This window comes from Jaculus jaculus, chromosome 11 (assembly GCF_020740685.1).
Source record: "Jaculus jaculus isolate mJacJac1 chromosome 11, mJacJac1.mat.Y.cur, whole genome shotgun sequence".
NCBI classification, from domain to species: domain Eukaryota; kingdom Metazoa; phylum Chordata; class Mammalia; order Rodentia; family Dipodidae; genus Jaculus; species Jaculus jaculus.
In genome coordinates this window covers 825638-969816 of record NC_059112.1, presented here as the reverse complement: position 1 = coordinate 969816, position 144179 = coordinate 825638, and the positions used below count along the sequence as shown (strand labels likewise).

The 144179-nt window shown below is 41.1% G+C and overlaps 4 protein-coding genes across 7 annotated transcripts in view; 2 read left to right on the top strand and 2 right to left on the bottom strand.

The window, feature by feature from the left end:
• Art3 (ADP-ribosyltransferase 3 (inactive)) overlaps positions 1–18004 on the top strand; it is a 43293-nt gene extending 25289 nt beyond the window's left edge. Inside the window, exons 4-9 of the mRNA XM_045130141.1 lie at positions 6116–6148; positions 9755–9784; positions 12734–12766; positions 13658–13711; positions 16581–16709; positions 17814–18004. Coding sequence (XP_044986076.1) covers positions 6116–6148; positions 9755–9784; positions 12734–12766; positions 13658–13711; positions 16581–16709; positions 17814–18004 — 470 coding nt within the window. The remainder of the gene's footprint in view (positions 1–6115; positions 6149–9754; positions 9785–12733; positions 12767–13657; positions 13712–16580; positions 16710–17813) is intronic.
• An 859-nt stretch (positions 18005–18863) lies between these two features.
• Nup54 (nucleoporin 54) lies at positions 18864–43045 on the bottom strand. Of its 2 annotated transcripts, XM_045161473.1 has the most exons (13): positions 42892–43045; positions 42228–42389; positions 38955–39038; positions 38712–38861; positions 34013–34239; positions 32004–32191; positions 30192–30388; positions 28337–28391; positions 27835–27928; positions 23326–23433; positions 21102–21221; positions 20693–20803; positions 18864–19445 (listed from the first exon to the last, which is right to left on the bottom strand). In XM_045161473.1, the coding sequence occupies exons 1-13, from the start codon at positions 42956–42958 to the stop codon at positions 19317–19319; spliced, it is 1692 nt and encodes a 563-aa protein (XP_045017408.1). In that variant the 5' UTR covers positions 42959–43045; the 3' UTR covers positions 18864–19316. The 2 variants fall into 2 exon arrangements, with proteins under 2 accessions (XP_045017408.1, XP_004664937.1); XM_004664880.2 differs by lacking the exon at positions 42228–42389 and having other exon boundaries at positions 42892–43042.
• A 3972-nt stretch (positions 43046–47017) lies between these two features.
• On the bottom strand, positions 47018–93289 carry Scarb2 (scavenger receptor class B member 2). Of its 2 annotated transcripts, none has more exons than XM_004664882.2 (12): positions 93084–93289; positions 75278–75435; positions 68978–69125; positions 65997–66185; positions 64194–64285; positions 61642–61761; positions 59865–60034; positions 56349–56467; positions 53758–53831; positions 53105–53156; positions 51640–51798; positions 47018–49838 (listed from the first exon to the last, which is right to left on the bottom strand). In XM_004664882.2, exons 1-12 carry the CDS (start codon positions 93198–93200, stop codon positions 49800–49802), a joined length of 1437 nt encoding a protein of 478 aa, XP_004664939.2. In that variant the 5' UTR covers positions 93201–93289; the 3' UTR covers positions 47018–49799. The 2 variants fall into 2 exon arrangements, with proteins under 2 accessions (XP_004664939.2, XP_045017671.1); XM_045161736.1 differs by lacking the exon at positions 93084–93289 and adding an exon at positions 92891–92910.
• Positions 93290–105899: 12610 nt separating this feature from the next.
• On the top strand, positions 105900–143895 carry Fam47e (family with sequence similarity 47 member E). 2 transcript variants are annotated; one of them, XM_045130239.1, is made up of 8 exons: positions 105900–105992; positions 112391–112757; positions 114652–114788; positions 120037–120184; positions 124645–124845; positions 134048–134203; positions 139038–139115; positions 143491–143895. In XM_045130239.1, exons 1-8 carry the CDS (start codon positions 105919–105921, stop codon positions 143566–143568), a joined length of 1239 nt encoding a protein of 412 aa, XP_044986174.1. In that variant the 5' UTR covers positions 105900–105918; the 3' UTR covers positions 143569–143895. The 2 variants fall into 2 exon arrangements, with proteins under 2 accessions (XP_044986174.1, XP_044986173.1); XM_045130238.1 differs by lacking the exon at positions 134048–134203.
• Positions 143896–144179: the final 284 nt, after the last annotated feature.

The window sequence follows — 144179 nt, the reverse complement described above, 5'->3', positions numbered from 1 at the left end:
CAGCTCAAGAGTAGCCTCAGCTGTGTAGTGACTTCAAAGCCAACAGAGGCTTCACAACCAGACTGTTACCTCAAAAGCCAAAACCAAACCAAACCAAACCAAAACAAAACAACAAAAAAGACTATCTTAATCTTTCTGCATTGAAGTACATTTACACCCTTGTCAAAAATCAGTTGCTAAGGTCAGGGGTGGGGGTGCTGGGGAAGTTGTCCATATACTTGTGGGTCAGTTTCTGGGCTCTGTAATCTGTTGCATTGTAATCTGTTGACTTGTCTGTCTTCATGCCAATACCATATACTTATTAGAATAGCTTTTAATAGCCTCTAAATGAGACAGTGTTCATCTTTTTGAATTTTATAATCACTTTGTCAATTTCTGTAAATTACTTTTGGGTTTTAGGTTTGCCTTGAATCTACAGTTCAATATGAGACCATTTTAACAACAGCAACTTTTCCAACTCAGTTACAGTGCATAAATCTTATTTACTTAGGTTATCTTAATTTCTGATTTATCTTACAGTTTTCAGTATATATGTCTTCTACATCTTTTGTTAGATTTATCTATAAGTATTGTGTCTGTGAAAAGGCTTAGCTTGGCATGATGGCTTACACCTGTAATTCGTCTCAAAACTCAGGAAGCTAAAGCAGGATTATCATGAGCTTCAGGCCACCTTGGGCTACATAGTGAATTCTAGGTCAGCCTGTGCTACAGAATGAGGTCCAGTCTCAAAAACACAAAACAACAACAACAACAAAAGGGAAAAGTCAGCATTTCACCTTCACTAGTATAGACTTGATTTGGTGAGGGGTGCCCTTTTTGTTTGTGTGCATGTGTGTGCACATGTGCGCCTGTGCTGGGGTTAAGTCCAGGAGGGTCATGTGCATGCTAAGTAGTCTAAACTAAGCTATATCATCAGCATCAGTATTTTTTCCTTTCCCTACTTTATAACTTTTTGCACGATCTTTCCATGTTCATTGTTTCTAATGAGAAAAACTGTTTTCATTCTTAACTTTATTTCTCTTTAATTCCCTGCCACCCACCCTGGTTGCTTTTAAGACATGCTGTTTACTACAGATAACGACTGCTGCCTGGAGCAATTAGACCCTAGTGTCTCCTTCCCTTTGTTGGACTCAGTTCATTGAGCTTTGTGGCATTTGTGGGCTTGTGGTTTTCATCACATTTGGAAAATTTTGTCTATTGTTTTTCCTCCCTCTTTCCTCCTTCCTTTTCTTCAGTGTATGTATAAGGTGATGGGGTTGGAACCAAGGACTGACCACATGCTAAATACTCCTAAATACTCACTGGGCCACTGGGTAACATAGGCCCATTTTTAAGGAGTTGCCCATTTTATCCCCTTTCTTAAGGTTTTCTCTTTATATGCACACACAACCGCTTGAGGTTGTCTTGCTCAGTTAGGCTCTATAGTTTTGACTATTCAATATCTTCCTATTTCATGTTACATGCTTTTATTATTGTATGTGTAGACATATATGTAGGGTGCTTGCCCCTCTATAAGTCATCAGATAATTAGCAAGATTGTGTTCCAACCTTTACAATGCTTTGCCACATAAAGTAACAGAGTCATAGGTTCTAAGGACTATTTTGCATATCTTGCTATGTCTTCAAGTTCACTAATTATTTTTCTGCAGCCTAATTTGACTATAATTTCCTTTAGTGCACTTTATATTTTAGTATTTTTATCTCTGGAAATTCAGTTTGGGTCTATTTATCTTTCAAGTGTCTACTTAACAACTGTTGTTAGTACAAAATGTTTTATCTCCTCCCTCCCTGACATTCATCAGCTATAGCCTTTAATCCCCAATGTGGTAATGCTTGAATGCAAGTCTTTGAAAGGTTTGCTTTTGCATTCCTTATATGTGTGTGCCTTCTCTAGCATTTTTGGGTCAATTTTTTGTCCATCTTTAACTCTGCTACTTCTTTAGAAACTCAAGCATTTACTTCTGCTGACAATGCTAATGGGAAATTAAATCTAGAGTCAAACAGGAAAAATGTTGTCTTGACAAAATGGATCTGCATTTTCCATTAAAGATGCTATCTGCTGCTGTTGAGGAAGCTTCCCAATTTTTGTATCACTTGCAGTGCTTGTCTAGAATTCAAGATACAAGATATCCCTCCCCTGAAGAAATTCTGTCAGTAGTCCTAGCCTGTGTCCTAGAGTTTGCATTTTAGTAAGTTCTAGGTGATTCTGAAGTCTGTGATTGGAACTGTGCTGTGAGAAGAAGCTGTAACATGTTGGTGACTAACAGCCAAGGCTTTGCAAGTCTGTCAAGGCATTGAGGAACACAGCTCAACACTGCCTGTACTCAGGAGCCTCAGGGAGTCTTTATGTTGTAGAGAAGAGTCAGGATGAAGTCAGGGCAGTTGAGCACTTGTATTGATTAAGGAGAGTCAAGTATAGGCTGGAAGAAAGGGATGGACTGCAGTACCTCCCTGCAGCAGTAGAAGCGAGGTGGGGCCTTTGGAGTTGCATTGTTTCAGAGAAGTAATCTGTAATTCAGGTGGAGAGAGGAAAGAAAGTACTGGTCTACTCATTTCCTTATCAAAAGTTTCCGCCTTTTCTGAAGTTTTTTACTTTTCATTCTTTTTTGTTTGTTTGAGATAGGATCCAGCCTATGCTATCTTATTAGAGCAGGCTGGCCTTGAATTCATAGTCATCTCCCTGCCCTAACCTGAGATTAGAGGCTTGAGTCACCAGGCCTTGCTCCCCTTCAGCTCCCAGGAAGGATAGCTGGAATTCTGTAGTTTGTTGATACAAATTAGCCTCCAACTCATAGCAATCCTCCTATATCAGCCTCTTGAGTGCTGGGATTAAAAGTGTAAGCCACCACTCCTGGATTTTTTCTTCAATATTTTATTTATTTATTTATTTGAGAGAAAGAGAGCAAGAAAGAAACAGATAAAGTGAGAGAAAATGGGCACACCAGGGCCTTTACCACTGCAAATGAACTCCAAGACACATGTGCCACCTTTTGCATTTGGCTTTACATGGGTACTGGGGAATCAAACCCAGGTCCTTAGGCTTTGCAGGCAAGTGCCTTAACTGCTGAACCATCTCTCTAGCCACCCCCTTAAATTTTTTTGTTTATTCATATTTATTTGAGAGCAACAGATACAGAAAGGAAGAAGCAGATATATATATATATAGAGAGAGAGAGAATGGGCGTGCCAGGGCCTCCAGCCACTGCAAATGAACTCCAGATGCGTATGCTCCCTCGTGCATCTGGCTAACGTAGGTCCTGGGGAATTGAGTCTCGAACCAGGGTCTTTAGGCTTCATAGGCAAGCACTTAACAGCTAAGCCATCTCTCCAGCCTGCCAGCCCCCTTTTTAATAAATAAGTGAAATTAAATGATAATTTATGAGGGTTCTGGGCAGGCTTACATCTGAGGAAAAAGTCAAGATAAATAATTGGAGCAGCATAGACCAACATTAGCCAGATGCACAAGGGAGGGCACGCGTCTGAGATTTGTCATCCGAAGAGGTGAGGACTATGGCTTTATCCTGAGCATGGTTAACTAGCTGTCATAATGCTCTACACTGAGGAGTGGCATACAAAGAGGTTAAAACATACCGGAGCATGGCTAAATAGCTGTCCTAATAGTCCTTGTGAGAGTTTGGGAAGGGAATATTGATGTGGGAGAGTTCCAAGTGGGGTTAGGACTGCCTAGCCTGTGGCTCTCAAGCCTTGAGTTCTTATCCACATGCAACAGAAAATTGACAAGACACAAACACAATGAGTAAGTAATGAAAGATTTATTTTAAGAGAAGATATAGGTGCGAGAGAAAGCAGTACAGCTTTCAAACTGAGTATCTGGAGGGATTCTGAGCAGGTTGCCACATGCTAGCCTGGATTGAGTTTCTTTTCAACCTTGGAAATGTAAATCAGGCACTTGACTGGGCTGTGCCTTATTGCTGGGTTTATGTGGTAGGAAGGCCTTTCATTGGTTAACAGGCACTTAGGAAAGCACAGGCTTAGAAGGGGCCAATAAGCCTGGGAGAGGTAGAAATGAGAGAAAGCCCTTGAAAAACTTATAGGGTGAAGGGTCGGGAAGTGGCTCCTGATGGACAATTTTTATTTTGAGAGAGAAAGAGAGAGAGAATTGGCACACTAGGGCTTTAGCCACTACAATCAAACTCCAGACACTTGTGTCACCAAGTGCGCATGTGGGACCTTGCACTTGCTTCACCTTTGGGCATCTGGCTTATGTGGGATCTAGAGAGAGATCGAATCTGGGTCCTTAGGCTTCACAGGTAAGTGCCTTAACCACTGAGCCATCTCTGCAGTCCCTGATGGACAATTTCATTCAGTCTGGAGTTACTTTCTAGTTTGGCGAGGCCAGGTTGGCATCCATGTTCTACTAGGGCCTTCATCCCTGACTCATTACCTATGTAAAAGCTACCTTGGGCTGGAGAGATGGCTTAATGGTTAAGGCATGTGCTGCAAAGCCAAAAGACCCAGGTTTGATTCCCCAGGACCCACATAAGCCAGATGCACAAGGTGGTGCATGCATTTGGAATTCGTTTACAGTGGCTGTAGGCCCTGGTGTGCCCATTCTCTCTCTCTGAAATAAATAAAAATATATTTTTTAATTAATTTATTTATTTGAGAGTGACAGACACAGAGAGAAAGACAGATAGAGGGGGAGAGAGAGAATGGGCGCGCCAGGGCTTACAGCCTCTGTAAACGAACTCCAGATGCATGCGCCCCCTTGTGCATCTGGCTAACGTGGGACCTGGGGAACCGAGTCTCGAACCGGGGTCCTTAGGCTTCACAGGCAAGCGCTTAACCGCTAAGCCATCTCTCCAGCCCCCAATAAAAATATTTTTTTAAAGCTACCTTGCTCCTCTTCTGTCAGTATCTCTACTGCTTATAGTTTCTGTATAGGGCACTCTCCACTCAGCTGTCAAATCTTTTGACTCAGTGAGCAAGAGACATAAATTAGGTCCAGGTGGGTTAGGTGAGGGGGCTCCTTTCCCATCCATATCCCCTAAGCCTTTTCCTAGCTTCCTACCTTGCCTTACCCCTACTGCCTAGAAGGTCTGGAATCTTCTCATTCTTAATTCCTTAGCTAAACTCTGTGTGAAGCTTAGCCTACTTATCTCCTAATGAGCTTTTTAAATTTTTTATTTGTTTGTTTTTCAAGATAGGGTCTCACTCTGGTCCAGGCTGACCTGGAATTAACTCTGTAGTCTCAGGGTGGCCTTGAACTCATGGCAATCCTCCTACCTCTGCTTCCCAAGTGCTGGGACTAAAGGCATGTGCCACCACACCCGGCTGAGGTTTTTAATTTTTTATTCCAGACAAATGTATGAGTTTAGCATTATGGTATCAACCAGATTCTAACAGATGTTATTTCCTGGACCAGTAAAAACTGGATCTAGTTACATGGATTTTTGGTTCAAAATCTGCTATTCTCAGGTAACTTCCAGATTCATTCTGTGAAGCAGCCAAAAACTGTGTATTTCCTCACATACAGAGGCATGTTCTGAGATATCCTGACTACTTTATGAATACGAACAATCTTTGCTCACATACTGATGGATCTTGAAAACATGATTGAGATAATTGTCCTCCGAATAGTAGGAACTGCCACAATAGAAGAATAAGTAGTGCTTGTTAACTGGAAAGAGGATGGAACAAGTAAATTTCTTCCTAACTTTTGTAGACAAGCCATAGAGCAGAATGTCAAGTGCTAGGCCTGACCGGGCCCTCAAAGGTCATGAAAGTGAATTGCACAAAAGGTAGATTCTTTGCCAAAACTCATATAATTATTTAGTGGCTATTCTATGAATAATATATATATATTTGACTGGGCATGGTGGTGCATGTCTTTAATCCCAGCAGTTGGGAAGCAGAGGTAGGAGAATTGCTGTGAGTTCAAGGCCACCATAAGACTGAATTCCAGGTCAGCCTAGGCTACAGCAAAACCCTATGTCAAAAAAATTTGTTTTAAAAATAATTTTTTCCTAAAATTTGCATTCTCCTAAATTATAGGTCTGATAAACTAGGAGTTTACAGATTAGATTGCCAGTAGCCACAGATTAATTAAAACGTTTACTAGTATTATTTCTAAAACTTTATCTTTGTATTTCAGGACTAAAAACTGAAACTTGTGTCGAGAACTTTGGTAAGATATATGCTGAATTATTATCTCTGTAACAGGACCTTTATCAGTTATTCATTTCCCCACACTGTACTGTCATACTGTCAGCCGCCATTTTTTCAATGGTACATGTTACTCTTGTTACTTGGCCTAAGTCTGCTTATTCTCTGCTCAAAAGCCAGTATTAGGAATTGAGAGTTGGTAGGAAGGAAATGAGGTTTCTTCAGAGGCCAGCACCCTGAATGTCTGTGCTGGTCTAGTGACCAGAGTTCAGAGGCCAGTGCCCTGAGAACAGGGGAGCTGCATCTCAGAGCCCCATTGCAGACACTGGAGGGGCTTCATAGGGAAGAGAGGAAGGAGTGGAGTGCAAGGCAGGATGGTTGAGGCCATGCAGTGGGTCACACCCTGACTTGGTGACCATCTCTTTCCCCTTTTTGTCTTGCTGGAATATTTGTGAGATTAAAAACAAATTGTTTCTTTTCCCTCCTCGGCCAATCCTTGTGATTACTTTGACAAATACATTATTTCCCAATAAGATAAACATTGATTGTTCCACTTTTAATTAAAGACGAGGATTAGGCAAGTCCTTGGCTCACACTTGCATATTAACCTAAAGACCACCAGACATTCTAGGCTCTGAAAAACTAAAGAAAAACTACTGAAAACAAGTTTCTAAGACTGGTGCTTTTCTAGTTCCTGCCTTGTAATCACTGACTCCCAACAGTTAAGTCTGGCACATAAAGGCGGTTTCTCTAGAATTTACAGTGTTGGATAAAGAGAAAAAACCTTACAAAGGGCATTTTTAAACTGGAGTTAATCTGGAACGGGGTGGGTTAAGACACACTGGTATACCCATTTTCACTGTTACACTGTTGTTACTATTTTCAGATGGAAAGAGCTGTTTCTGCCTATCCCTCTCTCAAACACTGCCTTGTCTTGCATTTAGGGAACATGCCATTCCCATCCTGACCTGGCCTTAGTACTCAAGGACTCCCCAAAACCCCTACATCTTTACCCATTTCCCACATGGATGCTATGCAAAGAGCATATCAAAATCTCAGGAAGCAACTTTTGGGAGTCTCATGAAGGAATGAAGTGAATATTGCTTAGAGGGGTGGTTTGACATAAGAGTAATGGGGTCTGTATCCTTGGGGGGAAATAAGATGTAAAACAACAAAAATCTTGACTAGGAGATGTGGGAAAGATTTGGGAATTGTATTCTGTGCATGTAGGAGAAGCATTACCATGTAGAGTTAAGAGATTAAAATCAAAGTTGCCAGAAAAGTACTTAAACTGGTGCATACTCTCCATTGTTTTGGAGAGTTCCTTCTTAAAATGTTTCTTTTTGTCTTCCAGGCCAGCTTTTCTAGGAATTACTCTTCATGTAGGAAAAAAAAAAAAAAAAAAAAGAATCCACATCTACTTATCCTTTTTACCTGAAATATATTTTTTTAAATTTATTTTATTTTTTAACATATTTTATTTATTTATTTGAAAGAGACGGGTACAGAGGGAGAGAGAGAATGGGCACGCCAGGGCCTCCAGCCACTGCAAACGAACTCCAGATGCGTGCACCACCTTGTGCATCTGGCTTATGTGGGTACTGGGGAATCAAACCAGGGTCCTTTAGCTTTTCAGGCAAACACCTTAACCACTAAGCCATCTTCTCCAGCCCCAAATTTGTAGTTTTTATAATAATCTTATTTTGCATATATCTTAGAAGTAGAACAACTAAATCTTTATTCATAATCATTAAAAAAGTAGCATTAGGGGGCTGGAGAGATAGCTTAGCGGTTAGTGCTTGCCTGTGAAGCCTCAGGATCCTGGTTCAAGGCTCGATTCCCCAGGACCCACATTAGCCAGATGCACAAGGGGGCACATGCGTCTGAAGTTCGTTTGCAGTTGATGAAGGCCCTAGCATACCCAATTCTCTCTCTCTCTCTCTGCCTCTTTCTCTTTCTGTCTGTCGCTCTCAAGTAAATAAATAAAAATGAACAAAGAAATAAATTTAAAAAATAGAATTAGGGCTGGAGGGATGGCTTAGCAGTTAAGCCGTTTGCCTGCAAAGCCAAAGGACCCAGGTTCGATTCCCCAGGACCCACGTTAGCCAGATGCCCAAGGGGGCACAAATTTTCTGGAGTTCGTTTTCAGTGACTGGAGTCCCTGACATGCCCAGTCTCTTTCCCTCTTTCTCTGTCAAATAAAAATAAATAATATAAAAAATAGAATTAACCTCACATTTAGACATAGTAGCATGAAATGAAAACATACTTGTGTTTCAGAATCTATCCAACCCATCTATGTCTACAACCCTGGTGAGTATGCTCTCAGTTTTAATAGTCCCTACAAAGACAGAAAGTAGCTCTTCACAGTTTAGTAAATGCATTACTTAACTGAATTAAAGAAGTATTTGGCAATGACAAAGAAGTAACTTGGCAAATATGAAAGAGGAACATGGAACATATCCTGGGAAAGTTATCACTTTCCAATTTTGATCTGAACAGTATACAAACTTTCTGGGGAAATAAATGGGGTGAGAACCGTAGAGCTGTTCATGCAAGACCAGGCATTTGTGGTACACAGAGCTCTCCATTCAGCTACTGAGATGAGCCTATGTGACACCAATACTTAAGTCTAAACAAAACATTCAGCATCTTTGCAACTAGCTCTCAAATAGCCCCAATATTTGGTATGTCCACAAAGAATGAAACCAGCCTAGTTGAGACCAGAAAGAAGATCACACATACTTGGGAAGGCTTGCTATCTAGGAAACAGATTTAAGTCATCTGGGAAATGTGCTCTGAGGTTTTACAAAATGTCAGCTGCATTCACAGTGGTAGGCTGCAAGAGGGTTGAACATTAGCTAGCTCACTAGTCAGGAATTATGGTCAGTGCTGGCAAAAGTGAAGCTATGTAGTCTCATCTCGGGGTAGTTTAGTAGACAGGGCCTCTTGAACAAAAGGTCAGCAAGAGGCTGATGTCAAAGGACAGCTGGTTCCTGGGAGTGGGTGGGCATGTCTGGAGTCCTCTTGGGGTCTCATTAATAACAGCCTCCAGACTCCATCTTAAGTGTTCTAAACCAACACTGCTTTTTTTTTTTCATTTTTATCTTGACAAGTATCATTTGGCTAAAATATCTGGGTAATTGGATTTTTTTCTAACTTTCCACCCATTTGCTTGTATTTAAAGTCCCTGTTTTGTGTTAGGATCCTGTGGCTTATTATGAGAGAGAAAAAAAAGTAATCAGTCTTTCCTTCAGTCTACCACTTTCCTCTTGTTTGAGAAGATACTTGCTGTCCTGGTACCAACGAAGCTTTCCCTGTCTCTGAGGCCTTGCTTAGCAAACCCTCTTCTTACTGGTCCATTGCATCCCAAAATTCTGATGGTTCACAAGGACCGTAGCTTACTATTCAAAATAGATGCTTTTTTCTGACTCTTTGAGGACTCTCAGGAGACATCCTATATGATGATTCTAATAGCTACATTCAGACTGGCTGACAGTTGCTAGATGTACCACCTGGATTTTTATGGTCATACTAACTGGAAGATACTTTTACTGTTGCTAGAGCTAGGGCCAATTCTTCTGACCTCCTATCAAAATGCCTAATACGTTTCTATGGTTTAATTTAGGTGAGGAAAACCAGAAGCTTAAAGACTCAGGTAAGACATTATAAGCTCTGGGGGCTTATTTTTCCAAGACACCTCCCTTAACAGGTAGCAGAAGAACATGTTGTAGGAAAGAAAAGTAGGAAGAAGACAGAGCCCACCTTAGGGTTAGTTTGACATATTTGATGAAATTATTTACTATTTATTTATTATTTATTTACTGTATTATTACTGGCCTACTAGTCAGCCAGTAAGCCCCAGCATTTCTCTTGTCTCCACTCCTCCACCCCCAAACTGGACTTACAGGCCTGTGTGGCTTTGTGCATAGGCGCTGGGGATCGAACTCAGGTTCTCATGATTTCATGGCAAGTGCTCTTACTGGCTATGTTACAAATTCCTGACAAAAATCAATTAAGGGAAGGCTTATTTCCATTTTTGGTTGGTTCCAGGGTACAGTCCATCATGGAGGGGAAGGCATGGTGGCTGGAGTGTGAGACAAATAGTCACACTGAATCCACAGTAAATGAGCAGAGAGCCATGAGGGCTGCTGCTCTGCCAACTCCTTCCTTTTTATACAGTCTAGGACCCACCTACAGTTAAGGTCAACCCCTCACAAGTGGCTCTAGGTGCCGGTGCTGTCAGCAAGCAATAGAAATCAACACTTGCTGAGCCATCTGCCCAAGCCCTGGATATACTCCTTTATAAAGATGACACAGCAGCCGGGCGTGGTGGCGCACACCTTTAATCCCAGCACTCAGGAGGCAGAGGTAGGAGGATCGCCATGAGTTCAAAGCCACCCTGAGAATACAGAGTGAATTCCAGGTCAGTCTAGAGTGAAACCCTACCTGGGGGAAACACGACATAGCAGCTGTGTGTCTCTGGTCTAACAGTCTTTAGGCCATCCCAGTTAATATAGAACAGTATGACTATTCTGCAAACTCTTAGGACTGGAATTGTTGAGCACAACAAATAGTGTTCCTTTTTTCATCAATTAAAATTGTCACTTATACTCCAATAATTTACATCAGTACATTCCAACGCCTAACTTATTGCTACTGTTATGTGTGTGTAATGTGTATCCATGTGTGTACATGTGTGTGGCTGCATGTATGGAGGCCAAAGGCTGATGCTGGTTTCTTCCTTGATTTATTTTACTGAGCCAGAGTCTCTCACTGAACCCAGGAAGCAGCCTAGCCAGTCAGCTGGCCCCAGGGATTCCGTGTCTGCCTCCCATGTGCTGGGATTCTAGGCAGCCAGCAGCATCTGTCTCCGTGCTGTCATATAAACTCTGGTCCTTATGTTTGTTTTGAAGCTATGTACTTGAGAGAGAAAGAGGCAGATGTCAGAGAGAGGGGGGAGGGGGAGGGAGAGAGAGAGAGATGGGGAAGGTGGGAGGGAGGGAGGGAGGAGGGAGGGAAGGAAGGAGGAGGGAGAGAATGTGTGCACCAGGGCCTCTAGCCACTGTAAATGAACTCCAGCTACATGTGCCACTTTGTGCATCTGGCTTTATGTGGGTACTGGGGAATCGAACCCGGGTCCTTAGTCTTTGGACGCAAGCACCTTAATTACTGAGCCATCTCTCCAGCCCCTCCCCCTTTAAAATGTTTTTAACATGTATTTTGAGAGGCAGGTAGAGAGTGGGTGGGTAGAGAATGTGCACACCGGGACCTCTAGCCACTGCAAACAAACTCCAGACGCATGTACCACCTTGTGCATCTGGCTTATGTGGGTCCTGGGGAGTTGAATCTGGGTCCTTTGGCTTCTCAGGCAAAGCCATCTCTCCAGCCCCCTTTTTCCCTTTGCTTTGTGGTGGGTTTCATGTAGCTCAGGCTGGCCTTGAGCTCCGTATGTAGTTGAGGATGACCTTGAGCTCCTGACCTTCCTTCCTCTACCTCCCAACTGGTAGGATGACAGGCTTGGGCCACCATACTGGTTCTAAGTGCATTAAAAAAAATTTTTTTTGGCTCATTTTTATTTGAGAGAGAGAGAAAGAGGCAGATAGAGAGAGAATGGGCACGCCAGGGCCTCCAGCCACTGCAAATGAACTCCAGATGTGTGCGCCCCCTTGTGCATCTGGCTAATGTGGGTCCTGGGGAATTGAGCCTCGAACCAGGATCCTTCGGCTTCATAGGCAAGTGCTTAATTGCTAAGCCACCTCTCCAGCCCCTAAGTGCATTTTTTACTAAAATGTTTTGTTTGGATCTTGGCGCTTACTGTCTCACCTTATAAAGTAATCATCTTTTTCTTAGTCTTTGAAGCTAACAGCAAGGTTAGGAGGCGATATGAGAAACTTTACTGAGCACAGAACATTTCAGGAATGAATTAAGTTAGATCAGAAACTTTTTTAAAAGTTTTTTTATTTTTATTTATTTATTATTTGAGAGTGACAGACACAGAAAGAGGGAGGGAGGGAGCGAGAGAGAGAGAGGGAGGGAGGGAGGGAGAGAATGGGCATGCCAGGGCCTCTACCCACTGCAAACGAACTCCAGATGCGTGCACCCCCTTGTGCATCTGGCTAACGCGGGTCCTGGGGAATTGAGCCTCGAACCGGGGTCCTTAGGCTTCACAGGCAAGTGCTTAACCACTAAGCCATCTCTTCAGCCCAAGAAACTTTTTTTAAAATTCATTTTAATGTAATATTTCCTTTAGCCCTCCCTCATTATAAACCCAGAAGGCATTTCTTTAGCATAAATGAGAACTTGAAGTTCATAAAGGTCAAGTCACCTGCCCAGGAGGTGGAGCTAAACCAAGCAGAGACTTCAACCCCGGACTGTTAAAAATGGGTTTCCTAGGACCGACCACCTTATGAAGGCTTAGAATCATGGAAGGTCTTGAAATCACTATCGCTTAAGCAGTTTGGGCTTTATCACATTGGAGTGACAAGCCACCGAATGGCATTTGTGTTGTTGCTAGTGTCTCATTTCTTTGAAGGTTGGAGATGGGGCAAGTATTGACAAGGGGTGTTAGCAGCACAGCATAACCAGCACTTGTTTTTGTCTTTAGGAGGAAAAAGCCTTGAGTCCACTGAAGTACCTGGTAAGATAGCTATTTACTCTGAGCTCTACCATGAGATGAGAACAATTCCTGGAAAACTCAAGAGATTATCTTGAGATAATATTTATAAATCTTTCTCTTTTAGTGGTATGCCAGTCATCTCCAGGCACAGCTGAGCCATGTAGAGAATGTCTTTCCTCCCAGCACTCATGTGCTCTTAGAGGCTTGGCTGGGTAGCAGGAAAGCTGGCTCATGGAAAGGCTGCTGGAACCTGGATGTGGTGGGGTCAGATCTTCCAGGTTCTGCAGCTGAAGTCTGGCCTTCCTGCATAAGCCAGCTTCTAGCTTTGTCTAACTGGTTACCTGGCATCTCCAAGCTACAAAACATAGTATTATGGAACAGACACACTGGATGCAGCACTATGGCAGAAAACTACTCCAAGCTCTGTACAGACGTGCACAGTAAGGATATATATAGTCAGATGTTTTTGTTTTGGTCAAAAGCCAGAAACCTGTTACAGTGCAGTGATGCCTTTGGGGCTGATCCATCGAGCTCATCACACAAGAGTACTCACAGGAACAAACTTTAGGTCACTGAAAACTTCTTATTTAGAAAAGGAAAATTCCTTTCCCACTGTCTGATAAACAATTGTAGATACACCTGAAGGCAAATGTACTAATGTGGGGCTATAGAGATATGTCATTAGGACATGCTATAAAATCTTAGCACTTTTTGCCACTTTATTCTGGGAACTTTAAATTACTTCACTTTTCTGTGCCTCTGCTCCTATACATGTAAAATGAGGTTCTTCAGTCTTCAGGACTGAGGACCTAATGAAATAAAGAACCTGACAAAATAAATAGTAGTAAAACAGTAAAATGTAACTTTCACTTTCATTAACTACGTTTTTTTCTCCCTCCCTCCCCCATTTAGGAATTAAAGTGGCACAGCCAGCTGAAAAACCTGCACAGCCAGCTGAAAAACCTGGTAAATTCTTTATTGGGAGCAGAGGCACCATGTGGTTCTAAATCTCTTATCAGAAAATCATACATTTAGCTTAGGCCTACAGGATCTGGGGAGAACACGTGGTCTCTACAGTTTCTGACACCCCACTCTGTATGTCACAGGGGACACATAAAGAACTCCTTTCACTCTGTGCAGTGGTTCCCTGAAACTGGAACAGCCGCTGTCCAGCTGTGCTTGTCATTCCAGAATTGAGTCAGAATTGATACTTTCCAGGGCTAACCACATTTAGGGCACCCTGTATACTTGGGAATTCCATCATCAAAATTGTGTGAATGAGAACTGTACAGCTTAAGCCGGGCATGGTGGCACACACCTTTAATCCCAGCACTTGGGAGGCAGAGGTAGGAGGATAGCCGTGAGTTCGAGGCCACCCTGAAACTACACAGTTAATTCCAGGTCAGCCTGGGCTACAGTGAGACCCTACCTCAAAAAACCAAATAAATAAAATAAAATGAGAACTGTACAGCTTACAATATTGGGACCGGCCATTCTATACTCACTACACATTCCTCCCTCCAACAAACAGGTCATTAAGTTTTGTGGAGACTGTGTTTTGCCCTCTCCTGGAAAATTATGTATAGTGCAGGCATTTTACAGGCCAGGATCCCATTTAATCCTCTAAAATAGATATGTTCTTGTCACTTCAGAGATGAGGACAAAAGAGGTAGAAGCAATCAACTAAGACTCAAAGTTTCCAGGTTTTGTTTACATTCTGCCACATTACAGTTGTCTTCCAGCCAGATTTAGCTATACATCTTCATCCTGGGCTCCTACTAGTGGCATTTGGCTGTCAAGCTGTGGCGACCACATTCCAATGCTAGTCACACACTTAGTAGTACTATAGCATTGTAACTAAAAGCAAAGGTTTGGGAGTCAAACACTGCCACCATGGATTACCATATGATTTTATGCATGTCATACCTCCATACATTTCAGGTGATTTGAGGAGCAGATGTGAGATAACTGCTTACTGTAACAGAATTATAAGAAGATACCATAAAGCATTTCTTCAGGGTAAATGGAAGGTATATAGGAAAAATGCCTTTTTGGTAAACTTTTCACATGGAAACACATTCATGAGGGGGGGATTTCAGAATGTAGATGAGTAAATAACTTAACCTGCTCTAATCCCTACTACCCTCCTCCTGAGGCCTTCTCTCAAGAGAAAACCAAGTTTGCTTAATCTTTAATCAGAGCTTCTGGATAAACATATAATTCAGCTAACTCAAAATCTCTTTATATTTTAGAAGACAAAAGTCAAGGAAACACCAACAATCATAGTAAGAAAATACTTCATTTTCTTCCCTTGATGTTTCTGCAATACAAAAGTGAAAGGCTTACTTTTCCTTAATAAAAGGGACAAGATAGCAAGGTTTAAGGCATCATAATAACAGAGCATAACGAATCCAAATGCATATGTCTGCAGTGGGACAGTTTTCTTCTAAATAACAATTTTTAACTCTGCTTAGAAGCTGTGCTATGAAGAAGTTTTCAACCCTCTCAAACCCCACTACCTTTTAAAAATAACAAATATTTTATCAAATCCTTTTACTATCCTGAAATAAGATTTATAGATAAATGTACCTGCACCCATAAAAAATCAGTATGTCCAACCATAATTTATAACAAAATTGCATGTATTTTAATACATAAATGCTTATGTTAATCAAGGTTTAACAAAGTAAATTGTTAACATAAAAATAAATTTGGACTTAAAAGACTAAGACTATCAGAAAATATTCTGTTTATATGTAAAGCTGCTTTAGGCTCTGAATTTGGTCACTAATAACAAGTTTAACTTACACATTGTCAAATGAATGTGACAATGCAATTGTGTAGAAAGGTCAATTTTTCATTGTGCAAGGCTGTCCCTAACATTTCAGGATAGCTTGCCCTTTACCTCCACTCTAGTACTATATTAAACAGTCATCAAACTGGGGATGTTAGCTTGATGGTGAAGAACTTGCCTAGCATGTGCAGGGTCCCAAGTTCAATCCCCAGTACTTGCCTTCTTCTCCCAAATCCTTGGACAGTTGTGCAGAATGCTTTTCAAGGGGCCATAACATGCACCTGAGGACCCCTGGTGTATAGTAACATACTAATTACTACATGTGTGTATCTGCCTCCCTCTGCTTCTCCATATGTAATCCCATGCTTGCAGCTGTGGCAAGTAAATTGACATTAAGTCTTTTATACAACTTACTGGCTATATTTCTTGGCTTCATATATGAGATCTGATTGGTTATCCCAGTTGATTAAACTTCCAGTTGACATTCCCCTATGTAGTCTGTTTAAACAAAAAGGCATAAATCAGCTATCTGAGTTTAAAGCAGAGTAAAACGTATTATTTTACAGATGGAAGATGGACTCCATTGCTCCAGCTAGTCTAGATGAAAGACACAGGGTATGTGGAGGAAATTACATCTGTCAGTTGTAGGATTGATTGTGCTTAAGATGGAGTTATGTCAACTGGATACTGGTAGCTGAATGTGCAGTCTTGTTTAAAACAGTAGAGACAGGGAATTAAACTGTGCATTGCATGATACACAGAAAAATAGAAAATTGGTAAGAAACTAGAGAACTTGAACAACAAAAAATAACTGTCTTGACTATGTAAAGGTTTAAATCTGGGATCTTAGATAAAACCTAGAATAGCATGCACTGATAAGATACATATGAAAATTTTGGCCTAAAATTGGTAATTAACAACACATATTTGAAACAAGTTCCTGATTTAAAGTACTTCCATACACATCTAACTCAATTTCAGTGTTTACATATTCAGTATATATGAAAAAGTATGTCAGTGACTGTGTGTTCTCATTAACAGCTCCGGGTCCAGTTCCTGTTCCGGGTCCCAAAACCCATCCTTCTGCATCCTCTGGCCACATGCTCCTTCCACCACTTGGGATACTTGCCATTCTAATCAGTGCTTCTGCTGTAAATCTGTTGCTCTTTGGTTAAAATATTCTTTAATCTCTACTATGTGAATCCCACAGCAAGTCAAAAGGAATGATGCATTTTTCACTTGGACATAATAACTGTGTAAGAACTATATATCTGTTTTCCAATTCAGAAAGCTGATCCAGATGTATCAGTTAACTTTACATTTATTTCTGTAATTTTAAGATTAAAAAAAATCCAAAGCTGTATACTTTTCAAAGTAAATAAAAGACTTTTATTTAGGTTTACCAAAGGTTTCCTGTGAACTATTAAATGTTAAAATGTTCACTACAGTTAATGATTAACACACCAGAATCAGAATCTTACAATCTTTGAAGAAACTTTGCCTTCAAATAGTATCATCATTCTTCCCTCAATCTATCTTCCTTCAGTATATAAATATTCCTATTTCCATAAACCCAACAGCTTACAAATATTTTAAATAGTGTCTAACTTGAATCTCATGTTAATTTAGGAAAGACTATGGGCTAACATACACCCAATAAGGAAAAATAGATATAATATCTTTCACCCTAGGTTAACATTTTTTATTTGTATTAATATGTATAGGCACATATGCCATGGCATACATATGGGCAAAGGACAATCTCAAGGTTTCTGTGCTTCACCTTCTTTGAGACAGAGTCATTGGTTGCTGTTGCAAACTAAACATTGTGAGACTAGCTGGCCTTATGTGAGCTTCAGATTCTCCTGGCTCTGCCTCCCGTTGTCAAACGCACATAGGGATCACTGGTGTATGTGCCACTTTGCTTGGATCTGGCATTTTGTGGATGCTGGGGAATTGAACCTGGGCCAATAAAGCCTTTAACCACCGAGCATATTTCCAGCCCTGCCCTAGGTTTTGAGGTGACTAAAATAACTGGTTTAGGAATAAGCTTTGATTAACTGAAAACAGAAAAGTTAAGATCTTAACTAATGGTAATAGCTTTGTAAGCTCTTGCTCCTCTACTTCCACTTTTGCTCAAAACTGGACGGAAACGATTTGAACAAAGCCGCCAGCCACTTCAGGACTAAATACAAAACTTGTGGTTAACTGTTCCACAACAGAACTTAGTATTAACGCTGAAGACCCATCCACATATAAAATTTGTTGTCTTAGGTCTTTTAGATTGCTGTAATAATGGAATACCCCAGACCAGGCGACTTACAAACTGCACTTTTCTCATCTTTGGAGACAAGGAAGTCAAAGGTAAAAGTGCTGCTGCAGACTTGGTAACTGAGAGGTCCCCCTCCATCCTGAAGGGCCAAGAGAAGGACACTAACCCAGTTGCCAGTGGTTTCCCCTCATGACCCGATCACTTTCCAAACATGCCACTTCCTCACCCTATCCTGGGCATTAGGATCTGAGTATGAATTTGACACCACACCTGGCAGATTTTGTTTTCTAATATAGTAAGTCTTTATCCTAGATGATATCCAAGTTCTACTGGCAATACATGCTAGTTAAAATATGAGGATCAACAAGTTTTTCAGAGGAAAAAAACAAACTTGAGATTAAAACACCTAGATCAGGACTATGAATTTAAGGTTTTTTTTAAATTATCACATCTCAGTGTATGTTTATGTGTATGTGCATGCATGCATGTATGCCACAGCATGTGTGTGGAGGTTGTCAGATCTGACCTTGTCAGATCTTGCCTTCCACTTCATCTGAGGCAGGGTGTCTTTTCTCATTGTTCACTGCTGTGTTTGCCAGGCTATCTGGTCTATAAACTTCTGGGAAATTCTTTCAGTCTTTGCCTATCAGGTCTCCATGGGTGTGCTGGGATTACAGAAGCCATCCATGGCGTCTACTTTTACATGGAGTCTGGGGAACTGAACACCAGGTATTCAGGCTTGCATGGCAAGTAGTTTATTCACTGAGCCTTCTCCCAGCCATGGCTATGAATTTGGTACCTGTGTGGACATAATCTTTCCTCAAAAGCCAAATAAATCACCAGACAGAATAAAATTACAAATTAGTAATTTATTTTGAAGTTTTCACTTTTAGAAATAAGACAATTTAAAAAACAGAAGTTTGCAAAAATGGTTAATTTTGTGATATCCTAATTGCTCAGATGTGTTTTGTAAATTCCAAATAACTAAGATAATATAAAAATATATTTTCACTTCTTCATAGAACAAAATGAAAACCACATGAACCATTAAATACTTTTAGATTTTCTTTACTCCCTCCTACAGGTGAATTCACAAATATAAAAACTGATGTACATTTATACTGTGAAGTCAAGTCTCCACCAGACAAGTAATAATAATACAGTGTTTTGTTATGTGAAAAGTATGTCATGTTTGCTATGAAAAAGAGAATGGAGGATAATCGCCAAGTTGTGGTTGTTTAATGTTGCTATAAAACTGTATGACAGTACATATATTTTTGGTAATTATGTACTTTCAAAGTAAAGACAGCATTTAGATGTAAATCTTTCAAAGGTTATCTTTGAAGAGCTGTAAGGTGATGATATCGAAAAGTAATTTGTCAGTACCTCAAAAATCCCAGCCAGAAGAGAATACTTTTTTTTTTCTCCCATGTGGTCATTTTAAGGAAGGCCTGATGTAGTAAAAGGATATATTTTACAAGCCTCTAAAATAAGTCTGTAAATTGTCAGCTGAAGATACCACCTCTAATATGGATCGTTTCATTCAGTCCATGTTCTACTAACTTTATATCTTCTAGGTCATCCTTTATGATGCTAATCAAGTGGCTAAGGCCTTCCTGTTGTTGTTTCAGATGCTAGAATGAGTTAAAGAGAATAAGATGCATAAATGCACTACTCTGTTAAACCATGAGCTACTCACAAGACTATTACTCTAACTATAACAGGCATGCATAAACACCTGTACCTTGTCTTGTCTGTAACACCACGACCAATGGTACAAGACATGCTCTAAATAATAAAATCTAAATATATATATACACACTTAGATATACACACACACACACACACACATACATATACATTTATAAAATCAACAATATCTTTACAATGTGTCTTTTGGTTACTGCTTTTTCATCGACCTTTGACTACCAAAGGTATGATGTTAAAACATAACCCATGCTGGGAGTGGTGGCTCACAGAGCCTTTAATCCTGGAACTCAAAAAGCTGGTGTAGGAGGGTCACTGTAGATTCAAGGTCAGCCTGGGCTACAAAGTGAGACCCTACCTTAAAAAACAAAACAACAAAATAATAGAACTCAAAGGTTGTAAAGCATAACTAGACAAACCGTCACTTGAAAACAGAGTTTCATGTGTTGAAGTCTAAGGGCCAAGGTATAGGTATAGTTGCTAACATCTTTAAGAGTCAGTCCTAAGTGATAATGTAACAGGAGTGGAAGGTGTAGTGTAGTGCAGCAACTTCTCAGTTTAACATTCATCCAGATCTTGGTAAGGTGCAGGGTGAGTATTATGTGTGGAGGAGGGCCTGAGAGTCTGCATTTCCAATGACCCGCAGTGCTGCCACCAGTGATGCCAAGTAGCAAGGGTTAGTGGCTCTGGCACCTCTACTGTATCTAAATACATTCTTGAGGGAGGGGGGTCATTTAGCTTTTCACTGTGGCAAAACTAGCATAACCTAAAGTATAGCAGTTGAACCATTTTTAAGTGCACAGCCCAGGGGAGTTATGTACATTATATAAATCACTCTCTTATTTTGTAAGCAGAATCATATAATACTTGTCCTCTGAGGACTGGCTTATTGCATTACAGTTTACAGGTCTATACATGTTGTCACATGCATGAGAACTTCCTATAGCTCTTCAGGAAGAATATTCCACTGTGCACAGGCATCTGTCCTAGTCCGTGCTTTCAACATACAATTGGAACTGCCAGATCTTATGGTAATTCTGGTTTTAATTTGTTTTCAGGCTGCACCATTTTATGTTCTTCAGTGACACAGAAGATGACAATCTCCCCACATTCTCACTAACACTTTTTTTCTGATTTCTTGGTAATGTCCCCTCCCTTCAAAGTGGACACTTACCTGCTTGATCTCTCGTAACAGATCTGCATCTACATAATACCTTTCTTCAGATTTGACTGCTCCAAAATGATTCTGCATTCTAATTTGGGACATCAGCTCATTTAGTCGGCCCTAAAATGAAAATACAATTGCTAACAACAACAATCACTTCTAGAAGAGAATACCTTTTTATCTGGTAAAGGATAGTTTCAAAACTATCAATTAACAATGTCCAATTTTTCCTCTATACATAATGTGAAATACTAAATCAAGACAAAAGATTCATAACTGAGAGTTTATTTCAGGAAGGAAGTTTAATTAAATAGAACAATTTCAACAAACTCAAATATACTGAATTCCTACTTGAAGACACTTCTGCAGACCCAACTGAAATAAACTCTAGCTTTAATGGACACTAGCAAGCACTTACCTTGAACTGAGTAGGTGCATTAAGTTCACACTGAATTGTATCTAGCTGAACCCGGAGCTGCTCCTCATCAGCTTGGATAGCATAGCCACTTTTCCTCTGAATTTCCTGTTTGATTAGTACCTATACATAGAAAAGACATCTCTTATCCATTATGTAAGAAACATTACTGCTAAATTTATTGCTGGCAAAAAAAAAAAAATCAGCTGAAAACTAATACAGTGGATTGGGAAGTTAACAGTTGAAGATATGAATTATGCACAGGCATAATTATACATTCGGTAGAAGTATCAACTACACTGATGCAAAGTAGAGTGGGAAGGGCAACAACTGTTTGAAACTTATGGTCTTGATGGCTTTAAGAACAGCAGGACAGTCAGACTGTAATCCAGGACTTGGGAGACTGAGATGAGGATTGATGCAAGGTTGCCACTTTGGGCTTTGTAGTCAGTACCAGGTCAGCCAGAGCTACTTAGATATAGACCTTGTTTCAAAAAAAAAAAAAAAATAATAGATAACTGGGTTCAATCCCCCAGTACCCATAAAAAGCCAGATGAACAAAGTGGCATAAGCATCAGGAGTTGGTTTGCGTGTGCCCATTTTCTTTTTCTCTCTCTCACCTTGAAAATAAAAAAGATAGCATTAGCTGGGCGTGGTGGCACACACCTTTAATCCCAGCACTTGGGAGTCAGCGGCAGGAGAATCGCCATGAGTTAGAGGCCACCCTGAGAGTACATAGTGAATTCCAGGTCAGCCTTGGCCAGAGTGAGACCCTACCTCGAAAAACAACAACAACAAAAAAGAGCATTTTCTTTTAGAATTAAGTGTTATTATATAAAACAGGGTTAATATATAAGCTTTAAAAATTAATTTCACTGGACTTTTTCTTCAGATTGAAACAAAAAGTCTATGACAAGAAATAATTTAAGAATATAAAAGACAAATTTTCTCATCTCTTAAGACAATTGTGTTGACTGATGTTCATTTTTACAGTTGCTTGTTCATACATACACATACAACATGCATGCACTGATCCACAGTACAATGTACATTATTCTGAAATCCACCCTCATTGACTTAACAGTAAGTCAGAAGTCTGTATCATGGTCTTAAAAGGCTGGCTTGCTGTGTCCCTGCCACCAATCCAAAATTGCTTCTGTGAAAACTTCAGTCCAAGTTCCTCAAACTCACGAGATGGTTAGCCACTTTTTGACTTTTTTTTTTTTTCCCCAATAACAGCCTTTCAGTTCTTTCCACTATTACTTAAAGCATTATTGATTCCACACTTACCGATTTCTCTTACTGGTTTTTCTTCAGGTTTACCTTGTTATCTAATTTTTAAGAAGAGTTCATTATTGGTTATATTTTCTTTTCTAGCACCCAGAAATCTTTCTATTTTATGAAAACCAGGTATGGTAATTTTATAATGCTTTCCTCATACAGAGATGCTTTATTTCATCACTGTTTTCTGTTGCCCAACTAAGAAGTGAACTTTAGAACACTTGTATATGCCTACCCTATAAGATCTCACTTCCAACTTTTTGTCTAAATGAAAAGGTTTGGTACTTTCACTCTCAGACTATTTCTTTTTGCTCTTTTGCCTATTACAAAAATCCTTATGCACAGGACTAGGGAGATGGCTCAGTCAGTCAGCACTAAGCACTTGCCACACAAGCGTAAGAACTGGAGTTCGGATCCCCAGTACCCATAAAAATTCAGGGTGGGCATGGTGACCACCTATAATTTCAGTGTTTGGGAGGTGGCGACAGGGAATTCCCCAGTACATGCTGGTTAGACAGACAAACCAAATTGCTGAGCTTTAGGCTCAAGTGAGACCCTGCCTTAGTAAACAGAAGAACAATCAAGAAAGATCCTCGGGCTGGAGAGATGGCTTAGCGGTTAAGCGCTTTCCTGTGAAGCCTAAGGACCCCGGTTCGAGGCTTGGTTCCCCAGGTCCCACGTTAGTCAGATGCACAAGGGGGTGCACGCATCTGGAGTTCGTTTGCAGAGGCTGGAAGCCCTGGCGCGCCCATTCTCTCTCTTCCTCTATCTGTCTTTCTCTCTGTGTCTGTTGCTCTCAAATAAATAAATTAATTAAAAAAAAAAAAGAAAGATCCTCAACATCAGTATCTGGCCTCCACAAGCACATGGGTACAAGCATATCTTACATATGTGCACCATACATACTCACACAAAAAATTAGAAAAAAAACAAAACAAATTTTTACCTGCAAAGTTCTGTGGGAAAGATCCATGAGTTTCCTCTTGTATTGTGCTATTTTGGCCATAGTTGTAGTCTGATTCTTTTGTAGTTCACTAATATCTTCAGATATAATCTGTTGGAATGTGTTTTTAGGATAAAACAGGTAGGATATAACTAATAGGCAAACCTACATGCAAAGTCTAATTCTAAGATCATCTTGAGATTCACCATATACTTTACTTTTGATTCTATATTTTAATTTCCTCCCCTATACATCTAAAAATTAAATACTATTCAAACATTCCTTTAGAGCTCCAAGATATTTAGTGATGAGGCAAAACATTAAAACATTTTTTTTTTAGAAATAAGCATTTTAAGGGAAGAGATGGGGATATAGTCCAGTGGTAGTGCTTATTTACTAGCATGTACAAGACCCTGGGTTCAATCCTCAGTACTGCAGAACAAAAGAGGAACTTTAATATTATGAAACAATCAACAAACAGGACTGAATGGAAAAAGTTAAGATCTGTAAGATGATGTGAGGAGTAGAGGGCTGAATAACGAGAAAATACACTGTTGCCAGATACTTAAGAGGAAGAAATCAGAGTAGAGAGAAAAAGGAACAATGTAAATTCTAAAGCTGATACATTTGTATGCCTCTGGGCCTTTGATATGTTTTCTATCAATAATCCTTCTGCTCTGCCTTATTATGAAGTTTTAATCTTTTTCTTTAGTTTTGTTTCTTCAAGGTAGGGTCTTACTCTAGTCTAGGCTGACCTGGAATTCATTATGTAGTCTCAGGGTGGCCTCAAACTCAAGGGAATCCTCTTACCTCTGTCTCCCAGATGCTGAAATTAAAGGCATGCGCTACCTCGCCCAGCTGATGAAGTTTTAATCTTAAGAGAATAGATTAAAATCTCCCCATCACATTAAAGCATTCCAATCAGGTTTAATTCCATAACTGTCCCTATCATAATTAATTATCCAATACCACTGGCTTATCCTGACATGCTAAAAGAAAGTAGGAAAGATTTTACAAGGTTGGGGACTGGGGAAATGGCTTAGCAGTTACGACATTTACCTGCGAAGCCTATGGACCTGAGTTTGATTCCCCAGGACCCATGTAAACCAGATGCACACAGGGGCACATGTGTCTGGAGTTCGTATGCAGTGGATAGAGGCCCTGGTGTGCCCATTCTCTGTTTCTCTCTCATACATAAATAACTAAAATATTTTAACAAAAAGAAAAAAAAAAGATTGTGCAAGACATTTTAGCATATATATCACTCTTCTTTTTTTTCTGGTACAAGAGACTGAACCTATGGCCTGGCACATGCTTAGTTAAGTGTTCCACAACTGAGTTATACTCCCATCCTTCTTTTTGCCTTTTTATTTTGACATAGGATCTCGTGACATTTCCCAGTCTGGCTTTAAACTTAAAATCCTCCTGCCTCAGTCTCAGTCTCCCAAGACTCCAGGCCCAGCTTACATCACTAAAGTAAACATGCTAGGCCATTAAAATGGAGTAAAACTAGATAGTCACGTGACCACACGGAGTTTATTAACAACCTAGTAATTATACAAAAGATAATGTATGAGCTTAAGAATATTTAACAACTATTCTAAAGAACACAGAAGACCTCAATGATTAAAGAGATATACCAGTCTCATGGATGGAATGATTTAAGACTCTCACTAGGCATTATGGCACATGCCTGGAACATCAGCACTTAAAAGGTAGAGGCAAGAGGACCAGTTCAAGGTCATCCATTGCTACGTGAGACTCTGTCGTAACAACAACAATGACAACAATCAATTCTCTATAAATTTGTTTTTTACATTTGCTGCAATTTCAACCAAAACTCTTGCATTTTGAAAAGCTGATTCCAAAATCTTTATGGAAGAATAAAGATCCATAAACAAATTCAAAACACCACAAAGAACAAGAACCAGAAATTTAACCCATTAGATATTAAGACATACTACAACACCATACAACAAAAACAAAAAGATTCAAGTGTGAGAAAAGACCAACTGACTAAAATATATATATATGAGGCGCTGCCCTACACAAACACACACACGAAGATTATTAATTTCTTTTTTTTTTTTTTGCTTGTATGTGTGCATACATGTGGAGGTGGATATCAAGTGTCTGACTCAGTACCTCTCCAGCTTATTTTTTGATTTTTAGACAGGATCTCTCATTGAGGCTAACATTTACCAACTGTCTCCACTTTCTCAGTGTAAGATTACACAGGCACACACATTTTATATTGAGTGTTGGTGATTAAACTCAGGTCCTCATGCTTGTGTGGCAAGTACTTTACCCACAGAGCAATCTCCTCGGCTCCTGAGGAAATAAAAGCCTTTATGAGTGATATGTGAAAAATGATGTGAAAAATGAACCCACTATTACAGAAAAATAAAGTTGGGTTCATGCCACATGTCATACACACTGGTGAACTCCACCAAGAAAACAGATGCAAATATGAAGATTATATTCTGCGAGTTAAGAGCAAAAAGGAGATTCTTAAGACCTCAGGGTGAAGACAGTGAGAACTGTCTAGACTAGAAAAAAGAAAAGCTAAATGTAAGCTGCTTAAAGAAAATAACAGGAGCAGAAATTAATGAGACTGAAGAGAGACAACTACAGAAGCAGCAATGAACCCAAAAACATAAACTCCAACAGTCAAATTCTTGGCTATGGGTAAAATTCTAGTTACTTTACAGCCCTGTTTCTTGCAATGTACTCAATAAAACTGTTTCCTTCCTTGAAAAAAAGTTCTTAAATACCCCAAATTTCCTGCAAGGCTGACTAATAGAAGACCTTTGTGGGTCTTACTTTAAAGAATTTTGGCTGGGCATTGTGACACCATGTCTATAAATCCAGTTCTTGGGAGGCTAGGACAATTTGAGAACAGTCTGGGCTACAGAGTGGGACCCTATCTTACAAAACAAAACAAACAAAAACGAATTGTGAAGACTCTTAATCACGTTAGTCACATCCCAGTCTATAGGCAACTCATTTTAAAGGCAATACTCATAGTGTCCAGCCTATATTATAGCAGGGTGATAAAAGGGTCTATAAATTATGTCAAACAACCATGAGGGAACTTTTAGGCAAAGATGATATTGGAAAGGAAAATGACTGTGATGTTCACATCTTTGTAGGGCTCTCATGGGAAGCATAGAAGTTAGACACAGTGCCAGAGAAAATGAGTGCCAAGTGAAGCAAAGCAGGCATTGGATCAATGAAAAGAGAAACTATGCAGAGCTGGTTGACAATGAAATGGATTACTTAATCCAACAGTAAGCTCTGAGGTTGGGGAGATTCCTTGGGGAAAAAAAAAACCACTTGCTACATAAGTGTTGACTTGAATTTGGATCCCCAGAACCCACATAAAAAGCTGGATGCAATTGTGGGCATCTGTATTCCTAGCATGCCTACTGTGAGAAGTAGGGACAGAGATAGGAGAGTATGCTGGAACCTTGTGGGAACCGAGCAGTGGACAATAAAGGCTCTATCTCTAGGGAGGATAGAAGACAAAGACTAACACACATGTACTGTGGCATGCACACATATCAAAAAACAAAACAAGGAACAGTAAGCTTTGTATTAAATTGCATGTAAGAGAATATGGAGGTGACTGTCCACAGCTATAAAACCATAAATGCACCAGATCTTATCTGACCTTGGAAGCTAAGGGTTGGGCCTAGTTAGTACTTAGAGGAAAGAATATGGAGATGACTTTTAAGAATTTTCATGTATTTGCTTATAAGAATTTATTTTAGAGAATAAATTGTATGGATTTCAGTATGCTAAATGTGTTTCATCAATGTTTAGTAATATACTAAGATAATCCTATTATGACAACATAAAGAATCATAATTGGGGCCGGAGAGATGGCTCAATAGTTAAAGTCACTTGCTTACAAAGCCTCAAGGCCTGGGTTTGAGTCCCAGTATTCATGTAAAGCTAGATGCACAAAGCAGCACATGTGTTTGGAGTTCATCTAAAGTAGTACTAGATCCTGGCATGCCCATTCTTACTTTTTCTCTCTCTTTCTCTGCTTGCAAATAAATAAAAATTTTAAAAAGAATAATTATAGCATCTATTTTCATAAAATCCCATAAAAAAAAACACTTAGTAGCCAGGCATGGTGGTGCACACCTAATCCCAGCACTCAGCAGGCAGAGTAGGAGGACTGCTGTGAGTTCAAGGCCACCCTGAGTCTACATAGTGAATTCCAGGTTAGCCTGGACTAGAGTGAGACCTTACCTCGAAAAACCCAAAAACACTTAGTAAAATAATATACAATCTGACTAGAACCAGAAATATGAGGCAAATATATCTGCTAAGCTGCAAATCGAAACTTATTGTTAAAATATGTCAAATCAAATTTGTCTGAGTGGGAGATACTAAGACAAAGAAGGCTGTTACATAAAACTGCAATTGTTCATTGGGGTTGTGTTGGGTCCCTTGACCTTCCTGCTAAACCCAGGGCTAGGGAGTACAAAGCACCCTGCTTACATCCAGCCTGGTCTGGTGCTGCTTAGTCATCTGTTCTTGAACCTTCAGCCTTCTGAGAAGCTCTCTGAAGCCCACCATTGGAACAGGAATCAATCTGAAATGCAAATGATCCCTTTCAGATCTTATTCCTATTACTGCAAAGTAGGAGTGGTATTTCATTTTAATTCCTATGTAATTTTAAGTCAAATTTCTAGATCCATGGTAATAAAATCAACACTATTTTAGTCAACCTCCAATTCATACAAATGAGGAAATACAATTCATTCAAAAATTTGCATTATTTAAATGCAAGTGAGGGGACAACATCCCAATTTCTCCAACCCTAGTTAGTTTTTCAATCACACTATGCTGTTTTGCCATTATTTATATTTTTTAAATAGCAATGAATGAAAATGAAAATAAATGCTTCTCAAATGTAAGAACTAGAGCTCAGCCTACATTGTTTGCTTCTGTAAGTAGTAAAAATCAGTGCACATGTAAGACAAGATGAAGATACACTTACTTCTCAGAATCAGGGTTATCCACCTTGGCTTGTTCCCAAATGATAGGATCAACACCTGCCACAAAGAAAACAATTCTAAAATAAATTATCCTTTGCTTATATTTGTATGAAACGTTTTCTTAAAGTAAGACACCATTCAGAAGCTACTGTGAGAGATTATTGTTAAATATGATTATTTAAAAATAGTTTTTATAAGATAAAGTGAAAGCAAACAGAGATCGAAGGCTAGATCTAAAACCTATAGGATAAAAGATTAACCTCCAGCTTATACAAAGATCCTGTACAAAAAGATAAAAGATACACAACATGAACTGGGGAGATGGCTCAGCAGTTAAAAGCACCCATGTGCAAAGCCTGCTGGCCTGGGTTCAATTTCCAGTATTCATGTAAAGCCATATGCATGAAGTGGCATATGTGTCTGGTGTCTGAGCAACAAAAGCACCCACTCTGTTTTCTTTTCTCTCTCATAAATAAATAAATAAAAATATTTTATGAAAAAGATGTGCCACATAACTTGGTCATCAGGAAAACGAAGACTGAAATATTAATTTTAAAAATATTTTAAAAATTTTTAGATTTTATTTATTTGAGGGGGGAGAGGGAATGAGAATGGGCATGCCACAGCTTTCAGCCACTGCAAAACAAACTCCAGATGCATGCACCACTCTTGTGCATCTGGTTTATGTGGGTACTGGGGAATTGAACCTGGGAGTCCTTAGGCTTCACAGGCAAGTGCCTTAATGGCTAAGCCATCTCTTTAGCCCTGAAATATTATTTTTTAATATAAGTTTTTGCTACACAGTGGCAAAAAATGAGATAAACTGCATATAGTTGGTACAGATTTCATTGAAGGGCAATTTGGCAATATAAAACATGCCTATTTTAAAATATATAATTACTGACTCAAGTTTCATTACCAGAAATCTATTCTGGATTTTTGTGGGGGGGGGGGGAGGTCACTATGTTGCCTAGGTTGGCCTCAAATTCACTACCTTCTTCCTTCTGCCTCCCCCAATGCTGTGATTACAGACATGTACCACCATGTCCAGCTACCACAAATATAAGAAAGCACATATATATGTTCTAAGACATATTTCCACAGATGTTAATTGCTGTATAGTTTAGAACACTGAAAGCACAGAAACAAGAGGAAGATAAATAAGGATTTTCTGTGCAATGCTAGGTAGTTTAAGAATAAAATGTAACTCCATGTACTAGCAAGAAAAGTATTAAGAAATACTGTAAGTGAAAAGGCAAGCTACAGAAATGCACAGTGCAGAATCCTTTCTTTTTAAAATCAGATACAGGACTAACAAAATATACTAAGTTATTAATAGCTACTTACTTCTAGGAAAGAGAAATAAAGGAGGGTTATCACACAGTCTATCTAGCTAACTACTGAGAATCTTTTGAAGTAAGAACATGTTTGGGGTTTAACTGAATAATCAGTTAAAAGATAAGGTAGTAGAGCCAAGTTACCACACATTATTTAGGGGTATGAAGGGTTATGAACTATTATATCACTTCCTCAAATTTCTTTTATTGGGAGGGAGGGGAAGAAGGGGGTTCAAGGTATGGTTTCACTCCAGTCCAGATTGACCTGGAATTCACTATTTAGTTTCAGGGTGGCAGCAATCCTCCTACTTCTGCCTCCCAAATGCTGGGATTAATGGCATGCACCATCACGCTCCAGCACTTCCCCAATTTCTAATAGACATATTAGCAACATTATTAAAATAACAACTCTATTACAAAGATTTAAGCAAACATAAGCTCACACTAACTTTATTAACACTAATAAGCAAGCAATGCCTAAGTCTTTCATTTTCTTAACTCCATGACTCTAGACACATACCAGCAGGAGGGTTCTGTAAGATCTGTTTGATCTGTGCAGGAGTAAGTTCTGTTCTAGTCATAGAAAGGGTTACACCAAGTTGCTGCAACTGTGTTTTTACATTGGCCTGCTCAAAATGGGCATACAGTGTTGTAGCCGGAACTCTTCTTGAAGTACCATTTGGAGATCGCTCAACAACATAAATAACAACTTCTGTCCTGGAAGAAAAGTACACAATTCATAGCACAAAATATAAACACAGCATATGACTTTAAATAAATGCTATAATTTTTCTTAAATCTTAGAAAATAAACCTATATATTTGTTCACTTGTAAATCTACTTAAATGACAAAAGTTATGACATTACATACGCATATGGAAATGTCACAATGAAGCCCATTATTATAATTAACATATACATACTCGTAAAAACAAGTATTGGGCTAGAGAGATGGTTTAGTGGTTGAGGCACTTGTCTGCAAAGCCAAAGGACCTAGGACCCATGTAAACCAGATGCACAAGGTGGTGCATGTGTCTGGAGTTCATTTGCAGTACCTGGAGAGCCTGGTGCACCCATTCTCTATCTGCCTCTTCTCTCTCTCTCAAATAAATAAATAAGAATAATAAAGAATATAAAAACAAACAAACAAGTATTAATGGCTGCCAGAGGCTAAGGAAGAGAGGAAATGGGAACAACTATATACTAAAATCAAATGAAGTTTTGCAAGATGAAGAGTTTTCTAGAGCTGGGTGGTGATGATTGAACAATGTGAATGTAGTTAATACCACAAAACTATACACCTAAAAATAGCTATGATGGTACAAATTACGGAATACATATTTTACCAAAGAAAAATAAATTTTAAAAAAAGTATAAAAAAGTTAAAATGAGGCCAGGCATGGTAGCTCATGCTTTTAATCCCAGCACTTAGAAGGCCGAGGTAGGAGGATCACTGTGAGTCTGAGGCTAGCCTGTGACTGAGGTAGTGAGACTCTACCTCAAAAAAAAAAGAAAGTTAAAATAAGGCAATAAGATAAAACTTATGATAAATGGTCTGCTCAGCTGCATAGTCCTAAGTAAATGGTTTTGTTTTTTAAGCTATCTCTTTCAGAATTATGAAATTCTTTGGTAATACTGCCAAAACTTCTCTGCATTTAATACCAAAGAAGTAAAATCTGATCCAGTTATTGTCTTACTAGTAATAATGATATAAATCACTTGACCTTAAATAATCCAAAGTAAATATTCTTGCTATTAAGATAAAAACTGTAAACATGACAAGGAAAAGAAAACAATTATATTATTTATAATGCATAAAGAGAAATCAGGCCAAGTTGGCTACATAAGCCTGTAATTCCAGCACTCAGGAGGCACAGGCACAAAGATCACTACAAGTTCAAGGGTAGTCTAGTGAGCTCTACATAGTGAGTCCTTGGCTAGGTAGCCAGGGCTACACAGGGAGACTCTATCTCAAAATAACAACATAAAAACTAAAAACTCTACAAAATCAAAAGTACAAAGAGTAATAAGTTAATAAAACTTTTAAGGAGCATCTGTGTGACATTCAACTTGCACACAGCTATGTTTCCTCCTGCTCCTGAATGAAAATCTGTACGACTATTAGCATCTAATAAAAATTCCAAAGTAAAGAAAAAAGGCTTTAAACATTTCTATAAAGAATGAATAATCACTAACAAACAACATTCCACTATGAGATTTCATTTGTTTGCTCCAGCAGCAATTATAAACAAAAACAAAAACAAAAACACTGCTGACTGCTTTCTTTGGACCAAGGCACATAAAACAAACAGTATATCTAATGTATACTTACTGATCATCTGGCAATGTCTTAATACCCTCTACATTTACAGTAAGGGTCTGGCTTCCTCCCAAAATTTTATGCAATGACTCTACCAACTGCTGTTGTTGGCTTCTAATATCTGTTTCCTTTTTGTTGAAAACTAAAACCACTAGTCCATCTTCATCTTTATTATTGGGCATACAGCTATAACCCACTGCCTGTGAAATGGATAAAATAATATTAAAAATATGGTCAGGTTTTATATCAAATCTTTAATATTAATAGCTTAATATCTGCTAACAGGAATGATTCTTCCCACTATTCTGTACCTGAAGAAATCACCCAATTACAAAGAAAAAGTTTATTACTCAAAAGTAACATATAGTGGAATTAAATTTTCCTTCTCAAGAAAGTAACTCAAGAACTTTCTTTAAACATTTTTGATGACCATTGATTATGGGATATCTCCAACACATTGAAACAACTTTACGTGTTGTTAGAAACATAACTGAAAAAGTAATGGGTATATTTCACTAATTTTATCAGCATTTATTTAAAAAAACTATTTGTTGACAATTTTTGTACATGTATATAATATATTTTGACCATATTCACCTCCCATTACCTTAAAAAAGCATTTAAATTGTAAGGTTACTATTATATACATTATCACTAAACAATAATACTAAAATTTCAACTTATGCACTCAAAATAACATATAGGTAAAATATTCCTAACCTGAAAACCTAATTGCCAAAGTTGCTTTAAACTCTGAAACTTTCTGATGCCAAAAGTGGAAAAATGACCTAACAGACCACAGCACACAAGCACACTACACATGTTGAACAAGACTACCATCAAGCTATGAATATAAGGTATACATGATAAAAAAAAAAAATCAATGTTATATTTTGACCTGCAGTCCCAAGTCATTTCATTATGCATATGCAACTATCCCAAAATCTAACAAATAAAATCTGAAGCACTTCTGGCTCCAAGGTGCTATAGTTCAGTGGTACAGCACTTATCTAGTAGGCATGAGGCCCTAGGTTCTATTTACCAGCAACAAAATAAAACAAAATGAAACAAAACAGGTGAGGTATGAACTTTATTGAAATATATTAATGTTATGGACAATACACTGCTGGCTAGGTATGGTGGTGCACCCTAGTCCTAGCCCTTGGGAGGCTGAGGCCAGCCTTAGCTACAAAAATGGGTACCAGACTAGACTAAGTTACATAACCAGGAGATCCTATCAAGACAAAAAAAAAGTCTGAAGTCAAAGTCAAATGAGATCGTTGTTTGGTAGGCAATATTCAGAACAAAGAAAATGATAAACACTGTTTTATTACCTTTGGCATCCAGCCAATAATAATACAGTAATGGGGTTATACATGTTAAAAGGAATTCCTGTCCACTGGCTGGAATGCATTTCCCTTATCAATATTAGATGAATTTAACTAACTCTAATTTTTTTTTTTTTTTTTTTTTGGTTTTTCGAGGTAAGGTCTCACTCTGGTCCAGGCTGACCTGGAATTAACTCTGTCATCTCAGGGTGGCCTTGAACTCATGGCGATCCTCCTACCTCTGCCTCCGAGTGCTGGGATTAAAGGCGTGCGCCACCACGCCTGGCTAACTCTAATTTTTGAATCTTCCTTTACAAGTGATAAGCAGACAATTCCCCTATCCCCAAACCCAATTTTCTCTTTTTTATTTTTGATGCAGGGTCTCATGTAGCCTAGGCTGGCCTCAAGCTAGCTCTAAGAAAGGAAGAATGGCCCTGAACTCTTAATTCTCCAGTCTCCACCTCCCAATTGAAGGGACTACCACCCCACACCCAGTTTACCATTCCCTTCTGCTAACACTCTTAGATCTAATCTGGTGGCTGTGAACCACACATGATGTTAAAAAGTCACTTGGATTTTTTAATTCTGTATTTTAAAATAAAGGTATAATCGGGAAGTATTAAGTTCCTTCTTTAACATATGTATGTGTATGTGTGTATATATCTCTTTAAAAGAAGATCAAAAACAGTATACCTTAAATCGACAAAAGGGATTTTCTTGGGTAAATTCCACTGGAGGAATATTATTGTTGAAATAGCCTTTTCCTGTTCCCCAAAAGGCCTGCAGTTGGTTCCACTTTGCCAAAATAGCATCTCTCTCGTCTCCTAATAGTGTTGGAGCAGAAAGAGCACTCGCAGTATTTATCAACTGGTTGGACTGGGCAGGAGCTTGAGTTGATTGACTGAAGAGACCACCTAGTGCTAAGACAAACAAAAAAACAAGAAGAAAATTTAGATCCAAGGTGTGATAGGTAAAATAATGTCCTCCCCAGATGTCCACATTCTAACTCTAGAATGTGTATATATGTTACCTTACATAGGGACAAATCACTGCAACCGAAGGCCTTGGGAATGCTAGTTGAGAGTGGTGCAAAAACAGGAAAGAGCTGACTGAAAAAGTAGCAAAATGTCAGTTGTCCATCAAGCCTCTGTTGAAGTCTCAGCAGTTGTCTTGGAAGAAGTTGAAGATAGACTAGTGAGCAACAGGTGGATGGTAACAGTAAAGACTAGAATCAATAGTTTCCGATGTTGCATCCAGTTTAAGAATTAAGTTGACATGGTGGTGCATGCCTGTAATCCCAGTACTTGGGAGGCAGAGGTAGCAGGATCACTGTGAGCTCATGGCCACCCTGAGATGACAGCGAATTCCAGGTCAGCCTGGATTAGAGTAAAACCCTGCCTCAACAGACAAAACAAAACCAAAACCAAGAATTAAGTTGGAAAGAAAAGCTAGACCACCAGCTAGTAGTTGAAACACTTTGGTGAAGTCAGCACATAGGAAATCAGAGGTCTCAAGAGCTGGTGCAGGCCAGCGAGCATCTCAAACAAGCAGAGCTTTAGAGGTAAATCAGCAGCTCTGCATCTCTGCACAGACATTCAAACCCCACAAACAGCAAAAAGGCCCTTCATCCTTTGGAAGCTCTTTCTCCAGGTTACACTTGACAGGGCTGAACAGAAAACAGTTTGGCCCACCAGGTGTGGTAGCTCATACCCGTATGTCTAGCACTTGGGAGGTAGAGGCCAGCTGAGCTACAGAGTGAGTTCTAGCCCAGCCTGAGGTACAAAGTGAAACTCAGTTTCAACAACAATCCCATTTTTCCCAACAAAAATAGATACATTTATAACTACTCAGACTTAATTTCAAATACTGGGGGTATTTAAACAAACTCTATAGTTTTGCAGAAGGGTTCCAGAAGGTTGACAAGAATATCACGAAGAATAATTCTACAACTACTATTCTATTATCTCTATCCTACTAGTCAGGCAACCCTTGAAATTCATGTCTATTAAACTACAAATCTTCAATAACTGAAAAGGATGAACTTTGGCCTATCAACTTACCTAAGAAAAAGCACAAATGACTTTTGCCAGGATGTAGATGGAAATAATCTTTCTTTCTTTTTTTTTGGTTTTTCAAGGTAGGGTCTCACTCTAGCTCAGGCTGACCTGGAATTCACTACATAATCTCAGGGTGGCCTCGCACTCACAACAATCCTCCTACCTCTGCCTCCCGAGTGCTGGGATTAAAGGCATGTGCCACCACGCTGGGCCTGGAAATAGTCTTTCTAATAGCTACACATGCAGGAGTGACAGCCGGCGCCAGGGCTCGAGATCACTGGGTATCCACAGCTTCCTTCTTTTCCTGGGATGGATCACTGCTGGGGGACACTGAAGGCTATTAAGCTTGCAGGGTTTCCCTCTGCTCTCTCCCTCCAGTGCAAGTCAATGCTCTGCTTCCCCTATTTTCTGAGATACTCAAGAAGATACCCCTCTCACAGACATTTGCCCATTCTGGGCCTACAGATAGGGGGGAGACAGGGTTCTAGAATGAGTGGGAACCTGGCTGGACCATAGGCCACAAAAGTTCTTGGGGGCCAATATCAGCTCCCTGTATGCAAAGGAAAGGAATCTTCTAAGTGAATACACACTCGGGAAGCTGAGGCAAGAGGACTGCCATAAATTTGAGGCAGCCTGAGCTACAGATGGGGAGTATGTCTCAAAAAAAAAAAAAAAAAAGTGAATGCAGCCCTGAGAGTGACATACTTTTGACCAGTCTTCAGACTGCCTGTGGCAGCGGCCAATACTGTAGGATGTAGGACCATAAACATTAAAGTTCAGCTCATTACAAACATGACCTATTCCAATATTAGAGAATCTCCAATTATTTACATACATAAACATATACAGATCTTTTCTTTTTACTACTTTTTGTAGTGTTTTTACAGTACAAAATATTTATTTTTTAGTTTATCTTTATTTTGTCTTTCTCTAACATTACATATTTTTCATTGTATAACTGGAATTTTAATCTCCTATTCTGACCTTTTCTTGAATATCTGCCCTTCTGTCTTTTACTTATCCTTCCCTGCTTCCCACGTTAATTTAAACTTTTATCTTTATTAATTACTAAGCTCATAATTTAGTTTTCTTTTTTATTTTTGAGGTAGGGTTTTACTCCTGCCCAGACTAACCTAGAACTAACTCTGTAGCCCAGGCTGGCCTTGAACTCATGGTGATTCTTCAACCACAGCTTCTGGAGTACAAGAATTAAAGGCAAGAACCACTATGCCTGACTTATGTTACATTATTTTTGCCATAGTCTTTCCTATGGCTATTGGTGGCAAAATCAGGTGTCTTCAGTTCATATATACTGCATTTCACACTGCCCCTGTTAACTGTAGTCTGTTTTCTCCTCTCTAAGCAGTACTGGGATTGAGACCTCAAAGGAGCTGATCACTAAGACTCCCATATAAATTCAGAAGAGATATTAATCCCAACAGCTGAGCAAATCACAACATAGAGGAAATATGAAAAAGGAAGGCAATATGACTCCTCCAAAAGTTCACATTTTTTAAAATTTAAATTAAATATTTATTTATTTATTTATTTGTGAGAGAGAAAGAAGCAAATAGAGATAAAGAGAGAAAGGGCATGCCCAGGCCTCCAGCCACTGCAAATGAACACCAGATGCATGTGCCACCTTGTGCACCTGGCTTCATGTGGACACTGGGAAATCAAACCCAGGCCAGCAGGCTTTGTAAGCAAGTGCCTTTAACCACTGAGTCATCTTCCCAGCCCACAACTCTTCATTACATGAATCCAGAGATACTAAAATAGATAAAATGCCAAATAATTCAAAAGTCTAGTTTTAAAAATGATCAATGATCTCCAAGAGGATTCAAAAGGAAAATTCAGTAACTTGAACAAGAATCTTGCACAGACAGAAATTCTAAAAATAACAAGCAAAACAGAATCTTTGCAAATTAAAAGCTTAGTAAATCAAATAAAGAACTGAATGGCAAATATCATCAATAGACTACACCAGGCAAAGAGAGGCCAGGCACTGAAGACACGGTTGAGTTATTACACTCAGCAATAAACAAAAATAAAAATAAAGTATGACCACACATTTGAGATCTCAAGATCTCTCAGATATGATCAAGAGATCAAACCTGTTAATCTGCAGTGTAAGCTGGGAACCAAGATAAGACTATAGCACAGAAAATATTTAATGACATCATAGCAGAGAATGTTCCACACCACACCCAGAGAAAGAAATACACTCAAAAAATAGGAGTCATTTATAACTCCAAATAGGCATGGGCTGACAAAACCTCTCCACACAGTGTCATAGTCAAAACACCAAGAGTACAGAATAAAGAACACCAAAAGCTGCAAGAATCACCAAGTTACTTAGAGCAGACATCCTAAGAGATTAGGGACATAGTTCAGTTGGTAGAATGCTTGCCTAGCATGCAAGAAGCCCTGGAGTCAATGCTCAGCACTGCCTACCACTGGGCTCAGTAGCACAGAGTTCTACTTCCAGCACCTAGGAGACGGAGGCAGGAGGATCAGTAAAATTCAAGGCAGCTTCAGTTATATGGCGAGTTTGAAACCAGCCTGTCTCAAAAACATGAGACCCAGCCTCAAAATACATATATCTGTGAAGGTCAGGAGAGCACAGGCGGATGGTGAGACAGGGCCATGATTCATGAGAAGAGAAGTGACTGTCAGGAGAATGTGGGGGTATGGGTAGCTTCCAGACTGCTTGGTTGGGTCTGTCTTGACATGGTTTCAAGGGTCTTATGTTATGCATAGTCCAGTAAGTTGCACTTGCATTTACTTTGCTCCATGTGCATTATTTGTAGAAACAACAAAAATTTTAATGGAATGATCCTAAATACAGAGTCCTTACAATCATAATCATGAGCGAGTCAGTCTTTTCCCTAGTTCCTATCATACATGAATATAAAAAGGAGCTTTTGTGCTTCTTTGGAATATGAATCTGGGGGTGGGGAGATGGATTAGTGGATAAAGCACTTTGAATACCTAAGTTTGAACCCTCAGCACCTGTGTAAAGTAAAATGCTGTAGCAGGTGCCTGGAATCCTAGCATGCCTATGGCAAGAAGGGAGGCAAAGACAGGAGAATCTGCCAGAAGCTCACAGGCCAGCTAGCATGGCAAAAGCATAGTAAACGAGCCATCTGGTCTGAAACAAGGTGGAAGGCAAGGACTAACACCACCTGAAGTTCTCTGACTTCCATAGGCACACACATACTCACACATTAACATGGCACGTATGCACACACATGCCTCAAGTATCAAGTGACGCGTTGACTAGTGTTGGCCATTATTGTAAATGGCTTCCTGTGAACACGAACACCCACACTTACTAGTTTGCTGCTGCTGCTGCTGCTGCGTATTAAATCCTCCGAATCCCAGGCCAGTCCCCAAACCAGTACCTAAACCGGTACTAGTTCCCGTTGCTGTGCCAAAACCAGTACCAAATCCAAAGCCTTTGTTCTGAGTACCACCAATAAGGCCTTTGAACAAAAAAATCAGAAGTACATAAGTTTGAAAATTGTTTTGAACTTTACCACGTTTACTTCTACAAATGACTTAAGATGGCTGCTTACCAGTACTGCCTGCGTTTGCTGGGGCAGAAAAGCTGAACGCAGAACCTGCAGTTGTAGACGTTGTTCCAAATCCTCCAAACCCACCTAATTAAAAAAAAAAAAAAAAAAAGATAAAAATGTGGTGGTGTTTTTTTTTTTTTTTAAATAGAGGCAATTTCCTTTTGACCTTATAAGTAATTGCTAAATTACTTATATATTGTACATGTATTGTCTAAAATCTCTTTCTCTACTTTCAACAGCACTTTTAAGAAAACTATGCTACTAATTAAGAGGTCAATATACTGCAAGAAGGGACTAAGAATCTGAAATAGAACACTACAATAAACTAAGTATCTTTCAACTAAATGATCATCATTTACAACTGAAGAATTTTAATAAGCCTACTGCTCTAACTCCAAAATGACATCTGCATATTTTTAGGGCTGTATTAAAATTCAAATGTCTATAAGATGTAGGTAGGCTCTAACATACTAAGTAGACTAGGTGTTTACACACAATGGAGCTTTTTGAAGTGAAGTTTTAACAAGTGGCAGCAGTCCCTACGTTCCAGTAGAAGACCATTACAGTGTCATTCCCCCTACCCCAACCCCTAAAAAAGTTAGGGGAACTGCAGTTCTGGAGGTTGAACACAGGGCCTTGCACATACCATGCAAGCACTCTACTCTGATCTATAGCCCAGCACAAGTTCATAGGTTTCTAAACATGATTCAACTTTTCTCTTTTGCAACAAATTCAAATGTTTAAAAACAAACAAACAAACAAAGAAAGAAAAACAGTGCCAAACATAACATGTCAAGAGACAGTTTTGCCAGTGTGAACTTTGACGTTGGTGAATTAATCTTTATATTAGCTTATATCTGTCTCATCTGTATGCAGTGACTTTTCAAAGGAAACATACCAATACACTCACTACTATAAAATAAGCATATCTTCCTTGAAGGAGGAGATAAAGGGAAATACACAAGTGACAAAGCAGGAGGGAAGGTGGGCAAAGCTACTGCAGGACTCTGCACCACACATGTAGCAACTGGTAAGTTTTAGTTTTAGTAAGCCTAGAAGCAAAATTAATCATAACTACATCTAACAAAATACACACAGAATGAAAATCTAACCTATTTTCTTAAACTTTTTTACTTATTGTCAATATTATTATTATACTCTATATTACATAATTATAATTGCACTGCCAAAAGGACTTTTAAGGGTTGGAGAGATGGCTTAGCAGTTAAGGTGCTTGCCTGCAAAGCCAAAGGATTCAGTTTTGATTCCCCAGTACCTACGTAGAGCCAGATGCACAACAGGTGGCACATGCATCTGGAGTTTGTTTGCAATGGCTAAAGGCCCTAGTGCAACCATTCTCTATCTGCCCCTCTCTCTCTTAAAAAGGACTTTTAAGACTAATTTTGAATATTTCGGGTTTTTTGAGATCCTACTTTAATATCACACACATCTTGTAATAATACATACTCATCAAAATTGCATCACAGACCAGGCATGGTGGTGTATGGCTGCATTTTCAGCAGTTGGGAGGCTCAGCCAAGAGGATTACAAATTCACAAGTTCAAGACAAGCCTAGGCTACGCCATGAGATCCTGTCTAAGTAAACAAACAAACCCAAACTTTTAAGTGTATATGAGGTGCTGGGGATTTAACCTAGGGCCTTGAACACATATTAGGCAAGTACTCTTACCACTGTGCTATATACTTCCCTAACCCCTTAATAATATAATTCTGACTTGGAAAATTACTGAATAGACATGTTGTACATGAAGACACAACCAAATATTCTATTAACTTACAGGTTCTATTGCAATATTGCAAACTAAGGATTTTTACAAAAGCAGGGTAAAGGTTTAAACACTGTTCTTAATTTCTTTCTCTAACTCCTCACTTCCAAAGAGTATTATCAGAGCTGGTTACAAAATAAAAACAATGGTCAGTATCATCTCATGTTTCAAAATACCAAGAATGTTTTATTGGTAATAGTGGATCTGCATGGATACAAAATAAGTTTCTGTCAGCCCTTTCCTGAAGGCTAAATTAATAGCATTTGCAAGTAATCAGAACAATTACATATGCATGACTCAAAATTTAATAATGATAACTTCAAATGAACATGATCAAGCAAATACAAACGGGTTTATTTGTTGTTGAATTACGAGCCAGGTACTTAATCAGAAACATAAACTCACAAAACAAGGTTTCCGTTTTACCCAGTGCCAATTTTAAGCAAAGAAAGTAAACACAGTGAGGACAGTGATATGTACCACTTCATTCAATATATATGTCATTTTCTCTTTGGAATTTTCAAATTATTTGCAATTCAGAAACTAAGGTGATTATTTCATCATAGGAACAAGTGAACAAAATACCTGGCTTCCCAGATAGGCTTTAGGAAGTAATCAAATGCATATAATTGGCATGGGTAGAAGTGGCATACCATGAGAGAATGTGGACAATAAATTCATATACGAGCAGCTGAAGAACAAGATTTTTCTAAGAGTCCTTGTTTGTAGAGTACACATAATCCTATTTTTAAATTTGCATATATGTGCATAACAGTTTGTATTCTGGAAACTTTTAATGATCCTTAAATAATACACTGATAAAAATCTTCATAATTATGTGAGTGCAGACAACTTTTAGAACTCAATGTTATCTAGCAAGTTAAATTACTCTCTTAAAAAATTTCCAAAGTGCAGTAAAGAATTGGAGTTTCTTTCTACAGTTACATATCTTAAAGAAATACACCCTAATCTCCTGAGTTGACCAAAAAAAAACTATTATTGTAAAACTGGTTTTCCTAAAAGAAAAAAAAATGACAGGTTACTTGCTGTTCGTATAAGACTTGTTTCTTTTGGAAACACAAGGACAATAAAATGAAGCCCTGATGAAAAATGCAGAAACAATGGAAAATGACTGCAGGAGTCCAAGAATCACAGGAAAATTATTATCTTATACTTTGGAAGATACAGATAGAAATTTGATACATTCTATTCAAAATAACAATCTATTTCAAATTCTTATCATTTGGAAAATATATTCCGTTTGATTAATTACAAATTTAGCAAGGAAACATAACACTTCAGACTTTCGAAGACCACATCTTTCCAAACAGTTAAAACGGTATAAACTTGTTAAATTTGATGCTGGGAAACAAGTTCTTTCCCTTATTAGACAAGTCACTTATTTTCCAAGCTCTAGAAACCACGAGATATTCTTGGACTCCAGCTCCCAACACCTGTAGTTACACATACGACCCGCAGTATCTACCTGCACTTGCCAGACTGTTACCAAAATTGAACGGAGTTGCCGAGGTAGTAGAAACACCGAAATTCCCAATATTAAAGTTCACTGCAGGATTAGCAGTTAATCCGAAACCCCCAAAATTAAACCCACTGGCGGTGGAGTTGGCAGTCTCAAGCCCACCAAATCCTGACAGGCATGAAGGCAAAGAAACAAACAAAAAATTCAAAAGGGGGTGGGGAAGGTGGGAGAAGAAAAGGAAAAGAAAGCAAGATTAAGAATTGTTAAGAATCAGCACGAGGTTTCACAAAAGTCAGTGAGCACACACGGGGCTTTCTTTGACAGGTGGAGAGAGCCCGGGAGGTGGGCATAGCCAGAGGGTGTGGCCCGGGACCCCGGAGCAGGAGCAAGAGCAGGAGGGCGGCCCGGCGCCCCCGCCCAGGCTCGGGAACCGCTAGCGGGCCGAGGGTCTCACGGGGGAAGAGGGCGAGGGGCGCAGCCTGCCACCTCTCGGGGTGGAGCCGCGGGAGGTTGAGACCCCGCGGGGACCCACGCCCTGAGAGCACCACGCGGCCGCCCGCCCGCCCACTCCAAATGCCCAAGTCTCCGCGCAAGCCGGGCGTCGCGGACCGAAGGGGCGGAACAACAGAGACCTCCCCCTTCCGTGGGAGAAAGCCAGGGCCTCACTCACCCGCGGGTGCTGCGGTAGCTGCAGCGGTGCCAGAAGTGCCCGAAGGAGCCCCGAAATTGAAGGCCATGTCGCGGGAGCAACGCTCTTGTAGTCCCGGGCTCCCGCGACGCGGCGCTCCGCTTGGCACGCTCCGCTCTTCGGTCCGGCGGGAAACCTCAGGCCGACTCTCCAGTTCCGCCTCCTTTCCGGGCTGGCCTAAGAGGCGGGAACCAAGCAGGCACGCGTGGGTGGAGGGAGGGTCGGGCGGGAACGCCCCTGGCTGCTCACTTCCGGAGGTGTGTGGTGCTTCCCGTGCTGTGGGACGTCATAACTTGGGGTGTTGTGCTGCCCCAGGGCCCTTAGAAACTGCCCTCGCGAGGGTCTTCGGAAACAGTCTGCAAAGACTGAACTTACGTGGGAACCCTTGAGCTAATGTACGGAGCAGCTGCTCTTACAAGCGAACCTAGGGAACGAGGTTTGAGTTGAGGATGAAGGACGCGTAGGTAAAGCAGGAAACCGGAGGCATGTTGGGAAGATGGACGGATCATGGGAATAGTAGCAACACCATGTGTTTACTATGTTGTAGGTACTCCCAACAATCGTTTTACCTATTTTTTTTTTACTATTTTTTATTTAATTCTGAGGCAATTTATTATCCACATTTTTATGGAGAAGGAAACAGGCACAAGTGAGGAGTCTGGATCCAGAGTCTACCCTTAACGTGAGCTGTCGAGCTCTGAATAAGGAGGAGGGATGGCCCAAACGAAGTGAGTCTTTTGACTGCAAAAATCTGTGCCTCCCACAAGGGGCTGAAGAAGTGGCTCAGTGGTTAAAGGCACTTGCTGACAGCCTGGGTTTTATAATTCTCCAGTACCCACATAAAGCCAGATGCACAAAGTGGCACCATGTATCTAGAGTTCGTTTGCAGTGGCATGAAGCCCTAGTTTGCCCATCCCCTCAATCATCTCCTATCCCTCTCTTCCTACCTCTCTTTGCAAATAAATAATTTTTTTAAATTCCCATAGTGAAAATTCTGTTATTAACCAGCTTTCACAAATGACAATATTTAGACTTAGAAGTGCTAAATAGCTCACCCAAGGTCACCTTGTTATATCCTGGAGTCTAGTTTTGAACTCAGGTTTCTGTACTTAGCTCCACTTCTTGTTTGTTTTTTTCTTAAGGGGTGGGGGCGCCACTGCAAAGGAACTCCAGACCATGCGCCCTCTTGTGCATCTGGTTTATATGGCTCCTGGAGAATCGAACCGGGATCCTTTGGCTTTGCAGGCAAATGCTTTAACCGCTAAGCCATCTCTCCAGCCCTAGCTCCAGTTTTTAAAGGTTATGGTTCCATTTTATTTCCTTATAGATTATGACAAGGATTTCAGACTCTTTCTGAGAATAGGAAACTTAAGAGGCTTTAGAATAAGCAATAGTATAGAAATTTAAAACCAGGTGGGCTTCTGCATGCCTGTAATCCCAGCACTCAGGAGACATGAGCAGGAGGACTGAGAATTTGGGAGCAGCCTGGGCTACATAGTGAGACCCTGTATTTAAAAAAAAATTAATTTTGCTGTGCATGGTGGTGTGTACCTTTAATCCTACCATTCAGGAGGCAGAGGTAGGAGGATCATGTGAGTTTGAGGTCAACCTGCGACTACAGAGTGAGTTCCAGGACAGCCTGGGCAAGAATGAGACTATGTCAGAAAAAATTAATTTTTATAAGATTACTTTGTCAGAGAGAGATTGACCTGGAAGGAGCCTACATGCCTATGGAAAGTAGAGTTTTCAGGAGCCTTGTGGTATTGCTTAGGTAAGAGATTACTGTGACTTGGATTATAATCTTGGTGAGTGGTATGAGAACAAACTTAGAGTTATTTAATCAACTATATAGGATTTTCTATATAGGATTTATAAACTATATTGTGGTTCAGACATGAGAAGTAAGGACATAGGGACAACACCCTGGCTTAAGCAAATGGATGAATGGTGAACCACTGTCTAATTCTTGCATACTAAGCATGTCCTATGCATACTGCACTGCCTTCCTTCATTATTCATCACAGTTTATCAACTGATCTAATATTTTTTCATGAGATTATATATTCCATAAGAGCATGAACCACATTCCTCGTGCACCTGGCACAGAATGCCCCTTCTTGGTTGAACCCTCTTGAAGCTGCAGTTAGGTTCTTCCCACCATAGCAGAATCTAAGGCCTCAGGCACTTTCTCAATTGCCAGACAAGTGCACAAATGAGTCTGCATCCTCAAAAGACCCCACCTTCATCAAAATCGGATCTCATTTGCACTTCTCCCCACTCCTGTGAACTTTTTCAAGAGGCTCATAGGAAAGAGAGGCCCTGAAAGGGAGATAGAGCCCATCACTTTTTGGGAGGGTGGACAGAGTCATCTTATCCCCATGAATGTACTATCCACCTTACAAATGCTCAATAGGACTTCTTAAAATCCATAGCTCAGAACCCAATCGTCTGTTATCCATCCCCCTTCCTGGTCAGCCCACTCTACTCTCTTTAGCATGTATCAACTGCCTACTTTGCTAAGGAAACTACATAAATGCTCTATCTCTATCTCAGCTGAGTCCTTCAAGAATCCAGTAGAAACCTTTACCTGGTAACATTTATACTATTCAGCCATAAACTTGGAACAAGAAAAACTATGTTCTAATAAAAAGACCTTAAGGATAAATTATACTAAAAACTCACACCAAATTCATACCTTTGTGTATTATGCTATGATTTGTATTGAAAAAGAAGGGATGAGTTTGACTTTATAAATAAATGTGTTTGTTAAAAAATTCCTGGGAAATTTCTTTATTTTTTTAAAAAGCAAGTAATACTGGTTATGTCTGAAGAATGTAGCCAAGAAATATGGTGAAGGAAGACTTTTCACTCTAACCCTTTTGTGTTTGTTGAAATGGTCCTTAATGAGAGAGCCAACCTGTTGTTGAGAGCACTGAGCAAAGACTGAGGAATGTGAGGGGTGGAAAGAAGGGAAAAGAGTCCCTGATTCCCAACTTGATGGGTAGGTCGCTGATAATGCCATTACCCTGGCAATGGGAATTAAACCAATTGGAATTAAATGAACCCTTTCACCGGGAGTGGTGGCGCACACCTTTAATCCCAGCACTTGGGAGGCAGAGGTAGGAAGATCGTTGTGAGTTCAAGGCCACCCTGAGAATACAGAGTGAATTCCAGGTCAACCTGAGTTAGAGTGAGACCCTACCTCAAAAAACAACAATATAAATGAACTGTTTCCTTTCTCTTATTGTTCACATGAGGACAGGCTAGCTGGGGATATTCAGCAGAGGTTTGGATATGTGGGGCTAAAATGAAACAGAGGGTTCCATGTAGATTGGAACTGAAGTCAAGGAAGTAGATGGAATTGGGAGGGACAGAGAGTATCAAAGGAGAAGCAGTTGCAGCTGAGCACCAATTTTAAGAAAAAAGCAGAGGGCCCTCATGGGAGTCTCAGTGAATAACATTTAAAAAAAACAACATATAGTTTTATTAGAACACAGACACATCATTTGTTAGTGTGTTGTTTACAGCTACTTTCAGGCTACCATAGCTTAATTGGCTAGCCATGGAAGAGCATGTGTCTTGTAAAGGTAAAACTATTGTTTTTCTAGCCCTTTACAGGAAAAAGTTTGCCAACCCTACTTGGACTTGTGAAGTAGCCCCTGTGGCACAGTGAGCAGGACTGTTTCAGTGTTGCCTGGGAGTCTGTGCTGGGCTCAAGGTGGCTGGTGCTTAACCCTTCTCCCAGGAAAGGGCCTTCATGCAAACTCAGGTCACCATGGGACTGGTGCCCTTCTCCAGCGATGAAAACTGTGACACTGCATGGAGGATTGGGGGAGTGTGCTTTCTTTTATTCGGGTACTCTTGACCCCATACACTTTTCCATGCAGGTTTACAGTATGAGGCAGGAAATCCCACCAGTGAAGCAGGCCTCAAATCCAATCAGAAAGCAGTTGGTTGCTCCCACCACATTCATGCCACTCCTGAACCACTGCCTATCAAGTCGACTGTGGAATCCACAGGGTCCATAGCTAGGGAGCATTGTTGATGGCTTTTTTGCTCCAGTGGCTTGCAGAAAACAACTGGACATCCAATGACTTACAATTTCCAATGCAGTTTTATATAAAGTATTTTTTTAATTAGTGAAACATCTCATTGCATTAAGGGTAGAAATAAATCAGGTCAAGAATCACAGGAAATGAACTAACTACATGAGCTATATCAAGAACATTCCGGTCAGTCTTTTTAAAGATAGATATAAGCAATACACACCAGTAACAATGCCAAGAGGCCCTTTTCCAGAATTCTTATCTCAAATAATTTAAGATAAGAATTAGCCTCCCTTAAGTAAAAAACCCCAATAGGGGTTGTGAAGTGTTTATTCCACTTGACCATTAGTGATCTTTCTAGAACTTGAGAGAAAAAGAAAAGCCTACTGGAAAAAGCCTGAAGCTAAAAGTGGCAAAGCCCATTCCTGTCCCATGCTCAACTCTCAGTTCTCCCTGCCTGTCATTTTGTGATGTGAGAATGCTGACAGTCTCAAAATCACTGTGGTCTTTCCAGGATAATGGCTGCAAGAGAATGTTAAGAACAGTTTGTTATTTTCAACCGAAAACCAAGTTCATTTTTAGCCAATAGAATTCTGATTGCAGCTTATGGGTTTGTCATAGAACTTTCAGAAGGAAAATGCCAAATTTGATTTAAAACCATCAGTATAAAGAATCATGGCACAGATATGGAATTAATATATTTTGTCTCCTTGCCTATATGCAGTTTAGTCTAAATAGGCAAACACATCATTAACTGGTATTTACAGTATTTAAAAAGTCTCCTTGGAAATGATTACATTCTTAAAATAGGGATTAGCCAATAAGTATGAACTAGCCTTTCAATTTCTTAGTGTGGGTAAATAGAAACATAAAGACAGACAGCCATGGCAGTGCATACTGGTAATCTAGCACTCAGGAAGCTGAGACAGGATCACTTGTAGTTCAAGGTCAGCCCTAGCATGCATAGGGAGTTCCAAACCAGCCTGGGCTATAGAGTGAGACCCTGTCTCAAACAAACAAACAAACAAACAAACAAACAAACAAACAAACACACAAACAAATAAACACACAAAAAACATAAATGTATAATGAGTAATGTATGCTGGATGCCTAGTCAAATACTGATAAATTCTAAGATATATATAGAGATAGACAGATATTTGGCAGTATTAAGGATCAAGTAGTTTCAATTTAATTTTTGCATTTTGCTGGCCTGGCATATCTGGTTATATCTACCTTCATTTATAGGAAAGTTAAGAGGTTAACCAACTGTCCCTTCAAGAAGGTACACATCACATATTGCTTTAGTGTAAAAAGAAGAAAAGTTGGGACCTGTAAATTAAGCAGCTTGTTACCTCAAAGCACAGAGAAGAAGCAATGTAAGTGAAATCTCTGATTTGTTTTCTTTTGTTTGCATTGAAATCCAGTTTTAACAAAAGCCAGGTGATGGGAAATTCTATCAGCACATGGCTCGATAATGTATAGGGTTCCCCTTAAGAATGAATGGTGAACTTACAAACAAAGATAATGTCCTTAAATATGTTTGAAATCTGACCACTGTGACACATCAGTGGTTCCCAGTCTTCTGCCTCTGGTTACCCTGAAAGCCGAGGAGCCATCTGAAGAGAAGTACCTGGCTCTGCTTCTGGTCCAAAGAGACCTTGAAAGCGCTTTCTGTGCAAGACTTGAAGCGCTTGTCAGCAAGATGACTGCCACAGGAAGTGCAGGGCATGTTTTTCCTGTTAGTGACCAATAGTGAGCCATAAACATTGGCAAGGACTGACTCTGAGGAGAAAAGTTATATACATGATTTCAAAGTCATCAACAGAAGAAATGCCTCTCCAATCTAGTCAGATCTCCTGAATCTATGTGTATGTTGGGCTATGGGTAGAAGGATTTCCTCTGTCCATAATCTGACAAATAGTCACCCAGTAGTATTTATTCACTATCCCATTTGGCAGAGGTTACTGGGAAGAATATTTCACTGATTACACTCTCCCAGAAGCATGTTTCTACCTCAAGATATTTTTGACTTAAAATGATAGTTAATAACCTACAAATGTCACAGCTAACACTTAGTTTTACTCGACATGAAATATCTGTTCTTACCCTTACCAACATTGTTTGTGCATTCTCTTGGTTAGCAAAAGTACAACTTAAAAGTCCTTAGAAGCTTATCAATATCTACTTGGGTAGCACCTAACCCTTTCCCCACTCAATTCCTATCCACTATAAAAACAGTCCAAACCAGGTTATTTTCCTGAAGGTATTAAGAACCTAAGTTTGTATAAAATACAATGTGTAATGTTTCAAAGAAGGAAAATCAGATGCACGTGTATGATATACTGGGTGAGGTTATCATTTTACCCTGGGTTCCAAATTCCTCTTTCCTTCTGTCTGGAGAGCTAAAGTGAGGGATACAACAAAGTGGTACATAAGTATTTTGAGCACAAAATTTGTGAATGAAGCATATTCAATAAGGTCAGACCAAGTAGGTTAACAAGTTATGCAGACATATCTACAACAATGGTTACAAAATTCCATAGCTCCCAGAGCCCAGCAACAAAAAGTTACTATACAGGAGTTGATTAACTACTTCCTAGACACATGAAAAATTATTTCAGAGACCACATGATTTTATAAAGCATAAAAGCCAGCCACAGCAGTCTGCTCTCCATGTCTGGCTCAGCTCTGGCCAGAATGCTCTCCTCACTTGCTTATGCCATATCTCCTTCCTCCTCCTAAAAGGCGAAGAGCCTGCGAGGATGTGGGGTTTCTCCATCCTGGTCCAGGTCAGGACAGCACTCATGTTCTCTCACCCAACTCAGCAGCAGTTACGTTTGGCTAGGTTCGTAGGAGGGGTGATCTTTCATCTGCCATTCCCTGAAACACACAGAACAGAAGATGCAGAGGTCATTTCAGAAGTTCATGTCAGAAACTTCTCTGCTATGAACATTTGGGTCAACGTGGGAGTGGAAGAAGTGGAAGGAGAGACTGAGAGGGAGGTGGTGCACCTCACTCACCTCTGTGTACACTCATTCTTTCTTTAAACTCAAGACCTAATTCTTTTTTTTTTTAAATATTTTTTTTTAATTTTTATTTATTTATTTATTTGAGAGCGACAGACACAGAGAGAAAGATAGATAGAGGGAGAGAGAGAGAATGGGCGCGCCAGGGATTCCAGCCTCTGCAAACGAACTCCAGACGCGTGTGCCCCCTTGTGCATCTGGCTAACGTGGGACCTGGGGAACCGAGCCTCGAACCGGGGTCCTTAGGCTTCACAGGCAAGCGCTTAACCGCTAAGCCATCTCTCCAGCCCAAGACCTAATTCTTAGAGGTCTATTTGACTTTGTCCTCTCTGACCTTGGGTACCAAAGCTGCACTCTTCCTTCCCTGTGCTGACAGGACTATATGACACTTAGCACCCTCCTTGAATTGGAATGGCCTCCCTCCTGGTTGGGGAGCTGTATCTCAGGCAGAAGACACTCAGTGATGCTTGCTGAATACATGGAGATGGTTAATTACAGAAGCACTAAGTAACTCTTCCAGGAGGATTATTTGTGTTTTATGAAACTTTTGGTTATGGCACAAATTCGGAACAGGAGATCTATTGATAGAAATGGTAAGAGTTTGCTTCGTGGCTAATTCAAGCTAACATGACTAGCATGGGTCAAGAGACATTATGGAAGAATGTGTAAGTTGCTAAAAATTTAAGAAGGGCATCTAAGCTGGACCTTGTGGCTCAGGCTGAGGAAGGAGGTTTACAAGCTCAAAGCCAGTGAGTTCAAAACCAGCCTACACAACTTAAAAATATGCCATCTCAAAATAAGCTTTTTTTTTTTTTAACATAAGGACTAGGGATATAATTCAGTGGCAGAGTGCTTACCTAGGATGTGTTGTGCCCTTAGTTAAATCACCAGTGCTTCTACATAAAAGGGTCAGGTGAGATGGTTGACTCCTTGCCACTTAGGTCAATCTATGACTGTTTATCCCATCCCTCTAGAAAGTAATTACTCCTGAGTGCCAATCTTTTATTCTACTATGATTCCTCAAATATAGTGCCTTCAGATACATCATGGACCTTCCCAAGCAGGTCTCTGACCCCTTTGCTCCACAATGTTGGAATTATCTTAGAGCTAATACTGCAGTTTAATGACCTCTTTATATGTCAATGATGGACCAAATTCTTTGTGTTTTCCACATTATCCAAAACCCCTGAGGGGAGATCCTATTTCATTTTTCAGATGGAAAAAAATTAAGGCACAATTTCTAGGGTTATATAGCTGTTAGGGGACAAAACTAGGGCTTGAACCCAGACAGTTGAACACCAAAGCTTAGGTGCTTAAATGTTACATATTCTTCTGCTTATTTCACAGTATTGTTTTCAAAGATGTAAAGCTACATCCGCCCCCCTGCCTCCCCCATGGAATGTAACTAGGGATTCCATACCCATCTACTAAAAGGGATCATTCTGTCACTTTGCCTTCCTGGACACACATCTGTCCTGCTTACCACTTGGTCCAGCAGTAATATATCATAGACTTACTGTGCTGTCCCCATGATCACCCCATAAAGTCCCAGTATCCATCCAAAAGAGCCAGCGGGTAGCCTTTTAATGATGCAAAGTGAGGCATGCCTTAGTAGAGTTATCAAGAAGAGAGAAGTTTTCTCAGCCAGTACTCACCTCATCCATGGATCCTTGCCCTCGGCATGCCAGCCAGGTAAAGATCAAGCCAAAGAGCCCACCCAGTGCCATGATGATGTAGGGTATGTTGGTGACAATCAAGGTAGTGTTAATCACAGACTTTAGTCGATTTGCAGTCATCTTATCAATTTGGGCACTCTGGAAGGGGAAGAAATAGTATTCACTTGACAAAATATAAATATCCAGGAAACACACACACACACACACACACACACACACACACGTATATATTGCTTTCTTTCAAATCATGAAACAAAATTTGGTTGTGACTTCTTATTAGAAAGCCAAATACACTGAAAATTCATTTTTTAGATTAACCAAAGATCAATAATATATTTTCTCTTGAAGACATTTACAATTTTTACTGTAAATTGGAAAAGAGAGAACTTATTCAGAAATGTTGGAATAATAGCTATTATGGCTTGAATCTGAAATGTTCCCCTGTGGCTCATGGTTTGGTCACTATCTTGTGGCAGTGTTTTGAAGGGCATGTAGCTTTTAGAAGGGCTGGCTGTAGTTTACTAGGCCAGCTTTGAAGGTCATACTTGTCCTCATTCTGGCTTGCTCTGTCTGCTTTCTGAACCACTGTGATGTAAAGAGCCTACACTGTATGGTCTCCAGCCACTTCCACTGCTAGGCCTTCTCCACCACACGAACTGAAATCCCTTTTAAATCATAAACCAAGATAAACCTTTCCTCCCTTGAAGTGTTTCTGTCAGGCATTTTGATCACAGGGATACAAAAATAACTGATATAATATCTTTTGTTTTGGATCAGATAATTCCTTCAAAATTCAGCTCAGCATTATTTCCAGAAGTTTTTTTCTGGCCACCTCAAACTGGATTGAAGGCCCATTTTCTAAGCTGCTATTGCACTGTCTGTAACCTCCATCATTATCCTTGCATTCAGCACATCAGTTTGCCAATGGTTATGAGTTCCTTGACAACATCTCATTCACCTCCACACAGGGTATAGCATGCTCAGCACACAGCCTATGTGACCAGGTATTTAAGTAATACTGGTTGATTTAACAGATGAGTAAAATGCTTCAAAAATAATATGTGTCCAATATCATTCTTATCAGATGTTTTGGCAAATGGTGCTCAGGTGAGTTGTGGGGGCTCACCGGGATTCCAGAGAGTAGACTTTCAAACTAAGAAACACACAGGAAAACAGTTCAGTGTGAGACCAAAGTAGCAGAGGGACTAGTTGGAAAGAAGGGGCTCAGTAGAATGTGGGAAGGGTACAAAAGAGGGTCACGGGAAGAGAGCTTGATCAAGTTATAGTATGTTCATGCATGAACATTCTAAATAAAACAAAAAATAATGCTCTCTTTTCATATATTAAATGCATATAGCTCCAATAAGAAACATCATGTTGAAAGCTTCCCGGGCTTGGGCAGTTAAAACATACTGGTGGCTCCATCTTCCCTCTCAGGACTTACCTCATTGATATACATTACTGGGAAAACCATGGTTCTAATGTTGCCAGTTTCACTATGAAGACAAAGGACAGCATTATTCCATAGACATTCTCATCCTGATGGCACACTCTAAAAAAAAAGCCCACTGAAAAGTTTGATCAGGAGGTTTACACTTGGGAATTGTAACTAAGGAGTGGTTTGTAGGTGAGTGTGGGAGGTAAAGGCTGTCCTCAGGAGTCTACTGTAACTGTTGACGAAAGCTCATGTCTGGCCTAAGGGAAAGCAGAAGAAGGAAGAAAAGAGGTAGAGTAACCAGGGTGGAGGTTGGGGAGGGAAACAGGTGAGTGGGAAAAGGCAGATTCTGAATCCCATAGTCTTAGGAGTTGTGTGAGTTACAGCAGGCTACTTAAACTCTCTGTGCCTTGCTTCCCATTGAAGACAGTGCAAAGTTGTAAATAAATGTGTGTAAAGTGCTTCAAGCAATGCCTGGTCCATAAGTGTTTGAGTAATTACAAGCCCCAAACCAAGGTACCCATGATAATGCTGATCGTACCCCATCACTGAAAGGCAAGGTAAGTAGGTAGAAATGGACAATTCTCCCTCCTACTCCCACCCCGCCAGAAGATCAATTGTGTAGAATTTCTCTCTGCCTCTGTAGAAAAAAGCAAACTTACATAAAGTCATCTACTTTTTTAACATAAGTGTTGAGTTGGAATCTCTTGGCTGCTCTTAAGATTATTCCAGTCAACTGAAAATAAAAAAAGGAGGAGAGTTAGGAATTACTCAGCCACCAACAATTTTCTCAACAAAGATTCACACAAGGTGCCCATTACCAAGTTTGGCAGGCAGGGTAGTTCAAGGGACACCTGGTCTCTGCAATAGAACAAAATGTGACTCACTAGGAATTCTGTTCAAACACATATTCTAATCCAGTAGTCCTGGGGTAAGGACTGAGTCTAGGCATTTTGAACAAGTCACCAGGACACTGCCACTGTGCAGAGCAAAGCCCTGGAGGACTCCAGCAGGGGAAAATCTCACAGATCCCAGTAGGTCTTGACATCTGTGCAGTTGTCTAGAGCTAAGTGATGGATGGTGGTGCCTCTCAGAAATGACATCCATTGTCTAGGGCCCCATGCCAGAGCACAAAAGAATGAGCTCAGTGCTATCTCCCTATGGCTTCTCTTTCTTCGTACTTTGTAAGGTTACAGGACTGCACCCATCCCTTGATGACCAACTATTTAGCTGATGAAAGGGAATGACTGGTGGCTAAAAGACAAGCAAGAAAGTCATACCTGAGGACTGGGGATGTGATATAACTCAGTAGAGTCCTTAGCACACAAAAATCCCTGGGTTCTATCCCCACACCACATAAGCCAGATAATGCTGGTAACACATCAGTAACTCCAACACTCAAGAGATAGAGGCAAGAGGACCAGAAGTTCAAGACTATCCTTAAGTACATATAAAGACCAGCCTGAGCTACATGAGACTCTGTCTCAAAAAATTATTTTAAGAAGTCTCACCTGTTTCTTAGACACACATCTGATGGGCATAGCTGAGTAAAATGCCCATAAGATGTGATGCTAAAAGAATGCTCTTGTTTTTCTTTATTGTTCCATAGTTTAGTTTAATTTTTTTTTTATTTTGAGGTAGGGTCTTGTTCTAGCCCAGGCTGACCTGGAATTCACTATGTACTCTCAGGCTGGCCTCGAACTCACAGCAATCCTCCTACCTCTGCCTCCTGAGTACTGGGATTAAAGGTGTGTGCTACCATGCCCAGCTTTGTTTCATAGTTTTCAAAGTCTCAGGCATAAAAATATCTTTACTGTTTTAATACTAGGGATTGAACCCAGGGCCTCATGTACACTAGGCAATTTCCTTGACTGGGTCTTCTTTTGTTTTCTTAATCTCTCTCTCTCTCTCTCTCTCTCTGTATGTATATATATATATATATATATATATATATATATATATATATATATATATAATATGTAATGTAATATGTAATGTGTGTGTCTGTGAGACATGAGTATATGTGTGCACACTCATGTGAGTGCAGATACGTGTACCACAACACAAACATGTAGAGGTCAGAGGACAATTTCCAGTGTCAGTTCTTGCCTTCCACATTGTTGGAGGCAGAGTTTGTTTGTTGTTTGCTATTGTGTATGCCAAGCTAGCTGGCCTGTGAGCTTCCAGGGATTCTCACACTAAGAACTCTGGGATTACAGACTCATGCTACAGTATTTGACTGCACATGGATTCTGGGATCCAAACTCAGGTCCTCCTACTTACACAGCAAGTGCTTTATGTTCTGGGCCATCTCCTTGACACCAAACACCATTTTTCATATATGTGTGTAGGACATGCATACATGTATGTTTGTATATGTGTGAATATATGTATGTGTGCAGGTACAAATGCATGCATATGCATGTGAAGGCCTGAGTTTTATGTTGAGTGTCTTACTCAATCGCTCTCTACCTTATTCTTTTGAGGCAGGGTCTGTCATTGAACCTAGAGCTCTCCAATGAGGCTGGACTAGCTAGCCAGTGAGTCCCAGGGATCTTTGCCTCCTCAGTGCTGGTATTACAGTGCATACTACCATGCCTACTTTTTCCCATGAGTGCAGGGGATCCAAACTCAAGTTCTCCTGATTGTGCAGCAAGTACTTTACCCACTGAGTCAGTTCCCCAGTCCCTAAATTCTCATTTTACTTTGAGACGAGGTCTCACTAAGCTTCTCAGGCTGACCATGAATTTCCTTTGTAGTCCAAGCTAGTCTTGAACTTGTGATCTTCGTGCCTCCAGTCTCCTGAGTAGTTAGGATTACAGACCTATACCCCCAGGCTCATCAAGATATATGACCTTTAATTTATTCTCTATAATGAGATACTCTAACATTGTGAAATGCTATCCTAACACCTTAATGTGGTTGCTCTTTATGAATACAAGACTAAAGTGTATGCATAACTGATGCTTTTTACACTAATAATATATAATAAAAACTTCAAAAGCACCTTGCAAAGAGATTTGCCAAAAGTGATTAAAGGTTAATATATATGTATGTATACAATGCACCCCCACCTCTCTTTTGCAGGTTTGCTGGTTTTTCTGAAAATAAGATCCACAGAATATAGCTTTCTAATTATAGAACTATGGAGCATAACTCAACTTGTCTGAATCCTTCCTTCCATTTGAATGTGTAAAGAAGACTGCTCTTCTTAAGGAACCTGCATATTTGCAATAAAGAAGTGTGCACTCACAGGATTAATGTCCACGAATGTCTCATGTTCTTCCTTGTTTGGATGCATGCCTTGTATGGCAGAAACAAACTTCTCATCTGCTTGGTAGAAGTGTGGGAAAGAGATGATAATGGGTGCACCTGTGTGGTGAGGGCACAGAGACAAATCATGCTGTTAAAAAATCAAGATTAAGACAAAGTTCCTGACCACAGACTTGTTTCCTCAAGGAGGAAAAAGCCACACAGATATAAATATTAAACTTGGGCAAGTTGAATTACCTGCATATATCTTCTAGTTCAATATTTACATGTCATTTTCTGCCATCTGATATATTCCATGTCATTTTACTACATGTCTATACTGAAGTCCTGGCTACATTAGTCTTCAACAAGCATTTACCAAACATAAAGAGTCCCATTATATACATTAACTATGATGAATGGTGCTTCAGGCTACCCTATGAAACTAGAGCTATTGTTATCCTCAATTTGCATTTAAAGAAGCTGTGGTTCACAGAAGTTGCATAGCTTTCCCAAGGACATATAGCCATCAGGTTATAGGGGAAGAATTCTAATTGAATGCGGTTGTCTCACCTCAGAGCAATACTTGACTTACAATTCTATATCAGTAAATGGAATGGTTTTGGATATTTTGTTCATTTGACAGGGTCTCATTTTGTAGGTCAAGGTGTCCTGCAACTCACTATTTTGACCAGGCTTGGATTTTGCAATGATTCTCCTGCCTCAGCTTCCCAAGTGTTGTAATTACAGGCATATCCCACCTCACTCCTTCTTCTTTTCCTCCTCCTCTGTCTTATTATTATTTTATGCTTTTAACAAAACTGTTTCAGGACTGGATAAATGGTTCAGCAGTTAAAGGCACTTGCTTGCAAAGCCTGATGGCCTGGACTCAATTCTCCAATGCCCACATAAAGCCAGATACACAAAATGGCATATGTGTCTGAAGTTTGTTTGCAGAGGCAGGAGGCCCTAGCATGTCCATTTCTCTCTCTCTTTCTCTCTCTTTCCAAATAAATAATTTATTTAAATAAATAAAAATATTTTAAAACAGAAAGGTGAGCTAACCCCCAAGTTTGAACACTGGAAACTGATTTGCAAACATATATACTATTTGGAAGTCTGTGAACTAAACTTTAAGACAAACTATGTATAAAAATTTGCTTCTATTACCTCAACAGTTGTGGTTTGACTAGTGATTTTGTATCCTAAGGTGATGTGTAATGTAAGGTGGATCCCTGACAAGCTGGCACTGCACTGTGACTACAGATCTATGGTCATGTGCCATTAAAACAGGGGGTGCTTTACATAGAAATGCTACTTGCTATTTTCAGACAAAACTGTATCTGTGTTTGGAGAAAATAAATCAGGTCCCTATTGCAAGAAATAAATAAGCAATTAGATATGAGCTGATTGGTGAATAGTTGAAATTTGCTTACAAATCCACCAGCCCACAGCTCAAACATGAAACTACAATTTGCTTCTTTGTGATATATAGTGACTTTTAAAATGGATTTAAAAATATTTACTGTGGGCTTATTAAGAGCCAGACACATGCTGGGTGTGGTAGTACATGCCTGTAATCTCAGCTTTTGGGAGGCTGAGGCATAAGTTCAAGGCCAACCTGGGCTTTATAATGAGACCCTGCCTGAATTCCTCCCCCCTCAAAACAAAACAAAACAAAACAAAACAAAACAAAAAAACAGTAGCACTGTCTTAGTGCTTCACACATTGTCTATAGCCTTCACATAACCCGCCAAGAAGTTCCAATCACATTTCTTTCATGGGCATGAAAACTGATGTCTGGTGTTCTTAATCAATGTGGCCAAATGGAATAGGACTTAAACCAGCTCTGACTGATTAACTGATTCCAGAACATTTATTCATCCCACTATATCCAATGTTCCTCTAGAGAAGTAAAAACACTTGAAGATAAGCCTGGAGACTTTTTAACTTTCAGACAGATTTGCAAATACATCAGAGTGTGTATGCAGGTGTATGTGCACATTTTTATGTGTACTCTAGGACTTGAACTCAGGTCCTCACGCTTGCAAAGCACTTTACCAGCTGAGCTATCGCCCCAGCTTCTCTCTCTCTCTCTCTCTCTCTCTCTCTCTCTCTCTCTCTCTTTTTTTTTTTTGAGGTAGGGTCTCACTGTAGCCCAGGCTAACCTGGAATTCACTATGTAGTCTCAAGATGGCCTTGAACTCACAGCAATCCTCCTACCTCTGCCTCCCAAGTTCTCCAAGGGACTAAAGGCATGTGCCACCATGTCTGGCTTTTCAAACTTCTTTTTTCTACATTCACATCTCTTTTTGTTTGTTTATATCTTGTGATCCAGTGAATTTAATTCAGTTTGCTTACATGAGCATGGGTGAGAAATATTTACAGGAGAAGGTACAAATTTCCAGTGGCCACACCACTGAAGAAAATGTCTCTCTCTCTCCCCCAGAAAACATGTGTACCTGAGTTTGGCTCCCCAGAGCACACTTAAAGCTGGATGGCATCTGTGACTGCAATACACTTACAGTGAGAGGGAGACAAAGTCAGAAGAACTGCCTAGAAGCTTGCAGGCCAGCTAGCCTGATGATAAGAGATCCTACCTCAAACAAGGTGGAAGGTGAGGACTAACATTTGAGGTTGTCTTCTGACTTCCACACATGTACCAAGGTACATGAGTGTTTGCACTCATGAGCATTAATATGAACACATACACATCATATATATGCACATACACCCCCCCCCAAAAAAAAGCTAAGGAGCCAGAGACTGTAGCTAAATGATAGTACACTCACCTAGCATGTGTCAAGCCCTAGGTTCAATCCTGAGTATTGGGGTTGGGGGAAAGAGTTCTAAAATACTGCCCAGAAAAAAAAAGGTGGCATGACCTTCTAACAAAAAAAAATCCCACACAAAGCCAGGCATGGTGGTGCACGCCCTTAATCCCAGCATGTGGGAGGCAGAGATAGGAGGATCTTTGTGAGTTTGAGGCCAACCTAGGACTACAGAGTGAGTTCCAGGTCAGACTGAGATAGAGTGAGATGAGACCCCACCTCAAAAAACAAAAACAAAAACAATACCCCACAAAAAGTGGTTTTTTTTTCATTATTTGACCTATTTTCTTTACCTATTTGGATACAATCATAGCTTCCACTCAACACCTTGTGTTATAGTTTATCTTTGATTTTTTACAGTGAGTTAGTGAAGTCTCTTTCAAATATTCTATCACATATTTATTTTCCCACTTATAAGATTTTAGCCATGTTACAAAATATTATCCTCTTATCTCTCTCTCTCTCTTTTATTTTTTGGAAACATGGTATTATGATATAGCCAAGATTGGCCTTGAACTCCTTATCCTTCAGTTTCTGCTGCCTGAGCACTAGGATTATAAGCATATGCCAAAACATTATTATTGAAAGGTCAGCACTGTTCTGTACAATAGGCTGGAAGCCTCCTTGTACCCCAGTTCATCTGCATTCTAGACACCCATAGTCATAGCCCCCCTTGAGGCTCTTACCGTTCTTACAGATGCTGACATTCAACACGCCCGAGCCCAGGCAGCTTCCCTCAGGTAGACAGAAGCCAGCATTTTCAGAGCTATTGGCTAGAATTTCTGCAGGCAACTTATACCGAAAGGCAGGCAGTCCCTCCACACTCTCATAGTCACTGAAAGTTATATGCACTGACCTGTGTGATGAAAGCATAGAAAGTCAGCATGGGCTCCAGTCCGTATGATCTGCTGAGTCAGTAAGTTAGCAACAAGTCTCAAGGGCAACATAGCTAAAAGTTTATGATATAAGTGGAAAATAAATATGCAAGAGAATATTCGAAAGAGACTTCACCAATTCACTGTAGAAGATCAAAAATGTATTGTAGCTGGGAGTGGTGATGCACGCCTTTCATCCCAGAACTTGGGAGGCAGAGGTAGGAGGATCACTGTGAGTTTGAGGCCACCCTGAGACACCATAGTGAATTCCAGGTCAGCCTGGGCTAGAGTGAGACCCTACCTCGAAACCCCCCCACCAAAAAAAAAATGTATTGTAACACAAGGTGTTTGAGTTGACAATTATGATTATATCCAAATAGGTCAAGAAAAGAAAGAGTGTGTGTGGTGAAAATGGAAACACTAACATTTACTTGCTAGGGATATAGCTCAGGGGATTTGCCTAGCATGCCTAAGGTCCTGGACTCCCTCTCCAGTACAGCAATAGGTAATGAACTTGAAAAAGTAACATTTAAGCCAGGTGTGGTGGCATGTGCCTGTAAGTCACCATTCATTCAGGAGGCTAAGGTGATAGCATCACTTGAGTCCAGGAGTTCAAAGCCAGCCTAGCAATATAGATCCTCTTTGCCAAAAATAAACAAAAATCAGATGATAACACTGAGAATATAAACACAAAACAATAAATTGAGTCATTTTGGCCAGTCTGGACAAATGCCATGGGGCCCAGAGTTAAGGTGGAGAGAAACAGAGGTAAGTCACAATCAAAGCCAGAGTAAAAGTGGCACCAAAAGGCCTGATCTGGATGAGTCTGAAGACTTGAAAAGTCAGATAAGGACAGACATTTGATTAGAATATTTACAATCCTGTGGCACATACTGACATTTTAGTCAGTGATGGACCACATACCTATAACATGGTACCATAAGATATCACCTAGTGATGCCATAGCCATCTTGGTTTGTGAAAATACTTTGGGTTTGATTCCCAGCACCACAAGGCATGGTGACGCACACCTGTAAGCCTGACACTCAAGCTGTAGAGGCAGGAGATTCAGAAGTTCAATGTTATAGCAAGTTCAGCTACATAGCAAGTTTGAGACCAGCCTGAGCTACATTACACCCCATCTCAGAAGAAGAAGAAAATGAGGCAGAAGGCATAAATACCTTCCCTAAGGTCAGACAACTCTAAGTGGTAAGCTAAAATTTAAATCAACCCAACCTTATTTTAAAGTGTGTGAAGTGGTCCCCACAATGCCATATCACTCAATGAGCATTCAATATTTGTCACAGTTATGCATAAATCTCCCTGTCTACTAAATATGTCTTTACATATCCTTCATACTTTGTGTGGTCTTGAAATCAAACCTTGTTTTATTTATTTATTTGGTTATTTGTTGTTGTTGTTTTTTTGAGATAGGGTCTCACTCTAGCTCAGGCTGACCTGGAATTCACTATGTAGTCTCAGGGTGGTCCTCCTACCTCTGCCTCCCGAATGCTGGGATTAAAGGTGTGTACCACCACACCTGACCAAGGACCTTATTTTTGAAAGAACTTATTGTTGAGGTTATTACCTGCAGAAGTCAGATGGGAAAACATAGAGGACTTCATCTTTGGATATTAACGGGTGGAAAGAATCTCCATCAGTTCCATTAATCATGTTACACTTGTCTGTGGCCCACCAGTCGAGTGACCTATAATGGATAAGCATAAGAAAAAAATAATTGTGCAAGTCATGTTTTTAAATTTTGTTTATCAGAGAGGAGAGGCAGAGGGACAGAGAGAAAGAGAGATAAGGAATGGGCACACCAGGGCCTCTATCCACTGCAAATGAACTAAAGATGCATGTGTCACCTTGTGCACCTCTCTTACATGGGTACTGGGGAATTTAACCTGGATCCTTAGGTTCACAAGCAAGCACCTTAACTGCTAAGCTATCTCTCTGGCTCCAAGTCATTTTTTTTTTTTTTTTTGGTTTTTTGAGGTAGGGTCTCACTCTGGTCCAGGCTGACCTGGAATTAACTCTGTCATCTCAGGGTGGCCTTGAACTCATGGCGATCCTCCTACCTCTGCCTCCTGAGTGCTGGGATTAAAGGCGTGCGCCACCACGCCTGGCCCAAGTCATTTTTTTTAATTGAACGAAATATGTGACAAAGGGTAGGAAACAAAATTAATAATGAAGTGAATTCATAATACAAACACCTTGCTAATACTTTAAAAATGTATGTTTAGCATATGCAAAGAAACAAATGAATGCAGAGCATACTCAAAAATAATAGAGACTGGGATTGTGGCTTTCCCTTGCCTAGTAACTATGAGGCTCTGAATTTGATCCCCAATATTACAACAGTGGGGAAAAAAGAAAAGAAAAAGAAAGTAAGAGAGGAGTAATTATTTTAAAAGAAAAGGGAAAAAAGAGCAAGAAGATACAAAAATGGAAAACTAAGAAATCTTGGAAATAAAAAAGCTTTTGGTAGGAAAAACTTAATGGGAAAAAAACCTCTAGACTATATAGTTAAAAAGAGAACTCATAGATAAGATGATAGTTCTAAGGAATTTATATAAATAAAAGCTCAGAAAAATGAAAAGTCAAACCATAAAGATACAGAGATTAGACTGAGAAGTCCCTATAAATATTTAAGAAGAATTTGAGGAACCAGCATGCAGGGAAATGAAACTACAGTAAATAACAGAGAAGCAGTAATGAAAGATTTAATTGCTGAAAGTTTCCTAGAATCTCAGAAAGATATGAGGCCTTAATTAAAAGTGTGGCCCAGACCCAAACAAAATCAATAAAATAATCCCACATTTATATGCACTATAGTAAAACCACAAGAGATCAAAGGAAAAGACAAGTGCTACAAGTCATTGGAGAGTTGGGCACAGTGGTTTATGTCTGCAGTTCTAACACTTGGAAGGCTGAAGCAGGAGGATTGAGAGTTCAAGGCCAGCCTGACCTAAAAATAGTGACAGCTTATCTCAAAAATGAAAATAAAGAATCTACAGATGTAGTTCATTGGTAGAAACTAGCATGTGCAAGGCCATCAAACAAACATGCAAAAAGAGATAGAGAGTTGACTCACTGGATAAATCACTTGTGAAGCAATCATGAGCACCTGTTTGGATCCCCAGACCCCCCACCTCAAGGCTGGAAGCCGTGGCAGGCTTCTATAATTCCAGCATGCCAACACAGACAGGAGGTGGAGACAGACAAATATTCCCAAAGCTCACCACCAGCTAGCCTGGCAACACAGTGGTGAGCAAGAGGAGAGATACTGACACTAGAGTGCCATCTTCTGACCTCCACAGTGTGCCATTCCAAAGGCACCTCCCCTACACACACACCAAAATAAATTTTTAAAATTCTCCTACCACTTGGCAAAATTACAAAAGTGATTCACTTGCAAAATCCACTAAGATACATAGTGTGAGTGTTAAGAAATGGGTAAAGGGCTGGAAAGATGGATCAGCAGTTAAGGTGCTTGCCTGTAAAGCCTAACAACCCAAGTTTGATTCTCCAGTACGCACATAAAGCCAGAGGCACAAAGTGCAACATACGTCTGGAGTTCATTTGCAGCAGCTAGAGGCCCTGGTGCACCCATTCTCTCTCTCTCTGTCCCAGGTGTAGTGGCACATGTCTTTAAAGGCTCAGGTAGGAGGATCACTGTGAGTTGAGGCCAGCCTGAGACTACATACTGAATTTCAATTCAGCCTGGGCTATAGTGAGATCCTACATTTAAAAACCAGAAAACAACAACAAAAAAAGAAGAAAGAAAACAGAAAAAGGAAAAGTTATTGTCATATTTAGAAGAAGAAAAAAAGTGGGGAAAGTTATTGTTAAATATGAACCCTAAAAGTATAAGTGTGGAAAAGAATGTAAAAATTAGCTCATATGTGATCAGATAACATATCAAAATATACTTATAATATGCACACAAAACATCAAGCAGTCTTATTAAAAGACTGGATAATGGGGCTAGAGAGCACCCATTCTCTCTCTCTCTCTCTCTCTCTCTCTCTCTCTCTCTGCCTATTTGTCTCTTTCTCAAATAAATAAACAAATAAAAATAAAATGTTTCTAAAAAATAGGAAGAAAAAGTACACTAGTAAAGCTTATTAGACTTACGTTTTTCCATTCCACTCTACAATTTTTGTAAAGTTAAGATAACTGTCTTCTCCAGTTAGAAAAACATAGTTTCCATCATTAGTTCCATTTTTCTGAAAATAAGTGAACATAGTAACTTAAAACATGATAGATTACAAATATTAAAGCAAATATATTTTTTAAATGCTATACTACTTAAAATAACTATGGTGGTCATTCTTTTATAGGCTTGCATGCCCACCTGTTTAAACACTAGTTTAGAGGTTGTTGCAAAGGTACATGGTGGGGTGATCATTACCAAATCATAAAGTTAAGGAGGAACTGATGGTCTCATCCTATCAGTTCAAAGCCTTAAGAGCAACAGCTGAAGTTTCCTGGAGTAAAAGGAATTCTCCACAAAACTAAAACATAAAAATTCTGCCCGAGGGCTGGAGAGATGGCTTAGCGGTTAAGCACTTGCCTGTGAAGCCTAAGGACCCTGGTTCGAGGCTCAGTTCCCCAGGTCCCACGTTAGCCAGATGCACAAGGGGGCGCATGCGTCTGGAGTTCGTTTGCAGAGGCTGGAAGCCCTGGCGCGCCCACTCTCTCTCTCTCCCTCTATCTGTCTTTCTCTCTGTGTCTGTCGCTCTCAAATAAATAAATAAATTAAAAAAAAAATTCTGCCCGAGCCATAATTTCACAGACATAGCACAAGTACTAGCTCCTTTATAATAATGTAATATGAGCAAACAATTGTTGAATTATTTATAGGATTCCTGGCATTAGTTCTAAAAGTATTTCAGGAAATGTCTCATGAAATCCTCACAAGTACATGAGATATGGTGTTGTCTGAGAATTTTAGTAATGTAAAAACAAAACAACAAAAGTAAGCTATATGCCAGGCATGGAGGCACACACCTTTAATCCCAGCACTTGGGAGGCAGAGGTAGGAGAGGATTGCCCTGGGTTCGAGGCCACCCTGAGACCACATACTGAATTTTTGGTCCTGGACTATAGCGAGACCCTACCTCAAAAAAAAAAAAAAAAGCTATACAATAAAATTATATCTGAGATACTGAGGAAGACCTACTTGGAATGAAGCCACTAGGACAAAAAAGGTTTTGAGGGAACCCTGGCATCTCTCTATAGAAGGCTTTCCTGAAATTATTTTCACACAGGAGATCTAGTAATTGCTTAACAAGAAACCTGCATGAGCCAAAATACAACCTCTTTATAAGTTAAGAAAAGAAATCTTTGTTTCCTTAGAAGCTGTGTTCCTCTTAGACAGGACCTTCTAGGGTATATGTACTGGAGCAGATCCCTCAGAACAAATGATCCAGTGTCGATAACACTCAACTTTTAGGACTCCTACTCTTGTAGAAGTAGTTTTCAAAACTCAGTCATAATTTTGCTTGAACAGTTTCTAAGCTTTGTAAACCCCTGTGGTGCAGACACTAAAGAATTGCCCTTTGCCATAGAAGAGATTCAATGCTAATTCAATTCCATAATAATGAATAATGCATACTGAGAGTGAAACTTGTGGACAGAAGCCAGAAATGAGTACAAACTTAAAGATGAGCAAACTTCGCACAATCCTACAGCCCATACCTACCCTAACACTTTCTTCCTAAGATTAATTTTGTCTATTACCAACTTCTCAACTGTCCATTTTACTTGAATTTTCCCCCCTTTCAAAACCACAGTCACATGCTCTTTAAGACTCCTAGAATTCTAGCCATTTTGTCTTTGCCTAGACAAAACCAGGAGTTAAGCAGCAATCTGGCTTAGGATGCTCAGTCCCTATCATCAGCTGAACAGAGGCCCTGGAAAGAAAACTCAACTTACCCCATAGAAGAGGCCAAAGGTGGGGGAGATGTCAGGTCTGAAAACATGGATGAGGGACAAGATTTCATCTTTGTAGCCCCAGAGCAATTCATCAACTGTGTGAGTCACAAAGAGTGTCTGCTTGTATGCTTTCAGCATTGCTTGGATGATAGTCTTGAGAAAGGGGAGGTGGGCCAATTCTATGACAGTCTGAGGAGCAGAGACAGGTTAAGACAGGAATATACTCTCCAAACCACCCACTGGCTCTCTTACTGCCCCTCAGCAAAGGGGACTGGAAACTTATTAGATGAAAATCCACCAGTAAGCCCCTTACTGGCTTAGAGCAGTAAGACCCAGGTCCTTCTATCTATTGCACTTTCCCATATTATATGTTTTTGGCGCGTGTGTGTGGGGGGGAATAGAGGGGATGGTACTGGAAATTGAGCCCATGGCCTCTACCACTGAGCACATCCTCAGCTCTATTTGTTGCTACCTTTCTTTATTTTTCCATGTAAATTTTTATTCAGGATCTCAGTAAGTTGTCCAAGCTGAACTTGATCTCACACTGTAGACCAGGCTGGTCTTGAGTTTTCCATCCTCCTTTCTCAGCCTCCCAAGTAGCTAGAGCTTGAGTAGCTGGGATTACAGGCCCTGAATCATCATGCCTAGCAATATTGTACCTTGAAGTATGAGTTTAGAATTCTCATTTGCAGGCTATCGAATTATCCCACCACAGAAAAAAGAGCTTATAGGACATTGCTTCCCTTTGGAGTGGGCTAGATGCTGAGTTAGCTCTTCACTTAGAGAAGGACAAGATAGGCTCTGAGATCTGTACTTTAGGTTCTGCGTCCTCCAGTGCTTAATAGTTGCATAGGAGATAGTGTGGGAGCCTCAGAAGTTGGTGTAGGTAAACAATAAAGCTTCCTGGCTGTTTGTTTCTCTCTTTCTCTGTCTCTCTTCTCTCTCTCTCTTTCTCTGTATGTGTGTCTGTTTCTCTGTCTCTGTGTCTGTCTTTTTTTTTTTTTTAATTTGTTTGTTTTTTGTTTTTCAAGGTAGGGTCTCACTCTAGCCCAGGCTGACCTGGCATTCACTATGGAGTCTCAGGCTGGCCTCAAACTTATGGTGATCCTCCTACCTCTACCTCCTAAGTGCTGGGATTAAAGGCGTGCACCACCAAGCACAGCTTGTCACTGTTTTGTTTCTTCCCCCCCCCCTCTCTTTCTCTCTCAAATAAATAAATAAAAATCTGCTAAATTTTTTTTAAAAAAGCCAGGCGTGGTGGTGCACACCTTTAATCCTAGCACTCAGGAGGCAGTGTAGGAGGATTGCTGTGAGTTTGAGGCCACCCTTAGACTACATAGTGAATTCCAGGTTAGCCTGAGCTAGAGTGAGACCCTACCAAAAAAAAGGCGAGACAACCAAAACAATAAAAAAATAAAAAAGAGGGCTGGAGAGATGGCTTAGCGGTTAAGCGCTTGCCTGTGAAGCCTAAGGACCCCGGTTCGAGGCTCGGTTCCCCAGGTCCCACGTTAGCCAGATGCACAAGGGGGCGCACGCGTCTGGAGTTCGTTTGCAGTGGCTGGAAGCCCTGGCGCGCCCATTCTCTCTCTCTCCCCCTCCATCTGTCTTTCTCTCTATGTCTGTCGCTCTCAAATAAATAAATAAAAAATGAACAAAAAATAAAATAAAATAAAATAAAAAAGAAAGCTTCCTGAGTCTCAGCATATTACTATGAAGTGGAATCCAAGAATCACAGTAGGATCAAATCAATGGTCCTGCCTCTATTATGTGAAATGGGAAGAAAAAAATGAATCCAGATGCCTTGAAATTTTAAATACAAGATTCCAGATAAATCTATGCTAAGAAATGATACCCAAATTGTACTGTTAGAATTTCTAGGACCAAACAATGAAGCAGGTATGTTTTATTTTATTTTATTTTTTGGTTTTGTAAGGTAGGTTTTTGCTCTAGCCTTACTCATCTGGAATTCTCTATGTAGTCTTAGTCTGGCCTTGAACTCACAGTGATCCTCCTCCCTCAGTCTCCCAAGTGAGTACTGGGATTAAAGGCATGTACCACCACACCTGGCAGAGATAGACAGAATGCTCACACCAGAGCCTCTAGCTACTGCAAACCAACTCCAGATGCATGCACCACTTTCTGCATCTGGCTTTACATAGGTATTACGGAAATCTCCAGCCTGATGTTGTAAGTTTCTAGCTACCAAAAAAAGGTCTTTATTTGCATAAGTACTAATCCTGAACACAAATGAACCCTATTTTATTATCATTTGAAGTAATTTTGTTTTATACACCTCAGAAAGTCTATGTCTATATGTTTAGTATAAAAGTATATATAGGAGCTGGAGAGATGGCTCAGCAGTTAATATACTTGCCTGCAAAGCCTAAAACCCAAGTTTGATTCCCCAGTACCCACATAGAGCCAGATGCACAAAAGTGGTACATGCATCCATAGTTCGTTTGCAGCAGCTAGAGGACCTGGTGCACCCATTCTGTCTGTCTCTCTTCTTGATATCTCTATCTACTTGCAAATGAATAAATAAATAATTTTGTAAAGCATATATAATTAAGGTCATGTTGCACATGGAGCCTGCCTGTAGACTCAGCACCTGGGAATCAGATGCAGGAAGATGTCTGCAAGTTCAAGGGCACTCTGATCTACACAGCAAGTTCCAGGCCAGCCAGGGCTACCCTGTCTCAAGACAAACAAACAACAAACAAACAGAGAGACAAAAGTCTATGACTATGTGTGTGTGTGCACGCGCACGCACGCGCGCGCGTGTGTGTATGTGTGTATATAATAGTGGTGCTCAAACTCAGGGACTCACCCATGCTAGGTTGAACTCTACTGCTGAGCCACCATCCCCACCTCATATGAGTGTATTTTTAACATAGCATGATAGCAATTAAATTGTGTAAAATCACACCAGCCTCATCTTTTTCCCTAAAATCCACAATAGAGATATTAAAAGGCCTACGTACCAATACAGGAATATTTATTGTTCTAATTAAGTCAACATTAGGGTCTCCAATAGACTTGTTTCGCTCAAAAACATATCCCTTGTTGCTAACAGCAGATATCGTTGTTCCATTTTCTCCAAACTGAATGTTTGCCTTGCTCCTGAGTTCCCTGAAAGAAAAAGATTGTACGTGAAAGTCAATTCCACTTGAACCAACAAAACTTTTCCTTGTATCCAGTATCAAAGTTACATTGTTATAGCATTCCCAATATAATAATTTTTTAGAAAGACTACAGAAACTAAGCCTTTAAACACTAGATTAAGGCTAAATATAAAAAGGAAATGAGAGTAGTATAGTCTTCTGGAAATACTGTTATTTTCATTTTTTTTTCTCCTAGAATTGGGGAAGTACAATGGTCAAGCAATGACTTCCTCATGGGTTATTGTTTGGTCCTGAAATATTTTCACTTTTTTAGTGTATGTGATGATTTCTTTTAAAACAATTTTTTTTTTTGAGATAAAGGGACAGAGAGAAATTGAATGGGTACACCAGGGCCTCCAGCCCCTGCAAACAAACTCCAGATGTAGGTGCCATCTTATGCATCTGGCTTACATTGGTCCTGAGGAGTTGAACCTGAGTCCTTTGGCCTTGCATGCAAGCACCTTAACTGCTAAGCCATCTCCCCAGCCCTTTCAAATTTTTCATTTCAGTTCATAGACTCGGTTTGGATTTCAATTTTTTACTAATGCTTTAAATTCTAACAAATTCAGTTGAAAAATCAAGGCCACTCAGGGCTATAGAGAGAGAACCTGTCACATAGTCATGCATACACACATAAGGAAAAAAAAATCAAGCAAACAAACAAACAAACAAACAAACAAAAAAACCCTGAGGCCTAAGGATGTAACTAAATAGCAGATCACTTGCCCAGCATTCATAAAATCCCTGGATTTGATTCCTAGCACTATAAGAAAAACAAACAAACACGTTCAGATCCTGTGATTGCAAAGCAAGCACTTCACCAATGGTGTGACCTTCTTAACCCCTGTTTTTATTTTTTGAGATAGGGTATCCCTACATACCCTTGGCTGGCCTTAAACTTGCAGCAATTCTCCTGCCTCAGCCTCCCAGTGTTGGGATGACAGGTGTGGGTCTTCAAAGCTGTCTTGGTTCTTGCCCTGTCTTCCAAACTGCTCCCTCTGATCCTGCTAACTCTACAGCCTTCATTTTATCCTCTTCTCATTGATATTAGCCAGAGCTCTTTCCTCTTGGTGGCACAAAGACTCTCCCTGTGAAAAATCACAACTTAGTCTTTACTGATGAGAAAGTAAAAATTGAGGACCAGCCAGATTTACAGGCTAGTGAAAAGGATTATGGGGCTCTGGAGATGGCTCAGTGGTTAAAGGTGTTTGCTTACCAAGCTTGCTGGCCTTGTTTCAATTCCCCAGTACCCATGTAAAGCCAGATGCACAAAGTGGTGCCCTCATCTGAAGTTTGCAGTGGTAAGAGACCCTGGTGTGTTCATTCTCTCTCTCTCTCTCTCTCTTTCTGCTTGAAAATGAATAAATAATTTTTTAAACCCACTTAAGATTTAGCCCTCACACTTCATTTTTAACAAACAAAGTAATAGTATAAAACCCTATAAAAGAAAAGAGGAATACAAATGCAAAACTAAAGAACCCAAAAAGAGGACTTATAATTGGACATTGTAAGTTTACCATGACTTACAAGAAATATGAAAATCAATTAAAAATGATAGTTATAAGAAATATGAAAGTCAGTTGAAAAAGCCTTAGACATTTGTTAAGATTTGTTTTTATTTATTTGTTAGAGACAGAGAGAGGGGGAGAGTGAGAGAGAGAATGGGCATGCCAGGGTTTGTAACCACTACAAATGAACTCCAGACGCATGTACCACCATATGCATCTGGCTTATGTGGGACTTGGAGAATCAAACCTGGGTCCTTAGGCTTTGTAGGCATGCAGCTTAATCTCTAAGCCATCACTCCAGCCTTAGAAATTGTTTTGTAATCATTGAGATGTTAAAAATAGGAAAACACAGAACAATAATTGACAAAACAATAAATAAATCTCAGCTTTCAAAAGCTCTGGGATACCACAAATCTGATAGAAACGTCATGCATACATGTCATTGGGCAGAAGGTGCATGAGGCGAATTTGTGTCATGTTAACAGACCTGTTCCAGAGCTGCTCGACTTGCAGCTTCAGAAACATGTAAACAAGATGCCACATCTTTCGAACCAGACTGACCGGCTTTTATCAACACATAGTCTTGCCATCATCATCTTTTCCCAAGATCACTTACATGCTGCATGAACCAATACGTGAACTTTTGGGGCAATGTGCCAGCTATGACCTGTGTTAGAGGAGCCAGGCCCTTGGCAGCCTTGCACAGCCTTTCCCGCACTTCAGAGTTCCCATCACCAGACAGTAATACAATGTGGTAGCAGGTTTGAGAATTACTGTGATTTGATAAATATAGTATTTATGAATAATAATATTTCATACTGCCATGGTGAGATACAATACCTGTGTTTCTAGTAGTGGTGAAGTCTCAGGTGTGCTAACAGTACTGCAGTGTGCGGATATACCACCTGTAAGGGAGGGTAGTGAAAACAAAGGATTGTGGGGCTTGGCAGATGGCTCAGCAGTTAAAGGCATGTGCTGGCAAGCCTGCCAACTACCCCAGCTCAACTCTCAGTGCCCATGTAAAGCCGTACTCAAAATGGTGCAAGTATCTGTAATCCCTATACCGGGTGGCATTAGGAAGTGGAGCCGGGAGAATCCAGATGCTCATAAACAGCAGCAGCAACAGGAGACACTCCCAACAAGGTAGAAAGAGAGGAGAGCCACCCTGAGGTTGTTCTCTAACATCCATGTGCACATTGTGGCATGTGCACACATATATAACACAAACACATATACACATATGCAAATCAATACAACTGGAAAAAAAGAGAAAGGGTTGTTTTTCCCTGATCATGTCACATACCAATCCAGCTTTATCCAGTGAACCCTTAGGGTCAAAAACACTTATGCTTAGATTTTCCCCAGGAGTAATTAGTTAAGGCTATGATAACAGACACTATTTTACCTCTAGGATCTATTCCAGAATAGGAATAGGATCCCATCCAGGAGAGAACATCGGTGCCAACAGAGACATTTCAGCAGAATATTGGGATGCACCTTCATTAGCCAACATGTAATCTTTTTTATTGTTTGATTTTATTTGATAAAGTTTGTTGAGAAACTTTTGTTCATGAGTTATAGCAGTTTGATGCTATCCTCAATAGGAAGTACTAGAAATATTTCTTCCTCTTCAATGATCTTGGAATTACTTGTGCAGAATGAGTATTATTTGGTAGAATTCTCCAGCAAAACCATCTATGCCTGCAGTTTGTTTTGTTGGGAAGGTTTTTAATTATAAATCAAATTTCTTTCATGCATATAAGGCTGTTCATGTTGTCTTGCTTTTTAATCACTTCATAGTCTATGCTGGGCTTGAACATATAGAGCTAGACATGTATTTTGTTTTATTTTTTGAGACAAGGTCCCACTTTTTAGTCCAGGCTGGCCTTGAACACATAGAGATAGTTGTGTTTTTGTTTTGTTTTGCCATGGTAAGCATACAAGATCTCACTTTGTAGCCAGACTGGTCTTAAATTGTAGCAGAGCGTCAGCTTCCCTAATGCTGATGTTAAAGGTGTAAGTCTCCATATCCAGCTAGGGCTATTCACACCATCTCTTTCTTTAGGACTGAACTTTAGTAGCTTGCATTTTTTTAAAAAAATAGTTACTTGTAAGGTTATTAGGCTTATTCTTGCTATGTTGACCAGAATGATCTTGAACTCCTGAGTTCAATGATCCCCCAGCCATAGCCTTCTAGATAGGTGAGCCTGTAGCATAGGGCTCCACAGCAGCCAGCTTGGAATCCATGTCTTTTCCTCCAAGGATGAGGATAATGACCACAGAACAGCCTGGAAGACCATGAGGAGACATTCCAGTTTGAGACCAGCCTGGGATACATAGCAACACTCTGTGCATTTTTTTTTTCTTTTTCTGTACTAGGGACTAAACTGAGGGCCTGACCCATGCTAGGCAAGAGCTCCACCACTGAGCCAGATTGCCAGGCTCTTTGATTTTCTTTTTGAGATGGGTCTTACTATACGTCCCTTATTGGCCTGAATTTACTATGTGGACCAGGCTGACCTTAAACTTGTGTTGATCTGTTGATCTTCTGGTTTCTGCCTCCCAAGTATAGGGATTTCAAGTATATGCCAACACACTCAGGTCCAAGGTTTTTTTTTTTTTTTTTTTTTTGCTTGTGTGTTTTGTGGTGTGTGCCCTTGTCATGCATCATGAGCTCCCCTGCAGTGGTGGGTGCTTTCCCCTTTGGTAGCCAGAGCAGTACATTGGATGTCTGACTCCATTCCCTTTTGGCCCATTCTTGTCTGAGCCAGAGTCTCTTACTGATACCAGAGCTTGTTTTTCATGAGCTCAAAAGATTCCCTGATCTCTGCTCTTCTTTTGGAGACTGGGGTTACAGGCATGTGTGGTCACACCCAGCTGTTTATGTTGATCTGGAAACTGGAACTCTGGTGGTCTCAGGTGAGAATGCTTTTTCAAGAAGTAGCTCAAGCCCTATTTTTACTTTTCATTTTGAAACAAAGTTCTCTCCAAATTGTCCAGGCTGGACTAGCACTCATTCTATTAGCCAGGCAGACCTTGAACTTGCAATCTGCCTGCATTAGCCTCCCTGTTATTGGGGTTATAGGCCTGCACCAACAGGTCCAGTAAGACCTTGTTTCTAAATATGTATATACGTACGTACATACATACATACGTATGTATGTAAAAAGGAGGACTCAAGTGTTTCCTTAAAATTCTTTTACACAGTAACAGGGTTTGATGGGATAATTCTGAATTTTGATTTATATAAACTAAAATAGTAACCCCACTAAGATTAATAATAGTAGCAAACACTTAACTATCACTAATTGTATACTAGGTACCTCTCTGAGCATCTTATAAATACTGACTCATTTACTCCTCATAACAATCTTATGAGGATGACCTATATTGACCCCCACTTTACTGATAAGGAAACCGAGGCAGTAAGTTGCAGAGGAGTGATTTGAAACAAGTCTTTATGTGACTTTAGAGGCACAGCATGAGCCTTGAGGCAGGGAGGGGTTATCTGTGAATTTCTAGTACCTGAAGTACTCCTGGTTCTGAACAAATGGATCAGTTAGCAAGCATTCACTGAACAATTGACCTGAGGGACACTTACCAGTTAGCAGTGATGAAACAGAAAGAACTTACTGTCTGCATCCTCTGCTATTACATTTTTTTTTTTAATCTTGGCAAGAGGAGACTTTATTGGCAAGATTACTGGATGGGGGAAGAACTGTGACTTTAATAACAGGAAAATTGCTCTGATTGTAAGATACCAAATGACACCCTCTACTCATCTTAAAAATAATACTAGGGCTGGAGAGATTGCTTAGTGGTTAAGGTGTTTGCCTACAAAGCCAAAGGACCTTTGTTCAATTCACCAGAACCCACGTAAGCCAGATGCACAAGGTGGTGCATGCGTCTGGAGTTCATTTGCAGTGGCTGTAGGCTCTCGCACACCCACTCTCTTCTGTGTGTGTCTTTCTCTCAAATAAATAAATAATAAAATATTTAAAAATTTAAAAAATACTGCCATTCTTCCACCTTGCCAGCATTTGGAAGTGGTGATCATTGCTAAATACTCTAACCCACCACTTGTCCCTCATACCCAGGATAGGTGGGGATTAGAAAAAAGTGGATGAACAGTGGCTATGCCATCCCTTGGGAGGCTGAGGCACGAGGTTTGTCATAACTTCAGGTTCAAAGCCAGCCTGGGCAACAAGAGACCAAGGAAGAGATGGAGGGAGAGAGGGAAGGAAAGAAATATCAGGTCAAGGGTAAATTCTGTAAAGTACTTTAAAGCTAGGTATGCATGTGTGGCAGGGAAATTAGGTGAGACTCTAAAAGTTACTATGAAGTGGTCATCTTAATAAGGAGAGGGCAGCTCTTAGGGGCTTCATAACTGCTTTCCACCCACTCAGAAGGAAGCTGCTATTCTAAATAGAATAGCCCCACCTACAGGACCACATTACCAAAGAATCGCATTGCCCTCAGCAGAGCTGCACACAGAATGGACCCAAAGCCTGTGACCTCACTCAGCTGACAGGCTGTGCTGACAGAGGTGGTGAGGTTCCTGCTCCAGGGTCAACTCTTATTTCCAGCATGGCAGGGAGGTGTTGGCACTCACCTGTAGGTGTATGGCCCCACTTGTTCTAGCCTGGGGATTTCTCCTTGGAGGATCTCCTCTGGATTGGTGACATTGAAGAAATAGAACTGGGTGTACACTGGCAGAGGGGGCTTCTCCCAGGAGTCAAAGGGCTCAGAGCCATTTCTTAACACCATATTCTATGGAGGGAAGAATAGGAGGTTTACCTAAATGTAAGGCCATTGTCTTTGAACCCAGACAGGAGAGACATTCCCTATTCCTATGACCTGAGTTTTATGGCAGAAGCATCACTAAGCTAGATTAAGTCACCTGTCCCAAAATGCCAATTAAAGAGATGAGTAATAGTGAAAAGCCAAGAAAGAAGATTTAATTAATGCATGTGGAACAGGAATAAACAAAGGGGCCCAGTGACCCTGAGTTCACCTGTGGGACTCTGACATGAGTTTTAATGGCATTGTGTTTGTTTTGTTTTGTTTTGAGATAGGGTTTCACTCTGCAGGCTTGCCAGAAACTTGCTATATAGCTGGAGCCCAGGCAAGTCTTTTTTTGAGGTAGGATCTCACCTACCAGTAAATTCCAGGCCGACCTGGAATTTACTGTGTAGTCTCAGGGTAGCCTTGAACTCACAGAGATCCTCCTACCTCTGCCTCCCAAGTGCTGCTGGAATTACAGGCCTGCACCACAATGAGGTTTAAAATATACTAAAAGTTAAGGCACTTGTCTATAAAAATATACTAAAGGAAGCAATGGGGTGGTCTAGCCTATTACTGTCTCAGATCTGATTCTACATGGCAGTGCAACAAGTTGATCAACTAGTTGTAGTCATAGTCTCAAAGGAGCATTCTATCCTACAATATGATATTCTCTAAGATGTAACCTCTCCAGCATACATAATCGCTCTCATCTTGGGGAAGAGGGGTGTCTGTCCTATGAGGCTCCGCTGTTCTTGGGATTCAAGGTGATGGCAAGTTTAGGACAGCGACTTAACTCTGTGGTTGCAGCCTTGGAGAGGGATTAGATAGATAGGTTGGGAAGACAGAATCTGCTTAGGGGTTATCATGCCTATACAGTTTGAAGTGGGAGTCTGACCTCAAGTAGAGACAGGTACAAAAAGAAAGCAAAGATGCTACGCTTTCCTCCTGCTGTTTCTTGCCCTGTGGGCCCAGGTCAGGAGTCAAATGCTTTTTGTAAAAGGTTCCAAGTGCCTGTTACACTGCTTTTCTGGCTTGCTTGTCTTAAATATGTCCTGGGCATTCAACTGCAGCCTCTTGGGAACAGGGCCATAACATGCACTGACAGAGCCCACAATCCTATTAAACAATAGATCTTCAATGAATATTCCTTCTGAAGGGATGATGCTTCAGACAGAGCTCAAGTATGAGACATAGTGTGGGAAACCAAAGGATTTGGTATTTTTGAAGGTTCTACTGATAGCATAAAACTAGAGAACTTAGGCTTTTCTGAAAAACACCCTACATTGCCAGATGATCATAGAGAAAGAAGGAGACAGGCCAAGATCAGCTTTGGTCCTTCCATTTCAGGTGGAGTCACATCCATCCCTACTAACTCCATCAACAAGGGTTTTATAGGCTTTTATAGTCAATCAATTCATACAGTACAGATGCCTTTCCCTGGCTCAAAGAAATGGAGACTGAAGTGAATGACTATGGTGACAGTCTCCTTTGCCCACAGTCCTTCCTTCATGTCTTACTCTTAACAGATACTATAGTCTAATACCCCTCACACTCCAAATTCATTGTTGAAGTCCTAAATCCTAGTATGTTAGCATGTAAGCATATTTGAAAACCAGATCATTAGAGAAGTAACCAAGGTTGAACAAGGTCATGAGAGTAGGCCCTAATCCAATATGTCTGATAACATTATTAGAACAAGAAATTAAGACACATTTTTTAAAATTTCATTTGGTGGAACTTTAGTATAAATAAACACATTTTAATTTTTACTCTGGTCTCTTGAGGCCTGGTGCATGAGCATAGTCCTAAACAATTTCCTCTTATAAGTTCTTAAAAATATTTTTCGCAGGCAAGTGCCTTAATGGCTGAGCCATCTCTCAAACCCCTCCTCTTGTAAGTTTTATTTACCATCTTAATCTCAGATTTCTAGCATCCAGAACTGTAGGACAATAAGTTACCATTATTCAAACCACCTAGTCTGTGGTATTTCTTATGAATCCCTAGCAAATGAGTACACCAGCCTTCCTTAAGTCAGGAGTTTTCTGCCCTACCCCATTTACTTCTGACTTGGCCAAGTGATGAGATTTAATGCCTTATAGCATGTGGGCAGATAGCAATGCATGGAGCTCAAGTGAAGGTCTTAAGATGCATGGTAAACCCTGGCCTGCCATCTTGGAGATGCTGACCTTTGTCTGGAGGAGTGCATGCTATAGGTAGCCTAGGCCTAACATTGAAATGTACAGACTAGATTTGAAGGCTGCCAAAGCACGGAGACCAGTCTAGTGTGAACTGAAGTTCTCTGAAGAAGCTGCCTGGGAGGTTGAAGCAAGAGAATCAAAAGTTCAAGTCTTGCCTGGGTTGCATAGCATGCTCAAAGCCAGCCAAGCAATGTAGAAAGACACTGACTCAAAATAAAACATAAACATAAGAGGGAGTGGGGGTGTAGCTCAATGTTAGAGTGAGTACCTAGTATATGTAAGGCCCTGGGCTTAATCCCCAATAACTAACATACACGAACACATACACCACACAATCCCAGAGAAAGCTTAACTTTGGCTACACAGAACATCATTAGTGTAGAGATGGAATGTTGTAGGGTAAGACCCAAAATTATTTTTAGACTATTAATAGCCATTTACCTTTTGTGTCTGTCCTAACATTCTTCGGATTATTATGCAAATGTAGATAACATCTGAAACCTGTAAAAGGGATTTTCCTACCTTGTGGTAATATAATTGGTGAGTATAAAATAATTTATGACTTCCTTTGGTTTTGTGACCATAAAAGTTTGCATGATCTCTCCCATAGAGGAAAATGTCACTCATCATACCTTGAATCTGTTCTCGGGGCCATGACCACTCATATTTGGCTCAGAATAAACTATTTCCTTTTTGCCTTTAAATCAGAGTTGCTATTTTATGTAGAAACTAGTTTAACTCAGTGAAAGTCACATGTAGCCAATATGAAACAAATACTACTAGTAGAGGCTGATGAGACTTGGGACCTGTTTGTGACTCACCATGGCAGCAGATGCATGGTATAGTACACAGAACTAAGACATGGGGTAGAATCCCACTTTCCAGAAGTTTTAACAGCGTTCTATCTGTTAATGGACAAAGACCATGTCTTTTCTTCTGTTTTTGAGACAGAGTATCACTACATAGGCCAGGCTGACCTAGAATTCTATAGGTGTTCCAAGGTGGTCCCAAGCTCATGATTCTCCTGCCTCCATCTCCTCCATATCGGGACTGAGGCAGAACAGTAAGATAGAGAAAATTAAGAATTTAGAATTATAAGCATGAGCTACCATGATTGGCATTTTTTTTTAAAAAACATGGATTCTAAGGATCAAACTCGGGTCCTCAACTTGCATAGCAAGCACTTTACTGACTGAGCTATCTCCCTAGTAGTAATTTGTTTTAAATTTTGAAACAGTTCCATTAAGTTACCCAGACTGGCCTTGAATTCACTCTGCACCTCAGACCGGCCTCAGCCTCCCAAGTACTAAGATTACAGGCACAGCTGTGATCATTTAATTTATCTCCTGAACATAAACTCAATCTACCTGAGGAGGAAGAACAGCCATTTTACACTCAGAATGTATGAAAACAACAGAACTTGAGGGCCCTTGGGCTGACAAGATGTGCTCAGACAGTGGAAGGATAAAGCTTTTCTCTCCTATGTCATAGCAGGATTTGGAAATCAGCAGCTTTTCTCCATTCTTCCATCCCATTGCATACAACATTTTAATAAATATATTTTTGAAGTCTCTCCACTAGATAGTATACATACAGCACCTAAAAACAATAAGAGGAACTTAACCTACATAAAACTAATGTGGTAGGCTACAGAGATAGCTTAGCAGTTAAGGCACTTGCCTGCAAAGCCTAAGGACCCATGTTCAACTCTTCAGGTCCCACGTAAGCCAGATGCACAAGATGACACACACGCACAAGGTTGCACATGCATACAAGGTGGCACATGAGTCTGATGACAGTGGCTGGAGGCCCTGGTGTGCCAATTCTCTCTCTCTCTTTCTGTCTCTCTCTCTCACTCTTTTGCATAAAAAAGGCTATTCTGTTGAGCTTGCCTCAAAAAAAATTTTTTAACATGGCAATTAGGACTAAATACATAAATATGTAAATATTAATTACTTTGTCTTTTAGAGGATTTAGAAAATCCAAGGGGGGGGTGAATTCATAGATCATTAAAATTCTTGTTATCAAGTTTTTCAAAAAGGGGAGGAGGCTGGGTAATAATTTTTCTTCTTCGAAAATTGCTAGGATATACCTGTATTAATATATCCTCCCTTCATTTGGACCCCATGCCACATTACACAGGGCTTACTTAAGGAAAGTGGTCAACACAGAAGACATCTAAGCAGGCGGGAGAGATGGCTTAGTAGTTAAGGCACTTGTCTATAAAGCCAAAGGACCCAGGTTTGATTCCCCCATGTAAGCCAGATGCGCAAGGCAGTGCATGCATCTGGAGCTTGTTTGCAGTGGCTGGAGGCCCTGGCACACCTATTCTCTCTGTCTGTCTGTCTGTTTCTGTGTCTCAAATAAGTAACTAAATAAATACAATTTTTAAAAAGAATAAACATAGTTAAGATTAAAAAATATCTAAGCATATAAATCTGTTAGGTATCAACATGAAACATGAAACCAGTAGCTTAAATGAGAAATGCAGCTCTTCTGTGTGGTAATTTATTTGGCTTCTTAAGATATAATGGCCTGTCTTAACAACAACAAAAATGTAGAATGTTTAGTTTGTAGCTTGTTTTTCTCTTTAACATGTTTTATGTACAATGTAATTTCTGGAAAAAATATTGGTTCACTCAACTAAGTGTAATACTAGAAAACTTACACATTAGGTTGCACTGACTCGGCATATAGATGTTAGAAAAAAAGACTGGCTTGATAAAGTTTTTTTTGGCCAGACCCAAATAGGCCATGAGTTGGAGGGCAGATAGCAGGGAGAACCAAGTTGTATCGTAGCACACAATCGACTGTCTACTATGTGGTACAATGCCATCTGTGACTCTAGTGAGCAATCAGTACTGTCTTTATTGTTACCATTTCTTTTCTGCTTGCTTATTGGTTAAAATGTCAAGTCTGTTGCATGATTATTTCTATCCTGAAAGTGAGAGGAACCATTCAAATCTAAGACTTCAAGATAAAATGAGCAGGGGGAGGTGAATAAACTGGGTTTATGTCCACTTTATCATTCTCTGGGAGCTCATAAACCAGGAGGTGAGGATAGTTTAATCAGATTTATTTCTAGTTTCTCAGTCTCTAGGAGTTCATAATGTTGGGTGATTTTCTTTAGCAAACAAGCTCTCTAGGAGTCTCTTACCTAAAAGTTCTCTATATTGGCCCTGTCTTCCCGACATGAATAGACTGGTGTGTTCATGATCTCATGGTGGTTGTCACCACACAATTCTGCATAAGGCCTGCACCATCCTGCACCCATGAACATTTTGATGCAGAGGATGGAGGAGGACAAAAAGAATGAGATAAGCCATATGTGGTGATTCACACCTTTAATCCCAGCACTCAGAGGGCTGAGGTTGGAGAATCACCATGAGTGTGAGGCCAACCTAGGGCTACAGAATGAGTTTTAGGTTAGCCTGGGCTAGAACGAGACCTTGCCTCAAAACACACACAAAACAACAACAAAGAACGAAATGTCAAAACAGAAGGACTACATGGAAAGAGGAAGGTGATAACTGAATGAGGATGGGAGAGAGGAGACAAAAGACTTTAATGGGGCAGAAATATAATCAAATTACAGTATGTTCATGGATTAAAATTCTCAATAAAAATGTTCATTAAAAGTGAAATAATAAAGTTTAGTAAAATTAAAAGGAAATTATCCACACACTATAATGTTTGTTAGGACAATTAGAGAGGGATACAGAGTGTTAAGTCAACCATCCTGACAGCAACAAGAAAAGAAACAGAATGGGGCTGGAGAGATGGCTTAGTGGTTAAGGCATTTGTCTGTGAAGCCTAAGGACCCATGTTCAATTCTCCAGGCCCCACATAAGACAAACGTACAAAGTGATGCAAGTGTGCAAGGTCGCACATGCACACAAGATAGCACACATGTCTGGAGTTCAGTTGCACTGGCTGGAGGCCCTGGTGTGTCAATTTCTCTCTCTCTCTCTCTCTCTCTCTCTCTCTCTCTCTCTCTCACACACACACACACACACACACACACACACACACACGCACAAAATACAAAAAAGAAAGAGAGAGAGAGAGAGAGAGAGAGGGAAAGGAAGGAAGGAAGGAAGGAAGGAAGGAAGGAAGGAAGGAAGGAAGGAAGGAAGGAAGGAAGACAGAATGGAGCCCAGTAAGGGTGGGGGTGGAGGGGTTGCTTCTGCATACACAACCACTGACCTGAGCAATGCAGCACCAGGCTCAGCTTCTTTTATAAAAATGGAGGAAAGGAAAGGCTGGGTGTGTTTATAAACCCAGCACTTGGGAGGTAGAATCAGGAAGATCAGTTCAAAGCCATCCTGGGCTACATGAGTTATCCTTATCAAAAAACAGAAAAAGAGAGAGAAAGGGTCCTTTCCCATCCCTTCCTTAACCTAAGAGTCTGTAAATACACACTTCCCACCCCCCACCCCACACTGGAATCCAAAGCCTTCACAATGCTAGACAAAGTCTCGACCACTGAGACACACCCCAGCCCAATAATATTTTATAGAATATGAGAATCTAAAAAAAAAAAGACAAGAGAATATTTTTTCCTTTCTTACATAAGTACTTTATTGTTTAAAAAATACAAACAAAAAATTTTTTAATCCAAGTTAGGTTTGGTGTCACATGCTTGCAACCCTGTCTTGGAAGGCAGAAGGATTCCTTGGACCAGTCTGGGCAACATAATGAGTTTCAGGCAGTCTAGGATATAGTGGGAGACTTTTACTCAACAAAACAAACAGGCTGGTGAGGTGATACATGCCTATATTCCTCGCACTCAGGAGGATCCCACAAGAGGCCAGCTAAGGCTACACAGTGTGGCCTGATCTCAAAAACAAAACAAAACAGCAGGAAGAATGGAAGACCCTTGTGATCCTGACCTACAGAGATACCTAGTGTGGGCACTTAGAATATGTGAGTAAAACTTCAAAGCATCTATATCTCACTAGCTTAATAACTTCATGTTTTCAGTTCATCATCTACTGTTGCTCCCACACATACAGAACTAGAAGACAGGGTTCTGATTGAAGCCTTTCTCCTGCCTCCATCTTTCTGCATTTCAGCAAGCTCCTGAGATTTGTATGATTTTTTTTCTTTTCTTCAGACCTTGCTCTGAAATCCTTTCAAGTCTGACCTGCAGATCCCAATAAACAAGGCTGCAGTACCAATCTCAGTCAGAATCTCATTCAGTCCTTCTTATACACCCACTTAGCCCCTCCTTCCCATTTCAGCCAGTATAACCTCCTAACCTATCCCTTTCCTGGGTCAATTTAGCATAGGCACAATGGTCAGGAGGGGCAACTAAAAACCAAAGCTGGGGTAGGGATACAGCTCTGTAGTAGAGTGCTTGCCTAGCATGTGTGAGTCCCCAGGTTCAATTCCCAGTTCTAGGGGGAAATTCCAAATCTAATTTGAGTGAGAAGCTACTAGAAAGTATCATTGCAAGGGGAGAAGGGCCTATTGCATTGGGAAAAAGGGGATAATGATTTCCTCAGGAATCTCAAAGATAGACAAAATGGTTTCTTTCTCTTTCTCTTTCTCTTTCTCTTTCTCTTTCTCTTTCTCTTTCTCTTTCTCTTTCTCTTTCTCTTTCTCTTTCTTTTCTTTCTTTCCTCCCTCCCTCCCTCCCTCCCTCCCTCCCTCCCTCCCTCCCTCCCTCCCTCCCTCCCTCCCTCCCTCCTTTCTTTCTTTCTTTCTTTCTTTCTTTCTTTCTTTCTTTCTTTCTTTCTTTCTTTCTTTCTTTTTTCCGGGTGGAATTCACAAGGCTAGAAAGAAAATGGTGTGGAGGAGGGAGGGCTCTTGAGAATGGCAGGGATGAGACTGAGTGAACGGCTTCACTTGGAGGCTGATCTGGGCCCAGCAGGCCTGAATGCTGACAAGATTCACAGTGCCAGGAGAACTTGAGAGGGAGAAAAGATGTGGGATATCATTTATGTGTTAAAAGACATCACTTCAGAATTATGACCATGCGCCCTGAGAAAATCAGCCACTGTGTGCTGAACAGATGTCTAACCACTCAGGCTTATCTTGCTTGGTTGGCATACAGCTCTATAGGCAGCCAGTTTCCAGAAAGAAGGGAAAATCATGTCCAGACAGGAGTAAAAGCCTGTTTGTTGAACACCTGTAAATATTGTCCCTCCAATTTACAGGGTAGAAATAAACATTTAGGAGACTTGATTCCTTACAAAACCAAATGAAACAACTAACTGTTAAGAAAAACAGTGCTCACCAGCTTGCCAGGGTCCCAGCTGGTGGCAGACTCTGGTACACCCTCGCACTGTCCCCGTTGTTGGCTTGATCCCACATCAGTTTTCTGTCCTGGTCACTTCTTAGCAAAGTCAATGCCATGGAAATGCATTCTCCTACTCACTTTTATTCCATTCATATCTCCCCCTAACAGAGTAGCTTTTCCTGTATCTCTCAAGTGTCTCTTCACATAGCCACGTTTGTAAATGCCATAAAAACCCTGGGCCTATGGGTGTGCGTGCATGCGTGTGTGTCACACTAAGTTACAGAGAGAAGGGGAACAGGAGAACAGAGGGAAGTTGTAACTCTGGCTGCCAACGTTTCTAAAACAGTCACATCTTTATTTTTATCTCCTGACTTTTAGATCCGAGGACAGCCACTATCACTTCCACTGCTACTGTCACTTACTGTGTGCCTGCTGGAGTTTGGGGCTGGGCAAGGGCTTCACCTATATTATTTCTAAGCCTTAATGTGGTATTGCAAGGCAAGAATTTCCATCTTCAGCACCAATAAGGGACAAGAAACCCCAGTTTTTAGATAAGGAGATGTTTTCCCAAGTGTGGTGGTTTGAATTAGATGACCCCTAAGAACTCATATGCTTTGAATATTTGGTATCCAGCTGGTGGAAATTTGGGAGGTATATTCTTGCTGGTGGGTATGTGTTTCTGGGGCTTTGGGGTGTTTTGCCAAAACTCAACTCATTTTCTTGTTACTGTTTTTTACCTGCTGTAGAAAAAGTGATACCCAGCCTCTGCTCATGTCATGCCTTCCCCCACCACCACGAAGTTCACCCTTGAGACTGTAAACCAAAATAAATCTTTTCCTTCATCAGCTGTTTTTGGTGAGGTGTTTGGTCCCAGAAACACAAAAGTAACAACACCATACTACAAAGCCAGGAATTAAATCAGATCCAGCTAAGTTCTGGTCTGCAGTGCTGCAAAGCCCATGCTTGTCCACTCTCCCACCTGGTAGAAAGATCACATTTAGTCAATAAAAATACACGATGTGGGCTGGATGGATGGCTTAGTGGTTAAGGCATTTGCCTGCAAAGCCACAGGACCCAGGTTTGATTCCCCAGGACCCACGTTAGCCAGATGCACAAGGTGGCACACACATCTGGAGTTCATTTGCAGTAGCTAGAGGCCCTGGCATGCCCATTCTCTCTCTCTCTCTTCCCCACCTCCCTCTTTCGCTCTGTCAAATTAATTAATTAATTAATTAATTAATTAAACAATACAGGATGTCCAGCTAAATTTGGGTTTCATATAAACAATTTTCCTAGTATAATTATATCCCAGATAATGCATGGACTATGTAAAAAATGACTGGGGATATCCCTCCACTGGTAGAGTAAAAGTCTAGCTACACAGACCCCTGGGTTTGATCCTAAGCACTACACTAGCCATAGCGGTGTACACCTTTAATCCAAGCCCTTAGGAGGCTGGGGCAGGAGGATCAGGTTTTGAGGGATACGCTGAAGGGATTTGGTTATATGCTGCTTTCTGGAGGCAATTTGACATTATTTGAAAGGCACATGAGTTCATGAAAACTTTGTCCCAATAATTCAATTTTAGGAGCCCATTCTAAGAAATTAATCAACAACTTGGGCAATAATATTCCAGAACATTCCCTATAGAGTGGAAGTAAGCAAACTCCAATAGTCAGAATGATTAAGAAAACTGGTTTTTCATTACAAAATGGGTAAGTATATAGATATTCAAAAAAAATTTTAACTACTTAATGAGGATAACAATTTATAAATAAAATGTGAAAAATTCAGTTTTGTTCAAAATACACACAAATAAACAAACCCACATATTAGTAGTGATATTGTAGATTACAAAGGTATTACATTTTCTTTCTTTTATTTCTTTGTGGTTGCTTTGAGACAGGGTCTCATGAAGCCTAGGTTGACCATGTGTAGGCTATGGGTCAGACAGAGCTAGATGAGCTTTGCTGCTGAACACTAATGTGCCAATACAGCTGTCAGCCCTGCAAGATAGCCTGGTCATGACCTGTGGGGAAGGAAACGTTGTTGAGCCAGCTGTCCTCAGGTAAGTCATTTCTAAATGATAAACATAACTATTTGGGGAGTTACATTAGGTTTGATGGGAATCAGCAATTCTTTTAAGGAAACTGTTGGGCCTAGGACCAATGCTGGCTGTTCTTTTGTCACCAGATTCTTAGTAATTAAACAGAAAGTAAGTGGCAGTATTGTTGTTTACCCGCTGAGAACTCCAACCAGCCTTAAGAACCTGGCAGAATAGTATGCATAGCTCTTATTGGATTCCAGATTAATACAACTCACTGAAGAGTTTTTGTTTTCATAGGTTGCTCCTTAAAATTAAGCAAATCCACCTAAATTCTCATGATGCAAATAGTTCTCAGTACATACTTGTATTTTCCATTGCATTAAAAGGCAAAAAGGCAACTGTTAGTAGTCTGTCTTTATTCCCTGACCTTGACTTAAAAACAAATGAATTGGGCTGGAGGGGTGGCTTAGCAGTTAAGGCATTTGCCTGCAAAGCCAAAGGACCTCAGTTCGACTCCCCAGGATCCACATAAGCCAGATGCACAAGGGGGCACATGCATCTGGAGTTCGTTTGCAGTGCCTGGAGGCCTTGGCGCACCCATTCATTCTCTCTCTCTCTCTCTCTCTCTCTCTCTCTCTCTCTCTGAGTGTTTCTGCCTCTTTCCCTCTCTCAAATAGATAAATAAATAAAATAATTTTTCAAAAAACAAATGTATTGGCATTCATTAGTATTGCATCACCATTTATTTCATTCTGTGTTAACTGTTATCATCATGATTTTAGTCAATGAGATCTGATAGTTACAATTCATATGCTAGGCCACACATAAGATAGTATGGTAGAATTGCTGTACCTTAAAAGCACCTGCTGCAAAACACCCAATGGGGTATTTTCAAAAGTTCTAGATAATTAACAAATAGGCAGCCAATGTTGGGAACTGTCAATCTAAGTAGGAAGGCAGCTATGAGAAGGAGACTTAAAATAAGAAGTGAAAGTTGGGGAAATGTATGCATGTAGGGAAAGTGGCTAAAGAATTGGGTGAGAAAAGGATTTTTGTTTTGTTTTTTGTTTTTTGTTTTTCGAGGTAGGGTCTCACTCTGGTTCAGGCTGACCTGGAATTAACTCTGTCATCTCAGGGTGGCCTTGAACTCATGGTAATCCTCCTACCTCTGCCTCCCGAGTGCTGGGATTAAAGGCGTGCCCACCACGCCCGGCGAGAAAAGGATTTTTAAGACAAAAATAAGAAAGAAATATAGCTGTGGAAGGGCTGGGGAGATGCCTTGGTAGTTAAAAGCACTTGCTTACACAGCCTGTTGGTATGGATTCACTTCCCAGCCACACACATAAAGCTGGAAGGACATTCATTTGCAAGGGCAAGAGATCTGCCATGTCTGTATACACACACACATGCAAATTGAAGAAGTCATAACATAGCTGTGGAGAAGAAGCTAGCATTCTATGTGTAGCTTGTACACTCTGTCTCCTTATGTTAAGCCTATTTGATTATAATTATTATCTCTTAAATCTCAATCATGTGGCCTTCACCTGCTTATTTATATCTGTTTCTTCTTCCATTACTGCTGATTTTCAAAAGTACAGTGCTAAAAGAAAATGTTCTTCAAATGGGACCTGCAGGAGTCGGGACTCTGGGGAGAGGCACCTATTTCAGTTAGACAGGAAGAGTAAGTACGAGAGATCTAGTGACCATCATAGGGATTACAGTTAACACCAATGTGATTGCATATATGCTCTACTTGAAAATAGCTAAGAGAAGCTTGGAATGGTGGTGCACACCTTTAATCCTATCACTTGGGAGGCCAAGGTAGGAGGATTACCATAAGTTCAAGGCCACCCTGAGACTACAGAGTGAATTCCAGGTCAGCCTGGGCTAGAGAAAGACCCTACCTCAGGGGAAGAAAGAAAGAAAGAAAGAAAGAAAGAAAGAAAGAAAGAAAGAGAAAGAAAAGGCTAAGAGAATAGATTTGTAAAGTGTAAAGTGTTCTCACTCCCAAAACTATATAAGTGCATGGGATGGCTTGATTTAGCCATTCCACTATAGATACAAATATCAAAAAATTGTGTTGGTCTTTCTCTTTTTTTTTTCTTAAAATATTTTTTAAATTTTTATTTATTTGTCAGAGAGAGAGGCAGATAGAGAGAATGGGCACACCAGGGCTTCTAGCCACTGCAAATGAACTGCAGATGCATTTGCCACCTTGTTCATTTGGCTTACATGGGTCCTAGGGAATTGAACCAGGCCGTTTGGCTTTACAGGCAAGTGTCTTCACTGCTAAGCCACTTCCCAAACCTTCTCTTTCTTTTTCATTTGTGGTACTGGAAGGTCATCCTAGGGTCTCATGTAGGTTAAGCAAATACCCTACTATTGAGCTACACCTTCCAACTCCTGTCTTTTTGGATAAACTATTGCATGTGGCAGAATGAGAAAATGATACAAAACAAATAACAAGACCTTTACCTTCAAAAAGAGTTTTCAGGGCTGGAGAGATGGCTTATACAAAGCCAAAGGACCTAGGTTCAATTCCCCAGGATCCACATAGGCCAGATACACAAGGTGGCCTATGCATCTGGAATTCATTCACAGCAGCGAGAGGCCCTGGCACAGCCATTCTCTTTCTCTCTACCTGCCTCTCTCTCTCTCTCAAATAAATAAACAAAATATTTTTTAAAGGCTTTAAAACTAGCTTAAAATGCTGAATTATGTGCTATAGATTGGAAATCCCTGCAGGGCTGAGGCTAGAAGGGAATCACTCAGTAATTCATTTATAGAGTTATAGAGAGCCCAGTGTTCCCACCTAGTTTTGTCAGCAGACAGGGAGAAACAGGAGACTCACAGGATCAAATGAATCACTAATGGTCAGAAAGCCAGGTTTTGTTTTGGTTTTAGTTAGTTTTTTTTTTTGAGGTAGGGTTTCACTCTGTAGCCCAAACTGGCCTTGAATTCACAACAATCCTGCTGCTTCCACCTATTAAGTATTGGAATTACAGACACATATCACCTTGTCTTGCTGAAAATCTCATGGGCATGCTAGAAAGTCACAGCAAATGAACAGCACACTAAAGAAAATCTGGGTTCCTTGAAAATATTAGTAATACTTGATCTTACAGAAATATAAAACAAAGATAGTATGTACTTTTAAACATTCTATAAATTAACATTATGGATTTAGTTAAACCTTGATGAACATGACCCGTGGATCCCTGGGTCCTTGAGATTCTTTCATGAAGCACATGGAGTGAAAACTGGCTGTTAGCAGGGATACCAACATTTTATTTCCCCAACCCTCGCACACTGCCTATGTGAGTATGAAGTGGAGTTTTCTGGAGGCTCCCGATGCATTAAGGTGTCTCTACTAATGGTTAATGGAGTATGAATGTGCAGCTAGTTGTTTTGTGTTTTAAAAGCTTCTCAAAATTTTTAGTTTTAGGGCTGGAGAGATGGCTTAGCAGTTAAGTGCTTGCCTGTGAAGCCTCAGGACCCCGGTTTGAGGCTCAACTCCCCAGGACCCACGTTAGCCAGATGCACAAGGGGGCGCAGGCGTCTGGAGTTTGTTTGCAGTGGCTGGAGGCCCTGGCGTGCCCATTCTCTCTCCCTCTCTCTATCTGCCTCTTTCTGTCCCTCTCTGTCTCTCTCAAATTAATAAACAAAAATAACAAAAAAATTTTAAAAAATAGTTTTAATTTTTAATATTGTAAGCATCAATAGCTTAATAACATAAGTTCTTTGGGATCCTCAATAATTTCTATAAGTCTTTATATTTGTAAAAAGCTTGAATTGGGGGCTGGAGAGATGGATTAGTGGTAAAGGTGCTCGCCTGCAAAGCCAAAGGACCCAGGTTTGATTCCCCAGGACCCATGTAAGCACAAGGTGGCACATGTGTCTGGAGATCATTTGCAGTGGCTAAAGGCCCTGGTGCACCCTTTCTCTCTCTCTCTCTCTCTCTCTCTCTCTCTCTCTCCCTCCCTCTTTCAAATAAATAAATGAAAATAAAATAAAATATCTTTTTTAAAAGTTTGAACTGGATTATGAAGTCTATAAGGGCAGGGACCCTGTTCTGTTTACTGTTGTAGACATAGTTCTTAGCATTCTGCCTTGCAAATAGTAGACATTTCATAAATACTTGTTAAATAAATGAATAAATCCCAAAGAACATAGGAAAGGTGCTCTCAGAAATAAAACAGCAAGCTTTATGGTATGGTGCTGCATGCCTACAGTCCCAGCACTTAGGAGGGGGAAGCAGATGATTAGGAATTCAAGGTTATCCTCATGTTTGAGGTCAGCCTGGGCTACATGACTCCAGCCAAGACAGACGGGGGGGGGGGGGGGAAGAAGGGGGAACAAACACTTAGGACAGCCTTTATTTTTCCTTAATTACTTTTGTCTAGTTTACCAACTTGATTAAAAATAGCCCTTTCTCAGTACATTATCTACCTATCATTTACTTATCTGTCATATATCTTGATGTTTTATGCCATAAATGTCCCCCAGCATCCTATGTTGTCATTTGTGAGCTTATTTTCATTTGTTGATTCTTCTCTGTGAACAAGAGTACATCTGGCAGAACAGATGCCCCCTGGGTTGTGGTCTGACAGAATAGAATTTGGTTTATTATACAGTAAAGCAAAGTGATTTCCATAGGCACAAATCTCCCCATATTGTTATATTTCCTTTAATGTAAATGCAGAATGATAGCAATTATTAATAGTAATGTCCTCAGTCACCACCACATCAGTAAAGGATTTCATGGTTAGCTCAGCTCCTGAACTTAATCCCATTCTAATTAGTCTGATTCAGCAGGTTTAGGCAACCCCTGGCATCTCCATAAGTGTCTTTGATGCATCTTCCTAAAGTCTAGGGACTATGCTGAGAACTACTGGTCCATGCCAATGTCGTTTTGCTAATGATGAATAAACTTGTGGTGAACATGGATTAGTGAGAGGTTCAAGAAAATATAATAGATTGTGCTATCATAAGATCATATTTTCAAAAGCCCAGGAAGAGGAGGAGGATAACTCTGTTTAGAAGTTAAAGAATCCTACAAGGAAATTAATGACACTGCCTCTGTTTATAGCTCTCTGAGTTCTGCCAGTCACAGTGCTGTTATGAGCTTGGAAAAGAGAAACTAAAATATAAGCATGTTTGTTGGAGGCTTAGCAACTTAAAAGCCACAGAAAAATGAGGCTGGGGAAGCCTAGGCTAAATAGTGAGTACAATGCTATCCAGGGATATATATCCTGTCTCAAAACAAAACAAATAACAAAGAAGAGAGATTAAACAACTAGCCCAACATCACATGTAGTGTTACCATTTTTTCCCTAAAATTTTCATGTGCTAGAAGTTACCCAGGAAAAAGCAGAGTGGTAATGTATGACCTCTGGTTGACTTACAACATTTCCAAAGCTATCTGCTGAAATTAACACTGTTCTTTCATATCAGACACCACATTGTGCATTGCTTAGTAGCTGGGGTTGGGCAGCTCTGAAAATCCTTAGTCACATAACTTATCAAGGCTGCACCCCATACACAAAGCCACTTGTAAAGACCAAAACAAACTGAAGCCCTATGAAGCTGCCTCCCAGTCACTCTCTCCCCAGATAGGGGAATCCACACAGAATCTGAGTGTGTATGGCTAGGAACATCTCTAATCCTATAGAGCTCCTTTGAAACCACCACCTAAAGCTATCCAAGAAAGTTTGCTTACTATTCACATTGGTTCATTCAATCGCCCAAAGCAACAGTTAAAATTCGCCATGGATTTGGATGTAGACAGGAGAGACAGAACACACTTTAACTTTTTCTTAAACTTGGGTGCTCCAAGAAACAATGGTCTTTGTGAAGCTTAGACAGTGCCTTGTCTTTCTTTGGCAACGAGAACTTGTTAAAAACAAAATGATAGAGCTGGACGTGGTGGTACATGCCTTTAATCCCAGCATTTGGGAGGTAGAAGTAGGAGGATCACTGCAAGTTTGAGGCCACCCTGGGACTACATAGTGAGTTCCAGGTCAGCCTGGGCTAGAGTGAGACCCTACCTTCAAAAAAAAAAAAAAAGTTTTGCCTTGATACGTACTTTTAAAAAATTACCTTTAGTTACCATATTCCAAGTAATTGATCACTTCTGGAAACCGGTTAAAGGACTGTATTTGTTGCCACTTGGAATAAGGTAACCTCATTAATTGAGGAGTACAGTGTGACTGAAAGCCGATGAGCCTGGACTTCTGGACTTTACCTGGCTGGCAGCAAGTGCAGATCAGTGGGACATGAGGTACAGGTATGAGGGGTAACACAGAAGACTGCCGCTTGACTTTTTTTTTTTTTTTTTGGAAAAAGTAATCCCAGTAACTCTCTCCTGTTCCTCTTTCCACACAGCTTGGTGGATGTAGGTGAAAGGGCAAAACAAAGAAATGGCCAGTACAGTCACTGGATAGAGAAGTCTTCGGACAGGACGGGCTCTGCAGCCAGATCATCCGCGGGGAGAGAGAGGTTAGGATTCTGAACGCATATTAATGGCTGAGAAGGACACGGAGGAGGCTGAGACCAGGCGAGCCAGGCAGTCTGTACAAGACACAAAGGCTCTGGGTCCGTGCTAGGCACAGACTGAGATGAATGAAATGTCACTCACTGCAAAGGCCTGGCCTGCCTGCCAAATGCCCTGCCCAGCCCAGGAAGGCAGGGACACAATAGAGCTCCCAGCCACTTCTCATCTCCAGCCCCACAGCACTTCAAAGGCAGGGCAGCCAGTCAACAGAACGTGCCTCTGCTGTGGTGCCCTCCATGGACTTTCACTTCTTTACGAAGAAGGGTAAGGAAAGCAGGCCTCAACAGAGACTTTTTGACGTTTTGTTTTGAGACAGGTGCGTGGAGGGAGTGCGTTGAAATGCAAACGACAAAACCCGAGTGAAAGGCTTTTGTAAAAGTCAAGATCTTTACACTTACCTATTTTTCAAAGAAAACAAGTCAGGTCCGGGCCTCCCCATCCTACCAAGCCCAGGAAAACAACAAGTAAAGGAAGCTAGCTGGTTCATAGGATGTGCTCCAGTACAGCTCTTCCCCACCCAGTCCACAGTGGGAGGGTGACCCGGGAATGCACACACCGACACGCGCGTGCACACAGCCCGCCCCGCCTCACCTTCTGGATCGTCTGGTCCACCGCCTTTTGGAAGACCCGAGCCACGAGCAGCGTGACGCTGGTCACCAGCAGGAGCAGGGACAGTGTCCCCACCGTATAGAAGCAGCATCGACCCATTCTTCGCGCCGCTGGCCGCACGGGCCCAAGACCCCACTACACAAGCCGGGAGACTCCCCGGCAGCGCCCTCCGGTGTCCCGCACCGGGCGCACGGCCCGCACGGGCCGCGGGCGGGCGGAGCGCGGCCTTCCGAGCCCCAGACAGGACCCGGCTGGCTTCCGCTCTCCTCGGCGGGGGCCGCTGGGGAGACTGAGGGACTGCGCGTCCCCGTGACGCCCGCCGATCCGCCTCGCCGCAAGCCGGGGAGGAGACGGGCAGAGACTGCGCGGGAAGCGGGCGGGGCCCGGCGAGGCCGCCGGTCATGTGCCCTGCTGCGGACAATGCGATTCGGCCCGGCTGCGCCGCAGGCTCTGCGGTCATCCCGAGGAGGGGACCGAAACAGCGGGTCCTGGTTCGTCTATGCTCTGCACGTAGGTGCTGAGGGTCCACCTTGGGCCTGGCACAGAAGACTGGATGGATGGGACAACATTCCTGCAGAACACCGCAGTCAGCCTGGATACTGTTTACAGCGGTGTTGACACTGTAGCAAGCGCCGTGGCAAGATACACGCCGAGATTTGTCCCAGCAGCCCTTCTCCCTGGATGACTGGGACCTCACGCTTGAAGTGGGGGCATGTATGCAACAATGTATCCGCAAAGGAGGAGGAAGGCATCTGATGGAGAAGGAAGCAGAAGGCAAAGACACTCGGAATAAAAGAGCAAGACCATAGAAGTGAAGTTTCCAATCGACTGCAGGCTCAAGTGCTCAGGGTGTGGGTAAAAAATGTTGAGTCCCCAGAGGTCAGATTTGAAGAGCTTCTTCGTGTCCTGCTGGACGGAGTGGACAAGAAGCTTGAGGCAGGTTGAACTGTATTTATGGTCTGCTTTCCTCACCATTGTGTCCTAAGCACCCAGCCGGAGCATGCACAGGGCAAGGGCTCAGTAAATGTTGGTTGGGTGAATAAGGGTTATTTCCATGCCAGACCTTTACATGCAACCACTCATATAATTAATACCCACCCCAGCCCTAGGATTAGGGGCTGACTGTCCCAGTTTTGAAGAAACGATGCCAAAAGAAGTGCTTACAAGCGATTTGCAAGTGGGAACAGACAGAAAACTAGAGATGATGTATAGGTGCGATTTCTGGCAGGGGAAGAGGCAAGAAAGGAAGATGCGATGCGGGGGAAGTTCCTGGCGCTGCAGTGCATGTCTACGGAGTTCAGCAAAGCTATGAGAGGCTGGGAGGGAGGAAGCTTGAGCCAAACTGACTTGTCCCCCAAAGTCCTACACATCACAGATAGCTGCCTTAGTGTTCTTGCTGTGCCCAGTCCCAGTCTTGGGCTGGAAGCAGTTTTAGGAAGCTAACCTCTCTACCAATAGGGGATAAAAACCAACGGGCATATTTCAGCAGCTGAGGCAGAGCCACTGTTCACTTATGCTATGGGCATGGATCAGTCAGTCCTCCTTATCATTGACGATTCAGCCAATCACAAATAGAAAATATTTAAATAAACAAAAACAGCAATATTCAAACAGAAGCCATGTTGCTGCTGCTATTGTACTATGTAATTAGTCTTAGGACAGTTGCATCTGTATTGAATATGCACAGATTTATGTTCTTGATTCTATTCTTCAAATACAACAACTATTTTACCCAGAATTTTCATTTTACTAGGTATTACAAGAAAGAACCTAGATTTTAAAGATTTTAAATAAGGGAGGATGTGTTCCATTCAAGCACTATGCCATATTCTTTTTTTTTTTTTTTTTTTGGTGGGGGGAGGTTGAGGTAGGGTCTCACTCTAGCCCAGGTTGACCCGGAATTCACTCTGTATTCTCAGGGTGGCCTCGAACTTATGGTGATCCTCCTACCTCTGTCTCCCAAGTGCTAGTATTAAAGGTGTATACCATCACACCCAGCCCATTTTCATATTTTATTTTATTGTTTGTTTGTTTTTTGAGGTAGGGTCTCACTCTGGTCCAGGCTGACCTGGAATTAACTATGTAGTCTCAGGGTGGCCTCAAACTCTCGGTGATCCTCCCACCTCTGCCTCCCAAGTGCTGGGATTAAAGGCATACGCCACCACACCCTACCATTTTCATTTTTTAAATGTCATTTTCTACAAGGGATTCGAGTACTGGGTGGAGGGTGAGGTAGTCCTAAAACCAATCTCTTATGGATCTTGTGGAATACATCATCCTCATTTCACAGAGGAGAAAACTGGGCTCTAAAGAGTTTAGTAACCTAACAGGTTCTACCAGTTGCTCAGTGGAAGATCTAGCCTGGGCCAAAAGGTAGGTAGGGTTGGCAGTCTTCAAAGCCCTCACTTGTTCTACTCTGCATTGCTGCCAGTACTGACAAGCAGAAGGTTTTGCTGAGGACTTGGTGAGACAGGATGAGAATAGTAACCCATTCTTTGCCACTCCTCTTGAGAGGAATTGCCTCTTCCCTTGATGTTGGGATGGACTTAGTGACATGGCAGGAACAACCACACCCTGGAAGTCATGAATCCCTTGCAACTTCTAGAAATCTTAACTCTTGGAGGCTTTGAGCCACTGGGACATTCAACTGCCTCAAAATTGTGATGCTGGGATCTGGAGAGATGGCACAGTGGCTAAAAGCACTTGCTTGCAAAGTTTGATGGCCTGGGTTCAATTCCCTAGTACCCATGTACATTTACTAGGACCCATGTGAAGCCAGAGGCACATCTGGAATTCATTTGCAGTGGCAGGAGGTCCTGGCCACTTTCTTTCTGTCTGCCTCTTTCTCTCTATCTCAAATAAATAAAAATATTTTAAAAAGCAATACTGTGATCCCAAAGGGAGCATGGGTGGGATTGTAGGGAAATATCCTGAGCCTACAGGGAGAGAGATGTCCTCCCTGTTCTTGGTTTCATAGACTCCAGACTTAATGCAGTAGTGATGAATGGTCCCTGCTGATTCCTACTAAGAATGGATAAGGATCCTTGTTGTTTAAACCACCAAGTCTTAGCATGGCTTATTATTCAGCGATTAACTGGAGCAGATGATATGCGCTGGCCAGAGGCTGAGACATTGGCAGAGCCTGTCACTGCACTCTAGCCAGCTGCAGCTACCAAAGGTCTTTAGGCAGCAACCCCGGGATTCAGCCCAAGGATCCGTAGAACCTGGTGGGCTGTAGAGTGATTCAACTGCTCTGAGCCTTGTAGCAAGTGCATCTGGGTGGGCTCCAGTCCTCATGTGTCCACAGTGGGAGCCTTACCCTGGCCCAAGTCCTGCCATGGTCAGCCTGTTTTGTATCCCTATTGCTGCTTTAAATTTCAGCTGGTTAAACAACTTTCTCTGCCTCATGTCTCAGTTTACTTAAGGGACCATATAGCCCCCCAACCCATATTGCCCCTTTCTCAGGCATTAATTGGGGTTGTGCTATAATATCTGTGGGCCTTTTCCTTCCCTAATCAGCAAAAAGCTTTTCTAACTCACCTGAATAAGAGCTTATCATTCACAAGTTTCTGCTCTAACTGGATTTGAGCCCCACTGTAACATCTAAAGTCAGATTCTGTTGGCTGGCTTTACATTTTACTCTGGAAGTCAAACTGCATAGATATCCCCCTCATTCCAGTTCTGGCCACCAATCCCAGGACATCTTTTTTATTGTTCATTAAGTTCTCTCCCTCCCTCTCTCTTCTCTTTCTCTCTCTGTCCAGTCTTTTTTTTTTTTTTTTTTTTTTTTAAGCAGGGTCTCACTCTAATCCAGGCTGCCCTGGAAGTCACTCTGTAGTCCCGGCTGGCCTAAAATTCAGTTATCCTCCTAAATTAAAAAAAAAAAAAAAGTCATTGTGTATGTTCATTGCACATTATGCTGCTAAATAAGGACATTTTCATACAAGCATGTATTGTACACTGGAAGTATCCCTTCCTCAAATCCCTTACCCTTCCCTTCCTCCCACCTCTGTCTACTTGTTCTCCTTGATAATTTCACTTCTACTTTCATGTCATATATACATATATAATTTTGTACATCTATATGACATATAGGAATCACAAGTGAGACAAGGATTGTGGTACTTGTCCTGAGATTGGCTTGATTCGCTTAATATGATTATCTTCAGTTGCATCCATTTTTCTGCCAACAACAGAGCTTCATTCCTTATGGCTGAAAATTTCCAATGTGTACATTTGCTTTGTTCATTCCTCTGTTCTTGGACAGGTTGGTTCCATAACTTATCTATTGCAGCAGACATTGATATGCACTATCTCTGTGATAAGTTGACTTGCAGTACTTTGGGCAATACCCAGGAGTCATATGGTAAATTTATTTTTAGTATATTTGAAAAAACTCCATACTGGCTGAACTAGTTTACATTCCCACTAGCAGCACACAAACGTTTCTTTTTATCCACATCTGTGCCAGCATTAGTTGTTAATTTGTTTTCTTAGTAACTCCCATTCTGACTGAGGTAAGATGGAATCTCAATGTAGTTTCAATTGGCATTTCTATGAACATTTTTTAAAATTTTGTTTTTATTTATTTATTTGAGAGATAGAGAGAGATACAGAAATAGGCAAGGAGAGAGAGAGACAGAGAGAGAGAAAGAGAGGATGGGCAAGCCAAGGCCTCCAGCCACTGCAAACTAACTCCAGATGCATGCCCCCGCCCTTGTACATCTGGCTTACATGGGTCCTGGAGAGTTGAACCTGACAGAGAGAGGAAGAGAGATGAAGAGAGAGAACGGGCACACCAGGGGCTCCAGACACTGCAAACGAACTCCAGATGCATGTGCTACCTTGTGCATCTGGCTTACATGGGTACTGATGGAATTGAGCCTAGAACTGAGGTTCTTAGGCTTTATAAGCAAGTGCTCAACCGCTAAACCATCTCTCCAGCCCTGAAAGCCATGAGACTTTTGTTTTGTTTTGTTTTGTTTTTCGAGGTAGGGTTTCACTCTAGCTCAGGCTGACTTCAAATTTACTATGTAGTCTCTGGGTGGCCTCGAATTCATGATGATCCTCCTACCTCTGCCTTCTCCTCTCCTCTTAATCTAATAAAACCTCTCTTAAAGAAAAAAAAAACAGCTGAGTGTGGTGGCACACACCTTTAATCCCCACACTTTGGAGACAGAGGTAGGAGGATTGCCATGATTTCAAGGATGCCCTGAGACTACATAGTGAATTCCAGGTCATCTGGGCTAGAGCGAGACCCTATCTCGAAAAACAAAAACAAGAACAAAACAAAAATAAAATAAAGGAGAGGAGTGGAGAGACTGCAAAGAGTTCCTTCATGAGGAGGCAGGAGTGGGATAAAGCCTTGTTCTTTAAAAAAAAATGTATTTTATTTCTTTATTTATTTGAGAGAGAGAGAGAGAAAGAGGCAGACACATATTTGTTGTTGTTTAAGACAGGGTTTTGATGTGTGGACTAGGCTAGCTTTAAAGTCATGATTCTACTGCCTCTACCTCCTAATTTTGGGGGTTACAGGTATATGCCACAATATCAGGCACTTGAGGTTGTTTGCTGCCTCTTGTCTGGGCCATTAGAGTAGTCTAAGGCTATGGAAAAGGGGGGATGAAGTCAAACTCAAAAACATCTGAGTGAGGAGAGCATGAATGAGAGTGTCCAGCTTAGTTGTCCTCAGTTTACCTTCCTCTTAAGGCTCTTCCCTGCTTTTCCACTGTGTCAAGATCTGGTCCAACCTGAACAAGAACTTCTTCTTGATTCCTCTTAGCACAGCTGTCCAGTGCCACATTTAAAAAATGCACTAAACACTGTGCTAGGACCAAAATGCTCTAATTACAAAAAATATAAACAGCATTGAAAAGCAATGCATGTTCCCAAAATGACAATCCCACAGTATTTTTTCTTCCCCTGAAACCTAACACAGCTTTTTAGCACCTGACCTAGATGTCATTCTGGTTACTTTCATCCTCTTCTCTACCAAAGGACAGCACATTTCATGGCTTGTGGCCTCACACCCTAAACTTCTGATCAGCTTCTCAGTGCCCCTTGAGACTTCCCCCTCACTTTTGATCTACAGAACATGTTTCCTGAACCACAAATTTGAGTTATTATTTTAATTGCTATAGAATCATCTCACCCTGCAGATGAGACTTGTCTCTGGGGTGTGGCTATGGCTAGGCAAGGACTCATATCCCTGATGCACTCTGGAGATTCATATGCTCGTAAGGGGTCACCATTCCTATGACAGAGAGGCTGGTGCCCAAGCAAGGAGACAGCCAGGAGTTTCCTGATGACTTATGTTTGTAAAGTCCAGATACTTTAAGAAGAACAAGGACACTTAGGAATGAAGGACTGATGTTTGGTACTTGTTGGGATTCCATAATCATTCAAGATTCAGAAAGAAAAAGAACTTTCCCTCCATATTCCAATCCAAGACTACCAGGAGAAAGCAGGAAGTGCAACCAGCTTGCAATTCCTTGAAATGCAACTTACTTACCATTATGTTTTATCACAGGCTTGCCATGTCTGGACAGAGAGAAACTGTGAGGTTGTCCCTGGTCCTTTCTGCTGCCTCTTCCTAGTGACTTCCCCATGATGGTCTTTGTACTCTAGGCCAGGACATTTTATTTTACATAAATACATTTTGTTTTGTTTGTTTGTCATAATAGGGTCTCCCTCTAGCCCAGGCTGACCTGGAATTTACTACGTAGTCTCAGGGTGGCCTCAAACTCACAGCAATCCTACCTCTGCCTCCCAAGTGCTAGGAATAAAAGCATGCACAACCAGGCCCAGAATTTTATTTTATTATTTATTTATTTTCAATTTTTGTTGTTACTATTTTTATTTTTACTGGGTTATTAAAAAATGAGTAATCTCCACTAGAAACTCTCAATTCTGCCCTTGTGTACTGTGGACCCCTGTGCTAGACAGTAGACTTTAAAACTTCATTTAACTCTCACACTGCCCCATGCATATGATGCTGCATCACTCTTCTTACGATACAGAGGGACTGTCTAAGTAATACAGCATCATATGGCCAGTAAGAAACCAAGCTAGTACTAAAACCAAAATCAATTTGACACTTAGGCCTACTCAGAACCTCTTACAAGGGAATGGAACTTCCAGACTCATGTGCATTGAAAACAAAAAAGAAAGCCATGAAAATTGCTGAAAAGTTTGGCATCACAATGTCCTCAGTGACCTGGCCCTCTAAGAGGGGCAGTAGTTTGGATTAGTTCTGTGAAAAAGAAAAAATAACTTCACCTGCCTCAACCTGATGTTGGATTAAAATGGAGAGACAAATAAATCTCAGAACAGTATCTAAAACTAATTTACAAAACAAGTTCTGACATGAAATCTGTTCTCACTGAAAGTAGTTTGATAGTATTTTCTAGAAGCAAATGAAGGTTAGGGTTTTTTTTTTTTTTTTTTTTGATAGCTTTTCAACTCAGTGAGGCAAAACCAACATATTGTGAAATGTCAGAGCAGCCTGATCTCCTGGAAATTGTGAAATCAGGACTGAACACACAACACAAGAATTTACAGTTATTCTTCAATGAGTCACTTCATCAGTAGAAGTTGTTTAAATGAGAATACCAAGTGTTCTCAGTATCTCTTTCTGATGGGGAGACAGGAAAGTAGAAAAATGAGGAAATGACTCATGGGGCAAAGTAGGCCCGTCATCTTCAATAGTGGAGAATAGGTGTTTGGTCAGGGTGTGGGAAGGGAGGATCAGAGAGAGGAACAGAAATAAAACATACTAGCTAGGAGTGGTGGTGCACACCTTTAATCCCAGCATTCAGGAGGCAGAGGTAGGATTGCTATGAGTTCAAGGCCACCCTGAGACTACATAGTGAATTCCAGGTCAGCCTGGGCTAGAAGAAGACCTTACCTCAAAGAATCAAAGAGAAAAAGAAGAAGAAAAAGCAAAGCTTGTTTGGCTCATGGTTTCAAAGGTTTTGGTCTTTAGACAGTTTCCCTTGTTTCTGGGCTGTGGTGAGGCAGGACACTGTGGCAGAACACTGTTTCACATTAAAGCTGTTCACCTCATAGCAGTCAGGAAGCAGGAACAGAAAAGGCCAGGGTTAAGATACACCCTTCACGTTTCCAGTGACCTACTTCCTCTAATCAGGCCCGCCTATAAGTGGTACATGGTGAAAGCTGACAGTGAGGGAGCAGAGAGGTGGGAGGAACCACTGACAACAAAACATATCCTTTAAAGAAACATTCCCAGTGGTCTACATCCCTTACCTAGACCTAAAATTTCCCAGAAGTCCATTAAGTTATGAGCCCATGGATGGATTAATCCATTGATGAGGTCAAAGGACACATGATCTAATCACCACCCACCCCAAAGACCTACCTCTGAACAGTGCTGTATCAAGGACTGACCCTTCAATATGTAAGTTTTCTTGGGGTATAAAGCATGGGAGGAAGAGACTCAAATATTTGACCCATATATGATGTTTCCAGGAGTTGGGGCTGGGGATTCTGGGCAGAAGACAAGTGGCACAGGCTGTGGAAGTGTAGGAGTGGGTGCACATAATGTGCAAAGGTCACCTGGTAATGCACACAAGGCCTCTCAGGGGTCAGCTCCCGGTCAGACCTCCAAGGTCTTCTCTAGCTAGAAAGATCCCAGCTAGAAAGAGAGAGACATCAGGCGCCTCTGACTGCATTTGCTACTTACTTCACTAATGTAGACATGTGTAGATTTCTTTTCACAAAAGAGAAGATTTTCAGAGCCATTTTCAGAGCCATGTCCAGAGAAGTCAGTATTTTTTCAGAATAATCAGCTCAAATATGCCAAAGAAATGCTGTTGGGGTGAGATGTTTTATTCTGCCACAGCCCTTAACTGGAAATGACCAGTTACTAGACTGATGACAGTGAAAGTTGTCAGAATCAAGATGGAATCACTTTGCCCTAACAGAACCCTAACAACAAAGGCCTAATAAAACAAAACAATGCACATAGTATTGTAGTTAATGCCAGCCCACTGTTCCCTTGCAGTGTACTCAGTAAACTAATCTACCTTTAAACAAGCAAATAACAACAAATACCACTAGGAAGCTGTGAAGAAGAGACTCATATGCTTATGCCTGATAACTAAAACTATCACAAAGCCATGACCTTGAACAAATACCAGAGCTCTCTTAACCCAATTACCTCTCAATGGTTCCATCAGTAGGGAAAGCAGTCTTTAGTCTTTAGTCTTTAGTCTTTAGTCTTTAGAGGAACAATTCATATCCAGACCAGAACACGTGGTGATAACATTATTGAGTACTAGTTTAGTGCTAAGTACTTTAAATAACCATCATATTTAACCCTTACACCTTCCCTGTGAGGTAAGCACAGGGTTAAGATACACCCTTCACGTTTCCAGTGACCTATTATTATTCTATAAGCTTTAGGCCAGCCTGGGCTATACAGTGAGTTTGAGGCTAGCCAGACAACAGCAGATTATGACAAGACATGTTACAAACAAACAAACAAAGCTCAATAAATGCAAGGGTTCTCAATAGAAAACTTTAGCAAAATTTGCAATGAGAGTTTTTGAGCATCCACTATGTACCATGACACTATTTTCTAAGGTACATAAATCAGTGAAGTGTATGTCCTCCTCTTATGGAGTTAAAAAAAAAATAGAGCTCAAATCTAGTAGTATTTTATCATACCACTCTCTATGCAGAGTTCCTTACTGAAGCACACTGGATGAGGATGGGCACATAGGGAATGTTCTACAGCAAGGAGTAACACCAAGTGCAAGGATAAATTCTGACAAAAGTACCGTTGTCTCTTTAAGTCACATTATAATTATTCCCTCCTCCTCCTCCCTTTCTTCCTTCTCTCCCCTTCCAGAAGAGAAGCAAAGAGATATTTACTTGGAGGATAAACATGAGTCCAGGAAAGGTAACTTTCCCTGGTGCAATAAGGGAAAGATAATCTTCCTAGGGACACCACCATTCCTGCCTTGTCTCAGAGCATTTACTCTGGAAAACTTGCATCGAGGTATGGTACGTATGTCTATAATCCCAGAAGTCATGAAGCTGAGGCAAAAGGATTGCCACAAGTTTGAGGCCAGCCTTAGCTACAGAGGAAGACTCTGTTTCAAAAATTAAATTTCAAATCCAAAACAAAACAAACGAAAAGAAGAAAACTTGAGATTGCAAATTCTTTCTTTGCCCCTTTAAAGTATATGCAAATCTTACAAGTCTTTAAAAAGTCTCTGGCTGTGTTTACAACCCAGAAACACCTTTTTCAAAGACCTAAGAGCTAACTGTTTCAAACAGAATCTCCAGCAAGGACAGTACTCCATCTCCCAGTTTCTGTGAGAGGACAGGAGCCTAACTTGGCAGGCACCTGGCTCTAACTTCCAAAACTACCACTTTCTATGAGAAGTTTTACTTTTCTTTTGAACAAAGGAGTGATTTGCATCTAAAATGTCCCCTGTAGGCTCGTGGTGTGCTTGACAACTGGGGGTGCTGTTTGGGATATTGTAGAACCTTTCCAAGGTGGAGCCTTGCTGGAGGAGGTGGGGAGGGGCTGTGAGGTTTGATAGCCCAGCTTCACTTTCTGTTTGCCCCTGCTTACTGTACTACAGTGTGACCAGCTGTGCTTCATGCTCCTAACTGTCCTTCCTTCTCCACCTTGATGACTGACTATATCCCCTTAAAACAGATCCTGAAATTAACTCTTTCCTTCTTTAAGTTGCTTTTGCTCAGATATTTGCTCCCAGCAACAAGAAAGTAACTGGTTCAAAAGGCAATCCGTTAACACAGGCGGCCAGCTCAAGTACCAAGTGAATTTAGGCTAAATTAAGTGTGACAAGCAGTACTGTTAGGCCCTATCACTTGAGAAGATGTATGCAGTGGTTTGTCTGCCTGGTTATATAAATGGGTAAGATTTCTTTCTGCCTTTGCAGTCTCACAAGCAGATCACCTTTGATTCACATCACTTTCAGGTTCAATATAAAACTGTCTTCTTTCTTTTCTGCCTTTATGGAGATGTTTTCGGGGATGACAGGAGCTATGCATTCCCCCCCCCCCCCCCCACACACACACATGCTAAGTAAGGACTTATCCCCAGGGTCTGGTACATTCTAAGCATATACAACTGCTGAGTTACCTTCCCAGCTCTATAATCCTAATTATGTTTCCCCAACATCTTCAGGACTTGGGAAAACATGAGACATGACTTTGTCACATACCCCTTAGAGGCAAGGGCAGCTGTCCAAAGATCCAGCCTGAATGTCAATCATTTGAGGACCAGGAGGTACTGGAAGTGAAAAGTAGGCCAGGAACACTGTTATTTACATTCAAGAATGTGGGAGGCAAGGGGTGAGAATGGAAAGTCCAAATATCAGCTATGAGAGCTGCTGACAGGCTATTAGGAAAATGCAGGTCTGTGACTCAAACTTGAGAACAGTCGCCTATGTCACTTTTCATGTTTGCATGCACAGGTTCTGATCTAGCTCAGGCTAATTTTTACTTAACATGCATATGACTTACATGCTTTTACAAACAAACAAAGAAACAAAAGATTGAGTTCAGTGGGCAGCTAATCCTTAAGGGATAAAGCAGCCAGGAGAAAGGAAGAAAGAGCTGAGAACTGAGTATTAGTTGGGGAATTTATGTGCTATTCTGAAACTCAGGCCAGGGGACTTTTGACCCTGTCCAGATATTTTATATATTTGTAAAAATGAAGTGATTTATTCCCAAATAGGTTGTCGATGAGAAGATTCTAGTTAAATGACTACAAAAATCTGGCGATTGAAGAATGTTTCCTGCTGTTTCCTCTGGAAGCAATATCCACACACTTAGATTTATGAACACCCACAAGTAGCAAGCGAATACAAGCTAGATCACACTATCAGCCAGGGGTGGCACACCCCTGTAATGCTGTGTACAAGTAATCCAACGCAGGGAAGGCTGGAGCAAAAGCAGTCAAAAGTGGACTGGACGAAATTGCAAGATCTTGTCTCAGAATAAAAAGCAATAAAAATAAAATTTCCCCACATCCTTAAGCAATCAGGATTTGCAGCAGCCACTGCCTACTAGGCTAGCAGGATGGTAACTCCAGGGCTGAAAAGCTCTGAGGAGAACGGTCAAAGGAGAATGCCTTTGACCCCAGCACAGAGGCAGAGGTAGAAGGATCGTTGTCGTAAGTTGGAGGCCACCCTGAATTCATAGTGAATTCTGTATTAGCCTGTATTAGAGTGAGATCCTCCCTCAAAAAAACCAAAACCAAAACAACAGAAACACAAGAGCTGAAGGAAATCCAAGAACCTGCCCTGAATTTAGAGGTGGAGGAAGCCAGAATTTCAAGAAAACATCTTCAATCTAATTCCTTCCCTTCATTTTGTTCTCTTTCTCTCTCCCTCTCCCCTCTCCCCTCTCCCCTCTCCCCTCTCCCCTCTCCCCTCTCCCTCTCCCTCTCCCTCTCTCTTGCTATCTCTAACTTTCCTGCTCACTTTCTTTCCTTCAGTGAAAAGAATTGACTAGTTAGTTTATGGAAGTTTTCAGTGGGTAGCTGGTGAACGCGCCTTGCCAGCACAGGGAAGCTTGGTTAATCCCAGTCCTGGACCTTTCTCCAGGCCGCAGCAGGCCAGGCCAGGTGTTGGCCCCCTGGGCGCAGGGGCAGGAGCGGGCCTGGCTCGGGTACCTGGCACGGTGCGCTAGGATTGCGCGAGGATGGATCACTGGGCATGTCGGGGCAGCTCACGGCTGCACCATCTCCTAGCGACCCGGGAGGCCGGCGGGGAACAAGCCACACAAGTCCAGGCCGTGCTCATGCCCCAGAGTCACCATGGCCGACCGCGGACGGCGATTCCAGCCCGGGACCTTGGCTCGGATGCCGGAGCTCCGGAACTGCGGGCCGGGGTAAGCGAGCTCGGCCGGGCACATCCCGCATGTCGCGGGTACCGCGCTGCGGGCTTGCGGGGCAGATGGACAGTGGCGGACTGGGGTTGGTCGGGAGACTCCGCCAGCCTCTCTTCCTCAACGTCCTCGGTGCCTGAGCCATAGAATAACCAGCACTTTCCCCCAACACCTCAAGACATGTCAGCCTTTATACCCGCAAATCCCTTCCCCCAATGCAGATGATATCCCCAGGCCAAATGTGAAACCACCGGCTCGTAGGCAAGCTCAGATCTCTGATTTCTCCTGCCGTCAACCCACTCTTTCCTGGGGATGGGGGCGGGGGTAACTGTTCCTCCAGTCTCCCTGGACCCCCTGGATCCCTGTGTTCAGCTTCGTCTGCAACAACCGACACCTGGCCTTTAGTCATTCGCTGGTTCTGGGGGCCAGCCGCTGCCACTTTGAAGGACTGATGGTGCTTTTTGCTTTGCTGAATCCTTGAGAATGGATTTCCGCTGGCTTGGCAGCATTTTAACGTGGTGGTTAAGATGCCAAGTCTAGAATCAGAAAGGTTGAGAGTCTCACTATTCAGCCTAGGCTGGCCTTGAGCTAGTGATCCTTCGGCCTCAGCCTCCAAGTGCTAAGACTAGAGATGTGTGCACTCTTTCTTACTGAGAAATGGATACAATAAAATGAAATTGCTTTGTAGGCTTGTGAGGATTAACAGAGCTTGCACAGTACACCTAGCACTGATATATGATGAGTTCTATGTGCATGTTAGCAATTATGAGCTTTTTTGGAATCTTTATTATCCTCCTACATTTAAACCTTTCTACTGTAAAATAATTGTATATTCACAAAAAATTACAAAACAATTCTTACATAGCTTTCCCCCAGCTGCTTCCAATGGCCGTCTCTCTCTCTCTCTCTCTCTCTCTTTCTCTCTCTCTCTCACACACACACACACTTTTTCATTACCAAACCAGGAAACTGACATCGGTACAATTGTGATTAGACAAGACTTCCAATTTCTTTAGCTCTTACTTGCACTTCTATATATGCATGTCATTCTGTGAAATGTTGTCATATGTCAAGAATGTGTCATCAAGGGAGCTGGGCATGGTGGTGTGTGCCTTTAATCACAGCACTAGGGAGGCAGAGGTAGGAGGATCGCTGTGAGTTCGAGGCCTGAGACTACATACTGAATCCTGGTCAGCCTGGGCTAGAGTGAGACCCTACCTCACTAAACCTCCCCCCCAAAAACCTGTTGTTTACATACTAATTATGTCCATATCTAATAAAAAAAATTCAAGAATGAATGTCATCAAGAAATAAACTATTTCATGAATACTTTATTAGTTACTTGTTGCTGTGACAATACCTGACAGAAACAAATTAAAGGAGAAGGGATTTATTTTAGTTCACAGTCTCAGGGGACATTTATCCATCATGGTAGAGAAGGTGGGTGGCAGGGGCAGCTTTGTCTGTAAAGGGTGGGGGGTTGTAGCATGTCTCATTCTCAGGAGCAGAGATGAACTGGAAGCAGGGCTAGGCTAGAATTTGCAAGGCCCACATCTAGTGGCTTATGTCAGTTAGCTAGGCCTCATGTCCAAATATTTCCATAGTCTCTCAAAACAGTTATTAAGTTATTTGGAGAGAGAGAGAGAGAATGGCCTCCTGCTACTATAATTGAACTCCAGATGCATATGTGCCACTTTGTGCATCTGGCTTTATGTGAGTACTGGGGAATTGAACCTGGACCATCAGGGTTTGCAAGCAAGTGCCTTTAACCAGCCCCCTAATTTTGTTCTTTTAAGAATGATAGCTAAGCCTAGGTGTGGTGGTGCATGCCTTTAGTTCCAGCACTTGCTAGGCTGAAGTAGAAGGATCACTGTGATTTTGAGGCTAGCCTGGGACTACCCAGTGAGTTCCAGGTCAGCCTGGGCTAGAGAGAGACACTGCCTCAAAAAATATAAAAAGAATGTAAGCTAAATTTATAACATATAAGAAACATAATATAATGTAATATAATAATGTGTTATTGACCTCTTTCACTCATAAAGCTTCTGAGATCCATCTAAATTGTTTTGGATCAACAATTTCTGTTTGTTGCTAAGGCATGTTCTGTGGTATGGATAAATTAGTTTGTTTCTCCTTTTTTTTTTTTTTTTTTTTTTTTGCTTTTCAAAGTAGGGTCTCACTCCAGCTCAGGCTGACCTGAAATTCACTCTGCATTCTCAGGGTGGCCTCGAACTTGTGGCTATCCTCCTACCTCTGCCTCCCAAGTGCTGGGATTAAAGGTGTGCGCCACCACACCTGGCTCTCCATTCTTTTCTTTTTTTGCGTGTGTGTGTGTATGTGTGTGGTATATCCACATATAGGTTCCCATGCTGTGCCCTATATGCTTGTCTGTAGTGGGATGTGCTCACTTGCAGTGGTTGGAGGGGAATGTTGAGGGTCACCCTGCCTTATTCTCCTGTCCATTCTTACTTGAGCTGGAGTCTCTTACTGATCCCAGAGCTTGCCATTGTTTTTGCCCTGCAGTTCTTCAGTCTCTGCTCCCTATAGAATTGGGGCCACAGATGTGTATGACCACACCCAGCTGTTTATGTGGGTCCTGGGGATTAAGCTCAAGCTGTCTCTTGTGCCCCATCAGACCTTCATGCTTGCACAGAAAGTGCTGTTAAGTATTGAGCCATCTCTCCAGCCCATTTCTTTATTCTTTTTTAAATTATTTTTTATTTATTTAAGGAGAGAGTGAGAGAGAGGAAGAGAGAGAGAGAGAGAGAGAGAGAGAGAGAGAGAGAGAGAGAGAGAGAGAGGGAGAAAATGGGCATGCTAGGGCCTCTAGCCACTGCAAATGAACTCCAGATGCATATTCCACTTTGTGCATCTGATGTACCTGGATACTGAGGAATCAAACCTCAGTCCTTAGGCTTCATAGGCAAGCACCTTAACCATTAAGCCATCTCCCCAGCCCCATTTCTTCATTCTTAAAGAGACAACTGGAAGTAACTCTGTACTATTGTGTATGAAACTAGGAAACATTTGCGAAAATACTTTCAGTTTTGTTATGGATCAAGCAAGATTATTTATGGGTTTACAAAGATGCAGAATTTGGATGAGGTTGAAGCTCACTTGGTAGAGAGCTTGCCTAGAATGTATGAAGTGTTGAGTTTGAGACCCAGCACCATATAAACCAGGTTTGGCAGCACACCCCTATAATCCTAGCACTTGAGCGGTAAAGGCAAAGGGGTCAGCAGTTGAAGGCAGTTCAAGGATATTGTCATCTACATAGTAATGTTGAGGCCAGCCTGGGACACATAAGACCTTATGTTGAAGAAAGAAGAGGAAGAGAAGTAGGAAGAGGAGACAAAGAACAACCTTTTGGAGGGCAACTATGCTCACCACTATATCACCAATACCTACATAACAATAACCCACCCAGAGGGCATCTTTTTGTAAAGTCACCTTTTTATGTCTTACGTCTAGATTTTCACAATACAAGTAAGTCAAGCCCTTAAGTCACATACATACAACACAGCAAACAAGTTCCTAGGATTCTCTAGAAAAGAATGGGGACTAGTCTAGAATTTCTTATAAGTGTGGTTATGTCTACAGCAAAGATTGTGTTTGTTGTAAAGAGTCATTATAGAAGAGGTGCTAAGGCAGGTGTTAGGGCAATCATATGCTCAGGTTCTAAGGCCAGGCTGAGGCATTGGCTGGTGGTACCTGTTTATTCCGGAGCTGGTATCATTTTCATTGACATGGTCCAGCTGTCCCTTCAGTCACATCTTCATGTGATAACTGCTTCATGCAGACAAGGATGTGGTGACGAAGGAAGCTGAGTGATGCAGGCTACCTGGAAGACAGTAAGAAGAGGGGGATGTGGTGAAAGAGAGAGTGCATAGTTTGCCTAAAGTGGGTGGCCATTATAATTGTGGCTCCATGGGAAGCTGTGCCCAATGTTCCAGTTCTTGAAAATCTTTTGACTTTTTAAGAGGAGCTGGTATTCCAGATAACTTATGTGAAAGTTTAAAAAGCACGTGCTAGAAGCTCTAGTATAATGGCTAAGCACCATTCTCTGGTGCCACACTACTTGGATTAAAATTTTCAGTTCTCAGGCTGGAGAGATTGCTTAATGGTTAAGGCATTTGCCTTCAAAGCTTAAGGACCCAGGTTCAATCCCCAGTTCCCATGTAAGCCAGATGCACAAGGTAGCACATGTATCTGGAGTTCATTTGCAGTGGCTAGAAGCCCTGGTGAACCCATTCTCTTTCTTTCTCTCTCTCTCTCTCTCTCTCTCCCTCTGCCTCTTTCACTCACTCAAAAAAAAATGAATAAAAGTTTCAAAAAGAAATCCCAGTTCTACCACTTTGTAGCTGTGTAACCTTTGACAAGTGTTTATTTTTAATTTCTTTGTGCTTCAACTTAGATGTACATGAGAATAATACCAATACCTGCTTCATCAGGTTGTTATGAAATTTGAACAGGTCCATATGTATAAAGCTCTTAGAACAACTTCTGTCATTGCAAGAAGTTCTTTCTTGATATAAACTACTATGATTCTTATTAAAACACAAAGCAATGAAGATCATCATCACAGGGGCTAACTTGGTACTGAATCCCACATAAGCCAGATGCACATACATGGTGGTGCATGCATCTGGAGCTCATCTGCAGTGGCTCGAGACCCTATAGCACCCATTCTCTCTCTCTTTGTGTCCCTCCTCATAAATAAGTAAACATAGAAATATTAAAATAAAATTTAAAAAGAAATATGTACATGAACATTTACTGAATAAGTGTATATATGAACAAAAACAACAAAAATAAATCAACTTGTAGCAGTAGCTGGAGAGGTCAATGGCCCTAGGAGGGAAGCTACTACTGTTGTTTAGCTAAATGGATATGTTGAGCCCATCAAACTGCCTTTGAAATATTTATGTTTGTGCCCATAGATTAGTGCTGCTCTCAGCTTTTTGAAGTAGGTAGCAAGTACTTGGAAGACTCAAAACTTATCAAAGTGCCTAGAATAAGTGACTGTTGAGTGCTCAGTGCTAAATGGGACACCTATGTCATCCCTTCCAATGCTCAGGGAACATTGTGGAAGAGGGGATGGAAAGAATGAAGAGCCAGAAGGATGCGTAGGAGTGCTGTGCAATGCTGTCTCTGGTCGTGACATGCCCATTGCATTCATGACATCGCAATAGCTAGCATTACCAAGAAGATGGCTCAATGGTTAAGTGTGCTTCCTGTGCAAGCGTGAAGGCCTGAAGGGTTCTGAAATTGTGGAGTTTGAACCTTCAGGATCCACAGAAACAGCTGGGTGTGGCCACATGTACCTGTAACTCCAGTTCTGCAAGAGGAACAGAGACCACAGAATCTCCTGAGCTGGCAAATAGTAGCACATTCTGGAATAACTAAGAGACTCTGGCTCAAATAGCAATGGGCAAAAGAGAGATGGGGCAGGACATCCAGTGTTCTGTTCTGGCCACCACAAGTGAGAGCTGCAGGACAGTGCATGGGGTGTTGCAAGGGTTCTTAGATGTGCATATGCCACACAAACACACCATACCACACAAACACATAACAACACACACACACACAATTCCATCATGAATGGTGGAGGAGCTTACAAGGCCTCTATGCTCCCTGATGAGTTACTGGCAGTTAAAGGTTTCTGGCAGAGACATTTTCTTCACTGGTATAGCACTGGTAAGTTGACCATACTTCAGTAAGTATCCCCTCACCCATGAGCATGCAAGTAACCCTAATTAAACTCACACACAAGCTGGAGAGATGGCTTAGAGGTTAAGATGCTTGTCTGCAAAGCCTAAGGATCCAGGTTTGATTCCCCAGTACCCATGTAAGCCAGATGCATAAGGTGGTGCATGTGTTTGGAGTTCATTTGTCGTGGCTAGAGGCCCTGGCATACCCATTCTCTCTTTCTGCCTCTTTCTTTCTCTCTCTCAAATAAATAAATTAATTAAATTTAACATACATATAAATTCACACACATACACACACAAAAAGAGACATTGAAGTAGACGTAGGCCCCATTGGGAAGAAGTGGTTCAGTGCAAGTGGGGGTCACAACAGAAGGTACTGGAAAGTGAATATTATAAACATATATACATGTATAAATCTTGTCAATAAATAAAGTATTTTTATAAAAGAATACTTACACATAAAAGTAAGTCAGATGTTTTAAAGATGTGTGCAAATAAAAGATGCAATTCCACTGCAAGAAATGGTATTGCCTACACAAGGGAGGGGTGATGACACAGTAGAATAATGAAAGCTAGAGTCAGGCTTACAAAGAGTATTAACTCAATATTTGCCTATGAATCTCTCTTCTCTCCCCACAACCTCCTCCCAGCCCAGTTCTGATCCAAATCAGCTGGCATGTTGTCTCCTAGGTACCGACAGAACCAGCCTTTTAAGGCTTTTACAAAGCACAACAGGATGAAGTTCCCAGGCTGCCTCAACAGCCAGCGCTGGGTATTTGTGAGAGAGGAGCTGGGTGACTTCAGGAAAGGCTGCCAACTGAGCCAAAGCCTGGTCGCTCAGGGACCCAAGGAAGCCATTCTGCCTCAGATTCATGACAAAGGCCCCAGACCTGGTCCTGAGAAGAGGCAGGACAAGCTGCCAAAGGAAGCAGCCTGGTGGTCCAAGCCCTCAGCAGCCCAGAGAGTTCAGAACGCTTTCCCCAAGGATGTGGAAGCCCAGCTGGCCCTGCACCCCTTCACTCTCTATCCTCACCTGGAAGAAGCTCTGCTTCCTGAGGTGACTGTCGGGGCCTTCCCTGGGACTCTAAAGATAACCCTTTCCAGATGCCCAGGAAGTCCCCCTGAGAGGCATGTTTATAAGAGGAGAGAAGAATGTGTCTCCCAGGGTGAAGGTTCTCCAGGGGTTCAGGGTAGCCTTCCCTCCTCTGCCTGGGAAACACGAATGGCAGTTTCACAGCTGCTCCCCTGGCTTCCTGTGAAGCTGTTCCTCTTAGCCAGTATGCAAAGCAAGAGCTTCCAGCTTTCTCCTTAAATTCTCTCAATAGGATTTATCTTGTGACTTTTTGGGGACAGGAAACAATGTAAGGAATCATTCAGTTTCATTTCTGTCCCTCTAAGCTGTGACTAAGTGTCCTCAAGTACTCACTGACAAGTGAACAGAGACAGAAGAACATGAAAGGCCATGGGGGAAATTTTACCACAATGTCTAGGCCTGAACAGAAAGTAGCTCTCTTTTGTCCTCAATGTCCCAGGCTTCTTCTGATGTTCAGCTTCATAACCTTGAGCATATTTCTCCTGTTCTTTTGTCTCAAAATGGCACCAATTCTGTCTTTCCAACAAGGAGGGAGGAAGAGCAAAGGTTAAGATGTATATGTCAGCTGACTCTGCAGCCTATCCAGTCCATCATACTGCTGCCTAAAGCCCCTTTTACTCCATGAGGTGAAGGTCCCTGCTCAGTCTTGGAGGCCTTGTGTGTTGTCCCCTGCCCCACTCTTTGGCTACTCTAGCTTCTCAGCCTGCTACGCTCCCCTCATTCCACTCCAGTCACTTTGGCATCCTGGCTCTCTGGGGATACTTAGGAACCACCATCATCACTGGGCTCCTCCTCACCAGAACAGAAACTTATGAGGCAGGAAATTATCTGTGTCTTTCACAATGCACCACCCATATTTGGCAAATGGTAGACCCAAGTGAATGGGTTTTTTCCTTCTTTCTTTCTTGCTTGCTTTTTGACTTTTAACATGTTTCTTTATTCTGTTCTTTATTATTATGTAGAAACTTTGTATAGACACATCATGTGTTGGTACCATCATTCTCCTCCCTGACCCCACTCCACTGAGGTCCCTCCTCAGTGGAATTGCTGATATTCACTATGGGGTTGTGCATAATGGATATTTTTAATGAATAAATGACCCATGTTAGAGAAGTGTATAGGAAGGAATTGCTGATTGATGATTTTTCTATCTGTTTTTTACTTTCTGGCTCTCATAGAGCTTCTGAGTACCAGAGATCATTTCCACACATGTTAAGTGGCATAAGAACATGACATGGGAAGGTGGGTCTTATTTCCATGGCTAGGTACATTGGCTTGGTTTTGAGCCAGGATCTCTTTTGATGTTTAGATGGCCTTTAGCATCTCCCAGTTTAAGTTCTACCCACTGAGTAAATACAGTAGAAAAGAACACTTCTCTTTGTGTGATTCCAGAGAACTTCTATTACCTAGCTTTCATGAGTCTATTCTATCCCTAAGCCAGTCAGTGTGGCTCTGGTTGGCCTGACCTACCTGTGGAATGGAGAAGAAGCTAAGCCAACTTAGACCAAGTAGGTTGATGTGAAGGGTGAAGTGCAGATAAATGTCATTCATAGGAGGATGGATGGACTCAGTAGTCAAAAGCCACAGAAATCCTACAGACACTCCAACAGGTGGGGCTAGGATCATGCCAGAAACATTCTGTCTAGAAAGATGGAGCTATAGCACAAAGCCTCCACTCCTGATGGCCAGTGAAAGAGGCTTACCCACAGTGTGCAGTGAGGTACTCAGCACTTAGCACAGGCCTTGAGGGGTGACACTGAAGAGGAAAACAGAGGGGCAAGCTGCCTGTTCTGCTATAGATTAGCCTCACTCCCTTCCAGCAGTTTCCTTCCTCTCTAAGTCTGTTTTGTCTTTGAAGCTCTTATTGAAGGTGCTGAAAGTCCTCGACCCTGAGAGGAAGCTCGAGGACACTTGGGCTTATTGTCAGGATGACAGGAAAATAATGGAATCCATGCAGCTTTTAGAAAAATCTCCTACCCTATCATGCCTGAGACTGTAAGTATTGTTTATGGCTACCATCTGTCAAACCTTTTCGGGACTGCCATCTCAAAGATTCTTATTTTGAGAATAACTTTTTATTAGTTATGTACACACTGTATACAGTCATGTTGGTACCATTGTTAGCCTCCTCCCTGTCCTCCCCTTTCCAAATAATTTTTTAATTTATTTTCTTTTTGAGACAGGGTCTCATGTAGCCCAGGTTGGCCTCCAACTTGCTATGTAGCCAAGGATGATCTTGAACTCCTGATCCTCTTGCCTCTACCTCCTACAGCTAGGGTTTCAGGTGTGAGCCACCGTGACTGGCTGCTTGCTAGTGACTTTATTTATTATTTATGTTTGCATGTGTATAGTATGTATGTGTGTGTGCCCATGTGTGGGGAGGCCAGAGATCAAAGTCAGATGTCCTCTTCAATTGCTCTTCACCTTCTTTTTTGAGACAGGGTTTCTCACTGAACCGAGAGTTCAGTGATTTGGCTAGACTAGCTGCCCAGAAAGCTCTGGGGATCCTCCTGTCTGCCTCCCCAGTGCTAAGACTACCTGCATGTGCCACGGTATCTGATTTTATATGGATACTGGGGATCCATACTCAAAGTTTCATGCTTATGCAACGAGCATTTTATCTATTGAGCCATCTCCATGGCCCTGCTAGTCTTTTAATCTAAAATGTTATAGGAGCTGTGGCTTAAAGGTTGTATTGGTTACTTTCTTTTTGCTGAGACCAAGTAGATGACAAAAAACAACTTAAGGAAGAAAGGGTTTATTTCAACTTGCCCATCATGGCAGAGGAAGGCAGGGCACCAGGAAGTTGAGACAGCTTGTTGCATTGAGGTGAGGAAGCAGATGGCAATGCATGTGGCTTGCTTGCACCCCAGCCCACAGGATGTGCTGCCCATAGTTGGGTTGGGTCCTCCCATCTCAATGACCCTAATCTATAAAACCTCTCGTAGACATTCTGAGAGATAATTTTCCACAATGGTACTAAATCTCATCAAATTGAAAACCAGAGATTAACTGTCACAGAGCTTCTGCTCATCGTTCTTACGTAATCCATGTGGGCAAATTGCCATCTCTTTAAAACATTCCTTCAAAAGCATTACACTTAGTAGAAAATCTCTCTTATATCACATCTTTATTTCCCCAATTTGTATATGACTTAACAATCTAAATGCTATGGTAAGTACTCTTGACATAAATAGGCAATTCACACATGATTTAACAATTTAAATGCTATGATAAATACACTTGACATAAATAGATTTGGGAAGATGGAGATTTACTTTTGGAACTTAATGAGCTCACTGGTAGGTACTAAGGAGTGAGGTGAGTTAGGAAACAGCATAGCCATAACACCCAGAATGTTTCCAGGGGCAGGGCTCCGGTTAGTGTGTTTGGGAGTGTCTATGAAGAACTGTCAGTGATATGAGTTACCTTCGTGGAGATGGATTCAGAGAGAATCCACTGTACTATGTTACTTGCGTTTATTAGGATGAGACCTCAGGTGACAGGAACATCATGGTTGTGGCATTTCATGTCTACCCAGGTACTCTCTGGTAAGTCTGGGGAGAGCAACTGGGCATGCTTGTCATAGTTCTGTCCTTCCTCCACTGGGGAGCAAGGGAGATATTGCAGTCAGGTTCACATTGCTGGCAGAAATCACCCTACCAAGAGCAGTTTGTGGGAGAAAAGGTTTATTATGCCTTACAGACTCGAGGGGAAGTTCCATGATGGCAGGGGAAAATGATGGCATGAGCAGAGGGTGGATATCACCCCCTGGCCAACATCATGTGGTCAGTAGCAACAGGAGAATGTGCCTAACACTGGCAAGGGGGAGCTGGCTATAACACCCATAAGCCCACCCCCAACAATACACTGCCTCCAGGAGGCATTAAATCCCAAATCTACATCAGCTGGGAACCTAGCATTCAGAACACCTAAGTCTATGGGGGACACCATAATCAAACCACAGCAGGGGACCATAGGAGCATCAGGGGAAGTCCTCTCTGGTCTATTCCTTCTGGGGACCTGGTGTTAGAATTTGCCAATTTCTGGGTTTTGGGTAGTGTTGCAGTCAGGTTCACATTGCTGGCAGAAATCACCTGACCAAGAACAGCTTGTGGGGAAAAAGGGGCTTATTTTGGCTTACAGACTCAAGGGGAAGTTCCATGATGGCAGAGGAAAACAATGGCATGAGCAGAGGGTGAACATCACCCTCTGGCCAACATAAGGTGGAGAATAGCAACTGAAGAGTGTGCTAAACACTGGCAAGGGGACACTGGCTACAATACCCATAAGCCTACCCCAACAATACTCTGCCTCCAGGAGGTGTTAATTCCCAAATCTCTGTCAGCTGGGAACCTAGCATTCAAAACACCTAAGCTTATGGGAGACACCTGAATCAAACCACCACAGGTAGCAAATTCTCAAGACCTAAAGCCATGACTTCCGACATGGCTACTGTTAGTCATAAAGTGATTGATGTTTTTGGCTGTTGTCTGCTTTTTGTATTGTTTTTCAAGTTTCTCAGAAGATGGGTTTAAAGCGATCTGTGATATAGTAAGTGATATTCACACAGACCTGCCTTTCACTTTGAGCAGTAGTGTCCTAGGTCAACACAGCAGAACTCTCCAGGGTAGTAAATTACAAGTATATGAGTTACCTCCTTGAAAGGGGAACAATATTAATATGTCACCACATCAAAACATGTATGATTATGTAATAGTGAGTTTTTCTGTTACATACGTATTAGTTTCCTTTGGCTGTGTGAAAACTTAATGTAATTTAACTTGGTGACTTAAAAGAACAAAAATTTATTATCTCACTGCTCTAAAACCCTGAAGTCTGAGCTAAATATCATGTGCTGAAATCCAAGTTTCTGCAGAGTCGTGTTCCCTCCAGAGGCCACAGTAGGAACCCATTTATTGTCCCTTTTAGCTTTTCGTGCTGCTGGTGTTCCTTGGCTTGTGGCTGCCTCACTTGAATCCTCAAGACCAGCATCTTCACATCTTGGCTCTACCTTCTCTCAGTCTGTGCCAGGTCTTCCTCTGCCTCTTTCCTACACTGACATGTGATAATGTTTAAGCCCCACAAAAAATAATCCAGGATAATCTCTCTCATGAGCTGATGGAATCACACTTGCAAAGACACTTTCCAAACAAAGTAACACTAGTACCAAGGATCAGTACCTGATCTCTACAGAGGCCATACTAACCTAATTAACCTACCATGGCATGAAGCAATATCTCCCCTCTTGAAAACAAGCCACTTTGACCAGATGGCCTTTCCTTTAAAGGAAAATCCCTCCAAGATGTCTTCAAACTCATTTCCTCTTCTCTCTCTCTATCTCTCTCTCATAAACACAGCTGCCAGGCTTCAACTCCAGTCTATTGAATTTGTCCTTGGTTAAGTCATCATTAATGCCTATTTACTATGTTAATTACTTGTTGTGATAAAATACCTGTCAGAAGCAACTTAAAGGAGGAAGGATTTATTTTGACTCACAGTTTTAGAGAATACAGTCCATCATGACAGAGAAGCCATGGGGGATGGGGTGGCCACAGCCACCATGGCAGGAATGTGTGGCTGCTGCTTGTCTGTGATGCTGGCTAGTAAACAGATACCTTGGGCCAGATGTAAGGCCAGGCTATAATCCTGAAGGCTGTCACCCCAGATACCAACTTTCTGCAACTAGGTTCCACCTCCTAAGATTTTACAACCTTCAGAGAGTACCAATAGCTAGGAACTAAGGCTCAAACACATGGGCTTAGGGAAGGGTGACAGTTTGCATTCAAACTCTAGCCATTACAAAGAGTTCACTGATCCATGTACTTGATGTATTAACAGTAATTGACCCAGTTGATGATGTTCTCATGTCCTCTTTCTCATAACTTATTTTTGGTCTTTTGAGACAGTGACTTGCTATAGAGACCAAGTTGTCTTTGACCCTGCTATAATTCTCCTGCCTCTGTGCCCCAAGATGTGAACCAACACATCTGTCCTCTTAACCCATTCTTCATTTAGCTTCTGGAACATTCCTTTTTCTTACATTTCCTCCAAGCTCATAGTTCTCTCTTTAGTCTTTTACTGGTCTCTCTTCACTTCCTTTAAACCTGATGTGCTTCAGCCTCTGACATTTCTTTTCAGTACACTTAACATCCAGGTGACCTTGGCCAGGCCATCTACATATAGCTGTTACCCTTGGATCTGTAATTAGCAGTTAAGACTGGACTCAGCCAAAGCAAACTCTTGATTTCTCATTGAAGCCTATTCTTCCTCCAAACTTCCCCAGCTTAGTAAATAGAACCTGATTCTTCCAGTTGCTACAGCAACATTAACAATCTGCCAACAAACTACAATAACTTTGTTTTTGAAACCCAAAATGTTCTACTACTTTCAGTGTGTTCCAGGGTATCACCACCTCTTGTGAACTATTGCAGTGGTACATGAACTGGTCTCATGATCTCCTGCTCCTCTCTTCCAAGTCTACTTGTCATGCTGTCTCATATGATCCTGTCAACACTTTAGTGTCATACCTATACTCAGACATCTCCACTTATTTACCTACAATGGCCCTTAAGTTCCATATGGCCAGGTCTCTTATTTCTCATGCCTTATCCTCTAATGACTAATTACTCTTCTCGAACCATACTGGTCTCTTTGCTGTTTCTCAACATGCCTAGCATACTCCTATATCAGGGTCTTTGCACATGCCATCTTTTTCTGCCTGATAGCTATATATCTTGATATGTACTTAAAAAATATTTTTTATTTATAAGCAGAGAGAAGGAGAAAGTAGGGACATGCCAAGGCCTCTTGCTGCTGCAAACAACCTCCAGACACTTGTCAAAGTGCTGGCTGCACAGGCACGAGGACCTGAATCTGTATATCTCTGATACCCATGTACACATCAGGCATAGCAATGTGCCCCTGGAATCCCAGCTCTGAGGAGACAGAGACAGAAGGATATCTATGAAAGAAAATAAGGTGGAGAACAACTAAGAAAGACACTCACTGTTAACTTTTGTACTATGCGCACATGCACACACACACATGCATGCATACAAACACATGCAAGTGAGCCCAAACACCATACATACATGAACAACACACACACACAAAGATACAATCTGTGTGAGTCTGTGAGAGATCGTATGAAACCCTGTTCTTTCCCAGTGATACTGTTTGGAATCCACTTGGATTCACTATGCCTCATATTGTGATTCTTCAGTGATCTCATTATCTTTAGGAAAAAGAAGATACCTGTTTCACATTCAGGCAAATGGCTTTATGAAAAAAAGCCCAACGGAATGGATTTGCTCCATAAAGACAGTCCTCCTCTTCATGAAAATATGCGCAAAGGAGTTAGTGACTTCTGCAAGTGGGCTACTGCTATTGTAAGTTAGTGGTGATGTCTAAAACTATGATTGAAACTCAGACTCAAAGTGAGGCTCTAGGTTCAATTCCTAGCATTAAACATACTTCAATCACAAAACTGCTTTTATTTAAAAATAATGTTTGAATAAAATCTCTTAAACCATTTCAGTCTCTCCTATCAATTACAATGAAGATGTTTTGGGTGGATGAAGCGTCTGGAAGTTTGCAAGTGTGTAGCTACCTTGAATGCTGATGTTTCTACCTCACACCGTTGCTGTTGCTTCATATCTAGACTTTCCATCTCAGTATCAGGACACACTTCTCTGTCCCCTCCCGCTGGAATTCAGGCTTCTCAGTAGCATGTCTGAGTACCTGGGCAGCTATGCTTGAGCACCTGCATAGTATGTTCTTCTGAAAGGAGACTTCTGACTTGGGTCTCAGGGTTTCTCTTTCCCTTCTTCCAAGAAACCTTAGTTATGCCTGTTACTGAGTCTCTGACAATTTTTTTTATAGTCTTAGAAATGTATAATTTATTTTCTATGGGTGTTTTTTAAAATTCCAGACACTTTTCCTGGGTTTAAAATTTTTCTAGTATTACCAACCTTCTCCCAGTTTTTTAATTCATTAGTTTTAGTCCATGTATTTATTTAGTACTCTTGTCACCAAGAGTGGCTGCCTTCCAAACCTAAACATAATTCATATTGGTTTAAGAGAGAAAGCGAATTAGCCAGAGGTCTTAGGAGATTTGGTTTAGGTACAGCTGGCTCCAGGTGCTAAGATGTCTTAATGCTCTTTCTACCTTCTTCTGACCTCTCTATCTGACTTGACTCTCAAGTAATATCTCCCCCAAAATATGTCAAAAGTAATCACTAGGGGCTGGTGAGATGACTTGGTGGTTAAGGTGCTTGCCTGCAAAGCTGAAGGATCTTGGTTTCGTTCTCCAGGACCCACATAAGCCAGATGCACAAAGTGACACATGTGTCTGGAGTTTGTTTGTAGTGGCTGGAGGCCCTGGCATGCCCATCTTCTCTCTTTCTCTCTCTGTGTCTTCCTCTCAAATAAATAAAAATAAAATATTTTAAAAAGTAATCACCAAAATTAGTTATTTTATTTCTTCTTTGTCTCTCCCCTTTTCTTTCTGTTTCTTTTGTTTTAGAAATAGGGTCTTGCTATGTCATACCAGGTGCCCTCAAACTCCTACTTCAGCCTTCCCTGAGTGCTCAAGGTTATATGCTGCCAGTGGGCAACCTCGTGGGAAGGTAGAAACCCTTGTTCAACAGGGGAAAGTCCAGAATTACTCTCACTGGACTAACACAGACCACATACTAGTGCCTGATTTAACCACCATGTTTAAGGATATGGAACCTTCTCATTGGCTGGGCTGGGTTGCAAGTCTAACCCTGAGGACAAGAAATGAGGATTTCTAGCCTAGCTGAAAGATTGAGAGAGAGAGAGGAAAGCTGCTCCTCAGAGGGTGCTTGCTATGAGGAAGATGAACAGGACAGATGATGACTACTCATTAGCTATACAGATCACAGTTTATTTTATAATCTGGATTGCCTGAGTCCTGCCCCACCCAGCCCTCTTCCTACTGCAGGAGACAACTTCTCTATCCAGTCAGGCCATGCAAGGAACCTTAGTGAGCATGGATCATCACAATTCTGTGGCACAAACCTGCACTTATATATGGAGAAAAATCTGTTCCTGACTTTGAGAGGAGAGTGGTCTAACATACTTCTGGCTATCCTCCTCACCTCAAACCTTGCCTGCATATGTGCCAAATTTCAGCTGGTCTGTCCAGGATCCCCGAATACAAACCCTAGTCACCCAACAATTCCATCTTCTCTCCAACAAGATGAGAAAAAGACTGCCATGAACCAGGGAAAACTTGGCAAACTGTATATGTCAGTGTGCATTGGTGTAGAAAGAAGGTGGTTTATAGAGTGGCTGCAGAAGTTGATTTAAAAGCATCAATTTTCCTTTAAAAATGTTAGGGGTAGGGCTGGAGAGATGGCTTAGCGGTTAAGCGCTTGCCTGTGAAGCCTAAGGACCCCGGTTCAAGGCTTGGTTCCCTAGGTCCCACGTTAGCCAGATGCACAAGGGGGCGCACACGTCTGGAGTTCGTTTGCAGTGGCTGGAAGCCCTGGCGCGCCCATTCTATCTCTCTCCCTCTATCTGTCTTTCTCCCTGTGTCTGTCGCTCTCAAATAAATAAATAAAAAATGAACAAAAAAAAATTAAAAAAAAAATGTTAGGGCTAAACAATAGGGTTAGAGTTAGGGTTAGCCAAAGGACCCATGTTCAATTCCCCAGGACCCACATAAGCCAGATGTACAAGTTGGCACATACATCTGGAGTTCATTTCCAGGAGCTGGAGGCCCTGGAACACCCATTCTCTCTCTTTATCTATCTTCTTTCTCTCTTTCTCAAATAAATAAATAAAATATTTTAAAGCAGCTTGATGCAGTCTGGCTAATTCAAGGAGATGAGCTGACATTCTTCCCAAACATTCTGGATGAAAGTACCACTTGCTTGCTGCTGGTTAGGAGAAGAATGGTGAAATCACATCTTGTAGGAAAATTTGGTAGGCTTCTAAGACTAAGGCAGACTGAATTGAGTCAACTTCTAAAGCAGATAAAACTTGGAGAAGTTACTAAGTTACTGGGTGCTGTTTTATATTATGACTACCTTATAAAATTCTTTTTATAGATCTTATCTAGATCTCTAATATTTTTAAGTAGAAGCCCCTTGGACAAGGCAGATTTTTTTTTTTTTTTAGTTTTTGCTTACACAGATTTCATTCCTTGTTACTAAATAAGCTGATGGAGCCTAGGAATAATGTTGGAAGCAAAGATTAACAAAATTATCTGCCTCATAGAAAAATCACAATAATATACTTGAGAGGATAATTCAGCTGCTTTGGTAACTTGCTTTATTTTTTTCCCTTTTATATTTTATTTATTTATTTATTTTTGGTTTTTTGAGGTAAGGTTTCACTCATTAAAGGTGTGTATCACTGCGCCAGGCTTTTATCCCTTTTTTGTTTTTTTGAGGTAGGGTCTCACTCTAGCTCAGGCTAACCTGGAATTCACTATGTAGTCTCAGGGTGGGCTCGAACTCATGGCGATCCTCCTACCTCTGCCTTCCAAGTGCTGGAATTAAAAGCGTGAGCCACCATGCCCGGCTTTTTATCACCCCCTTTTTTATGTGTGTGTGTGAGGGAGAGAGAGAGGGAGAGACAGAATTGGCACTCCAGGGCCTCCAGCCACTGTAATCAAACCCCAGACATGTTGTGCCACCTTGTGTGCATGTGGGACCTTGTATGTATGCATCACTTTGTGCATCTGGCTTATGTGGGACCTGGAGAGTCAAACATGAGCTCTTAGGCTTCTCAGGCAACTGTCTTATCTGCTAAGGCCATCTCTCCAGCCCTATTTTTATCCCTTTTGACCAAAGTTTCATCTTTTCCTATATTCTTCAGTATAGGTCCTTAACACATTGTGATGTTATTTGTATAGCACTAATTTATACTTCATTTTTATGAAACAATTTTTTTAACTTTTATTTTTTATTTTAGAAAGAGAGACACAGAGAATTGGTGCATAGGGCCTCAGCCACTGAAATCAAACTCCATATGTTTGCGCCACCCAGTGGGCATGTAAGACCTTGTGCTTGCCTCACTTTCATGCATCTGGTTGACGTAGAACCTGGAGAGTCAAACATGGGTCCTTAGGCTTCGCAGGCAAACGCCTTAACCACTAAGGCATCACTCCAGCCCTAACTTGTACTTCTTTTATGTCACCTCAATGGTTATGCTCTCTTTTTTTCTGCTCATTATTGTGTAACCTTGTTTTAGCTTTGCTACATTCCTTTATACCTTTGACTGCTTTAATTCTTTTCTCTATAAAATTCACTCCAGCTTCAGTATCAACTCATTCTGATTCCCACACTCAGATTCTGTGAAGTCCAGTTTATCTTTCAGCATTAAGCCACATCCCCAGTTAACAGTTATCCTATAGACAAGATGCTCCCAAACCAATCCCTCCTCAGCTACAGCTGGGTGAAGGGAATGAATAGGGCTTTCTGAGTGCAAAATATGGCCAAAATGGCCTCCTCTAGCAGAGGCCATGGAGAAGACAGCTTCCTTTAAAAGAACAAACACATGTCTAGAGTTGTCTAGAAAATACTCACAGAGGTATGATTGTTGTATAGTGCTATAGTGTTGGAAAAATTTGCTTTTGGTCAGATAGACATTATTTCTCTGAGGACATCATTGCTTTTGGCAGGTCCTCAGCTATTTCTCAATGTACTAACACAATCTTCCAGTCCCCAAATTCTCCAGGTAAGGCCCCTGAGCATTTTCTACCTTTCCTCCAAACTCTCTATCCCCTGTAATAGTCAAAACCTTCTTGATTTGGAAGAAGGAAGTACAAGGCATTTGTTCATCTGCCCTCCACTCACTCAACCTGGTATTCTTCTAGGGAAGTTCCTACATTGATGAAGAGTTCATCTGTAAGCAGTTTGACATCGACTATCAGAGCAGACAAAGCTGTGGTGTGCTTCATGTGATGAGGCTAAACCACGTTCCTCTCGAGCTAAAGAATGGAGTGAGGCTGAATAAACTGCAGGAGGCAGAATTCTTCCAGAAGCTAGACCGTGAGAGGAAACTCCAGAAACCACAGGTGATTACAGAAGGGGAGCAGATCAAAAAATTTAAAAATTAAGTTATGTTAGTATTAAATGTTCTTTTTTTTTTTTCGAGGTAGGGTCTCACTCTGGCCCAGGCTGACCTGGAATTAACTATGTAGTCTCAGGGTGGCCTCGAACTCACAGCGATCCTCCTACCTCTGCCTCCCAAGTGCTGGGATTAAAGGTGTGCGCCACCACGCCCGGCAAATGTTCCTTATTTCTGATACCTCAGGGGCACTGGATTTTTTAAATAACACTATTAAAATGTTATTATGTTTAATAAATAATTGATAAATGAATGATAGGTAATAGATATTAAAAAGTGATATATACAAAGAAGTCACATCATTTAAAATTTTTGTTATATCTGACTAATCATTTTCAGATTTTTATGTGTTTTGTATGTTGAAATTACTAGTGGAAATATTATGAATTCTTATTATTTATTAGCAAGAGCAAAATTAATAAATATAATTTATGATTCTGTGCACTTAATTTTATGATCAATATTGATGAATTTTTATTTGAGTCTTATGGACCACAAACCATTCATTCCTCAACTGTATTCTAGCCTAACATTAACACCTTACTTCGTTTTCTTGGCATGGTGTGGTTACACAGGTGCAAAGACAAGGCACAGGAAAGAGAATAACAGTGTTCTGAAGGAAAGTACTATGAAGAGGCCCTACAATTCTGCGGTAGTTTGAATGTTTAAATATCTGACCCTAACTGGGAGATCCCTGCTACAAGGGAGTGTGACACTGGGGGCGGATCTTGGTGTCCAGCCCTAAGGTGTGTTTAGGATGGATCCCATGTCAGTCCAAAGGTGTGGAGAGAGAGAGGTTTAAGCTCTTGTTGTTCCTGCTTGCTGTTGGTGCTGGCTGTTGATGTCTCTCTGCTTGGATCTATGAAAGGGAGCCAGCTTCTTTTGCTATTGGTGGTGGTCCCTTGGACTCTGTAAACTGCTCTCCCCCAAAATCTTTCCTCCCATAAACTGTGTCTGGTTGGATATTTGTCCCAGCAGTGTGGAGGTGATTACAACACATACCATTTTACTTTTCCATGTAATTGTCACTGAAAATATATAAGCACATGCCAAGCTGTGAGTCAACAACAGACTTAAGTGCCCATGTTGGGTAGGGAGTGCCTTTTTCCCTCAAAATCAAAAACAACATATTATCTTTAATTATGTTCTAAATTACCTGTAAATTTTCTTCACAAGTCTTGCCACATATTATCACTTCACTATAGGGGAAAACAGAATCAAATCTATGTACTTTTAAAAATTCCTTTCAGATAATTTATTTCCTCATATCCTATTATTTTGACATTTTTATATAATTAGACTAATGTTTGAATTGCATATCAAACCCCTACATTCAGCACAAGAGCATCTCAGACTAAGGAAACCTAGGGTGATAATTCCTCTCATCATTATTACATTGCCTGTGGTCATTTTGAAAAAAATATGGTAGCTACATTTCAGTTTGTATTAAGTTTAACTTGTATAGTTATATTTACATAACCTAACAAAATAGATCCTTGCCGAGCATGGTGGCATAGGCCTTTAATATGAGTGAGCACTTGGGAGGCATAGGTAGGAAGATCACTGTGAGTTTAAGGTCAACCTGGAACAACAGAGTAAGTTTCAGATCAGCCTGGGCCAGAGTGAGACCCTGCCTTGCAAGAAACAAACAAGCAAACAGATTCTTGGGCAGCTAAGTGTGCTTCCTGCACAAGCATGAAGGCACCTGAGACCACCAGAGTTCAAATTTCCAGATCCTATGTAAACAGCTTCATGTGTCCATGGACACCTGTAACCCCAGGCCCATGGGGGAGACAAGACCTGAGAATCTTTGGAGCCTTGAAAGCTTCAGGATTAGGTAGAGACATTGGCTCAAAACAAAGACCAGGCAGAAGCATGATGGAGCAGGACCTCTGACATTCTACTACATAGGTGATCAGTAAGGGGTGCCACAGCCCCCACACATAAATAGATGCCATGATAAAAATATCTTATGAGTTTCTCTCATTACAATAAATAATACTTTTTTATTTTTTGGTTTTTCAAGGTAGGGTCTCACTCTAGTCGAGGCTCATCTGGAACCCACTATGTAGTCTCAGGGTGGCCTTGAACTCATGGTGATGCTCCTACCTCTGCCTCCCGAGTGCCGGGATTAAAGGTGTGTGCCACCACACCCAGCACAAGAAATAATACTTAAAAAAAATTTTTTTTGAGGTAGGGTTTCACTGTAGTTCAGGCTGACCTAGAATTAGTTTCAGTGTGACCTTGAACAGCCAGCTTGTCCTCCTCCCTCTGCCTCCCAAGTGCTGGGATTAAAGGCGTGCACTAGCATGCCCAGCTTAACATTTGGGGAAAAATTTTGATTCTTGTTTCTTAGAGTTTCTTTTGGTTCATCAACCCTCCCCTGAGACTGTATGTAAATGCAAGCAGGTTGCTTAAAGTTGTGTCACAGTTTACTGCTGCTCTCTTCAAGATTTATTCTTTTTTAATATTCTTTTTTATTATGTGTGTAATGTATGTTCATGCATGTGAATATGGGCATGCGCATGCTACACATGGGTGTGGAGGTCAGAGGGTAACCTGGAGTGTCAGTCTTCACCTTCCACCTTGTATTTGAGGCAGGATCTCTCTCTTGTTCATAGCTGCATTCACCAGGCTGGCAAGCCTGTGAGCTTCAAGATTCTCCTTTCTTCACCTCTCTGAAGGTTTACATATGCTGGTGCCATGCGTTCAGCTTTACATGGGTTCTGGGGATCTGAAGCAAGCACTTTATACACTGGACCATATCCCCGCCCTTGCTATTTTCCTTTTGATATTATTTTAGCTTCTTTTTCTGCAATGTCTACTCTGTATATATATATATATATGTTTTTTTTTTTTTTCAAGGTAGTGTCTCACTCTGGTCCAGGCTGACCTGGAATTAACTCTGTCATCCCAGGGTGGCCTTGAACTCATGTCAATCCTCCTACCTCTGCCTCCCGAGTGCTGGGATTAAAGGCGTGCGCCACCACGCCCGGCTTACTCTGTATATTTTTAATCACAAAATTATAATTTTCATCATCTATAAGTTTGATGTGGCTCTTCCATAGTCTACTTAATCTTTTTGAATATATTAAGTGTATTTTTAAAATTTAATTTATTCATTTATTTGAGAGAAACAGAGAAAGAAAGAGGCAGAGAGAAAGAAAGAGAGTAAGTGTGTCAGAGCCTCCAATCACTGCAAACAAACTCCAGACACGTGCACCAACTTGTGCATCTGGCTTATGTGAGTCCTGGGAAATCAAACCTGAGTCTTTTGGCTTTGCACATAAGTGCCTTAACTGCTAAGCCATCTTTCCAGCCCACTGAAGTATAGTTTTAATATCTGTTTTGATGTCCTTGTATGTCAGTTGTAGCATTAGTATCTAGTCCATGTTAGTCTTCACAAACTGATTTATGTCCTCATTATGGGTTATGTTTCTTTGCATCTCTTCATATCTGATCATTTGAGTGAATGCTAAGCAATGTGAACCACTCCTTCCTGAGTGTTGGGTATTTTTATATTAGAAATGTTTTTGAAATTTGTTCTGGGATATAATCAAGTTATTTGGACAGATCTAGTCCTTTTGGGTCTTGCTTTTAAGTTTTGTAGGAAAGACCAAAGAAGTGCTTTGTGTAAGGCTGATTATCACATACTACTGAACAAGACCTCGAAGTGTCCTATGGACCTTTAAGTTTCCCAGGAGCTAGAGAGCACAAATCCTGGCCCTGTGTGAATGCCAGTTACTTCTCTATAGTACTTTTGGCTCATTCTTGATACTGGGTAGTTTCCGCCAATATGTGTAGAGAAATATCCTCTATAGTCCTCTGGTTCTTTCTCTGGGCAGCTCTCTTTGTAATTCTCTACTGTAAACTACTTGCCTTGGTCTCCCTGGACTGGCAGTCCTTCTGTTTCCTCAATTCAGAGTCCCATGGGCTAGTTCTTGGCTCCTCCTTCCTGTATGTGACTTGGAAACTCTCTCTGGCAGCCAGCTGGTGACAATTATGGTACAAATTTATTTTGTTTGTTGCTTGGCTCTTGGGTATATTTCTCTCTGCTACCTAAGGTCCAGTGTCTTACAAGCCATTTGTTTACCTATCTCTTTTTTTTTTCAAGCAATTCAAATGTTTTATTTCAAAAAAATTTTGCTTTAGGGCTGGAGAGATTGCTTAGTGGTTAAGGCACATGCCTGACCCAGGTTAGATTTTCCAGGTCCCACATAAACCAAATGCATATGGTGGCGCTGCATCTGGAGTTTGTTTGCAGTGGCTAAAGGCCCTGGCATGCCCGTTCTCACTCTCTCTCTCTCTCTCATTCTATCTCTAATAAATAAATAAAAATCAAATCTTAAAAAATATATTTGCTTAAATTTATTTGCCTCATATCGAGGGCCTCTAAGACAGTAGGATGAAATATAATTTGATATTATATAGAAAAAGATGAACATAATAGTAATATGATTGGTAATTCCCCAATTTCATGACCCCTCATTGCAGAAGGGAGGTTTGCCTATCTTGTCCTCTCCTTTCTTCATTCCTTTTTCTTCCTTATTTTTCCCTCCTCTCTTCTCTTCTTTCCTTTTTCCTTTCCTTCCCTACCTCCCCCTTCCTTCCATCCCTCTTCTTTCTTTTTCTTTCCCCTCCTCTCATTTCCTTTTTCCTTCCATTCCCTGTTATTTCATTCCCTTCCCTAGTCTTCCCTTTCCTTTCCTCCTTTTTTCTTCTCTTCTTTCTCCTGTTTTCAGGTGTAGGTTTAAGGACAAAGTCAGTCCCTATTCTGGAAGTGGAAACTCCCCTCCTCCTGATTCTTCAACTCCACATAAAATTCTCAGAACTGCTATGCTCTGCTCTTGGACAGACTTTAAAACTCAGAGGTTTCTTACCACCTTAACTTTGCTCACAGTGTCAGTCTGAAGTCCCCTGTTTCCCCATGTGGATCTTTCTCTTCCTTCAGACATAAGGCATTTGTTCATTTTTGCTATGGAGAGACTTGGTTAACATTAAAGTATTCTCATCTATTATAACACTCTGTTCCTTTATTTTAGCATATTTCTCTTTACCTTGCATGCCACTCATCCATCTGTTTATGTATTCATTCGACAATCATTTATGAGCATCTATGTGTTCAAACTATTGAGCACACAAAACTGGAGGTCTGTTTCCTGTGCTTAATGAACTTACAGTCTAGTGAAGCCAATAGGCAAATGATTAACCACAACAAATGATGTCATATGTGTGCAAGACAGAAAAAGAAATAAATCAATTCCACCAAATATGGAATGAAAGCAAGTTGCAATAAAAGCTTCAAAGAACTGTGTTGGTGCTGAATCTTGAATGACTGCTAGTAAACCAACAGTGTAACATAAGCCACTACTTACGTTCTTCATTGTGAGAATAGTATTAATTCTATTTCTTCCACGTGCCTTTTCCTGTCTCCCTTTTGTTCAGTGATTCTCAGCTGAGAGAAATTTTGTCTTCCTCCTCCTCCTTTTCCTCTTCTTCTTCTGCTCTTCTCTTCTTCTCAGGGATATTTGTCAATGTTTTTAGGCAGCAGTTTTGGTTGCCATAACTCAGAGAGTGCTATTGGAAATATGTCAATAGAAGCCATAAATGCTGTTAAACAGTTTACCATGAGTAAATTAGTCACCTGTCCCCAGCAGAGAATTATTGAATCCCAAATGTCAATACTGCCAAAGTTAAGAAACCTGGCTAAAATTCAACAAATATTTATAGAACACTTGTATGTCCTAAGTGTTCCAGATACCAGGGAAATACTGCAGGAAACAACCTCTGAAGCTTACATTTTAAAGGGGGAAAATGATGCAGACAAACAATAAAAATTACATGCAAGCCGGGTGTGGTGGTGCACGCCTTAATCCCAGCACTTGGGAGGCAGAGGTAGGAGGATCACTAAGAGTTTGAGGCCACCCTGAGACTACATAGTGAATTCTAGGTCAGCCTGAGCCAGTGAGACCCTACTTTGAAAAAAAAAATACATGCAATTTAGCAAATATTGGTGAATCTTGTGAAGAAAAATGAGTTAGGGAAAGAAGACAAAGTGTGCTGTGAGGGGTTTGCAAATCTTAATTCGGATGGTCAGGGGAGAGTCTGAGGTAGGCTACAAAGACAGCATGGATGAAAAGAGAAAAGAATCCTTCAACCTGGGTTCTGACTGAAACCTCTCACCAGCTGAGAACAGGAGTCCCAGGCCTGGCACAATTAACAACCACTTAAGGCATTTCTCCCTTCCCAGCTATAAACCTACATTTTTCTAGGAGTCTCACCAGGAACCTCATTTACAGTAAAAACCTCTGGTTCTTGATCTTATCTGATCAGATTGTGATCTCATTCCAGGCACTTCTGTAGCTACCCTATAATCTCGGTTATCAAAGAAGAGAACAGAGGTAGAGTAGGGGAGCATCCCCTAGAAACCTGGTGAGCAATAAAATTGTGCAAAATTTCTAAAACTGTATATATAGTCACCCCTAGAACACTTGATATGTGACTGTCTCTTACAGACATCTTCACCCATACTCTGGGATGTGTCTTACTTTCTGTGAGTGCCTTTCTCTTAGTTCTCATGCTTACAGTGTATATTAAAATATCTTTAGGACTGGAGAGGTTGCTTAGTGGTTTAAGATGCTTGCCTGAGAAGCCTAAGGACCCACGTTCAACTCTCCAGATCTCACATAAGCCAGACACACAAAGGTGAGGCAAACACAAGGTTGCACATACCCACTAGGTGGTAAAAGCATTTAGTTCAATTGCAGTGGCTGAGGCTCTGGCATGCCAATTCTCTCTCTCACTCAAATTAAAAAAATATATATATATATCTTTAATAAAACCGAGTTCTGCTTCATGTTGGCTAGTTCCAAAATTCTTTTCTGCGCTGAAACCGTGATTCTGGGTTGCCTGAGTAGAGATATCTAAAACACTAAGGGAACTCAGGGTGCTTAAAATGGTATCATGGAGCTGGATCCCCTTACCACTGAAATACCACTGGAAAGATGATATGACCTAGGTATAGGGGTGAACCATGTGAGTCTGAGTCTCTTGGGGAAGCACACATCTCAGTAGCACAAACAGCAGGTGCCAAGGCACCAAGGCAGAAAGGAGGGGTATGCTCTAAGAAGAGCAAGGTCAACAGGCTTGGAAGAGCATGCTGAGTCCAGTTCTGGAAGCGATTGTCCTTCTATCAGCTATCATTTTCCTTCTGTTTTGGACAGACATGCTTGGTTTACCTTCAGAATGTTCCACACATTCTACTACACAACTTAAATATGAGTGTGAGGAGATGGAATTCTGGTTTCATGTTTCTTAGTCCAACCCAAATCTAAACCACTTTCTTTGTGATGAGACAGCTTGTAGATGTTGCATCTACAGCATCTGGCTATGAACCAATGAGGAAGGCTCATTACAACCTTGGTATACCGCTGTGAGATGGGAGAAAGACAAGTAAGATGTATACTTTCTCCTCTTTCTCTCTTATTAAAGAGGCAACAGTTTGGGGTTAGGTAACACTTTGATCAAAGCACAGCACTTTACAAGGCTGAGCATAGTATGAGTAAGTGCTGAGAAAGTGTAATGACAATAATTACTTTGGATGAAAAGTTATGTGACTTTTTTGGACTGATTTCTAGCTACTTTATCTGTCTTATAGTCCTCACAACAGTCCTAAAGGGTTGAATGCCATTTTTATCTCTATTTCACTGATAAAGAATGGATTCATAACCACTAAGTGGAAGAAGACTGCATTTAAACCTAAAGCACTGAATTCAAAGGCCATGTTTTGTTTATTTATTTATTTTTGGTCTTGTCTAAATAATAACAGGAAAGAATTGGGTTTACTTTATTGTTTATAAGAGTAAGAGTAAAATTTTTCATTGAGATCTTTTAAAACTTTTTGTTGACAATTTTTATAAATGTACATAATATATTTTGATCATAATCTCTCATCATCTTCTTTTGTCCCCCATCTTCTTCCACTGAATCCCTTTTTCTTTCCAACTAGTTCCTTTTCTACTCTGATGTCTTTTTTTCACCCCTCCTCCATCATATGTAATGAATGTTGATGGAGCCAATATTGTGCAGGTAACAAGGCCACATTCAGATCATGAATGTAACAGCCACTTTGTATCTGGAAGACAGTGTTCCAAAGCACTCCTCCTCATCCTTTGACTCTTACATTCTTTCTGCCCCTTTCTTCTACAATGTTCCATGAGACTTGGAGGAATATATATATATATATATATATATATATATATATATATATATATATATATAGTGTCTCACTTAGAGCTGAGCACTCAATAGTCACTTACTCTCAGCACTTTGATGAGTTCTGAGTCTTCCTAGGAGTCATCACCAACTGCACAAAGAAGGTTCTCTAACAAAATAAGGGCAGTACTAATCTACAAGAATAAACATAAATTTTAGAAGGCAATCTAACTAGAACAACATATTCATTTAGCCAAATAAAAGTAGTCGTTCCATTCCCCCACACCCTGGGCCTAGAACCTTCCCAGACATAGTTTTTTTAGTAGCAGGCATGAATTCTTTCTCATGGATGGGATCTCAAATCCAATCAGTGAGCCATTACCCTTACTTATGACAGTCATAACACTATTGCACTGGTGGGCACATCTCGCCTGGCTGGTTGGCTATGTAGCTCACAGGGTCCACTGCTGGTTCAGACTATTGATAATTTTTCTCCCCTAGTAGCCTACTCAGCACTTTGCAGCACCATGACAGCTAGTCTACAGGGAGAAGTCTTCTAGCTCAGTTCCAGCTTGATTTCTTAGTATTTTGCAGCCTAAGCATGTTGTGTCTTTAACAATTGTGCCTTATCATTAGTTCTGATGTGCAACCAAGAGCATTGGCACTAGCCTATATTGATTTAGAGGCCTCAGGGCCTTCCTGACCAACAACTCACTAGGATATATCCCACCCCTGAAAAGCTATGTTCTTAAGAATTATGTTATTTTACCAATTATGAATGTTTCCTGATTCTTTTGTAAAATCAAAGCATTCTGAAACTTTGTAAACTGCTTTAGCAAGGGTCTGCCATAAATTCAAAGTAATGACATAGCTTTCATAATTACCAACCAAAAACAAACAAGAAGTGTAACGAAGAACCTTGTTACTTTCTCGAGAACCCTCATAAGCCAAAGTGGGTAAAGATGAGGTATGGAGCCTGGTATCTGAACACCAGCTTGTGGAAAAAACAGAGAGCAGATGAACCTTTGGTTGACTCCAAGGTCTCATGCAAAGCTCAAGAAGAGAATTTCAAAAAGGAGCTTCAAAAAAAGGTATGTATGCATGCTGACACTTGATCACCTCAGCTAAAGTGATCACTGAGTTTTGGTTTAGTACAGAGGCTCCTGAAAGTAATACAGCTTGCATATTGAGTTCACCAATGAGAAAAGTGAACTGTTGTGAAGAATGTGTAACAAAGAGGACTTGAAATCATCTTGTTTCATGTTAAGCAGGGTCTCTAAAGATGGAACACTGTTCATAGTATTCCTACCATTTAAACAATGAATCCTTTGAAAATTTTTCAAAGGGCAGTTGAAACAGTAGGATTACCTCAGTGCTCAGAATAGGTATGATATCATAGGGGCTTTCTGAGTAAGCATGAGTCTTGTTTCTTATCAGCAAGGGATGAATGCCAGAGAAAACTGCAAGTAGGTGGGGTGGGTGTGTGTGTGTGGGGCTGGCCCATGCTTGTAATTCCAGCACTCAGGAGACTGAAGCAGGCAGATTGCCATGAGTTCAAGGCCAGACTAGGCTACATAGTGAGTTCAGTACAGCTTGGATTACAGAGTAAGACCCTGTCTCAAAAAACAACAGAACAAAACGTATTCTAAACTGAAACTGAGGAGGCTTTTCTATAATTCAGCAGAGTCATGGAATTTGGAATCTCCCCAAGACAAGGGTACAAAGGTTAAGCACTTTAGATCACAGAACAACACACACAATGAAGATGTGCTCCCATTTTACCACAAATAAGCTCTTGTCCTGTCCATCTCTTGTGCACAATATAGTGGGAAAAGATAGTCATCTTAGTTCTGGGAATGTGGAAATATTAACACAGCACTCATAAGGCCTCTGATGAGTGCATTAGTGAACTTTTTTCTTCAACAGACCCAAAGTGTCTCCTAGATAACAGCTGTGAAAAGACTTTGAAAAGGTAAAATACTGTACAAATTTGGTTTATCCTTCATCAGTAATTGTTCAGCAATTTTATCTTGTAATTGGAAAGCTAAGACAGAAATGAAGGCCATTTTTATCTTTTCCTGTGCTGAATATAATTTCTTATTTTTCAGAGGTGATGTATGGCACGTCATGCTTGAATAAGCTTTAAAGTAACATAAATAATGTTTGGAAAAATTTCTTAGTATATAGCTTGAGCACTGCCTAAATTAATGAAAATTTAATTTATAACATAGCATTATTCCAGTTGAACATTTAAAAATAACAAAATTTTGTGGTGAATTAGATATATATTTTTTTAATTACAAACTTTTGGGCTAAAAAGATGGCTCAGCAGTGAAGACACTTGCCTACAAAGCTTACCAGCCAGGGTTCAATTCCTCAGCAATCATATACAGCCAGATGCACAAAGTGACACATACATTTCGAATTAATTTGCAGTGGCTAAGGTCTTGGTGTGCCCATTCTCTCACTCTTTGCTCTCTCTCTCTCTCTCTCTCTTTCTTTCTGTTTGCAAATAAATAAATTAAAATGATTAAAAAATTAGGGCTGGAGAAATGGCTTAGCAGTTAAGGCACTAGCCTGCAAAACATTGAACTCAGGTTCAATTCCACAGGACCCATGTAAGCCAGATGCACAAAGTGGCACATGCTTCTGGAGTTTGTTTGCAGTGACTGAAGGCCTTGGCATGCCCATTCTCTCTCTATCTGTCTCTCTCTCTTTCTCAAATATAAATAAAAATAAGATATTAAAAAATTAAAAACTTTTGGGCTGGTGGGATGGCTACTCAATAAAGAGCTTGCATTCCAGTGTGAAGAACTGAGTTTGAGCCCTAGAACACATATAAATGCTGGGCATGGCAGCATGACTCAGTGCCCAGGAGACAGAGAGACAGGCAGATCCTTTGGGCAAGCTGACTAGCTAAACTACCCAAATTGGTGAGTTCTTGGTTTAGTAAGAGATGTTTTCACAGGAAAGAAGGTGGAGAGATTGAGGATGACACTAGACATTGACTTCTGGCCTCCATACCCTTATGCACACATACATAAGAAAAAAGACAAACATTACAAAATGTTGCTTTCAGGCACCTATAAGTTTTTTTAAAATATATATTCATATATACTTCCTTTTAGGTATATTTAAAAATATATTCATTTGGTTTTATTATTGGGCGGTGTTGAGACAGGGCCTCATGTTGTTACCCAGACTGACTTGGAACTCATTATATAGTCCAGGCTGGCCTTGACCTTCAGGTGATCCACTTGTCTCGGGCTCCAGAGAGCTGAGATTACAGACATGACCAACCACATCTGGCTTACTTTGTTCACTGAGACAAGTTCTCTTTTAGCCAAGGATGACCTGAGAAGTATCCTGATCCTCCTGCTTCAGCCTCTCAAGACCTGGGATTATAGGTGTGTGCCATCAGATCTGGCTTAAAAATATATTCTCAAAGATATTCATCTTATGAGTTTATAATTTTTAAATTAATTTTCTTATTAAAGGCTAATCTCTGGGTTGGAAAGATGGATCAGCAGTTAAAGGTGCTTGCTTGCAAAAACTGACAGCCTGGGTTTGTTTCCCCAGTACCCACATAAATCCAGATGCACAAAGTAGCACACACATCTGGAGTTCACTTGCAAGAGGCCCTGGAGTACCCGCACTACTACTCTCTTCTACTTGCAAATAAATAAATAAATATAATTTTAAAGGGCCAATCTTTAACAACTTAAAAGAGTTTGAAGCCAGGGCTAGAGAGATTGCTAAGTGGTTAAGGCACTTGCCTGAAAAGCCTAATGACCCACAGAGGTCAATGCTGGGGGCCTCTTCTTCAATTACTCTCCACCTTATTCTTTGAGACAGGGTGTCTTGCTAAACCTAGAATTCCAAGATTCAGCTAGACTAGATAGCTGGTGGGCCCCAGTATTCCCTGTCTCCACCTTCCCAGAGCTGGGATTTCAGGAGTGTGCCACCATGTCTAGCATTTATGTGGGTACTAGAGACCATATATTTAAGCTTTCATGACAAGCATCTTACCCACTGATTCATCTCCTCAACACTCCCTTTTAAAATTATCATTGTATATTAAAAGAAAGGAATCTTTTAAAATATTTTATTTTAACAGCAAAAACTAGTATAGCTGTTTGTCAAAATGGTTCTAATCAGCTAATGAAGTACTATCATTTACATTTGGGGAATAGGGTTTATATAAGTAACATAGTAAAAAGGCCATTTATCAGGAGGCTTATATACAAAGAGAGTTCTAAACAATAGAATTGTACAATATTTTCTTTTTTAAAATATTTTTTGTTATTTTTTATTTATTTATTTGAGAGCGACAGACACAGAGAGAAAGACAGATAGAGGGAGAGAGAGAGAATGGGCGCGCCAGGGCCTCCAGCCTCTGCAAACGAACTCCAGACGCGTGCACCCCCTTGTACATCTGGCTAACGTGGGACCTGGGGAACTGAGCCTCGAACCAGGGTCCTTAGGCTTCACAGGCAAGTGCTTAACCGCTAAGCCATCTCTCCAGCCCTGTACAACATTTTCTTTTTGAGACATGGTGTTTAAGACATATAGCCTAGGCTGCCTTAAACCTCATGATCCTCCTGACTCAGCCTCCCAAGTGCTAGAATTATAGACATGTGCCATCATGCCTGGTCTGTAATGATTTTATAAAGCATGATTTTATCCGACCTGATGGATGATACACTGCTGGGCTCTAAAATCCTGCTTCATAGACACACTTGCAATGGTGTGTTGGTGGGGACAGTCACTATGATGATTATATTACTAAGGACTCAAGAGTTGCTGCTATCCTTGATGGATCTGGTTTGGAAGGTAAAATGTTCTTAAAATATTGCATCACAGTCATGTAAACTGTAACCCATTTCTGTAAAGTTTGAATACATATAAAGAAAAATCAAAAGGATGCTTTAATACTGAGAGGATGCTGAGACTGTGTGCTAGTTTGAATGTGATAATGTAAATCTATGGCCCCATAGACTCAGGTTTCTTTTTTTATTAAAATTGAGTTTGCAACTTCAGCCCCTAGCAGGCAGATCTCTGCTATAGGGGGGCATGTCACTGGGGTGGATCTTAGAGTCCAACCCTGGTGTGTGTGGGAGTGGATCTGATTCCAGCCCAAAGGTACGGAGAGAGCCTTTGGAGCTCTGCCATTCCTGCTTGCTGCTTGTTGGTGTTTGCTTGCTGCAGTTGTTTCTCTCTGCTTGGATGTGTGGAAGTAAGCTGCTTCTTCTGCCACTGATGGAGTTTCCCCTGGATCTGTAAACTTGTAATAATTTATTTCCCCCCATAAACTGTGTCTGGTTGGATGTTGGTCCCAGCAATGGGGAGTTGACTACAACAGAATGGATCACATCTTGTTTTGTTGCTGTGTCCTTTGGTATAAAGATCTATAAATTGTGTATGTCAAATAGACTGGGTTCTGGACATTGTAGGCTGAAAGTTGTCTAATTGCTAAAACATATTACTAGTCTTTAATGTAAAGGCAAGAAAAATGTGGAGAAGGAGACAACTGACTTTGAACACCTTCAAATTCCTCAACTTACCATCATCATTTACACTCATATTTAACAATGAGAAGTAAGTGAATTACAAAGAGGTATTATCAATAGTTTCTTGTCAGTTTCTTTGAATGTTATTTTTTTTAAAAATTTCTTTATTTGAGAGAGAGAGGGAGGCAGCGGGGGGAAGAGACAGAGAGAAAGAGAGAGAGAGAGAGAGAGAGAGAGAGAGAATGGACACACTAGGGCCTCTTGCTACTACAAACTCCAATACATGTGCCACCATATGCATCTGGCTTATATGGGTACTGGGAAATTGAATCTGGGTCCTTAGGCTTTGCAAGCAAGTGCCTTAACCACTAAGAAATCTATCCAGCCACTGAATGTTCTTTATATTCTCTTTTAGGAGGAGTTACTTGCAAACCTTCATGGAACAGCTGCCTTTAAGGATTTCATTTTAAGCAGGGGTAACAGGATACCAAGGGTGAGTTAAGAGTCAGTTCACAAAACCCTGCAGAGGCTTTGCAGCTCACAGCTGCGATGAGAAAGGCTAAGTACTCAGACACAACTGTGGCACTTCACTCCTGGGCATTCACCACACCTTAGGCCCTTGGAGGAAAGATGCCATTCCCTAAGGATAGTTAGCATTCAAGACAGGGCCTGTTTGATTTCTGTTACTGTTGCAGGGGTCATCATTCTGCTGCTTAGGGACCAAAGTGCAAGGAGCTTTGCACACCCTGCTAGGAAGACATTCTGTGTTCTCGAGAACTAAGTCTCCTTTGCTGTCAGGTGAAAGGACAGAAGATCTGTGGCTTAGGTCAGTGTGCTGTGCTTCAAGTGCAAACACACTACGGCAAAAGTTCATGTTAAGCCCACCAGTGGCTTCTTTCTTTTTCCCTGTCATCTGTTCTGTCTTCTGATTTCCTCTCCCATAATCTGTGAAGCTGGCTCCAGCCTCCTCCCTATTTCCAACTTGGAAGATCTGAGTGGAAGGTTGGCTGAATAGATCATTTGGCAGGAGAAACTACAGCCTAGAGTTGTGTCCAGAGGAGCCCTATCTCCACAGTAGGAAACTAGATAGTTATTGGGACCAAAACCAGAGTTAATATACCATGCATCTGACCACTGTGGTCTGGGTGCACATCCTTTGTGTTCTTCAGGGGGCAGTTTAGCCAAGATGATTAGATACTGCTAGGCGTGGGACACTGGATTGCTATTTTTTTCCTCTGTTTGTTTTTCTTTTCTTTTTTTCTCTTCTCTTCCCTCCCCCCTTTCCCTTTCTTTTGTTTTGAAACCGTTTTTGTTTTTTTGAAACAGGGTCTCTTGTAGCCCAGGCTTGTCTCAAACTCCCTACACAGCTGAGACTGGCCTTGACCTGTGGCCAGGATTACATGCGTGTGTCACCATATCTGGCTTGGATTAATTTTTCGAGAGTGATAGAAGTATGACTTGTATGCTGGTGAATAAATGTAAACATTGATAATACTCACAGGCAACCCAGCTTAAGCAAATTTAGAGCATAAGACAGAGATGTGGATGTGGGATTGGAAGATCCATCACAGACCTGCAATGGAATGTCACCTTTAACTTTGAGCATCAATAGGCCTAATAGCTATATTTAAGATATGTGTACAAATAATTGCTTATATATACTAAGTATGGCATATATGTAATAGTTTCCTAATCTATGGATAAGGTTCATATAAGTATATTTATATGTAGAATGTATAAATACATTCATTTAATATTTTATATTGTTATAGAATTATATATAGTTTTATATATAACATAAATATATCATTATGATATGTGTGTGTGTATGTCTTTATTTGTTTTTGTTAGTTTTTCAGGTCTGTTTTGTTTTGAAACAAGGTTTTATGTATCCTAGCATGGCCTTGAACTCACTACAAAATGGACAATGACTTTGAACTTCTGAAACTCCTACCTTCACTTACCAATTGATGGAATTAGAGGCATGTGCCACTACTCCTGGATTCCTTATTTGTTCTTAATGTTATTTTTTCATGTATTTTATTTTATTTTTATTTTGCTTAATGGCAGATTTTAATTTTTAAACATTTTTAACTTTCATATTGATAATTTTCAAACATCTATGTAATGATTTTAATTATATTCCCCCCTCCTGTTATCTCCGCCACTCTCTCTTGTTCTCCTTCTAATCCCTTTTTTTTTTTAAATCTCTCTCCAACTCACCCCTCTTCTACTTTGATGTTGATCCTCCTCCGCTGTCCATGATGGAGTATTGATGGATCCAATACTGTGCAGATCACAGCAGCCTCTTGAACTCAAGAAGCAACAGCCACTTCATGTCTGGAAGACAATGTTCCTCAGCACTCCTCCTCACCCTCTGGCTCCTGCATTCTGCCTTTCTCTTCTTCCATAATGCTTCCTGCGCCTTGGAGGGGGTCACATGGACGATTTTACTCAGTGCTCAGCACTCCTCCTCACCCTCTGGCTCCTGCATTCTGCCTTTCTCTTCTTCCATAATGCTTCCTGCGCCTTGGAGGGGGTCACATGGACGATTTTACTCAGTGCTCAGCACTCCTCCTCACCCTCTGGCTCCTGCATTCTGCCTTTCTCTTCTTCCATAATGCTTCCTGCGCCTTGGAGGGGGTCACATGGACGATTTTACTCAGTGCTCAGCACTCCTCCTCACCCTCTGGCTCCTGCATTCTGCCTTTCTCTTCTTCCATAATGTTCCCTGCGCCTTGGAGGGGTCATATGGACGATTTTACTCAGTGCTCAGCACTCCTCCTCACCCTCTGGCTCCTGCATTCTGCCTTTCTCTTCTTCCATAATGTTCCCTGCGCCTTGGAGGGGGTCACATGGACGATTTTACTCAGTGCTCAGCACTCCTCCTCACCCTCTGGCTCCTGCATTCTGCCTTTCTCTTCTTCCATAATGTTCCCTGCGCCTTGGAGGGGTCACATGGACGATTTTACTTAGTGCTCAGCACTCCTCCTCACCCTCTGGCTCCTGCATTCTGCCTTTCTCTTCTTCCATAATGTTTCTTGCGCCTTGGAGGGGTCACATGGATGATTTTACTTAGTGCTCAGCACTCACCAGCCGCTTATTCTCAGCACTTTGATGAGCTTTGAGTCTCCACAGTACTTACCACCAACTAAAAAAAGAAACTTCTATGACAAAAAATGAGGGCAGAACTAACCTAAGGGCATAAACTTAAATATGTAGTGGGTGATTTGATTGACACAATATACTCACTTAGCCAAACAATTCCCCCTTATAAGCCTATGACCTTCCTAGCCATAGGCTTTTAACTAGGTTTTCAGTATCGGCATGAATTCTCTCCTGTGGAGTGGGCCCAAATCCAGAGAGCAGTTGGTTATCCCCGTAACAGTCATAGCACTATTACACCTGTGAGCACATTTTGCCTGGATGGTCAGTTGTGGAGCTTGCAGGGTCAACTTCTGGGTAAAACTATTGATGACTGTTTTCTCCTGGCCCCCTGCATAACGCTTTCCAGAACTATGACATCTATCCAGAAGGGAAGAGGCTTTCAGCTCAGATGTTGTTGGTTCTCAGTATCCTGCAAGTGACATGTATATTGTCATTACTGGTTTTAGAGTTATAACTTCTTTTCCATTTTGGTTTGTCGCTTGTTGGTTTAATTCATTTTGTTGATGGACATATCACTAAATTTTGTGCAAAATGAAGTATGCCTGATACACTGGCTATGCTCTTCAGTGGCATTGACTTCAGAAAGGTTCCTGCAGGCAGCTCAGACTTCTGAGTACACCTGTCACTCAAAATCCTGCACTATTGGACCCTAATCCTTATGTTTTATAGCTTCTTAATGATAAGACATCAACTAAAAGAGGAGAATCTAGTAAAGTAAATTAAGCTAGGCATGTGAAACAGTTATAATATCAGAATTCATGTAGCTGAGGCAGGAAGATTGCTATGAGTTTGAGGCCAATCTTAATTATAGTTCCACCCACTAACCCCTGTGGTATAAGGTGAGACTCTGTCTCAAAAAAAAAAAAAAAGTGCTGGCTGTGGTAGCTCATGCTCATGACCCCAGCACTCAGGAGGCTGAAGCAGTGGATTGCCATGTGTTCAAGGCCAGCATGGGCTACATAGTAAGTTTAGAATAGCCTAAGATACTGAGTGAGACATCTCAAAATACCAAAAACCAAAAACAAAACCAGAAGTCAGGCATGGTGGTGCATCCCTCTGATCCCAGCACTCTAGAGGCTGAGGTAGGAAGATCTCTGTGAGTTTGAGGCTAACCTAGGGCTACAGAGTGGGTTCCAGTTCGGCTTGGGCTAGAATGAGACCCTGCCTCAATAAAACAAAACAAAACAAAAACCCCACATAATTGAGATGGGGAGATGACTCGGCAGTGGAAGGTGCTTGCTTGCAAAGCTTGATAGCCAGGGTCAATTCCCAAGTACCCACATAAAGCCAGATGCACACAATGGCACATACATCTGAAGTCTGTGAGAAAAAGGCCCTGGTGCACCTATATTCCCTCTTTCTCCCTCCCTTCCCCCCCCCCCCAGGCATAGTGGCACACACCTTTAATCCCAGCATTTAGGAGCCTGAGATAGAGGCCAGCCTGAGACTACATAGTGAATTCCAGGTCAGCCTGGGCTATAGTAAAACCCTACCTTGAAAAACAAACAAACAAAAAAGAATATTTCTAATGCTGTGTGACTACCATCTAAAGTCCATCTCTCACGGTTAAATTATCAACATGAAGTTTTGTCTGCTATAACCATATCAGAATGTGAGTTTTTTCATTTGAGTATGGAGGTGGGAGGACTTTACTTATTTGTCTGTCTAATGCAGGGTCTGTGTCCCCCTCCCCACTTTAGTTCCTTGAGAAGATCTATGCTGAGAAGCGAGGTCAATCTGAATACAGGAAGCCCCTTGGGAACCTTGGTCAAGCATAGGAGAATCTTGTGAAGACCATCAGGCATTTTTATGGGTGCTGTTCTTGGCTATGGGTTCTTGTTTTACACAGGAAGTCAAATCAAGGAGTGTCCCCTGTAGAGGTACAACTTCAACTTGGCTGCTCCCATAAGTGGAAGACCTAATAATACTTAGGAATGCTGCTCAGTGGCTTTCTGCTTTAGTTAACTGATATTTTGTTTTCTGTTTTTGTTTGCTCATTTTGGCTTTTTGAGTCAGGGTCTTGCTATATATAGCCTAGCCTCTAACTTCTGATCTTCCTGCCTTACCCCCCAAAGGCTGGGATTTTAGGAGTGTACACCCCCATGTGTGGCTTAATATGTTGCATTTTTATCAATATGAATGAGTAGTCATTCATGTCTATTATAAAAATTATATATACCACTTATTTGTAAAAATAAAGTCATAATCAAAGACAAAATGACTCTTGTCCTTTTTCATAGTGTTACTTTCTTTTATTTTGAATGAATACTTCTTTTCCTCAATCCTTACAATATTATTTCCTTTCATTCCAAATTAAACTGAGATTTTCTCCTTTTTAGGCATCTAGTCTAAATAATGACTATATGCCTATAATATAAGATAATAAGTC

Excerpts from the sequence above, each read along its gene's own strand:
- Fam47e (XM_045130239.1), top strand. The coding sequence starts at position 105,919 with ATGGCCGACCGCGGACGGCGATTCCAGCCCGGGACCTTGGCTCGGATG. Across the intron at positions 112,758-114,651 it reads AAGAAGCTCTGCTTCCTGAG|CTCTTATTGAAGGTGCTGAA; the intron begins GTGACTGTCGGG and ends TTGTCTTTGAAG. Across the intron at positions 134,204-139,037 it reads AAAAGGAGCTTCAAAAAAAG|GAGGAGTTACTTGCAAACCT; the intron begins GTATGTATGCAT and ends ATTCTCTTTTAG.
- Nup54 (XM_045161473.1), bottom strand. The coding sequence starts at position 42,958 with ATGGCCTTCAATTTCGGGGCTCCTTCGGGCACTTCTGGCACCGCTGCA. Across the intron at positions 21,222-23,325 it reads TTTCCCACAGAACTTTGCAG|GTACTAATCAAACAGGAAAT; the intron begins GTAAAAATTTGT and ends TTCTATGTATAG. Across the intron at positions 20,804-21,101 it reads ATGCACCTACTCAGTTCAAG|GGCCGACTAAATGAGCTGAT; the intron begins GTAAGTGCTTGC and ends TTTTCATTTTAG.
- Scarb2 (XM_004664882.2), bottom strand. The coding sequence starts at position 93,200 with ATGGGTCGATGCTGCTTCTATACGGTGGGGACACTGTCCCTGCTCCTG. Across the intron at positions 61,762-64,193 it reads GTAGAGTGGAATGGAAAAAC|GTCACTCGACTGGTGGGCCA; the intron begins GTAAGTCTAATA and ends TATCCATTATAG. Across the intron at positions 53,157-53,757 it reads AAAAAAGTAGATGACTTTAT|TGAAACTGGCAACATTAGAA; the intron begins GTAAGTTTGCTT and ends TTGTCTTCATAG.